Raw genomic sequence first — 121,896 nt, 5'->3', positions numbered from 1 at the left:
CATTTTCTTAAGCAATAATTTAAGTTTTCGATTAAGATCTCAGTAACAATCTAAAAATAATTGAATGTTTAATTAATATTATTACCCGGAGGTTACTTCTCGCTTTAAGTTTGGCATTTTGCCAGGATATTTAAGCGGTGAACCCTCTTCAACGGATTTTATTAGGATCTCAGGAAAGTTTTGACCTCAAGTTCATTAATTTCGAATAAAATATAGCATTGTTACTATACCTATTTTACTACTTATACTTATACTAGGTTTCCGCCCGCGGCTTCGCCCGCGCAGTCAAAGAAAAACCCGCATTGTTCCCGTTCCCGTGGGATTTCCGTGATTGCGTCATTTTTCCGGGTTAAAAAGTAGCCTATGTCCTTTCTCGGGTATCAAAATATCTCCATGCCAAATTTCATGAAAATTGGTTCAGTAGTTTAGACGTGATTGAGTAACAGACAGACAGACAGAGTTACTTTCGCATCTATAATATTAGTATGGATTACACATGGATTGTAATTTAACTTTGCGCGTGTTGAGTTTTACGTTAAAGTTAATCATAGTTTTATGATTTCGACCTATTTACTTGATTGTGTTGTCTATAACGGGAGAAAAGAATGATTAGGAAAAATCTATATAATATGCATAAACCTCTCTCTTGTTTCAGATGCACAGACACAAATGCGCTGCGCTGCGCCTCGCCATATCTGCGCCGGCCTACGGTGGCAATGGAATACTATCGCTGACAAATGATTTTTTTGACACTTTACTTCGAGAACTACGATTTTATAGACCACACTAAATTAGATTAGGGTTACAATTGCAGGCATCTGGAATCAAGACAATCGTAGCAAGATACACGTCTATCAAAATATAAAACAAGCAATTATTATTAAAAAAACAAAATACCCGACTGCACACGCATACATATTTTTTTAAAGGGAAATTTAGAAAAAATATTATTATGTCTTTATCCCGTGGGACTTTTAGGATAAAATGTATCCTATGACACTCCCGTAATCAAGACAAATCTAACGATACCTCATACATCAAAACCCATCAAGCCGTTTAGGCTACAGGTGGTCACAAAGGAAAAGACATACATACATACTTACATACACTCGAAAAACATTACCCTCCTTCTTTGGCAGTCGGGTAAAAAATTGGCAGGAATCCTACTGCAATTTTTACTTCTGTTTGTAATTATTCATCGTCTTTTAATATTTGTTCTAGGAAGTGAAGTAATTCATCGATTCTTAATTTTATTATGCCCTTAGTCTGAATGCCGCGGTTGATATATTTTTTAACGGAAACTGATTTCGTACATAAATAAGCTTTTCATAGATAAATATTATATAAATATCTATAATACAGATAATATCGTATAGTACCTACAATTCAACGTATACATACAATTTTAAGTACAAAGTATACCTTTTAAAAACACTCTCTTACAATTTTATCGATTTTATTTTAGTTAATTATAAGATCTGAACAATTTTTTCACGATTCAATGCGTTTTAATTTAAATCCAACGATGGATTTCTTACGAAATGAAATATAACTTTCCTGGACTTAGACAAGTCAGCCGCTTTTTTATCATTTTTGAATCTTTTATTTAATATTTCATGTCTTAATTTTGTACAGTTATGATAAAAACCTCAACGCGTATCAAATTTAATAAAGCATGCAAAAATTACATCAAGACAGTTTATTCGTTCCAAATTACGTTTTTTTTATGTAGATAAAGAAACGAAAAGTGTATCTTTAAATAAAGCGTGTGTAAATCAAACATATAATACCCTGTTAATATAAGAAAGTCATGAATATAATATTAATACTTAACAGCTAGCGATTTAATTTAGAAAATATAAGGGCAATTAACCAGGCGCTTTATATTCACGCTGTGACGGTTGACGCAATTAGTGAAGGTTATTACGGTGCCCCACCAATAGTAATTAGTAATAGGAATAACATGAAAGGTAATTAAAATACTCATTAGTGTCATCGGTCAGACTAGTCATTATACATACAACTAGAAGTAGTATAAGATACGGCCTTGACCTTAATTATTCCACGCCCACTCATTCCCCTTTAAAATTTGGAAGTGTATAGAATTTTCAATTTTGCGAGAAATAATTTATTAATATAGAGTAGATATTAGAGTCTTATTTTTAAATGGTTTTTATATTCTTAAACATTAATATTAGGTAGGTATACCTACCGTATCTACTTTTGATTTTAATGAGTTTTCTTCCGCATACTTTCACAATCGGAAATATAATAAATTTAACAACATTACCACCCCGTTTTGCATACAATACAGTTTAAATTAAAGGCAAAAAGAACTGAAAATGTAGTAGATACGTTCAAAATTTAACGCTGTTATATACGAACACCTATACTTGTCACAAACGTTACGAAAATACCTGCACATTTCCTGAAAATGTAAAAGTAATTGTGATTAATGTCAGCACTCAAACGCAAAAAGGCGTAGCAAGATAAGTATATAAACATTTCTACGAAATGGGTACCTATATAAATGAACGCTGACGTGCCTACTTGTTATTGTACGCAATTCGCGAATTTTATTCACTAGGTTCGTTCAGGTACCTTTGTAGAATTTGTTACGGTTGTTTATTTTTTTAACTTTACTTAGTTTTTAAATTACATATTTACTATCTAATCAATCCTATACGTGTAAGTAGATCATACGAATTTGGAGGATGTATTATTTTAACAATGTATTTTTATAATAAGTATATTTTATATTGATACATTAATTTTATATAGTTTGGACAATAACCTACAATATTATTTTTGGAAGTCGAAAGTTAAATTGTAGAATACAGTAATTTCCAAACTAAATAAATTGCAATGCGTAATAACGATTAGACAAATAAATAGTCGTAATATAACTACCTACCTACTCAAGATGGAAAAATCTTGTCAGTTTCACGAGTTGGGTAGATCCAGAAATAATTTAAAAGCAAATTTCACCACTTGCTAATAAAGTCAGTGAGAGTATATTCATCACTATAGGATAAGCAAAACATATCCAAAACTTCTGCAACGGATATCATACAACTTTAGCCGGTACATAACTGTTTGAAAAAAAAGTTTTATTGTGTTTATCAGAAAGTTGTATATCTATTTTAATTTTAATAAAAGTTTGACGAACTTTCAATAGTTCAAAATATTGGCAAACACAATTACTTAAGACGGATCCACGAAGTGGAGTAAAAAAATATTAGTTTCCAACTTGAGGACGTTGACAGAATGAGATTAATGGAATGCTCCTGAGAGTTGGTACTTTGTAAAAGCTCGTAATAGATGTTTTCGTTTATATTTAGTGACAAAACGAGATTTGTTGGCATAAATTGAGATTCAATTTTTAGATTCTGCTCCGATGTTTACGATTCATGGTTAAATCATTTAGGTATGCATAAAATATTATTTGTGTAATAACGGTGTAGTTTCTTTCGATGGTTTCGTAAATTAAAAAAAAAATCTACATCGAAGAAGGTAGTTTCCATTTTCCTCGAGTTTCAATTTAATTAAAGCGACAAAAAGCTCAAGTGTTTGTTTGAATTTTGTTCCAGCGAATTGGTGAAACATCTTTTTGAATAGCTTTAATTCTACAAAAACTGGCATTCATTTAAATATATATTTGCATTTTCTTTACGTATAGCGCAACGGTTGGAACGTGACTACTATCAATGTCATGAGATATCGTATAAAATAATATTTATCTATCTGATACATGCGCAAATAAGTTATTAAATAAATATAATATAACCAAGAGATTCAATTCGTGTAGCCAGACTAATCATAAATTATTCTTGTCTGGCTTTTAAATGACATATAAATGGATGTTATGCAAACGTTGGGTGGAAACCTAATAAAATTACCGTATCCGTAAATCTTTGTTAAATTTACGAGGTAGAGATACGTACATGCGTGATAACAGGATTGAATACGGCAATGGGTTTTTGCTTAATATTTAAATGTTATAATTAATTTGGTTTCAGTTAGGTGTTAACTTGTGCAAATGTAGATATTAGGCAAGAAGAATTATTTTTTTCGAGAATTTAAATTAAACTTTACGATGCTAACTATATTTATTTCTCCATTTCTGTTCTAAGTAAAAGATATAGATACCTCGTAATTTTGAGTAGAATATCGAGATATTTGCCCATTCATACTTCGCATACATTTTCAGGAACTATCTGGAAACCGCGGCTTTTCTCGCATGAAATTCGTGAAAAAGCTACAACTATATGTGATAATAAAAACTGTAATATGTATATAAAGTGTATATCTCTTGACCTAATTTCATAAAAATCTAATAAGTGTTTTTCGTCATAGAGCAACAAATTTCGTCATCCAGCTTCACAAACTTATACGTTTATAATATAAGAAGCTGAAGTTAGTAAAGTGCGCCCTAAATTTGATGCCGTAGCTGCTTGGTAAAAGATTGCACTCCACTAATCTAATCTATGACCATTGTCCATATCCTTATTACTTACATATGTACACAATAAATCCTACAATTTTTGTGGTCATTTTTCAAAACAGTTGACTAATTTTCCTATAAACGCGCCAAGAGGATTAAATCCGGGTTGGCGCAAAGCCAAATGTCTTTCTAAAGTTCATTCCTAAAAGTCAATTACTTAGTTACCTACCTTTGTAAGTTAGCTCGTCGTTTTAAAACTTAATTATGAATAAAATAACACGATGCTCACCTTTAAAGAAGTAGCTATATAAAAACGAATTAAGAAAGTCTCGTCAACTAAATTTAAATAGAAAATTATTTAATTCGTTTTATTTTTATGTGTGAACTACAGTTTTCCGCCCGCGGATTCACCCTGTTTGTCTAAAACCTACTAAATTATATACCTTCATTTTGAATCACTTTGTCTACCTAATAAAAAAAACTGTAAAACATACATACATACAGACGAGATTAGAACAGACGCGGCTTTTTCCTTTTAACTATATAGTGAAAGTAGTGTTTAGTCGAAGTCGGTAGTAATATAGTTAATATTTAAGACTATATAAGAAGTAAAGTGAATCGTTCCTAAAAAAAAGTTATATTCAGAGAATATATTATTATGTAGTTTAAATTATGAAGATACTCCTAATCATTTACATTTCATAAAGATAAAAGATAATAAAAACGTCGTTTAAATGTTTACCGTGCTGTAGTATTTTAATTAAATTTCGCACACTGGTGCAATTCCCTAAAGATACATAATATTTCACAACAAATTAAGCTATAAAAATGTAACTACTATAATATTCAATTTACATTAACGAAGTTTTATATTTAATTTGGTCTTTTTCAAAATAATGACCTCTGCATCAAGTATAAAAATTAAAATATTTTCAATTGTGGATCTTTGTGTAAGATATATTTTTATCTTTCGAAACAATATTATGTACCTACAGTGCTAATTAATTTTCATAACTAGTAACTATCGCAACTGTGTTTCATTGAGGTTGGCACCAATTACCTACTCGATAAATCATTATCTATCTCATTATTTATTCCTCAAGTAGCACTGCAGTAGCGAGTATGCACTGCAATCAACCATGTTGATATGTGCAATAAATTGCAATTAATTAGTCTTTTCATAGATGCTTCTTCTTTACAAGCCACTTCCATTTGAGATGAATAATGGTGACTCTTCAATTTTATTGAGGATCAGACTATCGTTCTGATGTTACGAATATGTATATGGTTCGAAGGTACGCTTAATAAAAATAAGATAAAATGATTATCTATTAGAAAATCTCGGCCAAATTTCAGTTTCAGAAACGCGTTTAAAAAATCGATTTTTTTTTGTTTTCATTCCGGATTTAAAACAGCTTTGCCGTCAGAAATCCAATTTGCCGATCGGACAGACAATGACAAACGCAAGGGAGGTTATCCCGTGTGGCAATAAATTTTCTAACTCCTTATTGGAGATAATAGTACATCGGATTGCAAAGATTTAACGGACGTACGTAACGGTGATCTTACGGTTTGTACAACTACGGTGACATATAGGTATATTCTGTGGTATTATCCTTAGAGTGTGTATTACGTGGTATTACTCTTGTATTACTAATCTCAATCTTGGAATCTCTCATATCTAGTATGTTTAAGTGGTTTCGGAATATATTATTTAGGTCAACAGTGTGCCTACTAATAAACTACCTTATATATATTATATTATGATAGGTTTTCTTTCTGTACTTTTATAAATAAAAGTTCGTACAAAAGTAGGACTCTAGGGCTGGATGTTGGCGATTCGAAAAGAAATAGACAGCGAATACGATTAGAGGACTTTTCATATTTCTTTACATTGAAGCATATCAATGTGGTTAACACAATGGGCTAAAATAACCTAAAAAAACATTCAAACGAATCTATGAATTAACAAATCACAGTCAAACAAACCTATGTAGGTACCCTCATACTAAAAACGATGAATTTTTAACATTTATTTTAACGTTGATAAGCAAATGAAATTCATAGGTGTACAATTCATCTTTCTGGTCCGAATATGTGAATTCGCCGCCAATAAATGTCGAAAATGCCCCGGGGATTTTTTCGTTTCGCTCTTAGCGAAGTAATTTCATCCCATTTCAGTCTGTGCAGCCCCTCTGGGCGCGACAAGAATATCGGTGCAAATTTATCACCTTTATTTTTGTCACCCGGTTGTTCCTCTAAAGGTGAAAAGGTTACATTGCATTCTTTGTACAAAATGAAGTTTTTGTATTTTAAACTCCTACATACCAATACATACCTACTTTCAAATTAAATAAATTTAATGTAAGAAAGAAATACTTACCTACAGGTATATTAAATACCTACATTTATATGTAAGTGATAATACAATTCGAACACGAAACTGTGTAGCGGTATTTCACGGACGCCGTAAGCCGTGGTTAATGAAATCTCCAGCATTATTGTCTCTAGAGAAAATCCTAGAGATAAGGCTCATATACCTAGATATGTGAGAGCTTGCCAGTCGCTAAATCCGCATGAAGCTATTTCATCCCTTTCGCCGCGCTATCGAATCTCCACGGATTCAATTTAACCCAATCATGAAAGTATGGGAGCGTGCTCATTCCTATCCTTGATGAAATTACGGTGGTATGTTTATCGGAAAAACACCCCACTGTTGAACTTATTGTAAACATAATAGCAAACAGATTTTACTTGATCAATAATCAATATTGGTAATGGATATTGCTAAAATTGGAATTCGACGCCGATGGCATTTTTAATATACTTTATGCTCGTATAAAACGCCGCGGTTGTACGAAAAAAATAATAAAAATAACACATTTGTTAGGTAACTGTTAAGCTACCAAAAATACATTTCATGGTAGTTTTTTTTTTTTTACATTTAGATAGTATTAAGTACGTAAGTGAACATAACATAAGATTTTTGTAGAAAAATATTTCCTTAAAAGAATCCCTTCACTGACTACGCAAGGAAAGCTTCGAACAAAAGCTTGCTATTATATACGGCAAGTTACTGTAACAATTGCTAAATTTACCGACAGTTTCTCATTCAAATCTATTGGGTCGTCTAAGCTATTGTATTTATATCTATAGGTATATAGCATAGCCATTAGGTACTTCACGTAATCAATTTGACTGATAAGATAGTGTACTTATTTCGGGAAATCTATTAAGTACCAATTATAAAATTGGAGTCTGTTTTTAATATTGAAATAACCTATTTTTACTAAATGCATATTATACACTGTAAACATACTATATAATATGTAGTAATTTTTACAATTTTTGTCTCACTGTCTGTTCCGGGTTATCTCTAATCTCAGGAACGACGGGACTTTCACCGTTTGTCTGTTGTTATAAGGAGTAACTTGGGTTATTTTTATACCGATATGATATTCCGATTAAAAGGAAAAACTCATTCACACACGCGGGTGAAACGCAGGGCGCAGCTAACTAGTAAAATATAAGATCGAGAAAAATAAAACAGATTTTTTTTAGGAAGGTATATATTTTAGAGATTATAATTATATATAAAGTATATTTATTATACAATATAAAATAAGTTCATTATACATTCACAAAATAAAAAATAAGTGCTTTTTTACAAATATCTACAACTCTTCGTAGCTTTAAACAAATACAGTGAAACCTAGTTAAGTGAGACATCAAGGGACCTGCAATATTGTTTCACTTATAGAGGTATTCCACTTACCCAGTGTCTCAGATAAACAGGTATAAATTAATATCTGTCTCATTTACAGAGGGTTCCATAAATAGAGGTGAGAATACAGGTTATTTCAGTTATACAGGTGCGATCATTAAATAAAAGATATGGTAGGGTATAGAATAAGAATGAGTAAAAAAACAATGTTATCTCAGTTACAGAGGTTTATGCATATAAAATTTACTCGCTGTCTCAGTTATAGAGGTAACTATGATGATAAATCAAAAGAACAAATCCCAGATATAGAGGTTTACCTCGTCCCACTAACTGAGGTAATTCAGTGCCAAAGTGTTGGGACCTCAGCATGAGTTCCAGTTATGGAGGTTTCTCACTTATCCAGGTCCCACTTAACCAAGTTTCACTGATGACAAATAAGAATGAAGAATGATAGAATATGAAAAAGTCCTTATTAAACTGATAACTTACAAGTTCCATATAACTCACCATATTAAGTACCTATTACATTTAAACATATGCCTATTTTAAATGATTGTTAATAGCTGAATAAAAAAAACAGAACAAGAAAATTACAGAAATATAAGACAACATGATTGCACAAATTATTTTAATAACATGTTTTCCGCGATTTACATTATGTTTCATTAAGTGTGCCGGTTTTGACGATCGAATGTGTAGTGTTGGTAAAATTATCAACACCATTTAACTATATTTTTTTCTAGAGGGAAAATTGACAAATAACAATCCCGAGAACCTTGGACTTCATCATCATTATCATCCACCACGCTGGCCAAGTACGGGTTGGCAGATGTCACATGTCGTCGAACTTTTGATTCTTCGACATGTCGGTTTCCTCCCAATGTTTTCCTTCACCGTTCAAGCAGTGGTGATGTTACATACATAAATAATAACCGCTACAAAAATCCTTTAAAACTATTTTTATAAAATTGTGAATTATATTTTTACAGAATTAATAAGAATATCTAGTAAAAATTAAGTCTTGATTAAGTCGTTGATTCAGAAGTAACCCATGGTCTGTTGCGCTTCATACATCTTCACTTCATCCTTCTTCATAACTAAATCTGGCCTAAAAATAATGATTTAAAAAATATTTTATTGATCATTGTCAAACAGTAGAAACATGTTTGTATTGACCTATAGACCATTTAAATGTTTTCATATAATTTTGTTCTTCTTTAATCCAGCATGGTTTTACTAAAATATTAAAGTATGTATTTTTATTAAGTAGTTTTTCATATAAAAAAAACAATATTTAGTTTAAAAATATACTTACAAAGCCAATTGAACTGTTTGTTGCTGAGCTGAAACAACAAAATGTTGATTTATTATGTAATACTGCCGAATTACGTCTTCGATAGAACAGCGATCTACATCCTTTAATCAATGTGTTCTACAATACGTAGGTAATTGTAACTAAACTTCTGATTTAATTACCTACGTACTTTTTTACAACAGTATGGGTAGGTATACCCAATACTACACAATACGATAAAAATTATAATAGTACTACATAAAAAAAACAGTTTCTGTTCTTTTGCCTTGCTACAACTCCAAATATTTGTGGTTCGAATGGTGAGAAAGAAAAAAATCACAAATATATATTATCCTCGTTACCTCTGTAAGCTACCACAATCGAGAGTTTCGTACAAGAAATTATTGGGCGTCTCATCAAAATAAAACTTCTCACGGAAAATTAGCTTGATAGTAATCAAGTGCAAAAATGGGCGAGGGATCCTGAACTATAAAGCGGCTCGACGGAACACAGTGGGGTTTCCGACATAACCCACGGCTCCTTTCCCGATTTCTTTCTTCTTTGGAAGATTTCCCCACTTAAAAAAAGAAAAAAAAGGTTGGACTGGGTCAAATCCCAAATAAATGTAATATTTCAGCCTTTTACTAAACAATTTTCGTCAGTCGTTGTTTAGCTGAAGCGTGTGCGAAGCCTATGCTTCGTTCGCCTACGCCCGAGACTGCTGCTGACTTCAGTCAAAGAGTGAAATTCTAATGTGTTTCGAGGATTGCCCGATGGCTTTTGCCAAACCTAAGATGAACCAGGCCTTCCGCGAAGAGATTGTGTTTCAGGATTTGACTATAACATATAATGTATGTAACACTCACGTATCGCAGACTGGTGTATGATACCGGAGACATCCGTGAAGTACACCGGGTTATGCATGAACTCCTGCTTCTGCTCGATGAACGTCTCCTGCGGCTGGATCAGGTGCTGCTGCTGCTGCCGCCACTTCTCTATCGCCTCGTGGTCTTCCACCTTTATTATTTATTTATTTATGATACTTTATGGTATACTAGAGGTCCGCCCCGGCTTCGCCCGCGTTTTCAAAGAAAAACCCGTTCCCGTAGGATTTCCGGGATAAAACCTATCCTATGTCCTTTCTTGGGTATCAAAATATCTCCATACCAAATTACATGCAAATTGGTTCAGTAGTTCAGGCGTGATTGAGTAACAGACAGACAGACAAAGTTACTTTCGCATTTATAATATTAGTGTGGATTTATCCTTAGTAGATATAATAAAATCGTAGGAAAGTTAAAACTGTACATTGAATATTTTTTTTTAAAGAATACTTTGGACGTGATCTTCAATCGATATCGAAGCATAAATATAGTTTTTAGAATTTTTGTCAGTTTGCCTGTATGTATGTCCAGGCTAAACTCAAAAAGTACTGCATGGATTTCCTTCAAATTTTGTACCGAGATAGCTTGAGACCTGAGGAAGGATGTTTTATCCCGGAAATCTCACGGGAACAGGAACTATACGAGTTTTTATTTGATTACGCGGGCGAAACCGCTCGCGGAAAGCTCATCATACCAGTCATCGAAACGAAATAAACACATAAACATAGAAAGTGTACAATAGGCGGCCTTATTGCTTGGAAGCAATCTCATCCACTCACCTTCTGCATCCTCTCGACTTGCTTGTACGTGGGCTCGCCGCCGACATAGTCGCGTTTGACACGGTTGTGCGTTCGGATCTCGTGCTTGCGTAAATCGGATCTGGAAAATGAGTACTAGTTTATAGCTAAAGGTAAATAATACGTTAAAATATTTTATAAACGAACGAAAGCGAAAATTTTGTAGTTCGAAAAAGCTTTCGCACACGCAAATGTTTCTGTACGCAACATACACGCGTAAATAATTGCGTGCGTCTATATGAAACACGTAAGTTGACCGCTGACTTACAATACATGAAAAATATACGATTTCCTTTGCTATCTACATAAAACATTTTTTTAATTTTGTAATAACAATGTAAGAAGAAAAACACTAAGCAAAACAGCTACATTATAGCTTAAACCACTCCCATATAATATACGAGTCCAGAATGTTTCCATATAAGTTTTGTAAGGCATACTCACTTGTAACAGAAATCTCTTCCACAGAAATTACAGGTGTGTTTGATATTCATATGCGTAGCTTCGTGGTGTTCGCGCAACGCAGCGTTGGTCCTGAATGCTTTTTCACACATTACACACTGCAAAATAATACTTTTAAAAACATAACCAAAACAAAAAAGTGTAATAAAAATCTACAAAGTTTCTTAAAAAAATAACATAATATAAAAATGGAAAATGCATTAATGTTATTTGTTTAAATTATATTCTATCTCTCACATATATTAAATAAAAAACACAAATTATGAATGTTGAATTGTTTCTACATCCACAATCCAAATACATACCTTAAATTGTTTCTCTTGATGTGTTAATTTATGCTTGTTCAAATTGGAAGGATTAACAAATGTAGCGGGACACACAGGACACTTGTAGGGCTTCTCACCAGTGTGCGTACGCATATGCATCACCAAGTAGTATTTATGTTTACATTTGTATGGACATAGGTCACAAAAGAAGTTAAATGTATTTGTGTGTACGACCCTAAAAATTAAATTGCTATACGAGTTAAAATTTTTTCAAAACAGAATAGTGAGTATATTCTTATTTCAGATATAACTAGTTATGCTACATAAAATATTTGCTTAAACTAAAAACATCAGCACAAAAAAAATATTTTTTTTTAATAAAATTTATAAAAATATATTTTTTTTTTTTTAAGAATCCATCCGTAAATATTTTATTACAATTAAACTTACATATGATTTTTAAGTCTGGCAATAATCGGAAATTCCTTTCCACAAGTAGGACATTTGTGTGTCACAGGCTGTTTATGTATGTGTCGCATGTGCTTTGCTATACTATATACCAGCTGGCCACAAATATCACAAGCTCGCAACATACACTGCTTGTCTTGTCTGTGTGCTGTTAAACTATCCTGTTAAAATTATAAATAAACCACCTGAATAACATCTTCAAATATAATTATGTCATGTAGAACAAATATGCCGAATTGTAATAATAATGACAATTTATCAATAACTAGCAATGCCCTGCGGTTTGACACTTTTAAAAATTCGTTATATCTTTTAAATGGAATATCCAATTTTTTTTAATTTAAAAGTATTTTGCTGGTATTGAAACAGTCTATAATAAAACATCATTTAACAGGATAAGGATTGATATATGTGTATGGATAACATGGTTTGATTAATGTCGAAACTTCTATTTACTTTGAAAACGTAAAAAAGTTGTTGTAGTAACATAACTACTGAAGATGGACATATGGTATCGTGGACTTTCTTGTAGATATTGATCCATTCTATAATACCGTAGAACATTTTTTTGTTCTATCTTCAATAGAGTCCGAAGCGCACACGATGACAGAATTTTTATTAAGGAATTTTTTACACCTTGGGTTACATTATTGCATTTTTGGTAAGGATCTCTAATTTTTTTGAAAATGCAATATAGCCTATGTTGCTCAGTTACATCACTTTTTTAAAAGAAAATATGTATGTATATAATTATTATTATCAATCTACCTTGGATGTAAATGCCATATCACAGGAAGAGCACTTAATCTCTTTACTTTTAGGCTGCTTCTTTTGTTGCATTCTTTCTTTTTTCTTACGTTCAATCTCTTTTTCTTCTTCATGCTTAAGTCGTTTTTTCTTTAAATGGTGTAAAAGTAATTGGAAATCATGTTTTGAATATGGATATGAGTGGAATAATGGGTCGCCTGGAAACACAGTAAATTACTTTATATTTAAACCAATAAAACTACTACTATCTACTATTTTAAACTAATAAAACCTCTATGCAAACTTTGAACTACATAAAGGGGATTTTCAGTTGTAATTTTTATCACACTGTGAAGACTTAATCAATAACATTCCTACCCATAGGATTCAACATTTTCTTAAATCTTTTATCTGCAAGTTCACAATTCTTCTTGAACGTTAGGGCAGCTTTTAGAGACTCCAAACATTCTGTACATATAAATTTCGGTAATGAGTCATCAGAGCTCATCTGAAATATAAGCAATAAACTTTTAGACATATTAAATTACCTTTAATTTTCTCAAAAAATAATATATAATGTACTTATACTGACTGCAACATTTGTAACACTACAAATAGCTTCCATGATTTCATAATCCATAATTCTCTCAGTTAAAGGGGTACATCCACTTCTTGCACATACTCTACATATCATATCTTTAGAAAGCCGGGGTGCAATATTACTAAAACAATCAAAATTACATTTGTTACTTTAGTTTAGATCATACTTTCGGCAAAATCCATACTAATATTATAAATGCGAAAGTAACTCTGTCTGTCTGTCTGTTACTCTATCACGCCTAAACTACTGCACCAATTTGCATGAAATTTGGTATGGAGATATTTTGATACCCGAGAAAGGACATAGGCTACCTTTTATTGCGAAATATGTATCACGGGCGAAGCCGGGGCGGACCTCTAGTTTAAATATAAATGAAATGTACCTGTCGGCGAAAAGTTTTTGCCAATGATCATTATAACAGCTATCTTCGGAAATCGTGTTTGGGACAGGGAATGTCACATTATTCATCTTAGAAAGCATACGTTTAGTTAAATATACATTCATCTTATAAATTAATAGGAATATTGTCAGTAAAACGATGTATTTCTGTCACTAGGTCCAAAATCTGGAAACTATCACTTTAAATAAAAAATGCACTGATGGCAATTCTCAATTCAATAATTATGTACTTGGCTTAGACTTTTCTTTATTCATATTACAGTTTAAGTTGCTAGTATTTTATTTTAAGATTTTAAATTTAATTTTGTAATTAATTGTAAACCATTTGTAAACAATAAATATATGATTTGACAACTGACATTGATCTATGGTTTGTTAATTCGATCTATAGATTTATTTACTCTGTGGTTTGACCTAACGGTGCATTTACACATGCGTGTTCGTGAAAGGCCTCGCTATTTGCAGGAAAGCAGTAATGTTATGTTTTATATTATTATGAATTATTAATTTATATGTAAGTAGTTTGAGTTATTGAAATAGGATAAGTAAAATGATTGTAAACTGGGAAAAACAAGACACTGGACGATCTATCATCAATGGAGCATTACTTGTGAAACTTAGAGTATAGATATCTATAGAGCGCGAACAACCAAGTGGGAACAGTAGGCACAGGTGGGAACAACACGACGTTCCCGCCGCGCGCGCTCGTAGTCGTGGTTGAGTGCTGACGAAGTGCGTTGCTCTGGAATTTTATTCATATTTACGAATAAACATGCTGAAATGTGCAGTGCTATCTTGCAAAAACGATACTAGAAAAATCACAAAATTGAAATCCAGTATCACATTTCATCGGTAAGTCGATTGTTATAATTATTTTTATGAAAATAAATCTAGCATCGCGGGGGTGAAGGGAAAGTGGGAGGGGACCCGCGCAGGCTCGCTCGCGCAACTCACGTGATCTTAGTGATGTGACTTGACCAACGCTGTACTCGATAGTTTAATTTTTAACTTATTATTTATTTTACTTTAAAACTAAAACTCTTCTAGAAATGTATTATAAATAATTTTGTGGTGTGTTTGGTATGATACAATTTCTAATATTATGAATGCGAATGTATTATAGTGTAAATGAAAAGTATGTTATGTTACGATATATGGAGCGCTAAATTGATTTTGAAAATTTTGGTAGGTATAGAATGGATAAAATTAAATAAAAAATTATTAATATTATTTATTAGTTATTTCATTTTAAATTATTAATTATTTCTCATTTTAAAACATTATTATTATTGTTCTATTTATTATTGAAAAAATAGCACTAAACCCGATCTTTTATTTTATTAATTTTAATATTTAAGAAGTGCATACGTTTTTCTGATATTCCAATTAAACATATTTTTTTAAAGTACTTATAATTAATACAAAAAAATATTCAAATGGAATAAACACACTATTCACTTGGTAAACAAATTTAAAATTACATATTTATACTTTATTCATACATTTCTCCTTTAATAACATATTGAACATAAAATTTACATATGATACATATTTATTTACATAACTAATCGATAGCTCATCACGCAATTGATATCTATCCATCCCTATTTGTCACACACACATCTATATAGTATCTATAGCTCATCTGCCTACGATGTGCACAAAGCAATTTGTGCAATACACGCGCTCTATATCTATACTCTAAAGCGTCTTATTCACGGTCAATCCCCGACGTACGTCGGCTCAAGGCCGCGGTGCTGGATGTATCCTACTGACGATCGTGCGCGCATCAAGCATGGCTAGGGTTGCCAACTTTTATTTGAAGATATAGAGTATATCTGATTTTAAAGGAGGTAAATAAAGAGTAAATAAACATTTTTAAAAATGTATTTTTTTGTACTTTTTGCAGTAACTAAGAATTTTTCATTATTTTTAAATGAATTATATGAATCCAAACATTCCAAATCTAAATTTATATATTTCAAGAGCTCATTTTTAATTAATTTTTAATGAAGCTCGGTTTCTCTCTTCCCGCCACTTCACATTCATGACCGAAAAGACTCTTTCAGTAAATGCTAAAGTGGCGGGAACAGAGAGTATATAGCTAATCATTTTTTTTTAAACAAACAAATTCGTCAAGATATTTTTTTTAAATAAACTGCCATTTTTCTGCAGTGGACTTTTGCATAAAATCTGTGTTATTCAACAATTCGCCTTGGAGTTCTTTTAAAATAATAACTTCTGAATATAAACTGTCCATGTGTACAAGGTTGATCCAAAAGTAATGATAATTGGGATTTCCTGTGTACATAAAAATCAAAAATAACCGTTTCTTGCTTGCTCATGTACTCACTAAGTTATCACAAAAAAATCATATCAATAGGCCACGTTTCCAAGTATTTACATTAATTTCTGTTGGCAACACTAATCTGCTGTACGTCCGCGCTATTCACTGTCCATCTGCACGACGTTCGCGGTGGTGGGGGTGCTTGCTGGATGAAAAGTTGGTCGTGCACATCCAGCAAGATAATAATAATAATTATTGACGTACGTCAACGCTATTCACTGTCGTTTTGCGTCGTGCATCGTGTATGACCTTGGCGGGACGTACGTCAAGATGGACCGTAAATAAGACGCTTAAGTTGTGAAAGTTCGCCACATGCCAAAAGATCCTTGCCTAGAGTCTAGGTGCGTATATTGGCGTAAATAATGAACTGACATTTCTGACAATAGTTGACATTGTGGTTGACATTACACTTTTGAAATTTGATTCTTATTATTTTTGTTTGTATTTAGATGTATTTACAAACATTTATTCCTCAATTAATTGCAATAACTATATAAAATATTTAAAAATATCAATTTCTTATGACTTCTCTTCTGTTTTTTAAATCTATGCTTTTTGCCAAAGCATTGAAAATACAGAGAAAAAGAAAAAGAATGAAATCGTAAGTTATCATTTTTTACTGCAAGCCATGTATATTGTATTATTTTTATGAAAGCTAAGAATCAATTATAGTAACATTAGATACCTAGTATTAAGTATGTTTTATTGATTATTTGCTTCTAGCATCCTGCACAAAACTAAAACATCTAAAATGTGTCGTATATGTAACGAAGAGACAGCGAACATTCCGATTTTTGAAAATATTAACCATATAAACATACCAGATGAAGTAAAAAAAATATCAGGAGTTGTTGTAAGTATAAAAATCTCTGTAAACTGTTTTATTTATTCTCTAAATAATATGTCATTTAGTTTACTACCAAACTTGTAAGATTATAAACTGTTGAAAAATAATTGTGAACTATACCAAACAATTTATAATCTTATACATTATTTTTGGTAAAACTACTCAGTTTATACCTAATTTGTCTACAAATCGTCAAATGTGAATGAAATGACAAAGTTCACAATCTGTCTGACTTTGATTATTATCCTCAAAATTGTTCATTGCCCACCGTTGGTCAGTTTAGCAAACAAGGGTTTTCTATTTTAATATGTATTTTTTAAATTTTATTTATTCTCAGATAAATAAAGAAGATAATCTTCCAAATCACATATGTCAAAGCTGTTTGGATCTTCTAAATGGGTGTATATTATTTCGAGAAATGTGTCAGAAAACTGACAAAAAGTTAATTGAATTTTCTATTAAAAAAGGTAAAATTATGTCTGAGACCATTAATGAACTACTTTCTGCTCTACTATCTAAAGTTTCTTTAAATTTCTCTTCTGTCATTTTTCCTTGCGTTTTTTTTTATTCTTCCTTTGCCTTAACAAAAATGTTCTAAAAAGCTGTTCTCGAGTTTTACACTAACATTTGGCGATTCATTTTTATATTTATTATTTTTCATAGAATTTGTTAATGCAGAAGATAATTTTTTTTATAGAATTCGTTAATGCAGAAGATAAAAATGACAGTTCTGAAATGGACCAAGAAGATTCACAAAATATTCCATCACCAGAAAGTTCTGAATTGTGGAATTGCTCAACATGTACCAGAGTTTTTGTTGATTTGGTAATTATAATAAATGCTTTTTTATTTGCATACATATTTTTATGTTATGAACAACATTCATAGTTTTTTTTTTATATATTTTAGTACTATAAATTTGATTTTATTAAATATATGTAAAAAAAAATAATAATTAAATTAATTCCTTTATCTCTTTCCAGACAACATACAATGGACATTTAAATGAGTGTAGCCAACAAACTGCTGAGATTCCCAAAGTTGAGGAAAATAAGAAAACATTTTTATGTGACATATGTGGTAAAATTGCAAAGTCAAATGCAAATCTTTTAATTCACATGTAAGTGTATTCAATTAATGTTTTAAATGAAATTAGTTTTCTTATACATAATTAAAATATGTTATATTTCATTTTATGTATTATACTGTTTAAGTCAGTTCTCTGTCACTATTTTATTAGTTAATATTTTGAATTAAAATGCTGAAACCTACGTAAATAACCATTAATTCTACATAGTCTATGGTAGAAAATGCTGGATATAGCCATTGTAGTAATAGAATACAAACTATATTAATTAATTGAATGAATACAACTTTTATTATTTCAGGGGTATTCATGAAAATGTGTTTCCTTTCAAATGTGATGTTTGTCCATATCAAGGAAGAACAATGGATCTATTAAAAGTGCACAAAAGAACACATCTTACTGAAAAACCATTTAAATGTGCTCTTTGTCCAAAGTCAACCACCACTGCTAGCAATTTATCTAAACATATGCGCCATGTTCATAGCAAAACAAGACCATATAAGGTATTGTTTCTTTCTCCATTTTTTTATGTACTTATACATATGTCAATGCATGATAAAGGCCAACCTCTGACTGATTTCTTTAATCTGTTCCTAAAATACTTTTTATATATATAGTCCTTCTAACAAAATTGTACTCTCTATTGAAAGTAGCCAACCTACATCAGTAGGTAGCCAGGTCGGGAAGTGGGATAGGACTTAGGAGGAGGTTTAAGATGCGAAAAATCTCGATTTCCCATTTAAAAATTATGCTTTTTCGATCCAACACGGATAAAACAGCGCAATTTGCAAATTAACCGATAAGTGATAACCTCATGATCCCCAGTATCTAAAAATGCTATCTACCAAAGTCTTAACATATTGAAAACTGCATTCATAATTTTAAGTCTTTTTGGTGAAAATCATAAAATATTTAGTACTATAATTTGTGCTTATTTTTAAGCCAGGTCCGCTGCGCCAATTTTCAGTAGACCCTGTCGTTACCTGTCGTTACTGTAGGTTTTGTCGTGTACTTTTTATCTCGGTGAAGCATTTCCATAGGAATTTCCTTTAACTACGACCTACGACTCCTTAAACACGAAAACGCAGCGAACTCGACTTTAAATACATGAATATAACTAATTTGTTTGTTTTTCAGTGTACATATTGTGAAAAGGCATTTTCATATCAACATGACATGAATCGACACATACGAGATATACATTTGCGACAGGGGACTGTTGAATGTGATATTTGTTGTAAGAAATTTAATACTAAGTGAGTATTATATGACATACATATTTGATTTTTTTTTAAATTTGATATAATTGATATTTTTGGTTTTATGGCATTCAAATACTTTATAAATTAAATTTATAAAGAATAGAAATAATTCGATTACGAGGCGGGACTCGAACCCGCATCCTTTCGCGCCATTCCGGGGCAGATGCCTGACCAACTCAGCCACTCGTGACCCACCAGATCGATCGAATTTTTTCTATTCTTTAAAAATTTATAATTTGATATAATTTTTATTTTAATAATCTTTATGTATTTTTTTTTTAACTTGTATGATTAAAGATACTATTCTTTACTCTGGATTTTAGGAAAATACTACAAGGCCACAGATGGAAAATCCACAAAATCAAAGGCGAAAGACACGGCCGGCTGCCATCTTATTTACAGTGCCAAATAGGGGACAACAGTGAAAATAAACCTATAGCTAGTGAGAATATTAAAATACAAGATGCGTTCTGAACATGAAATATTTTCAGCGCCGGAAAGTAGGTTTTTTCAATTTTGTTCTGCAAAACGCGAACTCTGATTTGATACTCGAAATACTTATGAATGGAAGCTCTAAAACCAGTAGGGAAGTAGCTTACTTTTTTTATTCTATGCATGTACGGTCTACATAATCGTCAATTTACCGTGATGCGTTTAAAGTTAAAAAAAGCAAACTGGGTTAGAAACGACACCCATTAAATTTAAACTGTAGTAAGTTTGTCCCTACAATGAGAAATTTACAGTCATATAGATGACTAGCTGCACCCTGCGGTTTCACCCGCGCGCATGAACGGTTCCCTTGAGAATATTGGTTTAAAAATAGCCTAAGTTACTCCATAAACCAACAGCTATCTGTCAGTTAAAGTCCTGTCACAATCCATTAAAAATAGCCTTATTTTACCTTATACCAACAGCTACTTGTCAGTTAAAGTCGTGTCAATATCGGTCCAGCCGTTCCTAAGATTAACTGAATCAAACAGACAGACAAAAATTGTAAAAAATAATATTGTGTCATATGTACAGTGTATATATGCATTTAGTAAAAATCGGTGATTTCAATATTAAAAACAGACACTCTAATTGTATTATTGGTATAGCTTGCTTATAGTAGAAGATCCGAACATAGGTCGACCTTCACCGGAGTGATAATAAAATGAGACCAATTTAATAATAAATGTAGTCTATTAAAAATCTATTAATGATGGGTTTGCTGAAAAAATCCTGGACAGGACATTTTTAGTTAATTATTAAAAAAATCTTTTTATTTTTTAATTATGCAGTGTTGAGACAATAAACAATTTTGTTATAAAACAGCGCTCATGCCTATATATATTTTTTTTCTGTCATCCCATCAAGTGAAAGTAACTGGTATGGACATGCCTGTTTATACCTGCCAACCTAGCAGTTTGTCCAGGTAAATATTAGAAAACCCTATGACTGCACATTCTGTAGGTTTCATACTTCAAGTCTATTATAATTTTTTTTATTATCTTGATAAGTACTGCAATTAATTAAAATGTCCTGTCCAGGATCTTTCCAGCAAACCCATTTTTAATAGACTAAATTTATTATATAATTGGGCTCATTTTATTATCACGCCGGTGAAGGTCGACCTGTATTCGGATCTTAGACCATTATTACCATAGAATCACGTTATGATTATTCTAATAATAAATATTAGGCACACGTCAATAACACGGTTTGGCAACATATGCGTCTCTTCTTAGCTACTTGTATGAAATGCATTTACCCCATTCCCAACTATGCTAGGAAAATAATGTTCACAGGTAAATCTGTGTTATGTAACTTTAACAAACATGCTTAATTTATTATTATGATATTATTATAATAAGTTTTATTTATAGATGCGATATAGGTACTTTAATTGTCTGTAGGGAGTGATGTGTAATTTTTATGTTTATATATTTGATAATAAATGTTTTGTTTTCCTTAATAGTTTAATAATTATAAGTTTATTGATTCCCTTACCAGGCCAATATTTCTTCTCATTAATGATTTCAGTATCTTAATTGGTTCGATATATTTTATAGGTTTATTAAACTTAAATGTTACTTATTTTCTTCTTATTTATTAGATTTTTTACATTCTTATTCTAACCATCACCGCAAACGGAGTTTCTATCTATTCTTTATACTTTACTATTTATAAAAATGAAGTGGTTAATATTATTAATATTCATATTATCTTTATTCGACGGGGAATCTTGTTTTGATCTGCCTAATCAATCCTGTGGGTCTGATTTAACTATAGACAAAGATCATTACAATATATCAGATGTCTACAATATAGGTGATGCATATCCAACAGAGACACAATTTGATAAGTATGGCAACTTGTTTTTCATCGAATCTGGTCAAGACATTAGAGGTTACTATTTTGATGCGAAGGTGATTAAAACAAATTCAACTGTTCCTGAAAAGATTGCCGGTAAGATTTAAAAATTAAGATTTAAGGTTGTTCTTTTATCTATTTTGTAGCATTTCGCCCGTGTAGTCAAAAGAAAACCCACATAGTTCCCATTTCCGTGCAATTTCCGTGATATAATCTATGTCCTTTCTCAGGTATTAAACTAAATATATCAAACTTCATCCAAATCGGATAAGCAGTTTATTCGTGGAGAAGAGACAGTCGGACTGACAAAGTTAAAGTTTTCTTTTTCCCATTTTTATTAGACCACTAGCGGTCCGCCCCGGCTTCGCCCGTGGTACATATGAAAAATAGATGTTGGCCGATTCTCAGACTTACCCGATATGCACAGAAAATTTCATGAGAATCGGTCCACCCGTTTCGGAGGAGTATGCAGACTAACATTGTGACACGAGAATTTTATATATAAGATTACTAGCGGTCCGCCCCGGCTTCGCCCGTGGTACATGTTTACGTTTTCTCTACATAAGAACCATTCTCGTACTTCCAGGAATATAATAGAAAAAAGAATTATCGAAATCGGTTCAGCCGTTCTCGAGTTATGCGCTTACCAACACATTTTGCGAGTCATTTTTAGGGTTCCGTAGCCAAAATGGCAAAAACGGAACCCTTATAGTTTCGTCATGTCCGTCTGTCCGTCTGTCCGTCTGTCCGTCTGTCACAGCCGATTTACTCGGAAACTATAAGTACTACAGTGATGAAATTTGATGGGAATATGTGTTGTATGAACCGCTACAAAAATATGACACTAAATAGTAAAAAAAAGAATTGGGGGTGGGGCCCCCCATACATGTAACTGAGGGATGAAATTTTTTTTTTCGATGTACATACCCGTGTGGGGTATCAATGGAAAGGTCTTTTAAAATGATATAAAGTTTTCTAAAAAACATTTTTCTTAAAGTGAACGGTTTTTGAGATATCAGCTCTCAAAGTCGTAAAAAGTATGTCCCCCCCCCTCTATTTTTATAACTACGGGGTATAAAATTCTAAAAAAAATAGAGGTGATGCATGCTAATTAACTCTTTCAACGATTTTTGGTTTGATCAAAGTATCTCTTATAGTTTTTGAGATAGGTTGATTTAACTGTAATTTATTATATTTGCTGCTACGGAACCCTTTGTGCGCGAGCCCGACTCGCACTTGGCCGGTTTTTTATATATAAGAAGATAATGCAGGTGAAATTCGTTCGAATCAAAATTCAAAAATCGAATTTTGATTATAGTTCTTAAGTTCACCACTTACGTTAATGGAATTTAATTAACATTGCTACGTTTTAAGCGAAGACATTTGAAAAGTAGGTAACTAGTTATAATCTTGTTATTCTGAAATAGCGTGGTAAATATATAAAAGTTAAATATCGTGTCTACTTAATTAGTAATTTTTTTGACGACAACCCTTGAATCTATGTTGAAATTTAAACGGCTGTAAAAAATTAAGAATATATTATTGCGGTAATTTTTCTATATGTAGGTAGGTACTCTAAAATACGACTTCGCATTAGGAAGTTCAACTCCTTTACGGGAATTAAGATTTACATCTTACATAACAAAATGAAAAATTCACCATCTTTTGCCATCCAAATTAAATATTATTTATGCTTATCCATAGGTCTCCCCGAGGGACTCAGCTATTCGATTGCCGTTGATAAAAGAAGTACAAAAGTTTATATTGGAACAGGGAAGGGAATCTATGCATATAATTACGACTCAGAAGATACGAGTTTAGTTACGTCGCCAAAAATGAAATCAAATATGCTATTTTTAGACAAAGATGGTAACAAGTATATTACGGACAGCCCCGATGGAGTTGAACAATTGTATTTACTAGCAGGTGAAAGAAAAATTCCATTCAAATCTCTTGAAGCTCTGAATGAAGTGGCAGTAGATGACAACAATAACTTTTACTTCATAAGGGAAGAAAAGCTATTCGTCCTTAAATCTAATCTGTCTCATCCAGTTTTCATAGGCAATGTTACATATGATGGCTTTGCCCAAATATCATTCCATAAACATATTGTTTATGTTGCCAGTGAAACATTAACATATCTCCACGAAAATGATACAGGTTCATTAAAAAAGGTTAAAAATATACCGGGAAACATAACGGCTATAGCTTTTGATAATTCAAATAATTTCGTACTGGGTACTCGCGGGAAGATTTTGAAATACGAAAACAAAAATAATGAATGCAATCATAGAAAAATGTAAAAATCAAATTAAAAAATATTATTCTAACAGATTATTTTATTATGATTACAAAATAAATTATGTGAATAACTTATCTCATTAAATATAGTTAGAACACTACACCTCTCATCTTTTTACTTGCTTATAATAATTCTGATAGGTGTATGTAGCCTACAAAGCTATTATTAACAGTTAACAGAGTAATGTGTATCGTAACACACATTAAAGTGCATGGCATAATTATTATTGTAATATTGCTATCAAGACTTTCATGTTAACAATGAATATAGCTTAAAGTATACTATAGATCTTATTGTACCTAACCAAAGTAAAATCTTCTGTCATAACCATTGAAATTTCAAATGTATAATTGAAATGCATGTGAGTACCAATTATTCTAATAAAATTTAGTACCAAATACCAATCAAGAAAAGTGCAATTAAATCAAATCTTAAGTTTTATTTTTGTTTTATTTTATTGTATCAACATGCAATCCAATAAAAATTAACATTCTTCATAATTAAAATACTGCTTAAAATCAATTGTCCATCTTTATTTTTCCGCCTCACTTCACTTCTGACTATAGTCATAAAATTATTTGGTAATTTTAGGATTACACATTGTTGAAAATCAACTTACATTTACAATGAACACAACATACACTATCACATGGTTCCCCAGATTGTCTCTTGTCCCTCCCTCAAACTTACAAACTCTTTAAACACAAAATGAAAAATCATGGACAATTCATCACATATTACTTGCCACACTAATGACTCTCACTTAAGATACCTATATGCAACCCAAACACAATCAGTGTGGCAATATGCTCTGTGAAATAATTGGAAATGTGATGGGCTGTGCTTGAGAATTTGTCAGGGCCAAGGGTTGACTAGTGCTGGAGATTGTAATTTGCTGAGTAGATGTTTGATGTACCAACTGTTGACTTGGTGCAAGTTGTTGTTGTGCTGACTGTTGTGCTGCTAACTGTTGGGCCGATTGCTGTGCAGCAGCTGCAAGTTGTTGAGCCGACTGCTGTGCTGCAGCCAAATGTTGAGCAGATTGTTGTGCAAATTGTGATGCTTGGTGTTGTGGCAGTTGAGATTGAACCAGATGTTGCACAGCAGTCTGTGGACCATTGCTCATTAACTGTTGCGTAGGGGGAGCAAGTGTAAGTTGTGCTGGTGTAACAGCTACTACAGTTTGTCCCCCACCCATCAATGTACCAGAATCACTGACTTGCATTAGTTGTTGAGCTCCTGCACTTGTTACTATTAGAGCTCCAGAATTTCCCATCAATTGTTGAGTGGTGCTTACGGTAAGTATTTGAGGAGCAGGGGTTAAAAGTTGTGCTTGAGAGGCAGCAGGGGCTAATGTCAGGTTGGGTGTAGCCGCTCCTGGCATCAATGTTGGGAGTGCCCCAGCAAGACTTACAACTGGAGTTACACTAACAGTTGCAAGGGACACAGGTGCTGAAGTTCCATGTCTTGAAGTGATTACACACGGTTGATCAGGCCTTATTGAAGCTGTTTGCTCTAACAAAAATTCATTCATGGAGGTCAATTGAATATTCTTCTCTGTCAATTCTGTCACTTTCTTAAGTAATACACTGATATTATCATGCAATAATTTTACCCTATGATCTAATACTTCACAATTTGAGCAAGTATTTGCTGTTGCTTTTATCACATGTTCATTAATTCCAGACTCTTCATAAGTGTATCTTCTTAATTTAGCCTCAGGAGGTGATGCATCATCTCTCAATATAGGCCTGTCAAATATTGGGGGTGGTGGATTTCGAATGGCAAGGTTTTCATTAGTCAGATCTACATGCATAAATTTGCATTCTCTGTTAGAACAATTTCCATGTCTGTATGCCTGACAAATAGGCATTGTTGTATTTAGTATACGAGGAAATTTGCCAGAACTGTAAAAATGTTCTTGTTCTTCAACTGTACTATGAAGAAATTTACAGTTTGGTCTCATGCAACCTTTGTTTTGAAAATCGTGACAAAACACAAAAAGTTCCTTCAAATGTAATTTAGATGGTATTTCATGAATATATCTGCAGTTTTCGCGATTACAACATCCTTTTATGTAATCTTTACAAAAATTGCTAGCAGCAGGGATTAAATTACCCGATTCATCCAAGACATTTATTGAAGCGTCCGTAACGGATACGTTTCCAACCATTGTTTAGTGTTAAATAATTCATTTATTTTAATTACACTATTATTTTCTCAATAAATTGCATTAATGTTATCGAGAAATTCATAATAATAGTCATAAGGGGTAAAAGCATGAATATTTCGCTTTGCTGCACATTTTTAAGCGTTTACTCCTTCAGTTATGTATTAAGCTTCTCATAGAAAATTAAGTTTTTCAATTTGTTTTACTGTTAACATTTAACTTTTCACTGTAAATATCACTATCAAACGTTATGAACTTGAATTTTTTTTATAGAAAATTGTTAATTTTTGCATAGCTTTTGCTTCACAAAATCTAATGAAATTGTCAATTGTCAAATCTATTGACACTTCACACTTGTCACCATGATGTACACACTCAGAACAACATTCGTTGTTCAGAGTGTACACAGTGTACAACACAGAGCAATAATAATGTACAATGTATTAGACTCAGAGGATAGGTTTATTGCTCTGAGGATCTATTGGCACTTGGATGACTGTTTGTGACACGTTTGTGAAACAAGTTTTTCCCATGCAAAATATCATGGTGATATTTCACGGAATACAGGAACGGCCCGTAATTATAAAAAAAATGTATACTCCATCGTTTGGGATAAGAACTGCGTATAAATAAATGGTAACTGCGTTTTGCATTTACGGATTAACTCGTTCTTAATCTGTCTTTGGTATCACCACTCTACACAAAGAAAAAGATGACCTCAATGTTAACCTTTAGATTATTACGTATTCTTTGAATTTACATCTTATTTACATTCATTTTGCTTTGATTTTGCTACATGAGATAGTCGAATTTAGAGTGATTCACATATAAAATATAATTTTTGGTACCGACCGCGACGTATTGCGTAAAACATAAAGAATTACTTAATATCTCAGAAAATGATTTTTAAACACAGTGTTCTTTTTGTGATATTAATCTGTATGAAACTAATTTCGGTAAGTTTGTTAAAAGTAGAACAATGTTCGAATATCGATACATTTAATGAAGAGACGTTACAAATCATAAGTAGATCTATTATTCCTGAATTGGAGGGTAAGCACAAAGGCGAAGCTGGAAAAATAGCAGTTATAGGTGGATCATCTGAATATACTGGAGCACCTTATTTTTCAGCAATTACAGCTTTGAAGGTAAAAATAACATCTACTTAATAGCTTACATTAATCCTCAACATAAGCCCATATTCACAAGATATAGAATAATTGCTTAGGAAAGTAATACTTATTATAAATTTACTGGTATTTAATATTTAGTTTCATAAATTATATTTAGCATAATAACTAGTTACTATGTAATAATAAATAAATTTTAAAGGTCGGAGCTGATTTGGTCCACGTAATTACTACAAAAGATGCTGCACCTGCTATAAAGTCGTATAGTCCTGATCTTATTGTTATTCCATCTCCTTCGGATTCCGATCTTATTGAGATACTGAAGCGAATGCATGTAATTATCATTGGACCAGGTCTTGGAAGAGATCCTAATGTGATGGACCGATTCTATTCAATCATAGACATGTGCAGAAACTTAAAAAAACCGTTAGTTATAGATGCTGATGGCTTATACGCAGTGTACAAAAATGTAACAGTAATAAAAGATTACCCAAGCCCTGGAATTATTTTGACACCTAATTATATTGAAGCGCAAAGACTAAAGGACGCCATTCCATCCGAACAAACACCATGGTATAGTTATTGGGGAGACTTTGTAACAGTTTTACTGAAGGGAGAAAAAGATCAATATAAATCTGGAATTACGTCATTTGATTGGACAATAACAAAAGGTGGATCGGGTCGGCGCGCCGGGGGACAAGGAGACATATTGTCTGGAGCACTAGGGACGTTTTTTAATTGGGCACTACAATCTAACGTTTGTGAGAATGAAAATTCGGTTAAACTTAGTCAAAGCATCTCTAGTTATGCAGCTGCAAAGTTTACTAGAGACTGCAATTTTAAAGCATTTGAAAAATATGGCCGTAGTATGTTAGCTTCAGATATGTTACAAGAAATTCATTCAGTGTTTGAATCCACATTTTTAGAATAATAAACCTACCTTTAACCTTACCCTTATTTTTTATTAAGCCCCGACCTAAAACGTGTTACCTATGTATTGACCGCTATGTGTGTCTGTCTGTGGCACCATAGCTCGCCAACGGGTTATCCGAATTAGATGCAGTTTTTTAGGCAGCATATTTTTATACTTTGTAGTAATATCTCTTTTATTATTGAAATTTTTAGGGCTTTTCATTTTATTATTTCTGCTCGTTTCGTAGGTAGTTAATAGTACAAGACTATACACATACATTGGCTTGTTTTGGGCTTGTTATTGTGTAGCCTGTTTTAACTTTTAATCTTCATTCTAATTTATACAGGTATTTTGTACTTAAAGTAATTAGTATTGATGGTATATATTAAAACCGAGATATGATCATTAACAGCTAAAATGGTACGTTCACAGTGTGGTTCACAGCTGTACCTGCAAGGGCACACAGTACACAATTTTCTTAATTTAGTCACTAAATTCAGAAACAAATTTAGAAATTATCCGTTACCAAAATCGGTCTGAGCGAGAGGTTTCCCAATGGTAAATGGTCCTTGTCTAACGTTTCGACAACTCAACCAATCATTGATGTTTTTAGAAATGGTAGATAGGGTGATAATGAATTTTGTTTGACTTTGCACTATCTCACGAATTATGTATGTATCGATATTTTTTTTTAAATTAAGTCTTAAAAGCGAAACCCTAGCACGTAAGATATAAGGCTACGTTACGATTAAAACTGTATTATTCAGCTATGTATGAAAATTATAACCTACGGTGTTTATACTTCTCCGTATACTAAGTTTTAATTTATTTTTGCATAAGTATATTAAACTAAGTAGCGTATCATCAATATACATAATAGTATGTACCGGAATACCGAACATTTACTCGGTCGCTTTTCAAGCAATTTGTCCCTTATTTTGCTAAGCCATAGTCACCTACATAGAGACAAGTTGTAAACAAGAACGCTCTCATTTGGATCGTTGGTATTATTTATTAACGTCTTTGAATCAGAATTCAGGGAAGATTATGAGTGTTTTAAAACCAGCCGGTGCAGAAATTATCTATAAATGAATTCGAGATAATTTAACATATTACTATAGCTCGTGATATCGTTAATTCAAAAAATATCCTTTTATCCTACGAGGAAGTATTCATAGAAAGAGAGAGCATAATGTGTGCTTACAGAAAAAGCGTAATTGCGATTGATAAATTCAATTCTTCATTGTCCAATTTGTGCTGACAAAAAATATCCCTAGAAATAATGGGTTATCCCTAGAAATAAGTAATTAAATGGGTGAAGTTTTTTTAGTAACTAAATGCATTAAATCACTTTCCTAAAATGTAGTGACGACTGAATTAAATCGACAACTTATAATCTTAGTGGACAACCATGATGAAGTGATCCACGTGAAAGAAAAGACGTGTGGCACTCGGGGACTGCCGCGGTAAAGCTATTGCATAGCATGCCTTCAAGCCACACCTCCGAGCCCGTCGGAGTGGGGAGCGTGAGGTTTTTTCGTTACGGAATTTCTCGATTCGGTCCCCGCGCTCAAGGCCCGCGATAGAAGCTATGCAATAGCTTAATAAACTTAGAAAGAAGATTTTTAATATAGCAAAGAGGGTCCGAAGATTGTAAAACATTTTTTATTAAAAAATATCAAATATTTCCTGAGGGGGAATAATAAAACGAGTGACTGAAAATATAGTGAGCGACTGATTATGAGATACTGATTTAATAACTTGAGCGGTATGAATTTGAGTAATCGACAAATAAACTAAACAAGCAACGAAAATTAGTTGATAATAAAATACAGATTGAGCGTACTTAAGGAGGATTGTGATTAATCCATTTGATACATTAGAATTCTAACTGTGTGATTACATTACTATATGAGCGACTAAATTACTAGTTGAGCGAATAGATTATTATGTAAGCGACTAAATTACGCTCATCTAGAGCGACTTAAAACACTAAAATAAATTGTTCAAATAGTTATTTTATAAAACTTAATCAAAATCAAATTGAACTGATAGTAACTACTCTGTCCATTATAGTATTTTTCAAAGTGATTTTTCTATTCGAAATACCTCGATTAAGATAAAATGCCACTCAGTATAAATAAATCATATGCCAAATAATGAATATAATACAAGACGTAATTTTGTCATTCAAACAATTAATATTAGGTCGCTCAAATATTATGAAGCTGCTCATTTTGTATTTTATGTAACGCAAATGAATGTTTGTTAGTTGCTGATCTATTAATTTTTCATCGCTCGCAGTCAGTCGCTCACTTAGTAATTCTGTTGCCCCAATTTATTATTTTTGTTAACTAAAACTTTAATTTACAGTCACTCGTTTAAATACTACCCTTTCCTGAGTAGGAAATATTATATATTGATATTTCCATACGATTTAACTTTTTCTCACCACAGAGTAAGTTTTTCACTCTTTCTGAAATCTTTTTCAAAGTATCTGTGCATTTTTTATTCCTTCTATTGAATTTATAGTCTATGGACATTGTATTTCTTTTGAGCTTTCAGTTTTCTATCTTGCTCTGTGCAAGGTTATCATAATTCATAATGGCTCTGTGCCCTGTGGTTTTCTGTTTCTGTTGTGTCTAGCTCCAAAGTTGTGTTAAATTAAAATAATATTATATTTTCTTCGCGTGTTCTTTTTCTGAGATCTGTTATCTAATTGTGTTTCGTATTAACTCATCATATACTTGTCATATATTTATCAATTTAAAAAATGTAGCCATTCAGATGTCTCATGTCGACAGTCGAAAGTAACTCTTTTTTTATTGCTAATGCTTGGCGCTTGCAAGTTGTAACAAATTGAAAGGGTGCGTCAGTGGGTCGACACTTAGAACATCGTTTTGGTTAGGCTTACATTATCAAGCAATTTTAAACTTCATTCAATTGACATAGAGTTCAAATTATTTTGTACTTTTCCAAGACCTAAGGTCAAGTCTGGCCTGCCAACATTTAGAAAAAATAAAAATATTTCTAATGTTGGCCTCTCCGATGTAATCACATAATAAAAGATTTAATATTTTAGTTTTACTTATTTATTATTATTTCTTCTTTTTTTTTAAACCTTATTTTTGTACATTTTAATTTTTAGCTAGTACAATAATAAATTATTTCTTTCTTTCTTCGATTTCTTGTCAATGGTTAAGACTTAAGCATAGACAACGTCTTGATGTTGATTTGTTGTTTGAAATTTGAATTCAAAATGGCGTTTTATTTTATTGTTTTGATGGTTGTTAAACAAAATTTGTTCTTCGTATATCGTAGATTTTGTTATTTACTCAGTTAATGTACAGTACATTGAACTATTTAATTTGTAATATTTCTGCCAAAAGTGTAAAAAGAAGAAAAAGTGTTATATTGTGTAAACAATGTTAAAATCTTTGTGTGTAGATAATAATTGTGATTTGTGACTAAATATTTGCAATATGTACCCAATGACTGTTCTATATGGAAGATAAAACATAATAATTACAAAACAATTTATGAGAAAACGTCTCTAATACGTCATGTTCTGGCTGTAGAATCAATTGGAGAGGAGATATTATTATGTCCAAAGAAAACAACGGCTTCTTCATATACAATTCCAATATGGCGATCCGAACGGCAACGATATATTGGTATCGAAATTTAGAACGAGATTTAATAGAAATCCCGCAAAATATTTCAAGGAAAAGTATAAAATGTGAATCTAGTTGTATTCACATAATATTTAAGCCGAATTAAGTCCTACATGCCTAAATAAAGATATTCAGTAAAATTCAAATGGAATTATCAATTTTTGCAAGATTTTTGCTGATAATAGTGTGTTTTAATATTATATAAAAATGTTATTAAATAATTAATATTATAATAAACTTATTGATCTACATTGTTGGTGTTTTATTTTTAATTTCCCTTAATTTGAATATGGATGAGAATTATTAGTAGTGCTGTTACCCAGCATCGATAATTTTATCGATATCGATATGAAGTTTTATCGATACTAGCACTCATAAAGAGACATCACTAGCAACGACAACTTTTAAATGTTGGCAGCAATGTGGGTCATGTTTGACGTAAACTTTTCATAGGTTGGTATATAAGATTTGACCTAAGTAATACATGCATATGTGTGCGTGAGCTCGAAATCGAAGTACTGAGTGCCGTCTCTTACTATATTACTTGCTCTGTGGGGTGCGTACTACGGAATCAATATTATTTCTTCATATATTTTGTTATTTTCATATAATGTAAATTAAGAATGCCGCCTGGATATAATTTGTGATACAATCATATTGAGCCAAAAATGATAAAACAATCGGTTGCACCCCGGAGTGTGCATCCGTATCAAACGACAGTGATACCACGCAGTGAACAGCAATTTGCGACTGCTTCACGACTTCGAGCCAAGTACCCGTGGGTAGAAGATGTTAATACGCCAGTTTATCAAGCTTGCAGCACTGACGCATCTACGCCTGAACATCAATATCATGTGAGTGGTAGCTGATCGTAATAGTTATCGATAAAAACATTACGAAATTGAGGTGCTGATATATCCATAATTAACATTTTGATAAATATTTTAGGTTCCTCAATATTACGCAAAGGAAACTGGCCCACCATCGCCTGTATACCATGCCCCTTATGGCACTGGTACATGGAGGGATTACAGCAGGGGTGAAAAAGCGATGCCCAACACATACACTTTCCCGTCATGTGCTTCTGCATTTTCTTTGCCATTATGTGATGTAGAGCCCAGTCAACGAATGGAGCGTTTACAAGTACCATCAGTACAATCAGTTAGCCCTGAGGTCCCAATTATTGGAGCATGTGGTGGCCATTGTCCTGGATTTGAATATGTTTGCTATTATATATTACAGGTTTGTAGGCATTTTTTTCAAATGTATCCATTAAATTGGTGTATATTGTATATCTATACTTATATTATAAAGCTGAAGAGTTTGTTTGTTTGAATGCGCTAATCTCAGGAACTACGGGTCCAATTTGAAAAATTCTTTCAGTGTTTGATAGCCCATTCATAGAGAAAGGCTATAGATTATATAATATCATCACCATCCACTTTTTATTCATCAACTAGATCAGCTAGATACAACTTCAAGAACCCTTTTAAAATTAAAAATTATTATCAATGGATTTTTCCATCGATCGTCGAGGCGCACAGACTCTAGGCATCGCCATATGGTGGATGTTCCATGTACCCGGACAAAGCGGTTCGGATCGACATTCTTCATCCGAACCGCGAGGGACTGGAACATGCTTCCTGAGTATGTGTTCCCCGACGAGTACAATATGGGGGTCTTCAAGCGAAGAGTGAACGGGAACCTTCTAGGGAAGCGCGCTCCATCATAGGCCACATCTCAGCTTACCATCAGGCGAGATCGTGGTCAAGCGCTTCCCTATCACACAATAAAAAAAAAAAAAAAAAAAATTTTAATGCAGTTTTTTAATAAATAGAGTGATTCAAGAGGAAGGTTTAATAATAATAGGTTTATATAATTTATTAGGTTTAGGCGATGCATTCAAAGTCGCGGACGGAAAGCTAGTTGTTGATATGTGTATGTACAAATCAAATTGTTTCAGAACTTCTCAGTTTTAACCTTCTTAACCTTACAACAATAACAAAGAGGGATTCTAAAATTGTCATTTCAATTTCAGGTTATCTTTGTGGTTGGCATATTAACTGGAATCTCATTATGCATAGCTGGAATTGTATTAAGAAGAACAAATAGAAATGGAGACCTCGGAGTTTTGGTGTATATTGGTAAGAATTTTTTGTAACTTAGTGATCTCTATAACTAAAATATGTAATAAAAAATAAATAAAACTAATCAACTCGTATTTGATTCTGCGAAAGGAGCACTACAATTTTAGAAATTAAATCTAATAACTTGATCACATGCATAGTTACTATATTTTAAAAATATTGTTTATGTAATATAATATTTTGTTGCTTTTTTGTTAATTCTATTAGCTCACTAGTGCATGAAAGTTATTTTTTAATTCACAGGTTGTCTTTCCTCTTGCGTTTGTGGAGTTTTGTTGGGGGTCCAATGTTGTGTTCGCCGAGAAATTAGACAGCGCAAGTTGAGAGCCAATACTCACATTCCCATGCAGCCAATTCAGGTATAGCATAATTATATTACCAATAAAAAAAAAGGGCGTGTGTGCCGTGCACACGTGTCTGAAGTGAAACTTCTATCGCAAGATTCAAAGATACCAAAATCGTCGCCTCCATGACGTTACGGTATAGCCATGACCTTGAAATTTTTACTCTCAACGCGCCTAGAGAATTTTCATACCAAAATCATATTTATTATACTTATCTAATCTCTCAGTGAAACAATTTTTATGGAAATGAAAAAATATAATATTATATCATTTTTTCCTAAATTTCCAGGAGGTTCCTGTGCCTGCCCACACATTATTACCGTCCTCATTACCTCGTAGTCAAATATATAGGTATGTATATTGTATATTTTGCACAAAAATTGACCAAGAAATGGAGTTAGTTCATATTCATATTGACACCATCATACAAATCGAGCGAATTTGCATCGTGCGTTCACAAATAAAACGGATTTATTATTCTTGACTGGAGAGCTAATAATCAAAATAAAAATAAAAAATTCTAAATTATGTAACGAATTTATCCGCTTTCTACCTGTGTTTTCCTCAGGGGAATAGACTAGGATTTTTGTAACCTCTGTAACAAAGAAACAGTCAAGCCCAAGGGAACTTAAATGCATTGACAGTTAAGTTTCATTAAGGCTTGAATACTCGTTATTAATTTTTAATTTTTATGCTTTTAGGCCCACAACAACCAACTTGTCCCAAGAAGACGAAATACTCGGAGTTCCCTGGTGGCGCCGTACTAACAGAGACTGATTAATTTTAAGTTATACTAATTTTGTATGATTATTATATTATTTTATAAGATAATAACGATTTTTTGTTTAATTAAATAATGATTCATATTTCTGGTGTTTTTGTGAAAATCCTTTCCATAGATGTCTATGATCTCATAATCCTATTTATTTCAAAACTATGAAAATCGGTTTTGACGTTCTGATACTATAGACTAGATAGAGCAACAGAAACACACGTGAACATTGAAGTTATATAATTACTGACTAGCTGTTCCCCGCGGTTTCACCCGCATTGCTCCGCTCCTGTTGGTCTTAGGGTGATTATAGCCTTAAAGCCTTATTATTAGCCTTAAAGCCTTCCTCGATAAATGGGCTATCTAACACCGAAATAATTATTCAAATCGGACCAGTATTTCCTGATATTTGCGTGTTAAAACAAACTCTTCAGCTTTATAATATTAGTATAGATTTGTACAGAGAGATCAACTTTTGTGGTGTAAACACAGGGTGTAAATGAATAAAAACTTGTAATCATTAAAATACCTACAAAAAAGCGACCTGATAAGTGATAATATAAGGTACCACTATATAGTAAAAGTAAATACCTATCTATTTAAAAAAAATTACATGCATTTATCCACTAGCTTTTCGCCCGTGTAATTATAATTGATGGAAATTCTAATGGTACACAGTGCACTTACCTATCACCTACACCTGCCTATGTAACCTACGAATCTACCTGCGAAATGCGAATAGCTAGTGCACTGTTGCTAATGCGTGTTCGTTATTCGCCTCGCTATTCGCACGAATGTGATAAACTTGACCGCAGTAAAACGTTATAGCGGCAGTACACATGGGGCCAACGTGTTGGGCCAACGTGTTGGGCAAAAATGAAGGCTACCAAGATTCCTGTTCACACATTGGCTTACTGATCATTCTGCATTGGCGCTTCAAAGATGGACGTAGTCCGTAGAAGTTCTTGCAGCCGCGGCAATTTATATAAACAGTTCGTTTAATTATTACGTACCTACATGTGCACCAATAACAATGAGTGTACTCTGCCGTCTGCGATGATATCATTTTCCAATCTCTATTTTCCTTTTTTTTTATTTTTGTATAAATAAAACATTATTAAAAAATATGTTTAGATTTTTTCAAATGTTTAAAAAGTGTACATTTTACATTTAATTTAATTTTAATTACCTATAAAACGAAACTTGAAATATTACGGACGGATGTATTGATTGGTGATATTTGATCAATTAGCACAATTTGATCAAAATCATGCTCATTGTATATTGTTATTTAATTTTTAAGAACAAGTAACTATTTTATACCTACTATTTTACTCATTTTATAAATATATTCATTTTTTTTTTTAAAAATGTATGAAAGTGAGTTATGAAAAACATCTAGAATAATATAATATAATAAATAGAAAATAAAACATCTAATTTATTGAGTCATAAGGTTTTTATTTTTGTGTAGTTCATGCCGTGGATTCCAAATAATTAAATTCCTTCATGTCGATACAATTCTACGAATTGTAAAACGTAAATTTCATTGACGCGCAACGATACTGTCTCCGCTGACGAGTAACAACAATCTGAACAAGACACCAACGTGTGAACGCTGTTTGCGGAGCGCGCCAAGATCCTTTGAAGTGTGCACAAAAAACCGACAACATTCGGTTGGCCTGCCAATATTGGCGCCAACTAGGCTAATGAAGCCAACATACCGCCAAGTAGCTCTCTACACGTTGGCCCAACCCGTTGGCCCAACACGTTGGCCCAATGTGTACTGCCACCATTAGAGATTGTCTAAAGCGTCTTATTTACGGTCCATCTTGACGTACGTCCCGCCAAGGTCATACACGATGCACGACGCAAAACGACAGTGAATAGCGTTGACGTACGTCAATAATTATTATTATTATCTTGCTGGATGTGCACGACCAACTTTTCATCCAGCAAGCACCCCCACCACCGCGAACGTCGTGCAGATGGACAGTGAATAGCGCGGACGTACAGCAGATTAGTGTTGCCAACAGAAATTAATGTAAATACTTGGAAACGTGGCCTATTGTTAAGATTTTTTTGTGATAACTTAGTGAGTACATGAGCAAGCAAGAAACGGTTATTTTTGATTTTTATGTACACAGGAAATCCCAATTATCATTACTTTTGGATCAACCTTGTACACATGGACAGTTTATATTCAGAAGTTATTATTTTAAAAGAACTCCAAGGCGAATTGTTGAATAACACAGATTTTATGCAAAAGTCCACTGCAGAAAAATGGAAATTTATTTAAAAAAAATATCTTGACGAATTTGTTTGTTTAAAAAAAAATGATTAGCTATATACTCTCTGTTCCCGCCACTTTAGCATTTACTGAAAGAGTCTTTTCGGTCATGAATGTGAAGTGGCGGGAAGAGAGAAACCGAGCTTCATTAAAAATTAATTAAAAATGAGCTCTTGAAATATATAAATTTAGATTTGGAATGTTTGGATTCATATAATTCATTTAAAAATAATGAAAAATTCTTAGTTACTGCAAAAAGTACAAAAAAATACATTTTTAAAAATATTTATTTACTCTTTATTTACCTCCTTTAAAATCAGATATACTCTATTTCTTCAAATAAAAGTTGGCAACCCTAGCCATGCTTGATGCGCGCACGATCGTCAGTAGGATACATCCAGCACCGCGGCCTTGAGCCGACGTACGTCGGGGATTGACCGTGAATAAGACGCTTAAGACGCTTAATCTAAAAATGAACGCCCCTCCACTGTGTTTACGCTCACATTCAAAGTACGTGTATAGACGCAATACACACAAATTGGTCTGCCTCATTGGTCGTTCAGTCCTCCAGTCCCGTCCATGCCCGAACGACAGGACCAGTTGGCCAACTAGTGCATAAATGACGCGATGCACGACAGAACGGACGTGTCATTCCGTACATAGCGCGCTCTCCCCGCCATACAATGCTAGGCACCTGAACTGATCGCCCGATTAGTTGACAAATCAGTGCGCGAGTGTCAAAGTTTGCAGTAGAATCGACGCGCGCACACATATAAAGTGGTTCAATAATTATTTGTCCTCACACATTGAAACAATTAAGTTTAGTGGAGGGGCGTTCATTTTTAGATTAGACAATCTCTACCTATCCTATACCGCTCTCTAGTCACCTAACTACTATATTCAGATGTAAAAATCAAATCATAAAATCGGTGTGTTACAACGTGAACGAAAAAAAAAACAAACATCAACCCACTTTCATATAATATTTTATAATAGTACCTACTTACATGAGTATTTTGTATAGCAAAGAAATAAATTGAGAATCTGATAGTAGTAATATCCTTATCCATTAATTTATATCACTAATATTATGATTTATGAGCTGTGCGCCTGTGCCCCGGGCCTCGTTCGCACGTCCGTATATTCAAACATTCAAACTAAATTCTACAAAATGTAATAGTCAATCCGTCAAGTAGTTTTTGTACGAGAACCGTATAGCAGACGGACAGAAAACAAATTTTCAGAATGATTTCTTTGGTTTGTGTTACTTATATGCCTAGAGGTATTCTTCTGTTGTACAGTTTTATTATAATACTAGCGGTCCGCCCCGGCTTCGCCCGTGGTACATATTTACGTTTTCTCTACATAAAAACCATCCTCGTACTTCAAGGAATATAATAAAAAAAGAATTATCGAAATCGGTTCAGCCGTTCTCGAGTTATGCGCTTACCAACACATTTTGCGATTCATTTTTATATATAAGATTATTAACATTTTTATATACTTACGGAAGTTTACGGTTTAGGCGAAGAAAATGAAAACAGCAGCATTAATTCAATAAACTTTATTTAAAAGATTGAGATTGAAAATTTAAGTACACAACTAAATAATACAGTATAAAATAAAATCATACAATATGTGTACTTTAAGTACTAAAGTAATATAAGTACACTGTAATACCACTACTATTTTGCACCGTACATATTATATAATTAGTAAATCGTAGGTGGTTTCTCTAATACAGAATTCGATTTTAAATAAACTTTTACAATGTTTGTAGTAAATTCTTTTTCAGCTTTGTGATGTAATAAATTGCACATTTCTATATTGCGATAACGAATTAAAAGAGAGCTTAATTATAATATCAATAGAACATTAAATTATAAATGCTTAGTGCAGGTCCACACTGCGAGCCTAGCGCGGTTGCGACGGCGGGCGCGAAATATCAAACGTATGAAACGCGCCTTTGCGTCCACATTGAAATGACTATGGCGGAAGCCTAGTGCGACGGTAATGAGCGAGCCAGCGCGCGTAGTTTTCAAACTCTCCTATCCGCGCGTTCTGGCCACACTACGGGCCTAGTCAGCAAGCGACCCAATGTTCGGTCTTGTCGCTCGACTTCTTATATTATATTATATATTATTATTATTCTTATATCCTTTATTGTTTTTCGTAAAATAGCGGTAAATACTTAATTGTTGAAGTGAAACTTCTTTATTTATAAGTGCGATTCAATCTAAAACACTTATATACACCACAGTAATTTTGTAGGGTATAATCTCAATTCTTCATATAAGATTCACCCGTTATTCCTCTGTTTTATTTATTTCGTGTACAACTTCTATAATGATCTCATCTCAAAATCGGACTGTCCAGTAAAAATAGCAAATCGTCCAAAGTTTGCAACACCCGAAAAACGTCGAACCGCTACTTGAGCTCGCGCGTCGGTGTGGCCACCGCGAGCGCCCGCTCGTCGCGCCCGCCTAGGCCGCCGCCACCGCGCATTCAGTGTGGACGCACACTTATGATTACAGCTTACATACATTACACAACCACTCCATTCACTACCTATAGTTCAAATAAGCAGTTTTTTACGAATTTTACGATTAAACGCTTTAGTATGAATGATGCCAAACGTATTACGTAATACATGTAAATGAATTTATATCAAAAGTAAAATACCTAAATCTAAAAGGACGGGCATTAATACGAAAATATATATTGCTGCCGAACATTGTATATTTGCTTCTACTTGTAGAGCGAAATAACTATATGGACAAGAATAAAATATGAAGTAGCAAATAAAATTGCATCAAACTTGATGCGGTATCTTTATGATAAGACTGCTGATAAGCTACACAATATGCAGTGTGGAAATTAAAGAATGATTTAAAAAGCGCCTGCGCTTGATAATCTGTAGCAACTCAAATTATAAAAATATCTATTATGTATATATTTTTTATTAAAACATTCAAAACAAGATCCAGTAATGTCAGATACATATTACGTCAATAATTCTACTTCTACTAATATCTTACTGTCTACTTAAACACGATACAAGTGTAGGAAAATAACGTACGCCGATGATTTTGACTACAGTAAATACAATTATTAAATTCTCACACATAATCATGTAATACTTTTTACCAAGAATATTCGTTACAATGTTCATTTTAAATAGTGACCTTCAAAGTTTTTTTACAATTATTTATTAACATCTAGACAAGAAATGCTTTAATATTAATATTAAGGAAAAACATTTTATCTTATCTAAATATCTGGACGATAATTTGGCCACATGTCTTCGATCACGAATACTATCTTAACATGTATATCAAGTGTTATGAAATTATACATGGGATGATCATACAGGACGAGTGTATATAAAAAAGAAAATATAAAATAAAACTCTAAAACATATTATAATATTATAAATGTCAACATCTTGTTCACTTTGTACCAGAGAATGCATTCAAACCATAAATGTTACAAATAAATAATGGTTTTATGCTTTTTGAACACCTGTGACGTAACCTACCAACATAAATCCTTTATCAAACACAAATACAATAAATATAAAATTATTTATCTTAAAATATGGATTTCAGAGATATAAGTCTTATTTGGAAATATCGATTTTGCGATAATGCTATAATCGCAGGATGTATGCATTATTAAAAATGTCAAAGACAATTGTCCCTTTAGAAAAAAATGTTAGGGAACATTTAGGCGTCATAATAAAAATAAGTCTTAATAGAGGGGGAGAACTTAAACAGGGCTTTTCTACACGAAAGCTCAGTGATTTAAGCCACTGATGGTCTTCCGTCCAACATTTTATCACTCTCTTCGGCGCTGCTCAAACTGAAAAGAAAATAAATCATATTATTACATTGATCATTATAAAATCTTGTTCTGCAATAAAAAATCCAGTTAGGGTATTAACATTAACAGGATTTTAATTTTAATTTGTTCTCACGTTAGCTTTATAGCCTTTTAACAGAGATACTGTATCAATTTAATTTATTTAATTAAATTCCTAATTAATATACAATAGCAACCAGAAGGAATGTTAAATTATTTACTTATTTTATTTTGCACAATATAAAAATGATTTTTGATATATTTTAAAGATATAAATTACGTTCATATTATAATTCAATTTTAAGTATTTTATCTCTATCTCTTTGGTCGCTTAACAAAAACATTGTTGTTAAGTTGACTCTAGGCGAATAAATAGTCATGTTACGCCTATTTTTATAAGTGTAGCAAATTGATCCATCACGTTCAGTGGTTTATGCTAATAAGCAACTCGCTATATTAACATTTACCTTCATTATTTATGATAATATGTACACAATTAATTATTATTTACATTCAACAAATGGTACAATTGTGGGTATAACAGAGTTTATAACCTCACTTGCCTGATTACTTCCGACAATACCCATTTCCTGAGCAGTTGATAATAAAAAGATATAAGAAATCTTAAAATAAATTCAGCTTCTCAGTAAGTACTCATAGATTTAGAAAACAGCTATTTTTTTATCATATTACCTAGGTACTTGAATTAGATAACACCAAAGTTTAAATTTTTTAGCTGCTCAACTTAAAGAATATTCATTTTGCTTCTATAAGAGTTTTATAATTGTAACAGTGACAAGGTTATATAAAATGTATTAAGTATTTATACGAAGGTAATGTTAGTTCACTATGCGCATTACATAATGTAACTAGGTACCTAGTTGATAAATAATTTGTCACATCCAACTAACTTTTAGATTATAATTTATATCTATACTAGAGGTCCCGCGGCCCCGGCTTCGCCCGTGGTACATATTTCGCAATAAAAGGTCTCCATACCAAATTTCATGCAAATTGGTTCAGTAGTTTAGGCGTGATTGAGTAACAGACAGACAGACAGAGTTACTTTCGCATTTATAATATTAGTATGGATTTATAGCAGATTTTCGATTCGAAAATCAAAAGTACTGATTCGATATATTATCACATATTAACATAAGTTCATAACATATATACTTAGGTAATATAAATTAATCGAGTAAACATTTTTTATTGGAAATGTACATAATACGAATTACGTAAATCATTTCAAGCGCGACAAGAAATTACAGTTCCCTCTTAACAAATACTTATTAGAGCGAGGTCAAAGCAGTAGTATATAGTTAATATATTATTCACGATGAGTAATAGTAGTAACTACGCCTTTGAAACAAATAAGACGTTCAAAACAAACAAATATGATCAATTGGTACCTAACTAAGTGTTCGAGCACCCATGCTAATCACTTACTAATGTAGTAGCGGGTATCGAATGTCGCACACATGATAGTAAATTTTATTCAACACTCTAGGTATTAAATTTCGTTGGCAAATCGCTCATTCAGTATGCTATTCGATAGCATCATGGTATCCCTTCCGTATATTCGTTTTGCAATTTCCCTCTGGTCACAACCCACAATATTATTTTAATACTACGATATTTAATACAATGACAATAATATGTAGACACATAATATCATAGGCTACTTCAATTCGTCAATAAAAAATTATCTTATAGAAAATTGGAATTGTGAAAAGTAAAGAAAGTTTCAAGAAAGCAACATGTTTTTGATAACAGTATTTCTACAATGCTAAAGGTATTATAAAATAGGAGAGAGTATTATAAAAACATGGGCGACGACTTTCACTCGAGAAGTCGAGGGCGATGCAATGCAACAACTAATTTTAAACCACCAAATTTTGAGCCCACGCCTATTGTATGTAGATAGGTATATTTCAAAAGGGATTCAATCTTAAATGTATAGAGGTTAAGCAAAAATAAACGAAAGTTATAAATTAGAATAAAACAAAAGTGTTTAATAAATCAACGCCTACGTAAGTACATGTGCATTGTGCACCCGTGTATGAGTAAAGGCCTAGAATCATGGCGATAACTCAATTCAATTGATATTTAACAAATGTGTCACGGAGTAACTACATTGGCATTATAAATAGACGCAGATGTTTTGACCTTTAAAGGAAACGCCGGTGACAGCATCGCCAGTAATGCAGTTTTTTGATTGTTGCATTGCATGCCATAGTAAAATTAGTTTAAATATCGTCAAATCTGGACGTTTTTGATCTCAGAGCTATAAAGGTCAATGTTTCAGAAAAGGACAATATTACAAGTAGATACTGTCCTAAAACATACAAAGCATATGGTTTATATCTCCAACATCGAGTAATTTCGTAAAAGTATCTAGCAATTACTTCAAATTTGTAGCATTAAGTAAAGGACGAACATAAAATGCCAAGGGAATATTCATTATGTCTTATTTGTGAAAATATTTTCAAGTACATACTTCTGACCACCATTTTTGCAAATTATAGATATGAGATGAAATAATTATTAAAGCTCTACTTACTTACTTCATAGATAGTTACCATCGAGGAAATAAACCCAATAGCTGCTCTCTTAGCACGTCTACATGCAGCATTTTTTGTACTTATATTTACAGCCCGACACCACAATAATATAAAAATACCCACCACTCCTTATTGTCCATGAGGTTCCGCATCTCATCATCAGGAGCCGGCGGTGCGTCCCGCACGGGGGCATACTGCGCGGCGACCAGCGGGTCAGTCGACGGGTTGAGAGCCGTGAGAGCGGCCGCCCCGCTAGCAGGAGCCTCCTTGCCGCCGCCCCAGCGAGCCGACCAGGCCCAACCACCTACGCCTGCACAACCAGTTCCATCAATCACTTAAACCCTAAGCTTCTACCGAGATAACCAGTTTAATGCATTCGACGCTGCCGCACATAATTTAACCCTAATCTCCTACGCGATTAGAACCAGTTTCTAATGTGTCATACCCACTCACGGCGACCTACGCAAAGCTTATGCGATTTGCGCGGACAGTCGATTTCTATAAATCGTTATGTCTGTAGGGAATAGAACTCTTGGGTTATTTTGATAAGGAACCCTTTTAATAAAGATGCTTAAACTTTTTCTCCTTCAGGTTATACCCAATCTTCTTAATCTATTTTATTTCTTGTCACAAATAACCTATTCTCATTATGGTTGAGAAGTAAAGCGGGTTGTATACCGTGTCTAAATTCAAACATCGATGCAGAACTTTTTGAGTTTTTGAAACGACAAACGACCATTTTGATTTGTTTATGATAAACAATATTTTTGGAATACATAGGTACTACCTCTATTATGAAATCATATTCAGTAAATATAAATTAATTAAATCACGAACAGACCATTCTGTTAGCTCAGATAAATTTTTAACTTATCGGCGGGCTCACGAACCCGTATTGAAGTGCTAGATTAGCATCGACCTTCCGCCCATACATTTTCCACTTCCTTTGAGACAATATCGTGATCACAAAACACGTACGGCGTACGTTACAGATTTAACAATGAATAATATACTGCGTAGCGAACTGCTTTATAAATACGGCGTGTTCAAATGGATCATTTAAAAATAGAATTCAAAGAATACCGGAACGATTACTGCGATAACTGGTTAATTTGCTTTTAATAAGAGGGGAATGTTGAGAATGGGTTAACCCGTGACACGTTCTACGCACAATATTTGTGTCGTAACGCAAATTGTACTGTAGTGTACTGCGCACAAACTCTGTGCCTAACGCGGCCCGTGACATTGAAGGCCATCTGTAGTGAATTACAAGTGAATGTTTCCAGTATAAAAAATATTTCTCTATGCCTTAAACATTTATAATTCGAATCGACACGACTCCGAGACAGGCAATAGAGACCAAAACCACAAAATAAAAAAAAAAAGTGAATCATTGATTGAGTTGCGTCATCGGCCATAGTTTGTGACATTTGTCTTGTTCAACGAATATTTGGATTGTGAATTATGCCGAGAGGAATAATTAGATGAGTGATAATTGAGACGTATATTACTGGAAATTTTACGTAGAATACGTTTATGATATTGGTTTTAGGGATATTTGAAGAATACTCAGTGAAAAAGTGTCTCAACTTTTCAGTGCGGAAGACGCAAAATGGCGCTTTTTTTCTTGTTTGTGAATAATGGAGATTTGTTATTATTCATAGTGAAATACGTTGTGTTAAATGTGTGAAAATATAAGTGAATGTATTTGGCAATCGTGTAGTGATATGAAAACGTGAATATGATATTTTGATGACTCAGCATTATCATGTAAGTGTTAGTATGTAAGCAATTAAAATTAAAACAAAAGAAAATCATTTTTTTATAATTTTATAGAAAAAATATATCGTCATGATTACATTTTTATGCTATAACTAGTTTCTTCCTCTTTCCAAAAATATATAATACATGGCATATAATTATAGAACAATAGGGTAAATAAAATTTTCAAACTCGGTAGTCATAAAAAAGCTAGATTTCGTGAACTCCCTTGACACTATCGGGATCGGTGCCGGCTGTGCGCCAGACGCGTGATAGGTTAACGACGCTAGATACCATGAGGTAAAGCATAGTTGTAGGTACACCGTACAATACTGATAACTGAACGATTATAATTTGAGAGCTACGCTACACGTGTACAAATGCATGACTTGGTTTCTGAATTATTATAAAAATTAAAGATTTGCATTACAAATGATCGAATATAAACATACATCACGTATAAAGGTCAAGGCTCTAAGCGAGTAACATAACTCGTGTAAAAATGTCTATATTTACTAAACCAAACATTTACGTTACGGGTGAAATAAAAGAAGGGTAAAGTTCTTCCGTAGCTGTCGAAACACAGCGAGGTTACTGACGAAGAACAGTGACGCACAAAGGCGAAAATGCGTCATATTGAGTATTTATTTTGTTACCTGCAAACAAGCATCCGATGCAAAGAATGACACCACCAGCAATGAGGGCACCGAGACCGTTATCCGTTTCTTGGACTGGTGAATTGGAGTACTGCAAGCCACCAGCAATTAGCAGAGCTAGGCCTGGAAAGAAATAAATAATTAATGTCGTTTTACTATTAATAGACTGGGGTAGAAGCCTTTGAAAATAATGAAAAGATAAAAAAAATCGCAGTCGGATGAAACCCATTAGAAAAGGAGGGGAATATGATAAAAATGTAAGGAAAAATAAATTACGGTCAATCCGAGTTCGGGAAGCGGGAGGGGGGAGCTTTTAAGAGAAAAAAAACCGGCCAAGTGCGAGTCGGGCTCGCGCACAAAGGGTTCCGTAGCAGCAAATATAATAAATTACAGTTAAATCAACCTATCTCAAAAACTATAAGAGATACTTTGATCAAACCAAAAATCGTTGAAAGAGTTAATTAGCATGCATCACCTCTATTTTTTTTAGAATTTTATACCCCGTAGTTATAAAAATAGAGGGGGGGGGACATACTTTTTACGACTTTGAGAGCTGATATCTCAAAAACCGTTCACTTTAAGAAAAATGTTTTTTAGAAAACTTTATATCATTTTAAAAGACCTTTCCATTGATACCCCACACGGGTATGTACATCGAAAAAAAAAATTTCATCCCTCAGTTACATGTATGGGGGGCCCCACCCCCAATTCTTTTTTTTACTATTTAGTGTCATATTTTTGTAGCGGTTCATACAACACATATTCCCATCAAATTTCATCACTGTAGTACTTATAGTTTCCGAGTAAATCGGCTGTGACAGACGGACAGACGGACAGACGGACAGACGGACATGACGAAACTATAAGGGTTCCGTTTTTGCCATTTTGGCTACGGAACCCTAAAAATGGTTTCTCTCGATTTCCGACAAAACTACAAGTCCTATAGAAAAAAGTTCAATGGCAAAGTTGTAGGTAATTAAAAGTTCTACAACTTTTGTATTCACAATTTTTTCACATAACCTAAAAATTTAGGTGAAAAATTCAAAAAACCAAGTTTTTGGTCTTTTATTTCTATCTACTTCAAAATTTATTTTTTTTCTACGAAATTTGGTGGAAACTTACTTTATTATGTCCCAAATACACTGTAATTTATTTGATTGAAAATATTTATTTTTTCGCCTTATTTTGAATTAATACCAAAAAAACAACCTAATTTTCAATCGAAAAGTCACCCGTCAAAATATCAGCTTTTTTCAAAAACTTGGGGTGCCTTTTATTCATTGAAATCTCTACTTTCATATGGTGTAAAAAAAAATAAACACCACCATAGTAAATGTTCTCAGGAAATGCATACAAACAGTGTGATAATGAGCTTTTACTAAATCAGGCACACTTCTTGAACTCTATATCTTCTCTTGTATCGGCTTTTCGGTAATATTTCAAAAGAAAAATAATTATCTGTTCTAAGTTTAATATTTTACAGTATATTCAAAAGCAAAATGATGTCGATAAAAACATTTCAGGTAGTTCGAGAAGTGTGCCTGATTTAGTAAAAGCTAATTTTCAGACTGTTTGTATGCATTTCCTGGGAACATTTACTATGGTGGTGTTTATTTTTTTTACACCATATGAAAGTAGAGATTTCAATGAATAAAAGGCACCCCAAGTTTTTGAAAAAAGCTGATATTTTGACGGGTGACTTTTCGATTGAAAATTAGGTTGTTTTTTTGGTATTAATTCAAAATAAGGCGAAAAAATAAATATTTTCAATCAAATAAATTACAGTGTATTTGGGACATAATAAAGTAAGTTTCCACCAAATTTCGTAGAAAAAAAATAAATTTTGAAGTAGATAGAAATAAAAGACCAAAAACTTGGTTTTTTGAATTTTTCACCTAAATTTTTAGGTTATGTGAAAAAATTGTGAATACAAAAGTTGTAGAACTTTTAATTACCTACAACTTTGCCATTGAACTTTTTTCTATAGGACTTGTAGTTTTGTCGGAAATCGAGAGAAACCATTTTTTTCTCTTAAAAGCTCCCCCCTCCCGCTTCCCGAACTCGGATTGACCGTAATTTATTTTTCCTTACATTTTTATCATATTCCCCTCCTTTTCTAATGGGTTTCATCCGACTGCGATTTTCTTTTGTTTCAAAAATTATCTACTCTAGTATGTGCACATTACGAAAATAAAGATAAGAATTCTAACAGTTTTATTTACAAGTCGTATTTTTTTAGAAATTTCGACAACCGTAATCTCTTTTCAGAAGTATACATTTACTTTTTAGAACTATAGATTTGGGCATAAAATTAAATAATTCTTGCAGTTAAAACCCACCCAGTATGCATACGATACGATGGAAACATAAAATTCAAAAACTGATTCACCTTGGCGGTGTCCCAGTAAACCATGTTTGTGTTAAATAATTCAGTTTAAAATTCAATAATATTGCAATCATACAACAGTATACCAGAATACTTGTGTTTGTCAACCTGAATACAAAAAATGTATGCAGCACATATTTTATTTATCAACCAAGAAAAGGTACCTTGTCGATTATGTTCTCTAGGTGGAATTTTTTCAATTAATTGTATACAAAATGACGATAGTTTGTAAATAATGCCTCCCATATAAAAGTAATAGACACATCTTGGTAAAAAAATAAAAATCCCGTAGTGGCAGCTTGAATCGTATAAGAATTAACTGCAAGACTTAACAAGTAACAAGAAATTACAGACAACAATGACCCAGTTGAAACGCTAAACCTCCCTATTATTTACACTGGCCATCGATTCACCGCCGGATTGACCCTCCTCCAACCAACACTCAAGGTTCACCTCGCATTCAATATTTATGACTACATAATCCGTTTAGATTTTTAAACAGCCTTAAAGAAAAGGGGACTAATAACTTATTGGATTAAGATTTAAGTGTAATATAAAATATCTAGTGTTAGGTTTCTCAGCTGTTATTAAAGATCTTTAAATTTGTATTTTTCTTAAAGAATCATGTTTTTATTGATATTTTGTACTGTACATTTTTGTGTAACAGCAACAATATGTACGCGATAAGATGATTTGAAATTTTCGCATAAATAAAATGATTTATCATGGCACAATTCTATTAAAATTGAGCTTCAAATAGAATAATTAACTACAGGAAATAAAAAAGTTGGCACAATTTAAAATGGTTCTAGGTTAAATATAAAAGGGTCATAATGGAGTATGAAACTCGGAGCCGAGGCCACAACTGCGTATTGCAGAGCTACTAAGTATGAATTATAGCTATTTTAAAGCAGGAAGATGTTATTATCATACGCCAGAACGGTTTGTTCATTTTTTAATAGGATTGTTAATGAGGATTTAATCATTTCCGCAATTAACGTGATTTCGTAAAGTATGACCAGAGTGAAGTTATATTTTATCATTGGAGCGACCCGACCCAAATATGATGAACCTTTCACTCATTGTATGACAAATTAGCAAGTCGAGAGATACAGAAACTGATTGACTCAACGATATTTGTTTCAGTGTGTAGTGTGTAGTTTCTACGCCAATTTTAATGCTAGGAATCATAATATTTGGTTAACACTGCACTGGCAATAACACTATTTTCATCTGTATAAAAGGTTAAAAAATGTTAAACTGAAGCACTGCATTTGCTTTTTCAACAAAAGAGTCCCCTAAACATCTCTGAAAAAGGGGAGCGAACATTCAGACTTCTTATAAACAAACACAAGACATTTCGTAGTGTTGTATGTGTTGTTTTCGTGTGTGTAGATTTTAATGGGCCACTTCACTCAAAAAGGGTCTGCTTACATAGCTATTCTTTAAAGGCAGACTATAGGCATCCCTTGAAAAGATGGAGTCAGTTAACGGTTACGATAGCGATTAGCATACGAGAGTACAATAAAGTACCAACAGTAGTCATAAAATATGGTGATGTCCGGTGGCGCTTGCTGGTCGGGTCGATGAGTCATCTCGTGGTCGCGGAGTCGATTATAGTAAGTACGTACGTACCCACGTAACCGACTAGACTTGTATTGAGATACATTCACCTGCTTTACGGTTTTTAGGTTGCGTAGAGATAAATATATTTCAAGATGTGATTCACACTTTAGTAATAATGATAATACCTACTCAAGGAAAATCAATCGACTCCGTCATACATAACTATGACGGTCTATTGATTTTCCTTAAATGGGAACTGATATGATATTACGTACATCTTAAGAAACTCACATCATCAAGTATTTAATTGTCTGCTGTGTCCAAATTATTCATAATATCATTGTTGTCTCCAGTCTCCACTGTGTGTTATAGGAGGCTTTATTGAGATGTTATACCTACACAAGTAAAATTAAATTGTATATGTTTACTTATTATTGTGCAATTTTCAAAATCTTGATTTCGAGTGTTTCCTTTTTTTCGAATGAATCTTACTGAGACTGATCACTGATCATAGTGATTATTGCGTCAAGCTTTAAAAATTATTATAATTCATCCTTTTCCAGCCCTAATCTGGCTACTATATTCTTTATTTTCCTTTCATCAGATCGAAAAGGTCACATTCTGTATATAAATATTTTTTCACCAAAGAGCAAAGCGTTTACGCTTATATTTTATCGAAATTGTGAGAGCAGGACAACATTTTGAATCCCAAAGTTCTATACATGTATAATTTACTGCTTATCTTTAAAAAACTTGTAAAATACATATTCCATAACGACTGGTGTTACAAGCAGCCAGCAGGCAGTGTGCGAAGGTCGACAAACTCGTCCAAGTGCGGCGTCGTCACATTTCCGTAACGTACCTCTTACTTCCACAACGATCCTTGGACGAATATTTATTATTATTTATACAGTTACCATCATTTTGTAGCTTAATATCACCCAGTCACGAAAGCGTTGCTTCAAATCACTTAGAACCTCTTTCTTTGTATACAATGCTTACCCACTTTCCATTCCATATTTTGTAAACAACAAAAGTTCAGAAAAACATTAAGTTCAATTACGGAAACGTTTTTTTTACGATAAAGAATGTAACAAACTACAGGTATATTAAGAAGAGCTGGAACGTCAACACATTTACACATTGCACATGTTAGGCCGGGAGATACTGACACAAAATTTCGGGTCATTTGTAACAGGATGGCGGTCTAGAGGGGTCTTAGTACGCAATGACAAAAAGAAAAATGATGGTCAGAACGCTGGTACCTGCGGACTAGTCGCGTGGGCGTTAGTCACACTCGTCGGATAAATAGCGAAAGTCCAACGATTTGTAACACAAAAATTTTAGAATTTACCGATAGCCCTTAAAAAAGATGTAGGCGGTAGTGTCATGCCATACAGTTACGATGTGACTTACAGTCCGCCATACCGACGTGAATGCGTTGATTTAAAAAAAACAATTCAACCATTTGTACCGGGCTCACTTTTGCACAGGTAACCATCGTCGTGCAGCCATTTACTAAAATCGCCATGCCATACTTTTCGGACGATTCCATATGGTCGCCATACCGCGGAAAATCTGCAAATTTTTGAATTTTTTTTTCTCGCCAAACGATTTGTACCACCCTACATTTTTTTTTTCAACAACTCCTGAATGATTATAAATAGAAGTGTGTTAATGCCATACCTGTGGGAGGTGGCGAATGTGTATAAGATTTTTTTCTTATTATAAGATTTTATTCGTAGTTTGAACGATTTGTAGCAGTATGGCACTAATTTTTCCCTCTATTAAAAGTATGGCAAATATAATAATGGTCACGTTGCATCATATACTTTCCAAAAATGCCGTACTGGTACAAATCGCCAATTCTTTTCATTTTTTTTTACGTCTTACAATCATCCGCCCCATGTTTGCAATCTGCGATATTTTTTTCTAGGTAGAATTGTATACAAACAAACAGAATATAATGATCCCATACTGTAAAAAATTATTTTACGTATTGTACAGTCGTATTTTTGAAACGTGACGAATAAATTAATTTTCAAGTATAGCAGCACTTTTTCCCCCTACTAGAAGTATGGCAAATATAATAATGGTCACATTTTATCAAATACTTCCAAAAATTCAAATGCAATACTGGTACAAATTGTTTGGCGAAAAAAATTTTTTTTTTGCAGATTTTCGGCGGTATGGTGGCTATTTGGAATCGTCCGAAAAGTATGGCATGGCGATTTTCGTAAATGTCTGCACGATGATGATTACCTGTGCAAAAGTTAGCCTGGTACAAATGTTTGAATTGTTTTTTTTTTAATCAACGCATCGCGTCGGTATGGGGGGCTGTAAGTTACACCGGAAAAGTATGGCATGACACTACCGCCTACATCTTTTTTATGGGCTATCGGTAAATTCTAAAATTTTTGTGTTACTAATCGTTTGACTTTCGCTATTTATCCGACGAGTTCGACTAACGCCCACGCGACTAGTCCGCCGGTACCAGCGTTCTGAGTTCTGACCATCATTTTTCTTTTAGTCATTGCGTAATAAGATTTTTGTAGAACCGCCATTCTGTTACAAATGACCCGAAATTTTGTGTCAGTATCTCCCGGCCTATGTATGTGTCATATTTTGCAATTGTTTATAAATACAGGGTGATGTAATTGGTGTAGTACGAATATCTAAAAATCTATGAAGAATTTTGTGATACAGTAAATGGAAGAATTATAGACTATTTTACAGTATTTAATAAAATCATTTAATTTTTTGTTCATTTTCATTAGAAATGTCAATTTTTCTCACCAAGGTGGAAATTTGGATGATAAGGATCTTGTTAGAAAAATATAAATTTTGACTAAAATCGGCATTTTTTTTTCAAAAATCAAATTACTAATTAATAATCAGAGTTATCACATTATTAAAAAAATAAGCCAAACTATACACAATTTTTACCTACTTGATGCAATCCTCAAAGATCATGGACATAGTGTATTGCGCCTTCCACCATACCATCCAGAACTCAACCCAATAGAGTTATAGACTACAAGCCCGCATAGGACAAAAATATGGGTCAAATGAACCACCAGGGGACATATCTAGAACGATAGCAGAGCAAAAAATAATAAGATTCATCACTATGCCGTCACTTGTAAGCTGTCCAACTGAGTGCAGATGAGAATTGAAAAGTACAGGTAGACTCGGTAAATTTTGGTCATATATTTTTGTACGGCATTCTTAACCATCGATAGATCCATTAAAAATAATAAGAAACCGCTCAGTGCCGTACAAAAATGGTGGTCCACCAAGTCGGAATTTTTATTTAATTTCCGAGAGTTACCGGGGGTAAATTTGGTCATTTGACCATGTACGGCATCTGTGTCATACTATTGCTATACTGCTTTTAATCCATTATTCCGCAACGCCGTACAAAAATCATGGGGACAAGGGGAAAAAATCGAGAGTTGTAATCCCCTCTCTTTTCCCACTCCAGGGGGTCATTTGACACAACACGAAATAAATTTATTTTTAAAGTATTTTATGCATAGATAATATTTTTTCATGTGCCGTACATTTTCGTTGGTTCAAAGGGGAAAAATCTGAAAAAGAAAAAAATCCATATAACGAAATGTTTGCTTTATATTTTTATAATAAAATATAAATATACATTAATATTAAGAAGCTCGAGGTGGTTAATTATCACCTTGGAAATTGACAGTCAGGTGGAATGGACTCCGTTAAATTGATGAACTAATAAAAAAGCTATGAACGAAAAGATGTGAATTATATGCAATCAGTCCATGAATACAGGTAAAGTTACAAGCAAATGCTAGTAATATATACATATTCAAAATGTACAAGTAAAGCGCTTTCAAATGATACCAAACACTGCATATTTATCTTAACTTTATTTTTTTACTCTGTATGTTTTGTCCGCTAGAGGGCGCCACATTAGATTTTGTGAAACCCCATATAGCCTTTAGCTAGCTAGTCGCTGGTTATCCAGTGAACAATTCAGACGCTTCTAATGATATGTCATTTGTCGAATTCTGATAAGTAGTTTAGAAGTTACGAGGGAATAGATGAACATACATACATGACCTGTAAACAACCATAACCCTCCTTTTGCTTTGCCGTAGTTGGGTAAAAATATGTTAATGCCGTACTGTATCAAATGGCCATAAAGCACCCTTAAAATTGTAGCTTTCGTCGCTTTCATCAGCCTAAAAGATGTGGTCTGCACAAAAATGTACGGCATCGTTTTTTCCTAATTTATCTATGTTAATACTATTTAAAACAACGGATAAAGTGTAGAAAACTATTATATTTCATTAATCTACGATGTTTAAACTTTAACAAAATTTCTGGTTTTGCATTTCTCTATAACTTTTTTTAGAACGGTTTCTTTTGAACGGCAATACTATACAACAATTGAATTTTACAATATCATGTTAAAAAAAAAGTTCCCGTACAGGGTCAAATGACCTTACAGCTCTTTATATTAAGAATTCGATGAAATTAAGATGATTATTGGTATACATTTAAAAGAACAATTATTTTTTGACGGCATTGCTTTTAATAGTACTTTTGAGTGCTAGATAATGTTTTGGAACCGAAGCCGTACTTAGTCAAATGACCCCCTGGAGTGGGGAAAGAGAGGGGATTGCAACTCTCGATTTTTTCCCCTTGTCCCCATGATTTTTGTACGGCGTTGCGGAATAATGGATTAAAAGCAGTATAGCAATAGTATGACACAGATGCCGTCCATGGTCAAATGACCAAATTTACCCCCGGTAACTCTCGGAAATTAAATAAAAATTCCGACTTGGTGGACCACCATTTTTGTACGGCACTGAGCGGTTTCTTATTATTTTTAATGGATCTATCGATGGTTAAGAATGCCGTACAAAAATATATGACCAAAATTTACCGAGTCTACCTGTACTTTTCAATTCTCATCTGCACTCAGTTGGACAGCTTACAAGTGACGGCATAGTGATGAATCTTATTATTTTTTGCTCTGCTATCGTTCTAGATATGTCCCCTGGTGGTTCATTTGACCCATATTTTTGTCCTATGCGGGCTTGTAGTCTATTACTATGGGGCATAATTAAAGGGAAAGTAGCATCACAAAATGATAACTTTAACTTGAAAACTGTGGAAGAATTATTTAGAAAGGAAACAAATGCTATTAGTCTGGATATGTTTAGTGACGTTTGGAGAAAGACGCGAGAACATGAGGAAAAATATATTCAATTAGAACCAAAAGTAGATAATTACACTGACTCATTTATAATAACATTAAGAAATTCCGACAACGAAACATCGAGTTCTTCGAGCGATGAAAGTTACAGTGAAGTAGAAGATTACGATTATGATTAAATAGATTCTTCTTCTTCTCTATAGATACTGCTTTCTGAATTGGTGGTAAATGTTAAAACTGTTAAACTGTTATGACGATTTAAAAGTGCTTCTAGAAGAAGTCTAATTGTATAAATGTTTGAGTTTGAGTTTAAAACCAATAGTGTGAAAATTATACAATAAACATGTAACACATATTTGTTAGCGCGTATTGGTAGGTATTACGTACTTACTACAAATATAATATTTCTTAGATATCTTTACTCGACCAAAGTCAGGAATTTAATTATTATTTGATAATTGAATGATTATTAATACTTTTATCCAATTGATTATTATTAGAATAAATAATTAACTTCATCAATTGATTTACTTTTAAATTATAATTTTACAGGTAAATTATGAGAGCTTTCATAAGTAATTATATTTGCATATATATATATATATATATATATATATCTACAACGCACCCATTTTACAATTCAAGTCTAAAATGAAACTAGAGTCGCATTTATTTTTGAACATACTGTAAGTGAAATTGCATAAGTGTGAGTACTGTGAACATGCCAGCTTTCCCTAATTGACCGATAACAAAGGTAGAGGTCAAGTTTGACGTGTGCTGTATGTATGAAAAATGGTTCGTTGAAAAAAATATTATGCTCGAAATCAAAAATCTTTTAGTAATATAAGAAAAAAAAATAGAAAACAAAGACTAGTGTAAGAAATCTTTGTTCTATTTGTAGCATAATGAATATGTATATATACCACAAAAAAATATGCACAAGTACAGCTATTTTTGCATTTCGGTGTTAATGGGAAAACAATATTTAAAAAAATATAAGTTTTGTCTGTGTGGTCTTTGGTTGTAAATTTAATCAGGGAAGTTATAACTTGAAGACAATCAACCATTATCTATTGAAATAGCAGATTTCTATGTAGGTACTTCAATCACTTCTTTGAATTACAAAATGTTGCCTTAAGGGCTTGGTCTAGTAGTGCAAACAAATGCATCCTGTCATCCTATATGTAAATAATACAAATGTACTATGGGAAAGTTGCTCCACTTAATTTTTAAAAATTAAATCATTCGTATGCATAATTTAATATTCGTAATAAGTACCAGACATGACAATTTGAAACAATTTTCGTGAAAATTACACCAGGTGATTTTTTTTATCAGTACACAAAATTTGCGAATACGTTCTATTGATATCTTCAAATGCATAACTCTATACATTTTTTTCGACCTAAGTTTCTTAGTGAAAGTTGTTCAGTTTAACTAATAAAACGGATAAACAAATTTTGTATATAATAAAAAAAAATGTAATGTTAACACGTCCGCTCGCATCAAAATTCATAAATTACATATATGCATCGCGCGGAACGCCGTCCTTATATAGGAGTCGAGGAGGCGTGGTGTCGTGCGGCCCGCGTGTGCCGCAAACGGTTCAAGCCAAATCCGACTTTTGGCGCTACAGGTTACATCGCTGAATCCACTGCGGGTAACGCAACGTGTGTTCGCGGTTCTACAGAACAACGTCTATGGATAAAACTGAAAAATTAAGATTTATTTTTTTTCTTCGTATTTTTCCAGGATAAAAAGTATTCCATTTTATGCCCAGGATAATAAGGTATAATTATACCAAGTTTCATTGAAATCGAACCATTAGTTTTCACGTGATGCCTTCACATACAGACAGACAGACAGACAAAAATTTTTTTAATCACATATTTGTGTTTGGTATCGATCCAGTAACACTGCTATTTATTTTTTAAATACATATTTTCAAAGTACAGAATTGACCCTTCTACGGATTTATTATATTATGTATAATATATATATTTATATGGATAAACCTAATAAATATTTTGCTAGCATTCTGATGCTTTATCGGATGCACTGGATTTTTCTTTTCTTTTTTCAATCGCTTGAATGACATAGGATGGGTCCTTGATGGGCATGGAATGCTGAAGTCTCGAATCAATCAATTCTGACAGTAGGCAATTTATGTAAAATCTTGATAATGGTCCATCATTTTATTTTTTTTGCCTAAACTTATATATTCTATTTTTAACGAATGATTCACTCCAGTCCAAACAGCAAATAAGCAGACTTCTGCTTCTGCAACGTTTAGTTGTCCCTGAATTTGGAAAAAATAGTCATGATTCTTATCTATGACAAAAGTGTTATTTTTTTGCATTGTATTTCAAATATTAAATTTTTTATTTTTAACCGCATCTTCCGCATTCATCTCTTTTGCCGGAATTAGACATTTAACTTCTACTAGTCCCATTTTCCCTTCTTGATATGGGAGTGTATAAAGTAAATTTTTCTCGTTATACTTTTAAAAAGTTATTATTGTCATTTTGCTCATTAGGTAAAGTAATTTCGATATCAGTTTTAAGTTTTTTGATACCTGCAATAATAACGTCATAATCGCCTGCACATACTTATCGATTACACCCTGTATACAATCCACCATCCACATTCATAATGTTTTCCTGTCCTCCTCTCCTTTACGCTGTTCACCGATACATTTTAAATGAGTAAATCTGCTACCACTGAAGGATGTTTCATTGTGATCAGCAAATTTTCACCACTGTTGTCGATTATTTGTTTTTCATTTTTAATCAGCAATTGGGAATCATCAGTTTTGTTTTTTGCAGATTGGTGATGTACCCTAACAATACGTCGAAAAGGGAAAGCATCAACGAATTATCGTTTTCGTCCTCTTTTTTTATTCTTCGCGTCTCTGTTTATCTCAAAACTCAAACTCAAACATTTATTTATTCAATTAGACTTCTTCTAGAAGCACTTTTGAAACGTCATTAGGTACATATTTTTAACATTTACCACCGATTCGGAAAGCAGTATCTACGGAGAAGAATCGGCAAGAAACTCCATAGTTGCTCTTTTTACTTGTTACTTGTGTTTGTTTAGTTCAACACCCATTGAATTTTCTATGTTATTGCAATCTTCCATTACATCTGAGTTTTTATGATGTGATGATAATCCATTCGTTTTAATATTGGTACTTAGAGTTGGTGGACTAAACTAGAAATGGTGGACTAAATTTGTCAGCGCGTCTGTAAGATCAAAATATAAAACCAACATCCTGTATTTAAGTTACAAAATTAATAATCAAACAACATGCCGCTACGTTTAAAATGACTAGAAGAAAAAAAAAACACCTCGACATATTTGGAATTTTGGAGTAAACAAATCATTTTCCCCGTATGTCCCAAGTTCAAGTTCTCAATATAATTAAATATATTTCGTATTTCTCAAACGAAAAATAAACATTTTTGGAACTTCAAAAAAAATATATATTATAAGAAAATTTATGAGCTTACTTTAGTTTAAAAGAAACATTCATCCCTTTACTGAAACCCCGTAAAATAAAGAAATTGTTGCCAATCACCTTTGTAATGTATTTGGTTTCATTAACTTTATGTTCGAAGATAATTTTTTTTCTAGTAAGTACATAGTTACACGCATATTTTGCACGCCTCATAAGCGAAGCGTTGAGGTGGGTACTACTGTCACTTCGCGCAAAACATCTGTTTTTCGTTTATTTTCCATATCGAAATCAAATGTTTAAAAATACGAATATTTGCACAAAACTAAGATAAAAATAATCAATTAACAAAAATATTAAATTTAATGAAGTAGAGCAACTTTCACTTCGGTATGAAGGAAAATCGAGCGTAGAGCACACGTCAGAACGCTCCGGCCCAAGGAGCGCGACTAAAGAAATTCGCTATGATTTTTCCTAATTATTTTAAATATTTTTTTAATATTTAAAGAATTATCAAAATTAAAAAAAAAATTTTTTTAAAGGATTAATACTCATTGGTCTTCAACCAACTCGAATAAATTAATGGAAACAATAACTTTTAGCAGTATTTATCAATAGATTTTGTAAGGCAAAAAATGGGAAATTTAATGAATTTATAACGTTCTAATTAGGAAAATCATAAGTTTTTCGGCAATTGTATTCAGCAGTTTTTAATAACGACTATATAAGGATAATAATGTGCTGATCAGATTGTGTAAATTGTAATCGGTTGCAACGTAGTGAGTGCACAAACTTAGCTCGAAATGTCTTTGGGGGAAAGAGACTTATCTTGAAGGCCTGATTAAGGTAACATAAAGTAACTTTACAAATGTGAAAAAATTCACGCGCATTGCGTATATAACACTAATTGATAAACAAGAAAAAAAAATTCAGTTTATCATTTCATTAGCCGGGAAAAAATTGTCAAATAACTTGTTGAAAACGCAATTTTGCTAGACTGCAGCCTTAACAAATATCATTAGATTAATTACAGGTTTGTTCTAGACTAATTTTATTACACTAGTTAATTAGTTAATTTATTTAAGCTAATGAGTGTAGTTATTACATTGAAATGCAATATAACATAACTAATATGGTAAGCATTGCAGTTCATGAAAAAAAAAATTGGATTGTGTTGACAACTTATTTAATTCTTAATTGTAGACTTTACTTATTTAATGGTAATAAATGTAACATCCCTATCCCTACGAATTGTCGACGTTAAGATGCTCTCAGAAAATGTGCATTTATGTATAACTAGCGGTCCGCCCCGGCTTCGCCCGTGGTACATGTTTACGTTTTCTCTACATAAAAACCATCCTCTTACTTCAAGGAATATAATAAAAAAAGAATTATCGAAATCGGTTCAGCCGTTCTCGAGTTATGCGCTTACCAACACATTTTGCGATTCATTTTTATATATAAGATATTCTTTTATAGGACTGAGTTACGAAAACTATAATAATTATTCCAAATATTCTTTTAAAAAATACTCATTTACAAGTTTCTGCTTCATTTGCAACAGGTTTTACACATTTCGTACGTCATATGCAAAACCAGTTTTATTGTTAATCAAAAGCTTGTTATCGAAATTAAAGGTGAACCGACCCTAATACTGATTACTGACCTGTCTTTCTTGAAATTTACTTCCTTGTTGAATATGTAACAAACTATGTTTAAATCTCTTTCTAGTATCTTAATTTTTTGACGTAAATATTTATTAAGCATGACGATATTCGGAATACTGGTAAAAATGGTAAAAAATAAATAATGGTAAAAAAATTCACTATATTATGTTCTTGTTGTTTTGGAATCGATGTACTTAAGTACATCCATTTTATTTAACATTTTTATTATGAACATAGATAAAAAGTATGTTCTGTAAAATTCATAAATATAACTAAAAATAGCAATGCAGTCAAAACTCAATAATGTTCAAAACCACTTTTGAAGGCAAAAATCAGTCTAAATTGTTTTTGATGGGCAATGAGTTTCGACTATAACACAGTGATAGAGCTTGCACTTAGCATCCTTTTTCTGTTTAATGGATATGTTACGGCTAAAGGTAGGTGAGAACATAAACTTAAGATTAGCCGGCTAAACTTAGGTTTATTTTCGACGAGGTGTTAATGTTAGTTTGTTCTATCTTTAGCCGGCTAAACTTAAGTGTAACCGCAGGCCCGTGGCTAAAAATGTCGGGGTGGGTAGATTTGGTTACTATAATACATGTAAGGAACAGGGCGAGTGTTTTCTGGCACTTCGCCGGCTGCTGCCGCAGCACGCTCGCTGCGCTCGCTCGGCTCGTGCGGGTCTTAAGAGTTCTAACCTAACCTAACCTAGCCACCAGCTTTCTGCCCTGAGTCGGGGTGGGTAGATTTGGTTACTATAATACATGTAAGGAACAGGGCGAGTGTTTTCTGGCACTGTGCGGGCCCCTCAAGCCCTCCACCGGCCCGGCGCTAACCAAATCTACCCACCCCGACATTTTTAGCCACGGGCCTGCGGTTACACTTAAGTTTAGCCGGCTAAAGATAGAACAAACTAACATTAACACCTCGTCGAAAATAAACCTAAGTTTAGCCGGCTAATCTTAAGTTTATGTTCTCACCTACCTTTAGCCGTGACAGATATAAGTGCTAGGGTGTAAGCTCAATCAAAATACACTCAAGGGCTATTAGCCTAGAAATTGTGTATGTTTAGTGTACATTTGGGTCAGTTTGCATTACAAAGCTCAAATACCGCAAGACTAATATCTGATGTTCAAACTTTATAAAAAAAATATCAGTTACTTATATACAGATAATATTTAAAATAAGGTTTATTGTTACGATTGTTGTCTAAAAAATGTTTCAAATAATTTCAAAAATTTGTTTCTTCTAAAGAAAACTATCAGGTACATAGGAATAATAAGAGCCAGTTGAAACTAGAAAATACCTAACGTAATGGCACCGAATTCCGACCACTGATTGATACGGCTAAATGAATCCTTTAAAAGATAAATTAAATACTCTAGAGGTCATAAGAAAAAATGATATTATGAAAGATTACGAACTTATATTTTAAAATATGCACATAATTGTATTTCATAATGGCTTTTTATTACCTAAATTTGGATTTTAACTGTCACGACTGGAAATTAACTGAAAGCACCATTTTCCGACCGACTGAGTACAAATGCACGTGTTTCCGACCACTGAGTAGCTAGATTCCGACCAGCCAAATATTTTCTACTAAAATCAACTTTATGATAATAGAAATACAATGGAAATTCGTAAAAACCCGTTTCGTCTTTTCACTGCATCACGCGTGGACCGATTTCGATAATTCTTTTTTTATTATATTACCTACTTGAAGTACGAGGATGGTTCTTATGGAGAGAAATTTTAAATATGTACCACGGGCGAAGCCGGGGCGGACCGCTAGTTTTAAATAATATTTGAGCATTTATTTTAATAACAAAAACTAACTCTATGTTAGACTGTAGTAGTTTAAAATTACATTTACTCAAACTCAAACTCATAAAATGCCTCACTGGTCATCCACACTAAATTAGAATGTCCCATTGACTACTTTGCCCAATTCTAAAATCCATTTCACCAAAAGAATTATTTCAGCTAATGAGAATACTTCAGCCTCTTTTTTATCACTCATGATGATGACCTGAAATAAACGCATGCAATTTCACTCAAGCACAGCGCAAGCAAAAGCAACCCAGTTGGACGGAAACAGGGAAATAAATCGCACCTAGATTCCGACCAAACCTACATTTGCGTAATAAAGCCTCTAAACCGAAATTGATATTCATTTTTAGTTCATTTCTATTTCATATGTACACTTATAAAGATCTCACAATTTCGTAGTTATGCAATTATGTGTCATAAACGTAAAATATAGAGTTTTTAAACCAGACTGGTCTTTGTAAATGAATAACAAAAAAATCAAAAAAGAGTGTCAGTTAAAACGAATATTACAAATAATCCATTAAAGTTAGCATTGGTCGCATACAGGTGTTGTACATAAGCATAGCGTTTAGAATAAATAATTTAATACGAAACCTCCCCAAAACAACATGCATAATAGAAAATTACCTTCTTTTAAAAAGTGCGAAATTCCTTTTACCGACCGATTCGGTCGGATTTCGGAATGTTGTTATTTTGACAAGCTCCTCATTCCGTCCATAATTATTTGTCCAAAAAAACGTATAAAAACACGCTATCTTTGCATTTATATTTTAAAATTAATAATTTAAAACACCAATAAAACGTTTAAAGTAAATTAACCACAAATTTATCAGAGTATTTAGCCTAAAAATCCACATGTTTATTTTCACCGTTTTATGTTTTTTTCGCATTCAATCCAATGCAAACTACACCCTCGCCTAGCTTTTGTTGGATTGACGAAATGTCGGTTAAAATTTTAAACCCAATTTTTTACAAATGACGTACGATAAGTTATTGGATCGAAAGCCTTCCGTTTCATGAGTGTCGCGCGTATTTTAAACGTTTTATCAAATAAAAATCAAAATGGTCGGATAGAGGAGGCTAGTCGGAAACCGGTGCCGTTACGTTATATAATTTTTAAGCAAAACTTTATTTCATATATATGGGGGTGTTTATTATGGCTATCAAATTATAATTAATTTTATGTTTTATCATTTACATAATACTTTTAGTATGTAAAACAATATTATTATTTTTCTTGAATGAAATATATCTTGTAACAAAATACCATAATACCTCTCTAGAATTCAATATTAATTTTACTGGCTAACCACATTGTGGTTTGGTGTAAATTCTATACTTCAATGTTTTATTATGCCTAACTAATTAGGTAAGGTGTAATACAGAATATAATGTGAAATATATTATATTCTTTTTATAATAATATGTAGTACTTTAAATAATTAATTTATAAAATGTAATAAAAGTCACGCGCGGACTGATCTGTGAAAAATACAAATAAATTGAGGAAGGAATTTTAAAAAGCCGTCCAGTACTTTTTGTATCAAAACATTATAAACATACATAGAAAAACACAAAGTCTTAAATGTGGGATTGTAATGTCTAGTAATTAATGTAGAAGTTTAGTTAAACAAAAGAGTGCATCAATTTCAAAAATTAATCCATAGTTGGATCATGCATGATTCTTAGTGCTATATTCTATCATAGTATATGTACCACAGGCAAAGTCAGGATGCACTTCGAATGGATTATAATAAGTTTTATTTATGAAATCAATCCAAATTCAAAATGTAGGGAAAATGTATTAAGTGTTTCTTAGTAAATATGAACTTAATTTGTATGTTCTTTAATGAGTAATAATTTTCTAATAGGATAAAAATATCCAATAACCAATAATTTGGTTGCGTTTGTAAATGAATAGATTATTTACTTATTTTTTTTAATCGTTTTGTACTCACCAATAATAAAGAGTGTGCTTCCCAGTAGACATAGCGCCAGCCTTATACAGAGAGCCCGGTTCAGGGTACTTGTCACTCTCCGTGAGAAGTAGCTGATTGGGCAATTCCATCGCTGATCTGTTGGTTGCTGCTCATAGGTTACAGTGGTAGGTTGGTATACGGCACTCGTCGGCATTGTGGCGGATTTTTCAACAAATTTTATAGACAACTATTCACATTAACACATACATCACAGAATTAAAAATATATTCAAAATCAAATGACGTATTCGAAGAAGTAATTTTTCAACAAGAATGAAAAAAACACTTGCTCCTAAAACGAGTTCTGTTGAAAGGCGACACTGACTATATACGGATACGCTTAGCAAACGATACTACAATATCGTTATTTAATTGTATCTTTGTGATCTATCCGCTATTCAGTGTTTGCGCGTTAAATTGCAGTGCGCCCGACGCACATCAACGTCGAATGTCGATTCAGGTTTGACGTTTCCTTTTGATATTTCACAAATCACAGTTCACAAGTCACGAATACGAATTTTGATTGGTTTGAATTCTATAATCTATACATTCATGGCTTGGGTCAGTGCTGCCATTATTTGTTTTTGTCTAATCAAAATATAACGCGTTTCATTATAGAAACGAATCTTCAATGGCGGCCAAAGCTGACACTGACATATTATGGTAGGGTCAGTAAAAAGAAAATAAAAATAAATAGATAATTATTTTATTAATTATTTCAAATTGTTTATTGAAATCCAAATTCTAAAACATTCAGCTATTCCACAACAGAGGGCGTTAGTTTTCGATAGATATAACTTTGAACCTCAACACATAGAGATAAGGTTGAAATTTGTTTCACTATGACTATAGTTCCATGGTTTCACCATATATTTTTCTGTATTTTTTTTTCTTTCTATTAGGTATATGAGTAAAGGTGGCTTCCCACGGTCTGCGATTCTACGGATCTACACGCACAGCCGACGACTACGGACGGCAACGCACCGCAGACAGGGCTCATCCCACGGTCCGTGATAGTGCGGATCGGTCTGTATAGTTTCGTATTTATCTTCATTTCAAAAGGTGATCTTCCCATAATAGTGACACGTGGGCCACGCCCACATCACACTTCTATTTGTTTTTACTGTTCTGTGGGTGTATTACATAGTATAGGTAGATATGGCCTAGAAATTCTGATTCAATTACTGAATATGTTTCAGTTGTAACATGTTATTGGATATTATAATAATACTACCTTATAATTCCTTTACCAAGAAGTGATCAGTTTTCTTTTCAAAACCATCTGTTAAAGATCGTCATACCGTGGTCATACTGTAATGTAATTTGGGAGAAAATGTTATCAGACAAAGTTTAGCCACCTATCTATAGTAGAGCCATTTTAATGTATCTACAGACGCTCCGATTTGGTTGGTGCCAACCATATCGGAACCGACAAGGCAACCATTCCAACATTGCTACAGATTGTCCGACGGTTGGCCTTCCAGCCGTCAGTTGACCATAGAGTAATATGTCAGTTGACCATAGTACGAAGAGAATGGGCTAAATTCTACTATAGAAATAGAGAAAATTACAGTCATATGCGGCTCTTACAACTTATTTTTTAAGGTTTTTAATGTAGCCGCACTGTCAATTTTTTTAAATACTTCTAACATAATAAAATACGCTTGATTTCTGGCATCTCTATTTGCGTAATCTTTGTTACTTAAGTCCCACAAACAGGGAAAGTCTTTATATAGTTCCAGCAATTTTATTAATATGTCACGTTCGGTGACCGTAACTCCCTCGGCGTTCATGTTGACGTCCTACACCGGCGGCGTTGCGAATGTGAATGAGCCAATTACCTATATTACTCTATGGAATGAGCCGATTTGGTCGGAACAAAGCTTCCAGACGTTCCAATTTGGTTGGATCGGATAGAAAGTTGGTTTGGTCGGTATCGCCGGCGCATCCGACCACGTCAAACCAATATTAATAATAATTATGTCGGACCGACCGCTCTCTACACTTTCCGATTTGGTCGTGGTCGGATGGTTGGCACCAACCAAATCGGAGCGTCTGTAGATGCTTTAAATTGGCTCGACAATAGTTGTTATATTTTATGTCACATTGATTGATAATTGGCAAATAATTGGACCAAATTGACATAAGGCATTTTGATACAACAAGGATCAGTTAAAAAAACAAATGAGACAGCTATTGTGCAAAAATATTATATTTTCCTTTATGCTACATCATACTAGCTATTAAATAATATTTCATATCACTAACAGTCATACAACACTACTTAACATTACATTATCATCATTATGATACACATAAAAGGCACTCATCCTTGTTATAAATATTGTATTAAAAGCATTGTATCTTACATTTTTCATTCATTCTTGAATATTGATAGGTATTATTTGATTTATTTAAACTGGAATATTACAACACAAACCATACTTTTCAATAAAATATACAAATAAACATAATAGTATAATGAATGTAATGTAAGGCACCTGAAGCACATATACTTTTTCTTCTCATGCTAATTCTTTTAACATAATATTGCTGGTCTGCTTTGTACTGAACAATAAACATTTATTTACAAGATATAATACAACTAAATATATAGAAATGTATAAATTATTTATGGAAATCTTAAAATCACGGCTAATATTTTAGATGGTCTATATCCTTTTATTGCCAGGGTAACATACGGACATCACAAATACTCATATTTTCATAATATACTTAAAATAAATGAAATTGAAGTATATAATAAAACAGAATTAATTAATTTCATTAGCTTTTCAAAAAAAATGTGTGCGTGTACTAGTGTACACAAGTAAGAAGTGAAACTTCTTTATGACCTTATTTTTCAAAAAATAATTTACTATATATGCAACTTTACAGAAATACGTCAATCACGCGTGGTAGGGATAAAAACAAGATGGCGCGTAACGGAAAAATGTTACACTAAATTTTTTTCCAACCCCGATAAAGAAGTTTCACTTCAATAAAAAAACGCGTGTAGGTAAACTGCGTTATAGTATATGATTTAATATTTGAGTAATAGTACTTTATATTTATTAACTAAATTCAAGACCAGGCGTAATTGATTCGACGTACATATAATTCTATTTTTACTATGCATTGAGATAATAACTATAATGCTAGATTACTTTAACATTAGTTAGAATTATTATGTTGAACTTTAACTATGAATATGCGGATATTTTTGTGTTAATTCGGTTAACTATCCATAAATAACACCTAAATCATATCTTAAAATTAAGGGGAAAATTCGAATCTTATAACTATGTCAATTGTATGTAATTATGTATACTTATTTGAGCATGTGTAAAATATTATAAATTGTGCAAGAATATACCATTTCATGTTTTATGTGTTGGATATAAAGGAGCCAATAAAATTTCTCATGCAAAAATTGCAAATAATTAATCCAATACTACATCCTCATTGACTCATCATATAAAATATAATATGGTTAGAGTATTCTAAGCCTGATTTTATGTACAATTTTTATGTCACTAATTGGAAGAGCTCAAATACTTTTGCTATCATTAAAAATCGGTTAAAAATTCGGCTACATTTTAAAAACAGTAAATATTAAATAATAACATAATAATTAAACATACATATTTGTACCGTCACAGAAACATTATCATCACAAAAGTAGATAATTCCAATTTGAGAACACAATATTTCCATTAATTTGTAAAAATTTCTGTCATGTTTCAACAATCCCTAACCTGTCAGTCTCACGAATATAAAAAAAAAATTCATTGCGCGCGTAAATATTTATAAATATAAGATAACTTCGTATATCATATCTATATCATTCAACGGCAAACCCGGCGGTTTCGAGAACGGCCTGTTTCAGTTTATCGTGTAGTTTTTCTTTAGTGGGATAGGGCGGAAGATCGAGACGGTTAAAGCACGTGTGCGCTTTGGGCAGTGAGTCTGGCGAGGCGTCCGCAACCAGGTGCAGTGTGAACAGTCGAGGAGCTGCCGCGCCCGTAGAGCCTTGCAGCGCTCTGAACCCAGCGAGCGGCACGCGCCGGGACCCGGTAACAAACTGCAGTAGTCTCGCGCGCATCTCCGCGTCAAACTCTTCGACGATCTCCCAGAACCAGTTGACGATCGGCGCATCCGGGTTCACGTGTTTGAGGCGCGTGTGTCGCTTCCAGTCGGCCGGGTCGAGGTCGGCGCGCCCGGCCAGCAGCGGCTGCAGGTCTCTCGGCGACAGCGGCCTGAGTAACTGGGGCGGAATGATGTCGGCTAAACCTCTTTGCAACGCTAGCCACTGCCGCTCCGCGCCCCGTGTGAAGCGGTGCGCGACGTACAGACGCACGTAGTCCCGTTTGTTGTTATCCGTGACCGTTTCGTTCGTGCCGCCCGGCCTCAGTTCAACGCTGCGGACTGCTCCAAACGAAGAACATTCTACAGCAAACGTTGTGTCGATTACACCGGCTATGCTGTTTTCTCTGAAAGCGCAAAATATTTTCTAGTTAGATATGCGATGAACTTTTTTATAAAAAATACTATAGACTATAGAGCTTTTTAGTAATACATTTTTTTTACTATATTTTGTTTTATTTTATAATTAAATGTTAAAAAAATAACAGATTCATTGTTTAAACTCACAACATCCAAGAAAGCGAGCGGTGTAATTCCGGGTCGACGTCTCGAATATCCCTCAATGTAATGGGTCGTCCTAACAGCTGTTTATAAAATGGCGCGGTAAAGGCGGCGTCTAACTGGTGCCCGTGGAATAACGCCACGCCTAGAATACGACCCGCAAAATGGAAGTATGACAAGTGCTCTGGGTTCACCTGGAAATTGATACAAATTAAGAATATTATAGACACAATAGGCATTATTTAACTTTAAATAGTCAGGTTCAAATTCTACAGATTTTTTATAATAATATAAATCACATTGAGTGTATTTAGAACCACAGATACTAAACATCTATAATAAAACTATAAGATCTAGACAAAAAAACGTTAATGATATCCTAACATACCCCAGAATCAGCATTAATCTGCAGCGCATATCGGTCATCACCCGCATTGGCGTATTGAAACAAGCCATACTGCGGGTTGAACAGTTCCCGTCCCAATAGATGCAGCCATTCCCTCGCAACCCCTCCATAGTCCAACCCCTCCTCCCCTCGGAACTTGACGAGCAATCGCTTTCGTAACTCCTTGCCGCGCAGTTTCATCACGAGACGGTACGATTCTTCTAGTACTTCGTTACGTGAAACCTGACAAAAACAATGTAATAACTTAAATAGGTAACAACATATATTTACATACAAAAAACTTCAGTTCTGAATCAAATTTAGACTTGGAAAATCAATAAGAATGACAAAAGTTATTTATGTGTGGATAAAATTTTGTTGAAACTTAATTTTATTACATGAATTAAGAAACCAAATAATTAAATTTCTCCAGATATTATATCACACAACTATAGAACAACTGTCTTCACCGCTTCACTATAATTAAGCACATTTTCAATTTTCAATACATTATGACTTTGTAAATGGTTGGAACATTGAAAGTTAATATTTAAGGGCCGATTTTTCAATACTTGGATAAAACTTATCCGTCCAATAAAGTATTACACGATACTATTAAAATGTCACGTAAACTGTCAAATACGGGCAATTAGGATACGTTTTTAAAATGGTAGTTTTAAACATTATTCGATGAATAAGTTTTAACCATAGAAATCTAAATAACAAGACACTAGAAGTCGTAAGCGTGCGTGACCTTGTCGCCACTCAGGTGATTTGCACATCACCAGTGCATTCGTCACTGTTCAGTTGCTCTGGAGACGTATGAGTGTATACATGGTGTGTTTCAGCAATTCCCATTGCGGAAATTCTTCCACAAGTTGTAATTATACTTATAAAGGAATAATATTTCATCGGAAAATATTTTTTTTTAGAAATAATGCCGTTTTTCCTTAAAATTATAGAATATTTACAAGTATTACGAGTGTCACCATAGTAATCGAAATAACAATGAATGACACAGTCGACCATTCTTATTATCACGTTTGTTCGTATTGGAGCAAAAAGTCTCATATACTTAGGGATGTTATTCTAAAATAAACCGTAAATTCGTGCGTTAGGATACATATTCAAAAGCTTAATTTAATAGATAAGTTAGTTTTCACTAAAATCAAGCTGTCCAATAAAAGGCATAGTTTACTTGTGTGTACTGTTTAGCTTTCGGTTTGAATGTGTTGATTTTGGCGACAGCGGTTTTCATACGAATTATGACATTACAGCACTTCTATGTGTCTTGTTATTTAGATTTCTATGGTTTTAACCAAGGATTGAAAAATGGGCCCTAAGTAGAAATTCCTGATTTCTAAAATTATTAGAGAAAAAAAATTCACCTCAATTCGACAGTGTCCAGTCTGCGGCTGCAACGCTTGCAGCTCGGCTCGCAGCACTCTCGCCTTGGCGGCGAGGTCCCGCTTGTATTTCGGTAGAGCGTCCGCGTCCACCGGCTCGATAGCAGGCGTGGCCGGTGCGGTTGGCGCGTTGGGGGGTTGGTTCGTTTCTAGAGGCGGTGTCTGTCAATATTAAATAATGTTTAAGTTATTTGGATTTAGTTTATATATTAATGCACTGTATATACATCGGAAATAATGTAAGTCATTGAAATGTGTGGTGCCGTTTTTGCCGTCAGCGAAGTTTGATCTCAAGCTAAACCTTGCGCATATCTAACAACATGCTGGGGACTGTATTTGTTTTCAAATTCAAATTCAAATTATTTATTGTGAGTCACAGGTATTATGGGTTATTCTTATTACATTGTATGAGGTGATCCGCTGTGATCTGCCATGTGGCATACAATTCTTAAAAATGTTTTACAATTAAACCGATTTATACATTTATACCATTATTATTATATTAGAAAATTTAAATTATTATTATGAAAAATTTTGTTACTAACCAGTCGGGCGGAAAGCGCGAGGCGGGGGTCAGTGAACTGCGTGGTGCGATTGTTGTGATCCACAAAGTACGGGCGGCCAGAGGGCGCGTGCCGCATCTCCCAGCCGGGCGGCAGCGGGCCGGCGGCCGCGGCGCAGTGGCGCAGGTGCTGCGGCACGCGCGGGTCGTGCCACGTCGACGCGCCCGTCATACTGTTGTAGAAGTACACCTGCCCCTGCGCTGTGGTGCGCATCTCTGGAATATGGACGGTTCATATTTAAGCCGCTAATGATATATGCTGGTAAAATTTGTTTCAATTTCTTTTTAGTATATATGTTTACTTAAAACTCAATTCCTATGATAATTAGTAATTACCTCTTACATACTCAGATTTTTTTTTTATTGTCACTCATGTAGCAAATAATCACTGCCCATGATTATTTGCTACATGAAGAACATATTGAATTTTTACCAGCTTTTAGGTGGGTCATATACTGATACATACTTTAATTATTAATAAATTGAATATTAGTGTCCAACATGAATAACTTTGTAGCAGTTGTTATGTAGACTATGACAGTATAAATATGATATCAAATAAAATTAATAATAACTCCAAAATTTATTTTAATAAACGTAATTTTTTGTTATTCATTTAATTAAAATAAATAACCAAATAGCTCACCATAACCAGGTGGTAGATCAGTCGCCGCTACGGGTGCAGGCGCAGGGCTGGCGGCGGCGGGCGGTGACGAAGGCGGTGCCACCGCACGTGACCGCACCGCTGTTTGCGGCTGCGGTTCAGGGCTGTACAGAAAACATTATATTTAATATTTTCTAGTGGTTTTTTTTTATTGGTAATAGGGAAGCGCTTGACCACAATCTCGCCTGATGTTAAGACGATACACAAAAAAAAATCCACTGCTTGGCGGGCGGAGTCTAATAGCTCGCTATCGCGAACGCCGGTGTGCGCGAAGTCATTCTTGCAAACTCGCCGCGCTGCCGCTGGCCGACTCGGGACAAACATGTATGGAGTCGTCATACAGTTATAATATTGTTATACATTTATTCAATTGTTGATTTATTGGTTTTATTTTCTTGCTTATAAACAAATAATCTTCTTTCCAACAACTACTTAGACATTATTAATAATTATTATTATTTCGTAATGTTTACTTTATTACAAAATAATACAGGTTATAAATAATCTTTAAAATAACAAAAAATATTGTTACTCTGAAAAAATGAAATGGTACTCAATAACGCGGACTACTGAATTGATTTAGATAGAATTTGATGCTGACGTAGATATTACATCATGCCCAGAAATGAAAGGTACTATTTCTGAAAGAAGTTATAAACCCTAATTCTTCTCAGTCAAAGTCAAGAGTGGAAGATATCACTAATACAGTAAAACTGATGCGAAACTTTGGATGTTAATTTGTATATTTTTTTGTTAGTTGTTACTTAATCACGTCAAGACTACATTACCAATTTTGATAAAATATAGCTAATTGCCTGGATTTACACATAGGATACTTTTTATCCGAACTGAACACTTCTGTGGGATAAAACAGGATTCACGATATAACCTAATTCCACGCGGGCAAAGCCGCGGTCGGAATGATATTTTTTTAAATAAAAAAATTGTTTAAAAAAAAACACAAAATATATTGACGCATGTATTTATTTTTTGCACTCTATTATAATTGTAATTATTCATTACAAATAATCAAAATAAAATAGCCAGAACAAAGTTAGGCCCTGGTAGGGTAGGTAGGCAGGTACAGCAATGTGAGACGAACACTGGCTTATTTATACCAATAATAATGTATTATAAACATTAAATTAAGTTTACTTTCTAACAACAAAAATACATAATATTAGCTAATGTGAAAGCGAATCAACCAATCATCCCACAAAAATGAAATGTGCACACAAATATTCATCCAAATCGGTTCATGTCATTAGGAGGAGTGACTGCAGCGCCATCTTCCGGGCCCAATTGTGTTTCCAGATCACCCAGGAACTCAATTTAATATACTTACACAAAATTTTTCGAAATGAAAACTCACATTACTATGTAAATATGAATATAAACCTGTTTTATTACTAAGCAATTTCCCGCACAGGTGTAGTAAGTATAAATGAAATAAATATCAACATCAAATTCTTTATACAACATACTTATCTACCACCTTCTAAGAAATGTAATTCTTGAAATTATTTCGTATTTTTTTTAAATATAATACTACTCCAATGAGCTCCTGTTCCATATTATGTCCGCCATACTTCCACTAAGTTCACCATGATTTTTTATTTCTTTGCACTTTGTTGCTTTTTGCTAAAAATGGAATCATGCGATAAAACCAGTAGAACGTTGATAACATACATTTTTGACTGAATAAAGGTACTTACGAAGGAGTGGGTTCACATTGTGAACAATCAGTGGGTTTATTTTCCTTCTGGATTCCGGATTTCTGAAAAGATTATCTATGCTATATATGAAAAAATCTTACACATTCGTTATGTACTTAAAACAGGGGTACATATCAAACATCGTCTATAATACAATTATCATCAAATTTAAAATAAAACCAACTTACTTCATTAATTTGTTCCAATTGTAAGCATTCTTTTTCCTCCAACCTTTATGTTTCTTCTTCTTATTTTCTTTATTGTCCCCATTTGTCTCATTTTGTCTTATCGTGTTGTCACCCTTTTTTACGATTGCGCGAGCGACACAAGTTCCCCGTGTGACGGCCGTAGCGGGAATGACTCGTGCAGCGATCGGGGTAGGAAGGTACAGGGCGGCTCTCGCTATATTGGCTGGTCGCGCGCTAATTTCAAGTATTTCTTGTTTATTTCAAAACCATCGCATATTTCAAAATTCTAAATCGGTAGACGTATAGGTTGTATATTTTATAGTTAATATCCAAAAAGTCGTAACTTTACGTTTGTTATTTTGAAGATGCCAGAGATTATAAAAAAATAACAATGAGAACTTTGTATTTTTTTTTCTATCGAGAAAATATCATGGAATCATGTTTCTAAAACGGTAGACGTATTGTGTTACTATTGAACTTTCTTGTCAAGAATTTTCATCACGACAACTTTAATAATATAAAAATTACGAAGGTTTAAAAAGGGCCGTAAATGTTAGAAAAATTAATTCATCACCTTAAGCTGAGATGTGGTCTAAGATGGAACGCGCTTCTCTAAAAGGTACCTGTTCACTCTACGCTTGAAAACCCCCATATTGTACTCGTCGGGGAACACAGACTCAGGAAGCATGATGATGATGATTATTATACATTTATAAATTAAAGATTTTTAACGGATTTTAAACGTAACTTTGCAGCCAGCGTGGTCAGTCTCCCCGTGAATGCAAAGTGCGCAAAACGTCGGGGATATACTAAAAAGAATAAATCGCGTTTAAAATCCGTTATAAATCTTTAATTTCTAAACATGATCTTTTATTGTTAACCTTGCTTATTAAAAATCATTCAACGTTACCTACAATGCCATAATCAAAATACTATAGTCCCAAAGTAACCTTGCATTATGGTAATTAGACAATTAAAATACAACTCACATCTTTTTCTAATATTCATATTGTATATTATTACATTGAAGATTAAACATATACCAGATACAAACTCACAAACCATTAAACATTACTACTATACAACATATTATTTATTTTAAAGAAAAATAGGCACTTTAAACTATCACATGACACATCACACAATATTAGATTTCTATTTATAATTGCACTTACATCATAAAGTTTGTCATTTTTATTCTAACAATAGCCACGCATGAAGATAATGTACAGTAAAATATGAATTCAATTATTATTAAGCATCATTTTAATTGGAATAAACACTAAATTTTTCTAATTTAATGTTCTGTTATGAATTGTACTGTTAATAAATGTAATATTATTGCAATACTTGGATTTTTAACTTCCTTTAATAAACTCACCACAAAGATATGGAATTTCCATGGCTAACATCGGTCTCAGATATTGGAGATGCCGGTGACACAGGTGTGGAAGGCGTGGCTGGTGACGAGGGGCTCACAGGAGCGGGTGACGGAGATGCGGGGGGTGGGGAGGGCTGCGGGCTCGTTGTGGGCTCTGGACTCGGCCGCTCCCATTGTGTGCGACGGAGCGCGTGGTTTACGTAATATGGCCTGAAATTATATTCTCTTTATTTGAAAATGTTGTCTTTGTTTTATATTAAAATGTGGTAAATTGGTTTATTTTAAAATTTAAGCTAGATAAAGACAGTAAAGTTATCTATTATTTTCAAGAATAGTGATATATTATGTTAATAATGTTGTGTGATTAAAAATAAACAAATATACAAGAAGAGCACAATAGGTGGTCCCATTTAATAGTTTTCTATGAATTATGATTACGAAATATCCTCGAATAAAATCATATTTATTTTTCCCACTGATTACATAATAATTGTCTTGGAAACGGGAAGTTAAATCAAGTTTTAGAATATCATGATTCATCTAAATACCTAAAAAGAAACTTAGTAAAGACACAAATTAAAATAAAATTACTTCAAACAATTGACCTTGATCATTCAAGTCTTCCTGTCTACATAGATACAACAACAATATAACATTGCTCTGTTATTTTATATGAAAATGGAGGTGTTTAAATAATTGCATTTTATAACACTAAAAACATTGACATAGTTTTTGCTTATCTAAGTTTGATAAGAATTGGCAAGTTTGACATTATCTTGAAATGTAACGCACAATGTTAGTATTGCAGTCTTTAATGAATTTCCAAGGAAAAGCACTTGAACTGTACAATTTAAAGCATACAATTTTCCATTGAAATCTAAATCTTAAAATTAAAGTAATCAAATACATTGTATTAAGAAAATGGTACTTATTTTAATTTTTATATTAGTTTTTAATTGTGTAACTTAATAATCAAGGTTAATAGATCGTTATATACTGACTAGCCGCTCCGCGCGGTTTCACCCCCGTGGCTCCTCTCCTGTTGGTCGTAGCGTGATGATATATAGCCTATAGCCTTCCTTGATAAATGAGCTATCTAACACCGAAAGAATTTTTCAAATCGGACCAGTAGTTCTCGAGATTAGCATGTTCAAACAAACAAACAAACTCTTCAGCTTTATAATATTAGTATAGATATACAATAACCAACAAATAAATTAAGGATTCTCACCTCCCGCTAGATGTAAACCTTTCCTCCCAGTGCTGTGGCAATGGTAAACTTGTGCCGTTACTAACTGGGGGCTCCCTTGGTGCCCTCACTTCCCCTGCTGGCCCCACAACAGCCAAAGGCGAACCCTCACCCGCGGCTGATGCAGGTTCACCCCTCGCTCCGTCCCTCGATAATAATGATACAATCACTTGTCCTTTCACCCCACATGCTTCTCCTGAATTATCTTCACAGAGTTCTAGGCATTGATCTAAATTTAGAGAAATGTTGTAATTAGTAGAAATGTTATAACAGGATTCAGTTATCAAAATAGCCAAATCAAATAGGGAAAAAGTAAATGTAGGTCAAGATTTATAGATATCTATCATCTGAATGGAATTATACTTACATCCTGTATCTTTTAATTTGTGCACAGTGGACGATTGAATACGAACACAACCTAAGAAACCGGAACCTTGTCTCTTGTGAACTTTTCTTTGATTCCATATGCTTAAAAACAAAATATATTACAATGATAAAACTAAATTCTTTTATTTTAGTAAGGATTAACCATAAGAGGAAAAAGAATGACTAAGAAAACATCAGGGTTCATATTTTGACTTAATGAAGTGTATTTAATGGTTTTTCCTCCTAATTAAATTATAAGACTAAAGATATTTATAAAAAATAAATTATACAGTCCAGGTATAACAAACTACATATTATCACCATAGCTTAATTTAACAGTATTTTTTTAATTCTAAGATGTTTTCAACTATTGACATTTGTATTGCACAATATAAATATTAGAAGGATCAATAAATGATAAAACAAGTAATATTTAAACACCATAACACAACAAGAGGTAAATAAAACTAAAAACTAACCTGATAGTAATGCCATCTCCTTTAGTTAAATACAAGTCATAATGAGTATTCCATTTTGGATCTAATGTTGCTTTTACTGCATTTGTAGAATATACTTGGCCACTTCCATCTACGGATATTTTGGCGAATGGATCTGGCAGGCCTAAATAGGAATATTAAATTTGAATAGCTGAATAATATTAATAAAACAGATTGGGTTATAGCTTTTAGCTAAGTGACTGCAATTGTTTTTAGTGATTCCAAACTGCATGTATATGAGTAGGTACCTACTACCTACTAATATTTTAATTTTTAGCAAAAAGTGCATTTATGTCAATGCATGCAATGACATAAATGCACTAGTACAGTACAAGGAACAATCATTTATTAAATTCTGAAAACTTCAAATATCGGGAACTTATTAAAATTTTTATTTTTTTCGCAATATCCGCGAAATATTTATATTCTTCATTATTCATTGCCTTCCGTGTGAGTTGCTCAATATTCATGTTACATACGATACATGATGGATTATAATTATTGTAAATATTTACTTACGGAATAAATCTCTCCGTACTAGGTTTCTGGCACACAGAACTAAAAAATAAAATAATATTTAGATAAATTAAACTGAAAATAACAATGTTTGAATCGAGTTTGGGGAATACCTAAGTGAAAGGTACAAAACTTACTTGTAAGTCGAATTTTTTGCGCACCATATTTGCGATTCGACACTGGAGTTGACATTATGTTATATTTTTATGCAATCATTCCAACGACCTTTATTGTTTACTTCAAAATATATTCAATTTCGTCTTCAATTCTTTAACTTACAGCCACCATTTTTAATTTTATAATTCATTCGAAGTTTGAACCACAGAGCAAGTAATATAGTAAGAGACGGCACTCAGTACTTCGATTTCGAGCTCACGCACACATATGCATGTATTACTTAGGTCAAATCTTATATACCAACCTATGAAAAGTTTACGTCAAACATGACCCACATTGCTGCCAACATTTAAAAGTTGTCGTTGCTAGTGATGTCTCTTTATGAGTGCTAGTATCGATAAAACTTCATATCGATATCGATAAAATTATCGATGCTGGGTAACAGCACTACTAATTCTCATCCATATTCAAATTAAGGGAAATTAAAAATAAAACACCAACAATGCAGATCAATAAGTTTATTATAATATTAATTATTTAATAACATTTTTGTATAATATTAAAACACACTATTATCAGCAAAAATCTTGCAAAAATTGATAATTCCATTTGAATTTTACTGAATATCTTTATTTAGGCATGTAGGACTTAATTCGGCTTAAATATTATACAACTAGATTCACATTTTATACTTTTCCTTGAAATATTTTGCGGGATTTCTATTAAATCTCGTTCTAAATTTCGATACCAATATATCGTTGCCGTTCGGATCGCCATATTGGAATTGTATATGAAGAAGCCGTTGTTTTCTTTGGACATAATAATATCTCCTCTCCAATTGATTCTACAGCCAGAACATGACGTATTCTCATAAATTGTTTTGTAATTATTATGTTTTATCTTCCATATAGAACAGTCATTGGGTACATATTGCAAATATTTAGTCACAAATCACAATTATCTACACACAAAGATTTTAACATTGTTTACACAATATAACACTTTTTCTTCTTTTTACACTTTTGGCAGAAATATTACAAATTAAATAGTTCAGTGTACTGTACATTAACTGAGTAAATAACAAAATCTACGATATACGAAGAACAAATTTTGTTTAACAACCATCAAAACAATAAAATAAAACGCCATTTTGAATTCAAATTTCAAACAACAAATCAACATCAAGACGTTGTCTATGCTTAAGTCCTTACCATTGACAAGAAATCGAAGAAAGAAAGAAATAATTTATAATTGTACTAGCTAAAAATTAAAATGTACAAAAATAAGGTTTAAAAAAAAAGAATAAATAATAATAAATAAGTAAAACTAAAATATTAAATCTTTTATTATATGATTACATCGGAGAGGCCAACATTAGAAATATTTTTATTTTTTCTAAAAGTTGGCAGGCCAGACTTGACCTTAGGTCTTGGAAAAGTACAAAATAATTTGAACTCTATGTCAATTGAATGAAGTTTAAAATTGCTTGAAAATGTAAGCCTAACCAAAACGATGTTCTAAGTGTCGACCCACTGGTTTGAACAAAACTTCAAAACAATGCTGCCATGTAGCAAAATGCTAACAGATAATAAATAAATTTAGTTCTGTGTAAATTTAGTAGATTCAAAATTAAGTTAATTATGTCAACTGTAGCTTGGCTTTACCAAGGCTGTAGCTGTACCCGAAGCACAACATAATAAATAGTAGCTCCTTAGAGTATAGATATCTATAGAGCGCGAACAACCAAGTGGGAACAGTAGGCACAGGTGGGAACAACACGACGTTCCCGCCGCGCGCCCTCGTAGTCGTGGTTGAGTGCTGACGAAGTGCGTTGCTCCGGAATTTTATTCATATTTACGAATTAACATGCTGAAATATGCAGTGCTATCTTGCAAAAACGATACTAGAAAAATCACAAAATTGAAATCCAGTATCACATTTCATCGGTAAGTCGATTATTATAATTATTTTTATGAAAATAAATCTAGCATCGCGGGGGTGAAGGGAAAGTGGGAGGGGACCCGCGCAGGCTCGCTCGCGCAACTCACGTGATCGTAGTGATGTGACTTGACCAACGCTGTACTCGATAGTTTACTAGAAGAACTATATTTTAACTTATTATTTATTTTACTTTAAAACTAAAACTCTTCTAGAAATGTATTATAAATAATTTTGTGGTGTGTTTGGCATGATACAATTTGTAATATTATGAATGCGAATGTATTATAGTGTAAATGAAAAGTATGTAATGTTACAATATATGGACCGCTAAATTGATTTTGAAGATTTTGGTAGGTATAGAATGGATAAAATTAAATAAAAAATTATTAATATTATTTATTAGTTATTTCATTTTAAATTATTAATTATTTCTCATTTTAAAACATTATTATTATTGTTCTATTTATTATTGAAAAAATAGCACTAAACCCGATCTTTTATTTTATTAATTTTAATATTTAAGAAGTGCATACGTTTTTCTGATATTCCAATTAAACATATTTTTTTAAAGTACTTATAATTAATACAAAAAAATATTCAAATGGAATAAACACACTTTATTCACTTGGTAAACAAATTTAAAATTACATATTTATACTTTATTCATACATTTCTCCTTTAATAACATATTGAACATAAAATTTACATATGATACATATTTATTTACATAACTTATCGATAGCTCATCACGCAATTGATATCTATCCATCCCTATTTGTCACACATACATCTATATAGGGTAACGGCACCAGTGGTCAGCCAGGCACCAGTGATCAGCCTATTGCGTTGTTTATTGGCCATAAATATCGCTGTAATCAAAATAACCAAATCAAGCGCACTTAAATAGAAGCTCTGTTTCGTTATTGGTTCATGCATCACGCGAAAGGAGCAGCAGGGGGTCAGGGGAGAGAAGTAAACACGTTCGTACAGGTGCTGTCCGCCGACAAGAGCAGAAGTGTCATTTCTGCAATATTTTTTGTTTCACGTGGTGCTCTTTTGAAAGGTGAGAAATAACATATTTTAGTATGAAATGTGATTGTGTTTTATAGATAATAAATTTATAGATTACTTATAGCATTTAATTTTATGAAATTTGATAAAAAATATTGTTTTTTTACTTAAAAATTTGAGGGGCTGACCATTGGATACTGATTTTTTATGAAAGATCCAATGGACAGCCCCTGGGGCTGATTACTGGGATTATTCCTAATTGTTAGAAAACCCAGTGGTCAGCCGCATTTCAAAATAATTTTTTCAAGCGGCTGACCACTGGGTCTCAATCTGTGGTCTCAATGATCCAGTATTCAGCCACGATGTTATTGAAATAATATTTTAAGTATAAATGCGAATGTTTGTGTTTAAATCTATAAGTAATACTTCATGTTAGTTAAGTTTTACCTGAAATAATGGTATTCTGTGTATTATTGTTTATATCCAAAAGTTATTATTGTTCCCTTTTTTTCTAGCTAAAAATGCCGCCAAGACAACAGTATCCTCCAGAGAAATCCTCCGAAAGAGATCCTCCTGTGGTTGATTATAATTATATATATTGTGGATTATAGATACATCAATAATATTATAAACTAATATCGCTGATTTCTTTAAAAAGAATTATTGCTGTTTTTATGATAAATAATAAGAAGTTCCTAGAAAATAAGAAGACACAAAGAGATTGTAATAGTATGTTTAAAATAATATTTGTATTATGTGCGATATACATTTTTTTGTGCTAAGTGAATCGTTGCTATAAAAATGTGATTAATAAAGTCGATTTTGATATAACATTGTTTATTTTGATCTCATAATTAGTTATACTTACTAAAGGCTGAACACTGGGTTCAACAAGGCTGTTTATTGGTTTTTAGAGGCTGTTCACTGGGACACTGGGCCATTTTTTGTTTAAAATTAATTATATATTTTACTAAGAAAATTATTGTTTTTGATTAACGCTGATTCGAAACTACAATAAACAATAAATCCATACATGTTGTACGTTTTTTTATTTGACGATTGTTGTAGAAATGGCAATTGTCAAAACTTCAAAAAGCTGTTATGAGGCTGACCACTGGTGCCGTTACCCTAGTATCTATAGCTCATCTGCCTACGATGTGCACAAAGCAATTTGTGCAATACACGCGCTCTATACTATATCTATACTCTAAGAGTAGCTCATAGGCTCATAGCTGCCCGAAGGAAGGGTTAATTAGCCAAAATGTTAAACAAGAATTTAATTATATTCCTAAACTTATTCCAAATTTTGAAAACTAAACGACACTACCACAGACACTACTGAGGATTTAAAATATTTAAATCTGTTTATGAGAATGAGAATGGGTTAAGATAAGTTCCTAATTTTGTTCAGAATTTTGCTCTTGAGTAGGAAGTAGGGGTGGGATGCAGGGTAAGTACGAGTAATAGTAGTAGGTACTATAATTTGTTACAAATTATAAAATATGAAATAATACAATAACAAGTAATAAAAAAGGTGTTTTTTATTTATCTTCAAGAACTTGGTTGTGATTAATTCCATACATCAGTTTGTTATTCTTTATATACGCCCAAGCCATTCTTCTGGAACTAAAATGTATACCAATGTCCCCTACTTTCGAAAGCGTAATTGCACCTGCAGTGTTATTTAACCGACTGGTCATACCTTAAAACAAAAAAATAAATATCTATGTAAATAAAATCCATTATTCAAGAAATAGTAGAATACCAATATTGTACATAGCTACATGATACCTACCCTCGACAGCTGTTTTTGTAGCTGTAGTAGCGTCCATTCCAGATTCCATTAGTTTAATGATACTGTGAGCTAAACAATATTTCAATATGGATTCACCATGACCTGAAAAAAATACGTGTAACTAGGTGAATTTTAATTATCTGTCCACAAAAACTTCATTAGGTATGTTAATGTGATAATCTAGTGTACTATTCAAATATAATACATATATTAAGCTTAGAGCATTAAACCAACATTAAGGTTTTTCTTTTATTTCCTAGTCTAGCAGCAGTAGAAGTCCAAAGAATTTTAAAAGTTAAAAGTTCTAGCGCGGCCAGCCCTATTTAAATGCTGGGCTCTTTTTATTTATAGAAGATTAATTAATTTAATTCTACCCTCCATTTCAAACTCAAACTACAAATACGTTGTTAATTTAATTGTTCTGTTCAAGAGAACAATTAAAACAGATTTGCGCCATTTATACGTAATTTTAGGCATATGTTACGTCGAGAACGGAGAGAAGTAAGTTTTAACGTATGGTATCAATATGGTACACAAATCCTCGAAGGACCAAATTTTTACGAAACGCACCAGTAGTTGACACTCCGCCAATATTGTTGTCTGCATAGGTGCCGCTGCCGATTTGTGGTGTGTCACCAATACGGCCGACAGCTTTCCCACTCATGCCACCTGTACTAGTGGCTACAGCTATGTTGCCATCAGCGTCTATGGCCACTGCTCCGACTGTGCCTACACCTCCCTATAGTGATAAAAAGTAATCGATACTACATATTTAATTTAATATGAGCTTGCTAGCTAGCTACTATCTACATCCCGCGGCTTTACTTGTGTGGTATACAGTGTGGAAATTTTCGATGGGCCCTAGAAGGAAAGTTCTTTGAATACTGAAGATAGTTAATTTTTCTGAAAGGAAACATTGAAAGGAAAAATTTCCACACTGTATAGTTATATGTATAACCATGGACCAATATTATTGGTCCATGGTTATACAGAAAGTAAATACCTATGCTGTAAACCTAAAATGGGAAATGGTTTTTAAATCAATTGATTTAATAAATTTTTAAAGCAATAATTATCTTTGGCCAGTTTCTTTAGTATGACTTTGATGGATGCATGTTTTTTAATTGAAGCCTAATCTGCACAAAATAAAGTATCCTGATGATTTTAATGCCATATATAATCAATAATAAAGTTTATATTTAGTATTATTTATCCAATTAATAACATACCTACTTACCTCCTTTATGCCAATTTCAGTTCTACCAAATTCACCATGTTTTTTAAATTCTTCTAGTGCATGCTTTGCATTTTCACTGATTAATGATTCAGGAGGCACAGGTGTAAAACCCTACGTACAAAATAAACTTTTTTAATACCTATAATAAATTAAAGATTGTATAAAATTAAACATGTACTCTAAAAACTTACCTTACTCAAGGCAAATAGCTTAGCCCCCTCTCCACCAATTAATGAATGTGGTGAATCAGTCAGAACTTTATGAGCAATGCTGATGGGATGTTCGAAATCTTTCACTAGTGTTACAGCACCAACATCCAAGTTCTTACCACACATAATACTGGCTTCCATTTCGACTTCTCCCCGTAAATTTAAGACTGATCCATATCCTGGTTAAGATAAAATTACTATGAAATCCAACATGAAATATTATTAAATAAATAAAATTCATTTATTACAGGTCACATAGCCCATAATCCATATAAGTAGTACAATATACTTTTCACACAAAAATTTGGCATTATAATATAATCACAATAATATTTTATATTATGTAGGTACCAGCATTGAAATATTCATCCTTTTCCATAGAAACAACAGCTGCTTCAACTGCATCGAGAGCAGATCCACCTTCTTGCAGTATTTTTTTGCCAGCGATTACAGCGGTTCTTACTCCATCTAATTTTCCTTGAACACGACTTTCTGGTATGTCACCAGCTCCACCATGAACTATTATAACTGGATCCATATTCCTAATAATAAAAATAATATATTATAATATTTTTGATGAGAATTTATTAATAATAGTACAATTGATATTACATTAATTAATAAAGACATACCCGCAATGTTTAATTGAGTTACAAGTTACAAGTCTCACTCACAGAGCAAGTAATATCTCACTGAATGGCATTAAATGTAATGGAAATGATGAAAATAAATAATATCAATCCTTATCATAATGTTAATATTTATTGACTGTACTGTACTGCACTCTTATCAGACAATACTTTTAATAAAACCTCATAGATATAACTATAGATTATTATTCATATTTTTATTAGTCTATTTTATTACATATTTTTATAATTATTGGAAATTTTATATTTTCATTTGGTAGGTAATCACTAATCAGTTGCTGTTGTAGGTTGAAAGTTTTTTTAGGTATAACATTTTTTTTTTGTGTGTGGTGTCTCTCAATGTTAGCCAGAAGGGCTTCTATATTTTAACGCGGACGCGGAGGTGAACTGAAGGTTCACCCTGGTAGCGACATGCACAAGGGCGTCCCCCCTTGACGGGGACCACGAACCTCGGCTTGAGCTGTCGCTTGAGTGGAGGAGGCCAGAAGGGCCCTAATCGGACGGGTTAGGTATAGCAATGGTATACAGTTTATTACATAATTATACTTTTATTTTATAATAGCTGAGCCCCGCGGTTTTACCCGCAGTACTCCGCTCCTGTTGGTCTAACGTGATGATATATAGCCTATAACCTTCCTTGATAAATGGGCTATCTAACAATGAAATAATTTTTCAAATCAGGCCAGTAGTTCCTGAGATTAACGCGTTCAAACAAACAAACTCTTCAGCTTTATAATATTAGTATAGATTTTTCTTTAAATTAATTTCGGGGTGTTAGTATTATAGTTACAATTAATATATCTTATCTTACGCGTCTGAAAATCTTATTAATCCTATGCTTATTCCCGTAAATATGTTTAGAAGACAAACAATCATAGCGACAATAACTGACAATAACAATGAAAACAAAAACAATAACATCAATCACGTCACGACCTGACAGATAGAGACATGACAGATGATGACAGAGACCGTTGACTTGCCATTTACAGAGTCTGTGTTTCAACCACAGGTTTCAACGTTTGTAATAATTAAACCAAGAAGCTTATATCTTATACACTGGAGATTTCGGTATGAACATTTGACGTGTAACAAGAAAATTGTTGTGTTCTATCACTTTCACACCTAACTTGGTATTGCCACTGGTACGAAGTTTTCCCAAGGCTACTATGTATGCTGTAATATTCTGTGCAAAAGGTTAGTTTTTGTACATGAGTTTGTTGATAAATTGCCAACAACGTCATTCAGAAGCATTGTTGGATGAGACAATTATTATTTATGCTAAATAAAATAAGTATCTGAACCAATTATTAATAAGCGATATTCCCTGATTATGGGTAGTTACCATAATAAAATTGTAGCAACTCTCACTTTGACAATATGACATAAGTGTCAAAAAAATTGCGTCGCTTCGAATATTTAAGTTAATATTGTTGCGTATTTAATAAATATTTTCCGAATATTAATAATGTATTGCATTATGAAAAATTGCAGAAGTTTTTGGACACCAAATTCTGGCCTATAATTTCACAGGCAAGTGTATATTTACGTTATTTACAATATTCCTCAATACTCATGCATTTACCTGTTTAGAATCATTTTAATGGCAAAAATCGTCAAATTTATCATCATTTTACTAAGCAATCATGTTAAATAAGTTCTTTTCCTAATACTTTCATCATAATTCAACAAGTTTTCAACAAACAAATTTAACAAGTAAGGTAACCATGATGATGGGTTTTTACGGATAGCGACGATAATATATTGCTAAACAATATTATGATGAACATTTAGAACACCATTTTAAAAAATTTTATACTAGTAATGAAACAACACACGACATCGGTATTGCACTCACATATTGTGGTTTGTTCTTTTTTACATTGAAATTTATACTTTTTAACCTAATATTTTTTTGTTTTACGTATTTCAGCTTTCCAAAAATGAAATAAAAAGAAATAAATGGCTGTCCATAGTGCCTATCAAGGGTAAAATTTATCAACATGCCAGAATATGCAGTTTGCATTTTAAGCCTGAGGATTACGGTCCAGAAAAAAAATACCTTTTGAAAAGTGCTATACCTTTTTATTTACCACATTCTTGTTACTGCGTCTCAACTGATAAAGTAATTTTAATTATATTATAATTAACCACCATGAAACCATTAGTAACCGTAAGTACAGCTCCTGAAAGACATACGAATTTCTGAGAACTGTAATATCGTTACCACACATCAACACTAGCGATGCAACCCTTTGGAATATTGAAAAGTTTTAGACTGAAGCTTGAGTAACCAAAACGATGTTTTAATGTATGTAGCACTCATTTTAATTAAAAAATCGTAGTATGAGATCAAAAGTTATCAAGCGTTATTTAAAACTATCATTTTCTACCAATTAAAATGGTATGTACCTATAAAGATGATAATTATTCATGTAAGTTGACCAGTAATATTATAATATAAATACTGTTAAAAATATATGTCGTTATTATTTATAGACCATGATTTTTAGTTTTTTTTATTTCGAAAAATCCTGAATATACAAACCAGTGTGGTCACCCACAGAAAGAGACAAAAAACAACACTGACGTCATTCAAGGTTATATTTTCTTGTGACAAGTTAATGGTCATAGTGCAATCTCCAGTGTATAAGATATATCATATAAGCTTCTTGAATTAAACCCACGACCAAAAAACCGGATCAAGTAAAAATTTAAAAGTAGTACACTAATCGAAAGATTAAGATCAAGTGAATCAATTCAATAAGTAGCATCAAATATCAATACAGTGACCAAAATGACCCGTATTCTTATTGCTATTATTTTTTTTAAGTCAATCAGATGTTTTTGACATTGACATATGTAAATAACTTGAAATTTCAGAAGTTTCAGGCTTCAGTTTTATGTCTACCTTTTTAAGCTACCCCAATTTGAGTTTATTCTCTTTTTAATAATTTTACAGGAAGTGGTGTAATTACAAAGATATTTTTCTTAATCTCATAAATGTGTACAGATAATTAACTGAATGTTTCGTTGAAATGTGAAAATGTCTCTTCGTTTCAAACTTACTGAATTACAGCCTTTTAATTGGATATATAATTTATCGCCTTGTTTCCCTGTTTCGGCTTCAAAAATAAATATAATTACCGATCCAAAACAGTTTTATAACACTTTGTATGAGCGTTTTCGGAGTGCAAAACGTCGAATTTCTGTTGCTAGTCTGTACATAGGTACTGGCGAGCTTGAAAAGGAATTACTAGGAATTACAGTGGATAATGTTAAAATTAATCGTAATTTAACATTCAATGTACTTCTTGACTATCAAAGAGGAACACGCGGTGAGATCAACTCTCGAAGTTTATTCAAACAATTTACGAATGGTTTGTCCAATAGATGTAATTTAGCTATGTACCAGACATCTCGGTTACAAGGTTCGTGGTCGAAAGCACTTCCTTCTAGATACAATGAAATAGTTGGATTACAACATATGAAATTATATATATCAGATAACTCAGTTATATTAAGTGGAGCAAATTGTTCTAATGACTATTTTAAAGAGAGACAAGACAGGTATATTGAAATTGAAGATGAAGACCTGGCAAATTTTTATTGTGACATAATAGGTAGGAAAGCAGTAAGTTTTAAATTTATAAATTAACTATTATGAATGAACACATTAATCTTTATTCTTCTTATATATATCTTATTATTTACCTTCTTTAGCTTTTAAAAGCTCACTATTACAAATCTAATAATTTGTCTAAAATTTAAATGTTCGCTTTTCAGATGAGGTGACTAAATTTAGCAAGCAAGAAAAAGAAAACAACAGTGTTGAGAACATTAAAAAAGATGTGATGATAAAAACCCTCAACAATAATATTAATAAATTAATAAAAAAATGGAAGGAGCAGCAGGATACTAAATTAACTTCGCCCCAGGAAAGTAAGTTTGCTCACATTACTCATAAACATGTAGAGTTGATGTAGTAGAAGTTTTGTAATAACTGCCCTAATTTAATACCTGTGAAGAAAGAGCAGGTTTCAAAAGAATAATTATCATCATAATTTACATTTAATTATCCTCTGGACATAGATTCACTGAATCTTACTTAATGTGCTCAAAATTGAAAGTAATAAAATGTGTAAATAGCATTTACTCAAAATAATAAAGATAATAATTTGAGTCAAATTCGTGTTTATTAATACATTGTTTATCACATAAGAGTTTTTCTTGCTTTCTAGTAAATTGAATATTAAGGACTGATTTTTCAAGCCTTGGTTAAAACTTATTCATCAAATAACGTATTAGACTACCATTTCAAAAATGTATTCTAATTGTCCATATTTGACAGTTTACAGGTGACATTTTAAAATGTTTGTGTAATACTTTATTGAACGGATTAATTTTAACCAAGGATTGAAAAATCGGCGCTAAATTAAGAAAATAAATATTGCTACTAATCTTAGATCATTAAGTAATGGATAACACTCGCAGGCGTTTCCCCTTTTGCCGAGGTATAAGATTATTCGAATCGAAAAATCTTATGCTTTCATAAAAACTAATTGCGTAATCGATTACAAACACTCTGCGTATTCGTAAAACATCGAAAGGACGTCTGCGAGTGCTCCGCTAAAAATGCCGTTTTGCACTGTCAAGTCTTGCAGAAGCAATTCAAACATGTCGAATATTAAAAAAGATAGAATAACCTTTAATTTGTGTATATTTTTTTAACGTACATTTCTAATTAAATGCAATTTCTAATAATCGTCGATGTATCGTTTAGCGATATGATCAAGACAAATAATCGAGTCATGTTTAGAGAGAGAGAGAGACGAGACTATCATGGAAAGAAAATATACAAATTTAATCTTTATGAACTAAGAGATAAAGTTGAATTTAAAACGCGATAATGAACCGCATTCCTTACGAGACTATCTTTTATAGAAATACAAATTTAATCTTTATGATATAAGTTATAAAGTTGAATTTAGAACGCGATATTGAACCGCACTCCCCACGAGACAACTTGGAATGAAATACAAATTTAATCTTTATGAACTTAGGGATAGAGTTGAATTTAAAAACTCGTCGCTTAAAAGGTCGTAAATTTTTACGACTTTCGTGACACAAATTATTTTTGTGAATGTGTGATTGTGTTTCAATAGTGTGAGTTACCCTCCCTGCACCAAAATCAGCAGAAAGTTTAGTTAGAACATTTGCCAGCGTACTCCATCCATTACTTAATGATCTAAGCTACTAATACATAATTTATGAAAAGAATAATGGTTTTCTGTATGCGCCATATTTAAGTATAGTCTGAAACAGCGCATAATTTCTTTTGGTGCAATAAACTATGCAGTGTGTACATTTCCTAAATATAAATACATAATAGTGCCTATAGTTCTATCATACATTTTTTATAGTCAGAAACCAGTCAGATACATGGATTTTTCCATTGATTCAAATGGGTGAATTCAATATAAACCAGGATGAGGAAGCTACTTGTAACATAATGGAAGCAGTCCCAGAGGGTTCCCATTTAAGATTAGCAACAGGATATTTTAATTTAACAGAAAAATATGCAAAAACATTACTTAAAGATTGTAAAGCTAATATTAGCTTGTTGATGGCTCATCCAAATGTAAGTATTGTTTTACTTAGTTTATATGTATACTTTTTTTATATAATTTTAAATATTTACAAATAATAAGTATTCATTTTATTTAGTTGTATTCCTTTGCATAGTTATGCAAAGAACAATTTTTGTTAAGATACTAAAATAATATTGTAAATTATATTGTAACTGAATGTGTGTTGACCTGTCTCTGATACATAAATGTTTTAGAAAAAAGTGTAACATTTAAAACTTCAATTTATTTCTAATAAATTGTTTTATATTAAGGCTAATGGTTTCATGGGAGCAGCAGGTCCTGCAGGAGGCATACCTCACGCATATTCTTTAATAGCTAAAGAGTAAGTTAATTTTTATTAAATGGTCATACACAGTTTATATATTGATGTTGTTCATCATCTAAGGTTGGGTCGCCTAAGATCGGATGCATGGAATAACTCGCAAACTAGGCAATATTCTCTACTGCTGGCAACACTACTAGATCCGCCATTTTGTTCTGCCCCTCTCTTCAATCTGCGGCCGGCCAGCGACCAGACGGGACGTGTACACAGGTGATTCAGCAGAAAAGGTGTATTTTGTGGCGAAAATCGTCGATCCGATCTTACCTACAAAATTTTGATGGCTCATTGTGGAGAGTACTTTCATTGAAATAATGTAATTAATTATTTTGGGGCAGAATTAGCGAATCCTCTTTCCATCTGTATACTTTGATTACGCCTAGGACGTTCACAATCCAAGATCCGATCTTCCCTCCCAATGCCGAAGATCGGACCGAAGCTTAGCTCTTGACTGCGCCTTATGCAATAATGCGCAATAATTATTAACTTTTAATATATTTAACTATCCAATGACGCTATGACTATCAGACCTTAGGTACATTTTCATTATTTAGTCCTAGAACACGGAGGATAAAAGTTTGAGAAACTTAATTAGGATGAGGAGGGAAGACCGGACTAAAAAAACGCAATAAAAAAAAAACTTCTTTGTCAAATTTTTTGAGGAATTTCCTGACTCAATCATTGATGCTCAATGTATGGACGTAAGTCCGGATGTTTTCCTAATGTGAACATTATTATTAACGCATAGAAGTGAAGATACTACATAGTCCGATCTTCGGCCGAACTGTTATTTTCTTCACTATGGTAAGTCGAAAAAATTTGGAAAATCCAAAAGTGCACGCCTCATAATTTTTTTTAATAAATATTTATTAATTATTATTTTTGTTTATTTAATAACAATTAAACCACAACGAATCAGACCCTGAAAAATGAAAGGGTTCTATTCCTGAGCATACTCAAGCGTAAGAGAAAAAAAAGACTCGATTAGTAAAGTATTTCGGTCGCTATCGTGTTAACAAGAAAAAGGATCCGCACATACAGACACACGGACGTCCAAGACAGAACTTTTTTAAACTGTTTTTTAACTAGGTATTATCTTACAAGTTCAATGTATGATACATAAAGACATTTTAAGTTTGAAAAATCAGATGTTTTGCGCGAAGTGACAGTAGTACCCACCTCAACGCTTCGCTTATGAGGCGTGCAAAAGTCTGCTTTTTAGGCTCTTAATTTGCTTAGATAGATAGCATCTACGCAAACCAAAAAATTAGGGGTTAAACAATATTTTTTTGTCATCAATTTACAGTTGACCGCAACAGAAAAACGACATCGAATCATGAGAAATAAAAAAAAATACAGTACGTATAAAATTTTCGGCAAATGCGTCCGATCTTAGGCGACCCAACCTTATTATTGATATGTTTGATCATCTATTTGATATCTATGTGTAAGTAATTTAATATTTAAGTGAAAATTGTGTATTGTTACATTACATTTTTTAATTTGATCAGATTTTGGCAGCAAGTGACAGAATACAACCAAATAAGCAGAGTTCAAATGTTGGAATATGAAAGGCCTGGATGGACATTTCATGCGAAAGGTTTATGGTATGTTTTATAATTAACTAGCGGTCCGCCCCGGCTTCGCCCGTGGTACATGTTTACGTTTTCTCTACATAAGAACCATCCTCGTACTTCAAGGAATATAATAAAAAAAGAATTATCGAAATCGGTTCAGCCGTTCTCGAGTTATGCGCTTACCAACACATTTTGCGATTCATTTTTATATATAAGATATAAGATAAGAAGAAGATATTTGAAGTAAAAGTAGGCAGTGACCTTAGGCAGTGACTTACAAAAAAAGAGCGTGTGTGCGGAGCGCACGTGTCGGAAGTGAAACTTCTATGTCGTGATTCAAAGATACCAAAAATCCTCGCCTTGCTCCATGACGTGACGGTATTGCCATGACGCGACCTTTAAATTTTACTCTTAACGCGCCTAAAGAAGTTACGCTTTAAAACTGTCCATTTTAATTGTAGTTAATTTATAATTGTTAATAGCTCAAGTTTTGTGAAATGTCTGATGTTACTTTTTCAATAGACAAAACAGCTTGTGATTCAGGCTGATTGCCTGATTGAAAAAGGTAATTTATTGTTGTTTTCTTGAAATAGTATTTTGTTCTGTTTTGAATATTGCCGTTTAGCTAAACGGCAATATTCTTAATAGCTGTTAAAATTAAACACTTATTAAGAGGTTGATTTTTTTTTGTACTTACTATTTAACTAAAAGCTACTTTACTGATGTTAAGACTTCCATTATTATGAAAGCTACCTACATCTATAAAATTACATACATTATATTTTATTTTGTTTTATATAGACCCTATTCAGATAGTATACTTATAAAATATATTCTAGGTACTATCCTCCCGGCAGTGGAGTGCCATGGCTAACAGTGATAGGTTCAGCAAATCTCGGTGAAAGGTCTGTGAGACGCGATCTTGAAGCTCAAGCGGCGATATTTACGTCGTCTGCTGATTTGCAAGTGAGTTATTGATCATGTTAATTAATTATTGATATTCTTATATGCAACGAGATTCACAATAATGCTCGAAAAGTGTCCGAACCAAAACTCTACCTATGCTGGAATTTGGCAGAGTTTCCTAATAAGCTATAGAATAGACTTTAAAAATTAAAGCGAAGTAAAAAGGTTTTGATTTCAATTAATTTTTATATCAAGCAGATATTTATCCTTTGAGTAGACGAATGGTAGGCAAGCATAAAGTCTAAAATAAAATTTTGTAAATAAAAAATAAAGGTATAATTTTTTTAAATAACCATGTCACTTACGAAATGAGATTATTTTTCGAAATAGGGTCCTATTTTAATGATTTGCTAACGTAATAAATATGTAGACACCTCTATATTTTCCTGTTTTCCTTCCTTTAAATCCTATATAAACGTATTTAATATACATACTTAAAATGTCCAGTTTAATATAAACACGGTTAAAAAATAGCATATATGTTTTTGGATAAAGATGTAGCTAATAATGCAAAAATCATTTTCAAAATCACTTCAGTAGATACGAGATTACAACCTCACTAACTCTTTTGTTTTTTTTATTTTAGTAAATAAGTATAAAGTATAATTATTTCTTCTTCTTTTCAGGCAAGGCTGCACAATGAATGTTGCAAATTGCATCAATATGCTTCAGAATGCACTAGCGACTTACAAGAGCGACAAGCCCCGTTGTGGGTCCGGGCTACTGTAGGACTCTTTAGAACTTACTTTTAGTAAAATTAGGACAAAATTTTAATAATTTGATACTATTAGCGCAATACTTTGAAATATTAAAGTTTATTTAGGAAAAAATAACTAAGCAAATTATAATGACAAAAATTTTACAGACTCGTTCCAAAATATAAAGTGTATACATATTTAGCATCACATTTACCGAATTTAATTTTTTTGAGTCTGCTATATGAAACAAATACGATTAAGTATTTAGTTAAAAATTAATTGTAATGCTGATACTTGATAGTACAAAATGAGATACGCTTGTTGTGAAATAGTGTCTTTGAGTCACAATTTTGAGGGTAGATTGTAGAAAATAACAAATTGCTTCCTGTTACAGTATTAGGGCGCGTTCCCACCGTGTCGTGACGACAGATAATCGTGTAGTTTTAAGTGTCGTGGCTTATATGTTTAAATGGAGGTGTTCACATTTAGAACGACACAATTTACTGTCGTCTACGACAGTTTTTGCAGTGACGACACTTTGTCGTGACAGTGGGAACGGCAAGCACGACAGTCGTAAAACGATAAAAAATCGTGGACGGCAACTCTATGACGTCCATTGAACTCAGGAGAGTAAACGCACTAGTAATCACCAAGCGAACGCAGAGGCGACTAGATTTGTAGCTTGCTGATGATGTGTAAACGACAAAGCGACTGCCAGGAAACGATAAAATGTCGTCGCGATCCAATGGGAACAGCTAGATACGACATTCGCTAAACGATAAAAAATGTTGACGACAAACAATTGTTATAATGGGAACAGGTAGAGACGACAGTCGTCGAACGATAAATTAGTCGTTACGACATAGTGGGAACGCGCCCTTATAGTTTTGACTTGTGTTCAAATGGATTACACTCTTTAGTCGACGAATAATGCAATTTTTAGTAATTATTTCTGCGTATAACGTGCGTAAGTTATTTCTTATATTTTTTTTACAACGAAAATTCAGGGATTTAAATTATATTTTTTTTGTTAAACGAATATATTGTTGTTTTTTTTATAATTGAAATGAATTTTATTGATCATTTGTGTTTCCTCTCAATACTACTTTCGGGGTTAGGAAGAAATAAAAGATGGTAGTTCTTTCATCAATCATTTTTAATCAGATGCATTCTTACTTTTATATAATCACATAATTATTAGAATTATTTCAATTCACACTTAAAATAAATTTAAAAATAAATTAAATGAAAACACTCTGCAATAATAATTTATACAAAAAATCAGTCGGTTTCTGACATTATTTGATTAGAATTAAAATTATACAATCAATTTTACAATAATAGGAATCAGGCACATTTATAGTAAAACTATTAGTGATAGCAAGGTGTTCTGCTAAAACAAGAGTACCAACCAGGTACGAACAAACACTCGTAATGAGCGGACATCATCGCCCCTTGCTGCTAACAGACTTATTATTATGAGCAATCATTATTTCTTCATAGCAATAGTTACTTATTAGCTTGCTCCGTCTGTCACAGCTGTATTGAGCTACGTTAATATCGATTCGACAAAACAAAATCTCACTTTTGAGCATAATCATTTAAAACATTGTTGCAATTGAGCAATAAAAACAACGCGTATCTTAAATGCAAAAATCAATAGTGAAGTATTCAATCATTAATGAGCAATTCAATTGGGCAAATAGCAAACGTTGACGCAATTTATATACCATTTGAAAACGTCAGTTTCTACCATTGATTATGGACGCCATTTTATTCTAATCTTTGGTGTGTCGGGCATAACAACGGCGACGCGGGCTCGACGTCTCGTCCAAATCATGTACCACGATTAACATTCAATTAACAGCCTGCAAATGGACCGAGACACCGGGCCCGCTCGCCGGTCCACTCGGGAACATATTATTATTGTGTAGCGGTAACGGCTTCAACCTAAACACTACGGACGCTGACAGTAGGTACAAAAATAGTTCACCTATCGAATATAATTAAGACTACTTAACACTTAAGTATCGCGAGGGAGCTTCGTGAAGAAACAAAAACTGTGCACTATACAATAATAGATCAACAAGTTTAAATTTGCAACCGCAAGATCAGAAACAATAACAAATTCGCGTCGAGCGCGAAAGCTGAACGTGGACAGAGGCCTCCCTCAATAATGCTACTTATCGCGTATCACACTAAGGTAAATTGACTAGGCGCGTTGCGAGTCGGCCGCGCGCGGCGGGCCGGCTCGGGGCCGGCGGGTCGGGCGGCGGGCCGGCTCGGGGCCGGCGGGTCGGGCGGCGGGCCGGCTCGGGGGGCTCGGCGAGCGCATCAGAAGCCGGCGACGTCGGGCGGCGGGTCGGGCGGCATGTAGTGCAGCTCGTCCACGGGCCCGCTGAAGATGTTGTACAGCACGGCGAACAGCGTGCACGCCGCGTACGCGCCCAGCGCCGCCCACCACAGCAGCCGCTCCCACAGCCGCTGCTGCGCGTGCTTCAGCACCAGCAGCCCGATCGTCAGCCCCGCCAGCGCGCCCGCCACGTGCGCCGCGTACGACACCGGCGGCGCTTCCTGCACAACACACGCTTTGTTATACTCATGTTTCATCGTTATTGTTTGCCAATTAAACAAATTAAAAATTAAAATGCAAGGTTAGATTTGAAATATTTATCAAACTTAATTCGAGACATTTGAAGAATTATTTCGAAAATTTAAAATAATGAAAGAAATACATATTATATCGATACACATAATATATAATTCTTCATTATTGATTGTTTTCGGTCAATGATTTAATGAAATGTAATAGATTCAAGATAGACATGGTCGATAATAAAACTGACGAAATAAACACTTGCCAAACTCACTTTAGTATATCTAGCGTGTACCGCGAAGCCCACGTCGCACGAGGCGACCGCGAGCGCGGCGACGAGTCGCACGGCGCCGTACCGCATCGCGTGGAAGTTGAGCAGCGCGTTGGCGAGGTGCGCGGCCAGCAGCGCGTACACGCCGCCCGACGCGCCCGCCAGGCACACGTCCGGGTCCAGCACGGACGCCGCCAGCGAGCCGCCCAGCACGCCCGCCAGGTACACCGCGCCGCACCGCACCGCGCCGTGCACCATCTCTAGCGGCAGACCCACCTGCAACAACAGAGAAATAATCATAACACTTAAGATTACTTACGACAATTTTAGTTTATTAATCAAGATCGGTAACAATTATTCTACTATGTATTCCACCTGATTTTACGCTGCAATACCCAACACGATAAAAAGAATTTCAGTTTATTGACAATTTGCAACGAGGATCTAAAGCTATCTTTAAAAACGAAACAAAAAAAGTTATCTTAAATTCAAACACTGTTGAATGAAATTAAATGTTTTATTCGTAATTGGAATAAAATATTGAATAATCTTCTTAAATAATCTTGTCGCGAAAGAAGTATCTTTCGCGACAAGATTATTTAATATTTTACTAACAAAATTTACTAACAATAGTATACAAAAGCACATTAAAATTTTGATCAAGATGTACCGGTATCTACGAAATGCCCTTACCGCAAGTTGAACAAGGAGGTTGAACGCCAAGTGCAGCCAGCCAGCGTGCACGACGCTGTACGTGAGGAACCTCCACAGCTCCTTGCGGCGGTCGGGACGGTACACGAGCGGCGAGTCCACGGGCACCGGGCCCGCCGCCGCCGCCACTCCTCCCGAACCCCACGCGTACCACGCAAACACGCCCAACTGTAAATATTATATTTCATGTATACTTCCGTGATCATAATACATTACATTCTTAGCACAACAGTCAATAATTAATCGTATGGTTGATAAATTAACAATTTAACGACCCATTGTAATTGAGATGAAAATCTCAATACTTGCAACAGTAAGAATGTTAGATCGTAAAATAAGTTTAGATATTCATAATATATCTGCTCGTGTTTATATTTAAATTCATATTCTCAATGATTCCTAAATTTACATTGCAGAATTGTGCTTTTCTAATGCTAATGTACTCATTGGCATCAGCGACGCTAATTTGTCGCAATAGTTTATTGTTAAACAGAGAGAAAACATTAATTACAATGTAAACGGGAGTATGCTGTACGGGTGATTGTAAACAACGAGCATTCTACGATTTCTATATTACATGCAAAAACTAACGCTATGTTAAAGACTTTCTTGAGTACATAGCCTTGCAAAGAGGTTTTCTAAGTTTTGCATTAAGCAATTGCTAATATTGCACACAATATACTACGTAATATAAATACTGCCTAATTTAGAAAACGTTAACACAAGGCTTTGTATAAGTATTTTAACAGCAGTATGAGTACTCGCAATTAAGAAAAAAACAATTACATATTTGAAAAGATATGGTCGTATACTGGTTAAAGCAGCTTTGGCTTGCAATTCATAATTTATGTATTTGATCCCAATATATTATTCACTAAAAGGAAAACCAGCTTTTCTTATCTCGTACGCACGACGGTATAGCACCTCATAGGAATCGTGCGCTCCGCGGTGAATCAATGTGTGACGAAGCTCGCGGTTGCACGCGCACAACAATAGATATGTTACGAATACGTAAACTGCTTGTTTGTGCGGATGTGAAATCCGCAATTACACTTTTTAATTAGCCGACGTAACTGGAGCGGGGATCGAACGGTGTTTGCCGCATAGAAAGTGATGAGTTTCGACCTAACGGCGAATGATACATATATTCGCGGTGTAAAAATAAACTACGTATCATCACTCCATCGAAAGAAAGTGATTTCGTTTACTCTACATCTAGACGGAAACTACAATAGCTTACCTCTAACAACGTCACACAGATGATAAAGAGCGGCGGTGGACAGCAAGTGTATCTTTCCTGGTAATACTTGCGGTCCCGCTCTTCTGGGAGCACTTCCATTGCCACTAAGTGCACCATTCTGCAACAATTACATTTACTATAGTTAAAAACGATATTGAAAACACATTCTCCACTAAGGAATGCTACCTTTGATTTACCCGACAATCTGATTGATGTATATTTAAATATACGTATTTTCCCTGCAGTATACGGTAACTATGCGTGTAACAAAATGCCGTAATTCTATACTTTCACGTTATTCTTAACTCGTATCGGCATATTGGAGCAATTTATCAACAGTTTTTATTGCGGCATAGCACAGCACATGTCACTATGACACGACAAACGAACATAAAATTTTAGCGATCTATTGATTGAAATCAAAATTGAAACAATACACTTAAAAATTTTGAAAGTTATATTCGGAGCATTTAAGTAATGTTATAACATTTTACTGGAATTTTACGGTCCCAACATTGTAATGGGATATGTTATGACATTAGGAAACAAATAGATCGCGCAATTATGACGTATGGGATTAGATTAGGGGTACAAACTTTTTTAATCATGAATATAGGAACTTTTCTGAGCACGTAAGTTTATCATTTTGGGGAGAATTTTCAGTAAATTCATGAATTTACTTGTATTATTTGTAGAAAAATGATAGTGTTCGGTATCTTTAAACTGTAGTATTGATAAGTTTATGTCCTTACCTGGCGAATAAAGTGGGATCTTCAAGAAGTAAATGGAAATCGTTTTCCGAGCTGACCTCTCGGTCCCTCTGGTGTACGGCGCATCTATAACTTCTCGTTCTTTTGCCACTCATCTGAAAGTAAAGTTCCGATAAAATGATTTGTTATATAAATGTCTCTAATACACGCGGTAAAGGTTAATCCTACTTTATACGGCAGCCAGGGCCAGTAGCGGCTGGTTTAGTATAATCTGTTTGCCTACGTGAGTTACGTTAAGTAACGACGCGACACTTTGATTCAAATCACCGTGTTGTTTACGTAGATGAGATTCTAGTATGAAACAGCTCAATATTTTATGTTAAAACTATAACATTAAATTATTAAGTAAAATTAATTTAGCGTTATCATTAAAAACTTAATTATTTTCCATCATAATAAATGTAGGTCAGTGGACTGGCGGAATATAAAGTTAATTATTTTGACTCACATCCTTATTTTGGATGATTGGATGATGGATTTAAAATAAAATCGAATACTAAACATAGATAACTAACATGTCCCGGCGTTAAGTTTATTGTTTATGTATATAACCAACCTTACAGGTTTATTTAATAGCTGAATGTAGTGATTACGTAAATAAATGAATACACATTAATTCGCCGTAAAGTGAGCCGCAACCCCGCAGTCGTAGAATAATGATTGTGTTATTCGTTGAAACAATGGTATGTACCTATATAATTAATAATTATGGTGTGTTAATTGTTATATGAATTTGAGAGTATCCATAATTTTATAGATATATTTAAATTTCTGGGAGAGTTCTTGCAAACTAACGCAGTCGAACTCTCCATAATCTTATTTTATCAAAGCATCGTTGCTAAGACTACAGCGAACATGGCATTCCTTGAACTTCGGTTGTAATAACACTTAAAGAAATTGTTTCTTGTGGAGTTGGCATGAAAATAGTGATAGCTGGCAATCGAGCGTTGTGAGGGTGGATTAATGTGTCGCGGCACAGTTCGGCGGCTGGCTCACGTCCAGTACCTACCTATCGACCCGCGCAACCCCACACCATAGCGATGTGAAACGTTGGTCACTATTTGGACCTAGACATTGGTTTGCGCTGAACGAATGACCTAAGTCGCAGTTAGCAGAGCTTGCGTTTAAACGCAACGAATTTGAAATCTGTTTCTGAATTAGAAAAGAAAAGCTTTGCTTTTTAAGGTGATGAATTAATTTTTCTAACATTTACGGCCCTTTTCAAACCTTCGTAATTTTTATATTATTAAAGTTGTCGTGATGAAAATTCTTGACAAGAAAGTTCAATAGTAACACAATACGTCTACCGTTTTAGAAACATGATTCCATGATATTTTCTCGATAGAAAAAAAATACAAAGTTATCATTGTTATTTTTTTTTAATCTCTGGCATCTTCAAAATAACAAACGTAAAGTTACGACTTTTTGGATATTAACTATAAAATATACAACCTATACGTCTACCGTGTTAGAATTTTGAAATATGCGATGGCTTTGAATTAAACAAGAAATACTTGAAATTAGCGCGCGACCAGCCAATATAGCGAGAGCCGCCCTGTACCTTCCTACCCCGATCGCTGCACGAGTCATTCCCGCTACGGCCGTCACACGGGGAACTTGTGTCGCTCGCGCAATCGTAAAAAAGGGTGACAACACGATAAGACAAAATGAGACAAATGGGGACAATAAAGAAAATAAGAAGAAGAAACATAAAGGTTGGAGGAAAAAGAATGCTTACAATTGGAATAAATTAATGAAGTAAGTTGGTTTTATTTTAAATTTGATGATAATTGTATTATAGACGATGTTTGATATGTACCCCTGTTTTAAGTACATAACGAATGTGTAAGATTTTTTCATTTATAGCATAAATAATCTGTTCAGAAATCCGGAATCCAGAAGGAAAATAAACCCACTGATTGTTCACAATTTGAATCCACTCCTTCGTAAGTACCTTTATTCAGTCAAAAATGTATGTTATCAAAGCTCTACTGGTTTTATCGCATGATTCCATTTTTAGCAAAAAGCAACAAAGTGCAAAGAAATAAAAAATCATGGTGAACTTAGTGGAAGTATGGCGGACATAATATGGAACAGGAGCTCATTGGAGTAGTATTATATTTTAAAAAAATACGAAATAATTTCAAGAATTACATTTCTTAGAAGGTGGTAGATAAGTATGTTGTATAAAGAATTTGATGTTGATATTTATTTCATTTATACTTACTACACCTGTGCGGGAAATTGCTTAGTAATATAACAGGTTTATATTCATATTTACATAGTAATGTGAGTTTTCATTTCGAAAAATTTTGTGTAAGTATATTAAATTGAGTTCCTGGGTGATCTGGAAACACAATTGGGCCCGGAAGATGGCGCTGCAGTCACTCCTCCTAATGACATGAACCGATTTGGATGAATATTTGTGTGCACATTTCATTTTTGTGGGATGATTGGTTGATTCGCTTTCACATTAGCTAATATTATGTATTTTTGTTGTTAGAAAGTAAACTTAATTTAATGTTTATAATACATTATTATTGGTATAAATAAGCCAGTGTTCGTCTCACATTGCTGTACCTGCCTACCTACCCTACCAGGGCCTAACTTTGTTCTGGCTATTTTATTTTGATTATTTGTAATGAATAATTACAATTATAATAGAGTGCAAAAAATAAATACATGCGTAAATATATTTTGTGTTTTTTTTAAACAATTTTTTTATTTAAAAAAATATCATTCCGACCGCGGCTTTGCCCGCGTGGAATTAGATTATATCGTGAATCCTGTCTTATCCCACAGAAGTGTTCAGTTCGGATAAAAAGTATCCTATGTGTAAATCCAGGCAATTAGCTATATTTTATCAAAATTGGTAATGTAGTCTTGACGTGATTAAGTAACAACTAACAAAAAAATATACAAATTAACATCCAAAGTTTCGCATCAGTTTTACTGTATTAGTGATATCTTCCACTCTTAACTTTGACTGAGAAGAATTAGGGTTTATAACTTCTTTCAGAAATATTACCTTTCATTTCTGGGCATGACGTAATATCTACGTCAGCATCAAATTCTATCTAAATCCATTCAGTAGTCCGCGTTATTGAGTACCATTTCATTTTTTCAGAGTAACAATATTTTTTGTTATTTTAAAGATTATTTATAACCTGTATTATTTTGTAATAAAGTAAACATTACGAAATAAAAATAATTATTAATAATGTCTAAGTAGTTGTTAAAAAGAAGATTATTTGTTTATAAGCAAGAAAATAAAACCAATAAATCAACAATTAAATATATGTATAAGAATATTATAACTGTATGACGACTCCATACATGTTTGTCCCGAGTCGGCCAGCGGCAGCGCGGCGAGTTTGCAAGAACGACTTCGCGCACACCCGCGTTCGCGATAGCGAGCTATTGACTCCGCCCGCCAAGCAGTAGATTTTTTTTTGTGTATCGTCTTAATCACAGTTTCCCCAAAAGACGTCACTCAATTATTTATTCTTAGTAACAATTTTAACAACAACAAAACCAACCAAGTTTTTGAGATAAAATTGTGAATTTGTACAAGTTAGTCACCCACTTTTTATACAGTTAAGTTATGGGGCAATGTTATGGTATGTTAACGATTAGAGTTTGCGGGTGGGCGGTGGTAGGCAGCAAACTGTCGTTGACTGTTCGCGATCCATCAGACCATCGTCGACCATTGTCTCCGCAGTCGTTCAACTCTGTTTCCCACGAGACGGCGAAATTGCCAATGCCAAAACTCAAATAACCTAGACGCCGCGCAGACGTCAGTTAAATCTGTCCCAGCAACTATACATATTCAATAAAACAAACGCGGAGACAGCTTGCGCTCGTGAATGTAGTGCTGGATATTCTTAAATTAAACCTAATCTTTGAATAGTAGGTAGGTACAACGCATTTATACGTCAAATTATAATGGCCAATATTTGTATTGTTTGACGACAACATGAATTAAACCACCTAATAAGGTATAGCAGTCCCGCGCAGTTATGATACTTTTTAGTTTTTACATTTCAAATTACATAATATATTAAATTATATTAAAAACTGAATACAATGCTATTTAGTATTTACTGCATTGTATATGTTTAAAAGATAAACTTTACATTGTTATTGTTTGTTTGTACATTGTTTTCAATAATCCAGTGCAACACCAGTTATTGAACTGGATTATTACAAACGCATAAAACCTATCAATATTTTTTGAAAATTAGTTTATATTCACTTGTTTATAAATTAAGCGTTAAACGATAAGCCCATAAAGTTTTCGCAGATTTGCGCGGGTCGGGCGCCAGTGGGCGCGGTGCGCCGACGTGGGCGCCGCGTGACTCACGCCGACATCCGACACGTCCGATATGTATCCGGAACCACTAACTAGGCACTATTCCTATTGCCCATCAAACATGCGCACGAGCCTACGCGATGCGATTATCATTTTAATATGTCGTAATTTAAGTCCGAGTTAATAAGATTGTTGATTATGTCTTTTTTAATAGATTTTAATTTTGAATCTTTATAAATACCTACTCGAATATACATATATTTTCATATACATATATGTTTTCTCTTCATTCTCTCTTTATTTATTTGGTAATATAAGCTTATCTGTTTTGCTTCTCACGGTATAAGTGTTAACATACCATCAATTCTATCGTGTGCTTATTTATCGGTGACTTATGAGGCGTAGGTGTTGGCATAGATTCATACCATTGGTATGAAAGGCTTTTAATTGCTCTTCTGAAGATGAAAGAGTTCATTCATTGCATATAATCGTTTTACGCCGATTTTTCCTTCTATAATATCTAACCAAAATATTTTACAATAAAGTGTACCTACTGCACACACTATAATGTGTGCAGCATCTCATAGGTAAGGTAGTATTAAAAATTATTTATTTTTTAATATCATAATATTGTTGTCTTAATGAGAGCATCAGTATTTCATAAGCCGACTTCTAATCATATTCAGGTAAATTTTCAATTAAATTAGGAAGTTTCTTCTATGACGTGGTAAAAGATTAATCTAAATCTTGCATATATTAATGTTACATTTAGAACGGCAAAGTAATGTGTTAAGCACGTGAACTCTGGGAGAGTTCCCACGTACTTCCATCTCCCTGCCATTATGTTCTAATCTTTTCGAGTCTCTCTGCATTATTGCAATGCCGTGAAAGCGTCTATAAGGTTTGCTAGAGGACTTAAATTAAAGAAAATTCAGTGATGAGAATTTAAGGTATTTGCATATTTTAACACACACACCTAATAGTTAGATTAAAAAACAAGCTTAATTAATATGAGCAGGGCTCATATAATTTTTTTCAACTACAATTACTAAATATAGGTGGTAAGAATTAGAATGCACTTGTTTATATTAATTTCATTTGGTTTAAATTTTAAGGTGCACATAATTATAATTGAAAAAAAAATTGTTTTCACAATTGTTACTGTATCATCATACACACGAAAAAACAGGTAAGTACCTACAAATCTGAATAATAACATACCTAAAATATATTTACCGTGTACGATATGAATACAATATAATATAATATTATGTGATCATGATTCTAATTAATAAAAATTATATTTATCTTGTATAATAACTTAAAACTCATAATAACACTATAGAAACTATAAGAAACAATATTGACAAATGATAGATAAAATTTTATAGATTTAAATGTTAAGATTTTGTTTTGAAATGATTTGTCCGGATAGCAAGTTACACATACATTCTATTATTTGAATTTAAATAAATGCATGAAGTAGTTATCAGGTGCTTTAACAATTTCAGAAAAAAATATATTCTTATATAGTTTCCTCTATTTTTATTTATTTTTAAAACTTTAATGTGATTTTTAAAGTATCAAGACGAGTGTGCAGTTTTCATGTGACAGCTGTTATTCTTGTCAAACTGATTGTAATTTTTAGATTAAAGAATTGATAGGTTATGTTTGTTTATTTTTAACATCTAACGAGCTTAATCAAATGAACAAAAATTAACATCTTAGCAGAATAAAAATTTAAAATTGCGATTAGATTATATAAAACACATAAACCAAGATTTAATTTATTAATAATTTGATGAATAAAAATTTAAACAAAACTAAATCTAATAAAAATGTAGTAAAATTGAATAAATATTTTTATTAGTTGTTATTTGTTAGTAAAGAGTAATAAATCACAAGAACTTATAAATTACAGCAGAAATTTTGAACTTACCCATTTTGTCGTAATTTGTTAAAAAAAGATTCACACATAAAGTTTGGGTCCTTCTTTTATTTTAACTATGGATATTGAACGAAAAAACTTCACAATATACAAAACATGAGGTAGATTCTTTCTATTTATTATAATAAAATAGTATGTTTATTTCTTTCACTCGGCATTGAACACGCGATTGGTATTCTAGCTGTTTATGAGCGAGAGCGACACAACCTCTCCCCATAAATGCTTGGCGCAGACTGATTGTTGAAATGACGTTTGAGCCGTCAAGTTTCATTCCGTCTGTGTCCGGTGGGTTTTTTGTGGCTCAGGGGATCGAGTGGTGCGGCGGCACAATATTCGAGAGGGTGGTTCCGTTTCCGAGGGTTGCTCTGACGACATTCGAATTGAAAAACGTTTACGAATACTTAAGGAACTAAATATGTACGTTGGTAGGTAGGTAATTTCCTTTATTAAGTAACTAAGTATGCGATTGTACATAGTACATACGTTCTTGCAAAAACGTATTTTGTTGTATTTTAGTCGATGCCTTGAAATTGAATTGATTGTATAATAATATGAGCTAGATTACTACATTCTTTTAATTAAATTTGATTAATTTTGAAGTTTGAAAAGTATATTTAATTATTAAATAGTGGCAACACTATTTAAATATTTTCGAATACCTTCAAGACATTAATAATTTTATTAGGTACCTACTACCTACTGTATTTTAGTTATGTCCTGCGATTAAAATATTGTTATAATTTCATTCATTCATTAGATTTCAACTTTATCCACCTAATCTAAATGTAGGGTTGTTTGTCGAGCGTATCTTAAAAGTACACTTATGCCTGAAAGATCATGCTTCAGTGGTTTCGTTGGATTCATATTAATTGTGAGTATCACCGATTATAATATCAATATAATAAAAAATAATGGCAAAATGGTTCCAATTAATTCAGTCCTCATTTAGTGATGTTCCATTTTAATACTTAACACTAGAGCGCTCGCGCCTAAAATTTTCCTTGAGTGCACGCGTGGGTCACATATGTCACCCAATACGACGCACGTTTTTTTTCATAAAAATCGTAGTTAAAAAAGTAAACGAAGTACTTATTTATGAATCAACTTTATTTTTAAGTGATGAAACAAAAAAAATATCAATATTTTCTCATTTTACTTAAATTATGAGCTAAACATAAACCTCTGTGAAAAGTAACTAATTTATTACTTATTGTGATCAATCAGTTTTTTTTACTTTGGAAACTACAAATTTGGTAAAAATAATCATCTAATTATAAAGTATAAGAATAAGTTGTTCTTATCCAATAAAATTTTATTTTCAACTAGGTTTCCGCCCGCGGCTTCGCTCGCGCAGTCAAAGAAAACCCCCATAGTTCCCGCTCCCGTGGGATTTCCGGGATTGTGTCATTTTCCCGGGATAAAAAGTAGCCTATGTCCTTCCTCGGGTATCAAAATATCTCCATACCAAATTTCATAAAAATTGGTTCAGTAGTTTAAGCGTGATTGAGTAACAGACAGACAGACAGAGTTATTTTCGCATTTATAATATTATAGTATGGATAAAAAATAAGTATGTCCTAGCACTCGAATATGAGTATTTTATTTCGATTTTAGTTACCCATATATTAATAATTTCTTAAAAGTATAAATTGATCATAAGAGCAGTAAAAAATAAAAGCGGTATACTTGATTTTCACTCGTAATTGTATGATTTCAAAAACTTCCTAGAACGCTCGCGCGGGGGACATGCGTCACCCATGTACTTTTATATTTTCGCAGAGTACACTTCGTTGCACCAAGGAAGCTGACACGCTGCTAAAATGTCCGGTGATTGGTAGTCGGGGAATACCTGAGACAACAACACTCAAGCACGATTGTTTAAAAAAATATTTAGCAATATATAGCACTGGGTGACCTATGTCCCCCGCGCGTGCGCTCTAGTGTTAAGCCAGCTGGTTGTATTCGGGTTTGTTAATAATATGTGAATATTTTATAATTATATGCTAAGACAGTATTATTATTAGAATTAAAAGATTACCCACTCAAGTGAGTAGGTGGTATTAGTCACAATAGTAGGTAAGTATGTATATGTAATGGTATGTATCAGGAGACTGGACGTATACCTACATTTCTCGAAAAATAATAAGAACTTCAAAAAACTTAGTTGAGTATTTTTCAGTCATTATGAAAAATCATAATTATTATCAGACAATTGAGCCAGATGTGCTAATCTGAAAATAAAGGTCCTACGGTGTATTGGTCATTGTTATTTTAGTAAAAGTAGCATCTGTTTTAGTTAATGTTTATTATACCTTATATTATTTTCATTGTTTTCGTGTTATTTCACTACTTAAACCCTTCCAGATGTGCATCTTGTTCGTTGAATTTAAAAGTTAAATTGTAGGTAGGTCTGTAGTAATTAGGATTTTAAAATCTGGTCTCTTTAAAAAATTATAAAAACGATATGGTAACTAGGTATTTTAATAAATATTTTTTTAATAAAATAATTGTGACCGATAAATAAACGCATTTTTTTCGTAAATATATTTAAATTCAACAAAACGCTACGCTACAGAATACCTACGCTAACGTACAAAATCGCTACTACAAAAGCAACGAGTAAGTGCACAGGTAAGTGCAAGTAGCATGTCTTTTCCATAACTATGTATTTTGTAAATATTTTCTAAGATTTTCAATTCGGTTTATAAAAAAAACTCACGAGGGTCGGCGGCAAATTGTTTGATCGCTGTATAATGACATTTCACGGTTGGCTGATAGAAGCGAATTCCATAAGGATAGTATCAGTCAACATATGGACATAACTATTAGCAACAAGGGCAGGTGGCCGACAGGAGGTCCGTTAATTTGTACAATATTTATAGCAATATGGTGTCAGCACAAATCGTACGTCATTATGTCTGTCATTTGGCGAGGCACCGTCAGTAATGGCGTTTTGATGTGGAAGAGATAAAAGTACCTACCTACCCTAGCCTGTTTATCTTTTGTCAAAATCTACTGATGAAAATAATCATTGGTACGATTACTAAAAAGTTAACAACTATACAAATGACGATTGGCGAAATAATACGGCACATGAGCTTTTATCATAATCCATTATTCATATGCAAATCCCGATTTCACACTTAATTTCACTTTATTAGTCCCGAATGAAATAGGTACATATACAAATATTATGGTCGGTAATATTTTGAACCACCTTATTAGGTAATAGGTAGATTATATGAACCAAATAGATAATCCTATTAATTTTTGTAGCCTGTATTAAATTTCTACATATTTTGTATAGCTTCACATATGTAGATGAAAATATGTTCCTAATATACAGGGTGTAATCGTAAAGTGTGCACAGGCGATTGTTCCGTAACTATTGCAGATATCAAAAAACTTTATACTGATATCGAAAGCCCTTTAACTAATGAGTAAAATGACAACAATAACTTTTTAAAATTAAAACGGGAAATATCCAAAAAAGTTACATTAAACACTCTCATACATTGAATTTTACATAGGTAGGTACATTTTGTGTTCAAAGCAAATGTTCGAAGTGACGTCCTCGTTTTGGAATACCTTGGTATTCCACATCGAGCTCTGTTTACAGTTTCTAAATGAATTTTTATTAAAATTTGCGAAGTACATAATATAAGCACAAATTCAAAAAAAGAACCAAAATTTTTCATATTACTAAATGTATGGGAGTGTTTGATGTAAAACTTTTGGATATTTCCCGTGTTATTTTTAAAAAGTTATTGTTGATATTTTACTCATTAAGTAAAGGGCTTTCGATATCCGTATAAAGGTTTTTGATACCTGCAATAGTTACGGAATAATCGCCTGTGCACACTTAACGATTACACCCTGTATACGACTATTTAAAAATATCGTTAATATTTTCGCAATGTGGGTAAACCACTAAAACCTAGTCTAGTATTGCCAACAATAATATAGAGATTAGGCAAGGAGTATTTACCGTTAACGACCTAAACATATGGCATGAGTCAGGGGTGCTTTGGATGAAAAAAAAAATTACCTCAATCCCAATTCTTAATGAATCATATATACACCCGGTAGATTATGGAAAATTAGAATGTGATTAAATTATCATTTTGTTATTTTCTTAATATACTGTCAAATACAACTTGATTAGAAAAAAAAATGTGTGCGTGTACTAGTGTACACACGTAAGAAGTGAAACTTCTTTATGACCTTATTTTTCAATAAATAATTTACTATATGGAACTTTACAGAAATAATTCGAATCACGCGTGGTAGGGATAAGAAAAAGATGGCGCGTAACGGAAAAATGTCACGCGTAACGAAAAATTGTTACACTAATTTTTTTTCCAACCCCGATAAAGAAGTTTCACTTCAAAAAGAAGTTTCACTTCAAAAATTGACTTTAATTTTTTTAAGCAATCGTACTCCGATTATTTCGATATTAATATGAAATACAACGAATTTTTCTGTTATGTGCATCGATTATTATTACAGTCTCCGTGTAGGTACGTAGGTAGTATATATTTTAACAATATTCTAACAGCCCGAAAAATAATAATAAAAAACTGTATTGAACAATTTTGCTATTTTTTGTGCTGAATCAGCTTGTTGTTATTAGAGATGTGTTTAATATCAGTTATAAAGCCGGTTTGATAGTATCGCTATAATTTGGACAAATCGATTTGGATCGTGCGGCGCTTTTACCAAATGATTTAGTGCCACCAACAAATTGGGCCTTCCACAACCGAGACCGATACATGCTTGCACACGTAATATGGATGTAGAGGCAATTACATCAGCTTTATTATCCGTAATTTCATTCGTTTAATTTGGCGTTCAGAGTTTAGGCTAAACTTTGTATATTATTCACGTGTACAATGTAGTAGGTACTTATAGGTTCCTTTAATCCGATGACCATGATCCGAAGAGGGTTATAAGATGTCCATCGATGAATATGTCTATTGGTTATGTATATAATTGAATAAGTTTTTTTTTTCAGAAAATATAGTTACCTATATATATAATTAATGTTATTTCATATTATTTTTTATAGTTTACAAGCTACCAGTATGACAATTAATAACGTGGTCAACCGAGTTATTAAATTAACGCATACGTATATCAAAATTCTAAAGATACGGCCTTTATTTATTGATGGAGCTCAGCAGGATATTCTTAGTACCGATTCATACGGTGACCGCTAGGCGGCAGCGGATAGTCAGACTTCCTGCGCTTCCTATATCTAAATCGGGGTTATAGGTAGTAAGGTGTGAAAGTGATTCACATTAACCAGTGATCAGTGAGTCATAAACACACGTTACACAACGTTACGCACGAGTTTTAGAACGCGAATGTGACTGACCGGCCTTGCTGCTCGATCTTGTCCGAACTTGTGGTACACAACAATTATCCCGTGCAATATGACGCGAATATCGTCACTAGTCGCGGCGTTTCATCAGACTGTCTGGATTAATTATAGTTGTATTCTATTTCATCATAGCTGAATGTAGTGTGGTTGGCAAATAAAACATTTGCAAAGGGATACATTCTATTTATCTGTTTATAAATGCATAAGTGTGCAATTTAATCAAATTCATCGTTATTTTTTTTTTGTTTTGGAGGATATGACCTACATGAAGGCCGGAAGCTTCCGATCGTTACGATCTTATACTGATAGGCAATTAATGAAAAAAAAGATCTTTTCAATGTTATCCCGAGGGTGCAAGTTATTGACACGCGAACGGTCTAACATGATCTTAACGCTTTTATTATCTGTTTTGGTTTGGTTCTGATTTGCATTCAAAATTGGAACGCGAATGGCACGAACGCCCGCGGCGAGGCTACTGACTACACAATGCGTGCGCTTACGCAGCTTCTAATTTTTTGGTTATTATGTTTATTAGCTTATTATTTAATTACTTAATTATTAATTATGCATATAACATATTCATCGAAGCTTGGTTAACAATTTAAGGGATAGTAATACGGACCTCAAACTGAAAGACGACAATAAAATAAAACCACTTAGATTATGAATAAATAGTTATTTATTTATACAATACTTTTTCTGTTATCTATAAAAAATAATAAATATATATATAGACCATAGCATTAATTTCCATAAACAGATCGTAAAATAAACCATGTCCATATAAAAATGTTAATAAATAAAATGTAAATATTTATTGCATAGATATACTTTAGCTTTTAAAAATATATAAACGATTAAGGTAATCGCATTCAATTTATATGATCTCACCGCTAGAAAATTCACAACAAGGAATTGTCTACTAATACAATAGAGATGAACGCATCTTTATACAATCTTGTTCTTGATTAGATGCAAAATGATGTGTCAACGTATGTTTTTTTAAACAAGACTTTCATCTGAAGAATGTGTAAAATGCAAATCGAAATCATCCCTATACAGTTGAGAGGTTTTTGTGTAGCATTAGGTGAAAATTAAAGTACCTATATAATATGTACACATCGAGGTACTTTATTTCTCCAAGTTTAAAAGCACTAAAATATTTTCAAATATTTGCATAATATACCTTTACATTTCTGACTAAAAAGCTAGAGTACCAATAACTTTAATATTCGTTATATGGTTTAATCATCTGATGAATTACCTATGTAACATATTAAATCTTATAAAAAATGTATGAAGCGTTGACTGGGCCCTTAAAAAATCTATCACTCGCCAGTCGCGTACAATTAAAATGCGTTGTCTATTCCATGGTTAGAAATAACCGAGGCATTGTATTTTTTTTTATAAATTTTGTTTCTATGCAAATGTGTATCTCGTGCCCGCGACAGGTGACGTGCGGCAGCCTTAATTGTTTTTTGTATCAATATTCAAATATTATGACGTTTTTTCTTAGAGTTTTTGTCTGGACTGGCGCGGGTGTCGTACCAGGTGGTCCCAAAAAAGTTTCTTTTTGTCCTAACAGCTTGCATTTCATGTAATTCGTCCTTTATACATATTAAAATTTCAATTATATATTTAATCAGCAACGTATGTACTGTGTTCATGTACCTACGCATAATAAGGATTTATGTTTTTCCTTCCGCTTATATTATGAAGTTAGTAACTAAATATTTGTTTATATACATTATACAAGTATATAAAAATGTAATCAACTTTAAAAAATCAACAAAGTAGCTAATATTATGTTAATGTAAAATCGTTGTCGGTGAAAATTTAGAAATAAAGAATTCATTGACATTCAAATTTTCTTCATTCATTCAAATTGTTAAGCTCTATGTGCTTATTACTTACAGTATTCAAAAATATATAAGGGGTTAATTCGATGCAAAAAACGTATTTTTTATGATAAAACGTTTACTGAAAAACTGCAGTCGGAAGCTCATAAAGCAGCTGTCACGTGTTCAACCCATTGGAAAGTTGATGATCTACAACTATTCCCATTTGCATCCCACAAATATGATGTCTTCATTGTTAACATATTTACATAATAATTTACTTTTGATAAAATTTAAATCTCGAAAATATAAACAACACTTATCGCGATTGAATATTTCAACTCATTGTCGACGTGGAACGGATATTTTTGTTAAATACAAATAATAAGTTATAACCATTTCTTGTTATTTTACCACAATTGGAAAAGGTTTTCGATCGGATCGATTTGTCGGCACTTGGCGTGTGCGTTTAGCGTGCAGCCCTCGCACACCTGCCATCATTATCTGGTCATTAGATGGTACAGAACCCGCGCAAACCTAAAATTAGAGCGTGCTGAACCCTAATCGCAGTGTACCCTCGAATTTTTTCACTGGTGCGTTAAATGCGCATTGTATTATGAAATGGTTAAGCTTGATACAGAATGAGTTCATCATCTACGGAAATTATTCTATAAGAAATGATTTGTGTTGTTTATCGGAATGAATGAGAAAATCAGACGTGCAACTTCTAACAGTGAAAATTTATGTTGAAACAAATTTCTTAGCAGTCTAATTTAAAAATATCCAAAGAGGCTTTTTGACCACACATGTGTTGATTTTTATCTCGTAATTGCAGGTCTCATATTGAATCGTTCATTAGGGGGAGGTAGGTAGGGGGTGGGGAAGGGTGGGGTGTGAAGTGCGAGGACAATGGCGCCCCCCGCGGTATTGTGCGTTAATGTATGCGCGCGCGGCGTCGTCGACGGCGGCCACGGGGCAACAACACAAACATTTCAACGCATCTAATTTATTGTCGTGTCGCATTGGGTTGTGGCGCGCAAAAAATATTGCCTTAAGGCGATGTCCTTACGAATGCTTGAGAATTGTACCATTATAGATGTATCCGTTTTAAACTGTGCGGTGTAAATACTTATAGGTTTTTTGACACATACCCACTGCTATATTATATACATATCAACTCTGGTTTATATTATTATACCTACTGTTTGTTGTATGTTATTCGTCTTACTCAAGACATGTAGAATCGTAAACCTAATAAAAAAAAATATTAGCCAAGAAAATTTCAAGAAAATTCATGTTGCACTTTCTGTACTTTTGGCGATTTTATGATAAAATCCTTACATTCATTGAATATAATGATCATTAACTTTATTTAATTTTCAATTCTATTACATATAATTAAACATTTTCTTGAGTTCATAATGTAATCTGTAATAATTTATAAGGCAAGAAAGTCAAAGATCATAAAAAATAGTAACTGCAAAGGCTCTATAAAAATTATTATATATTTATTATGAAGAAACTTTACCTTAACAAACAGAATACAATCCTGTCAGAGGATGACTCAGTCGTTGAGAGCAATTTTGAATATTATAATATGTAAACTAGTTGTTGTTCGGTGAAGTTCTTTCGTTGTCCTCTATGTATACAATTAGTAACAATTATTGTATTACAATTCTCTTTAAACGATTCAGTCCATTCATTTTAATATTTAATGCTTTCGTTTGTAATTCCTCTAAGTAGGTACTTTAATAATCTCTTGATTTTATATAAATTATAAATTATAGACGATTAAGAATACCTCATTTGTGTATGTAGAGTGATTTTGATCTTGTATCTACGATGTTAAATATTACTATTTTACCTGCTTAATGTACATATAAACGAATAAGTACTTTTAAAGATTAACGAAAATAATTGCATCTTAACTTTGCTTTGTTTATTTGTTTATTTTTATATAAATTAATATCGAACCTCCACGGCTACGACTATAAATGTATCGAGTGAGTTTTTATTCTTATTCGCATGTGGGTACCAGGTTACTAATATCGTATTTTATTTGATTGTCCCCAATGTATGTGCATCTCGGCCACCCAGAGCCACCGTTGGATGTAACTCTGCTTCTCTCAATTGGAACTTGCAAAAACTACATTTGCATAGAACTTGATGCTTGCTAAGATAACGGCCACCGCGTTCTACTCGATATATAGAGCTACTAATCGTTGGAGGCGACAGTTATACTCGATGAACCTCGATATTATAGCTAATACTTGTTGGTGACAATGTGATGCATTAAGTATTAGGTAATTCTTGGTGAAATTGTGTCATCCGGAGGCCCACATCCCTTCCTATACCCTACCCATCCTCTCCTCCCCTATCCTTAATCCCTCCCATCCTCGCCCCTTTCTCCCTAATTCCTTCCAAATCCCTTAATCCTTCTGGTAGGCAACAACCATAACCTCTGTTATGGTCTATGGGCGACGCAACCTGCTTACCACCAGGCAGTGCGTCCGCTCGTTTGCCTCCCCATAACATAAAAAAAAAAAAAAAAAAAATATTACACAATAATTGGTGATAATTTGGTGATATTTTCTAAATGCTATCGCGCTTTAAACAATGCCTCTAGATCCTATTATAGGATTGGAAAACTTGCCACAATAGTTATGAAAGTTTTTCCACAGTTCGTGGATATTTGTCTGCTGGATGCGTTCTTTAAAATCTGGTGACACTGATTTTTTCGTTATACACGGAAGAAACAGGGGGAAGAAACATAAAGTATTTTTGTAGCTTATGTGTTATTCTGATACATAAGCTGCATCAATGCTAATATTATAGTATGTAGTTATATCTTTATTAATAAAATTATACTCTCAATCAGTAAAAACCTCTTAAATAATACGATAAAAGTCACTAAATAAATTTGTTCATAAATTTAGGCAAATGTAAAATCCGAAGAATATTTCAGCGTATACCATCTAGTATGGTATCTATTTTAATAGTATTATCACAGTATTACAATATCTATAGGAAATAATATTGTAACACCGTGGTATTATTCCTCACTGATCTCAGAGCATATAGCTTCTGGTTAACAGTGACAAATGTAGATGCCACCCACCGCATACGAGCGGGCTCAAACAAATGCGACGCTTATTTATATTCGTGTTTTTATTTGTTTAATCGAATTCATCAATCATATGTCCTTTCTAATTAGGTTTGTCATAATATATTAATACACAGACTATAAAGGTAATCAATTACTTCCATTATTTTATATATATACTAGCGGTCCGCCCCGGCTTCGCCCGTGGTACATATGAAAAATAGATGTTGGCCGATTCTCAGACTTACCCGATATGCACAGAAAATTTCATGAGAATCGGTCCACCCGTTTCGGAGGAGTATGCAGACTAACATTGTGACACGAGAATTTTATATATAAGATAAGAAGATTTAGGTATAGGTTAGGTTAGGTATAACTGAATATTTACTTACTATTTGTATCAGTTTTTTCCAAAGCTTCTTGAAAGCTTTCACTGGGAGTCTACGATGCTTTTTCATTATTAATCTTACTTTTTATAATATTTTTATTCTATTACCTATATATACTAGATTGGTTTATTTTAGCTACTTTCATAGCATTATGTCCTATGGAATTCTGCTATGGGGCAGGGCTGCAGATATAGAAACTATTTATATTACAGAAAAGAGCCATACGCTCTATATATAATTTACGTGCTAGGGACTCACTAAGAGATCTCTTTAAGAATACTGGTATCCTCACTGTACCATCACAGTATATATTTAATAATATTTTATATGTACACAAAAACGCAGACTTACTCACAAGAGTAGGAGATAGACACCGATATGGCACAAGGAACAGAAATAAAATTGAAATGCCATTTTACCGGTTAGCTAAAGTTAAAAATTCATTTATGGGCCAAGGTATACTTTTTACAACAGAATTCCTCATAGTATTAAAGAGTTTAGTAGTGCTAAATTTAAAAATTATGTAAAAAACGTATTAGTTCAGAGAGCCTATTACAGCATTAAGGAATATATGGAAGATAAAAACCCATGGAGGGTTGTCGCGTAAAAACCCCAGGACAGTTCTTTGGCATATTATGATAATATATACGTACAGTTACTTACATATTTTGTTAAATTAAAATTGTAATGCTGAAATGATTTAAAAGAGCAACTATGGAGTTTCTTGCCGATTCTTCTCCGTAGATACTGCTTTCCGAATCGGTGGTAAATGTTAAAAATATGTACCTATGACGTTTCAAAAGTGCTTCTCGAAGAAGTCTTATTGAATAAATAAATGTTTGAGTTTGAGTTTGAGTTTACTTTCTTAGATGTCAGTGCACTAATTTTATTAAGCTCTAAGTCTAAGCTTGGGTATTTTTTGCGTTTTTAATTATGCTTTCTGTTTGCTTATTATTGAAGGTATTTTGTATTTATCCTTCTGATCGAAGGTTAGTTAGGTACTTACTTCATCTGAAATTGATTCAATTTTCAAGTGGAGAATTTGAAAAATTTGCCCTACTATAATTTTGAAAGATAAATTAAGATAACTATTACAATATAAACTAAATAATATACACTACCTACGCTACACTTGCTCTACCAAAATAGTCGTTCATACATTAGACATTCTCTATATATTTACTTGTTTGCTAGGTACGATAAAATGCCACAATCACTAAATTAGATTTCAGGTGTTAACTATTTAAATTATCATTGTCCTTATCTTAAATTCCCGAAATATAACCAATTAACATTCCTTACTCGCAAAAACTAAAAGCAAATTCCAAAGTAATGCTTTTTTATTCCAATACTTGATTGGTCGGCGCGTGTAAATTAGAGACAATATAAAGGTTTCGGGACGTTCAGGAGTCGAGATCTTGGACTTAATCAACTTGTGATAAATTGGTGGCGAATAAAACTTGGACGTAAGCAATTATTTTGTACTTTCTGTAAATGTTTTATCATTGATATAGCATAAATATCAGGTCCTATGGATACATTCTATAGTATTTATACTAGAGAGTATATCGTTGTTCTCAAGTAAATTTTTATATTTTTTTGGAAAAATAAATATATTGATTATGGACGTTGAAGTGAATTATGTATGTATATATGTATAATTGTATAAGTATTTTTTTTAAGATTTTTACCATCAAGTGTGCTCAGTATAAAGTGGACCACTTATGAGTGTTTCAGAGATTTCTTTAATTTTGTATTACCTTAAAAATGTTTTAGAAAAACCCTTTATATTATAAGTAAATCAAGCGTTTAAGGGAGCGCATTCCTCATTAGCCGCGTCCAGACCGGCTGAGCGCGGCTCGCGAGCCGCGCTCAGACTTCCTGCTCGCGAGCCGTGGCACCAGAGCTATTTGTGAAAAGTTCCGAGCCGCGCTCGCGAGCCAAGGTGAGCCGGTTTGAGCATTCAGGTTATCTCCGTATAACGATGGAAAACCACGTTTTATTAGCTGCTGCGGCGCTTGTGTTGTCTGGATATATCATAAAAAAAAGAAAAAAGAAACAAAAAATCTGGATTAAAAAATTGTAAGTACCAAAACCGAAGTTTTTATTTATATGATGATCTGGATCTTTCGAATCCCATAACATTTTGAAGCTTCCGTAAAGTTGTACTAAGCGAATACTGTATTCTTTATCCATTTTTGATTCTGGCTCGCGAGCGTCGTTAAGTCCGTCCACACCAGGCGAGCAGCTCAGACTGAGCCGCCTTTGAGCATCGCCAAAAACCGACAACGCACGGCTCGGGGCTGAGCGGCGCTCGGCCGAGCCAACGTGCGCCCGAGGAAGCCCGAGCGCCGTCCACACCGGCCGAACTATTGGCTCGCGAGCGGGACTCGCGAGCCGCGCTCGGTCGGTCTGGACGCGGCTATTCCAAATTATTTATTTTGTACAGGCGTGAGTTACTGTCCGACCCCGCCCCTTCGTTACTATGTTAATCAGAACCCTAAACAATACCAGCTCAAACGCCCTACTGTCGGCAGGACCGACATCTAATACCTTATATCATATTTCATAATACATATTATACGATACATAATGCCTTTCGTATGAAAACTTAAGATTGTCGTTTAGATAATTTAGAAGCAATGTATTATGCAGAATTGCATGTAAACAAGTGATATCATTTGAAAAAACTTAAAAAGGTGAAGTGGACAATGTAATTGGTTATTAAAAAACGCATATATCACAGCGGAGGAGTGCCGCGTGGGAGACACAGGACGTGATTTGTATGGAATCATGGTGAGGGCCCGCCCCTTCATTAACATGCTAATGCTGATTCTGGAGCGGAGATGCGCTCGCGGCGTTGTATTGGATTAATTTAAAATTAACACCAAATAAGTGCACTCAATGGATACGATCACTTCTAAAAAAAGTTAGAAAAGGTGCTCGTTAATATTTTAACGCCGCGTGACGAACGGCGCTATATCGATGATTATTCAACAAACGTAAAATGGAAATATTAACTTTTATGAGAGGTTTATTAAATAAACATAACGCTTTTTAAAGCGAATATAATTAAACCTATTTCCAATTGGTTTTGGTGTTATTGGGCGCACATAAAGCCCAGAGTATGCGTGTGGCCAGCGGGCGGCGTCGGCGACAATGCGTTCTGTAATGTATGCGCATCGGGGAGGTCCTTGTCGTGGGAAGGCTGTACACCTTTCTCTTTTTAACCGACTTCAAAAAAAAGGAGGAGGTTATCAATTCGGCCGGTATGTTTTTTTTTTTTTTTTTTTTTTTTATGTATGTACACAGATTACTCCGTGGTTTCTGAACCGATTTACGTGATTCTTTTTTTGTTCGATGCGGGATGGTGTCGAATTGGTCCCATAAAAATTTTATTCGGATAGGCCCAGTAGTTTTTATTTTATGAGCATTTTTGTCTGTATTTGTAAATGTTGCAAGTGCAAGTTTGAAGTCGGTTGTTTTTAACGCAGTTATTGACTTGTACACGATAATGGAGAATTGGGCAACAGGTGCCATATACGGAGTACTATTAGACTGTAATAAAAGCTTCTGAAGTGTTATATCGAGTTTCTCCGTTTTATGTACATATCACTACAGCATACGAGTATGTAATGCGATATTTGTGTACAAAACTACTACGACATCTATGCGCTACGCACGCGATTCGTAGCTCACGCGTTCGTAGCACTTCGACAAATATAACGGTGATTTTCAATGGTGGTAATATTATATTAATTAGATAATATGTGATTGATACATAATGCGTACGTCGGCTTCTTACACGCGACCACTCGTTCGCAATTATTCTTGCCAAGTGCTTTGTAATTTGGCAATACCCTCGGGGAAAATGCAAAAATTGCGATGTTTTTAACGGAATACGCTTGCTGTCTAGTGTGTGGATCAAGTTTTGGGAGATTGCTGATAATTTAAATTGAATTTATAATATGATAAAAAAAAACTTTTGTTCAAAGTCTTTGTTACTTAAATTAGTTGAATGTAAAATATTATCTTTTTATGTTTTGCTCTTTATACCCTTGTCATGATCATGATTGGAGATAATACAGTAAACGTAAGTGTTGTATTTACAATTCATTATATTTAATACGGTAATTTTCATATCATTCAGTTATTTTATCCATTTCAAATTACTATATTTCTTCTTGTTTCAGTGTAGGAGATTATGTAAATGCAGTATAACTATTGACTTGGGCCAAACGGTTGCACGTATATCGCGTGCGCATGCAAGTCGGCGCGGGCGCACCGCAAACCACACTGTTTTGAAACGCACTCTTCAATTATCAATCGTAAATTCCGATACTACTACACCAGCACCGACTGCGGTTAACTTATTGTCTTATTTATCTTTACGTACTCGTTTTAAACGGTATGTAATTTTTTCGACGAAAGCGTAGTTCTACATTTCGGTAAAATAACATCAAACTAAGCGGATAATTACGGTAACCCATAACTTATTTGGGTGCATAAACGGCCCGGTCAAAAACTAATTTATATTGGAATGTGATATACGCAGAGGGCCTCGGGGCTCGTGCCCGACTGCCGAGTGGTTTTAATCACCTTATTCCTTAACTGTTCTCAAAACACTACTGACGAGCCGCCTGGCGCCCCGCCCGCTCCGCTACCGCTAAGTATTTTACTGATTATTATCTTAACAACCCCTCCTGAAAATTCCATATAATTTATAGCTGCTTATTTTCTTCAATGTACCTTATTAACCTAGAAATCGATAATGAACCACATTTATGACCACAAATATAAATATTTCGATGTAGTTAACGCTCCGATAATGTACCTATATTTTCAATATAATAATAAATTTTCCAGATACCTTCCCGGTTCAATTCCGAGTATTTCGTCTATGTAATGCTATCAATTTTTTGCCAAGTTAGCGATTGTAACA

The 121,896-nt window shown here is 33.3% G+C and overlaps 12 protein-coding genes and 1 long non-coding RNA gene across 19 annotated transcripts; 6 read left to right on the top strand and 7 right to left on the bottom strand.

Moving 5' to 3' along the window:
- Positions 1-8,599: 8,599 nt before the first annotated feature.
- LOC149486647 (uncharacterized) lies at positions 8,600-14,439 on the bottom strand. Its single transcript, XM_089698325.1, has 11 exons — positions 14,070-14,439; positions 13,679-13,808; positions 13,465-13,594; positions 13,108-13,304; positions 12,322-12,500; positions 11,911-12,106; positions 11,588-11,703; positions 11,126-11,225; positions 10,329-10,479; positions 9,484-9,511; positions 8,600-9,276 (listed from the first exon to the last, which is right to left on the bottom strand). The coding sequence occupies exons 1-11, from the start codon at positions 14,189-14,191 to the stop codon at positions 9,207-9,209; spliced, it is 1,419 nt and encodes a 472-aa protein (XP_089554451.1). The 5' UTR covers positions 14,192-14,439; the 3' UTR covers positions 8,600-9,206.
- A 2,392-nt stretch (positions 14,440-16,831) lies between these two features.
- Positions 16,832-21,465, top strand: LOC149486646 (uncharacterized). The gene is made up of 8 exons (XM_089698243.1): positions 16,832-17,034; positions 17,157-17,286; positions 17,618-17,747; positions 17,978-18,105; positions 18,264-18,400; positions 18,669-18,870; positions 19,505-19,623; positions 19,953-21,465. The coding sequence occupies exons 1-8, from the start codon at positions 16,955-16,957 to the stop codon at positions 20,101-20,103; spliced, it is 1,077 nt and encodes a 358-aa protein (XP_089554369.1). The 5' UTR covers positions 16,832-16,954; the 3' UTR covers positions 20,104-21,465.
- Positions 21,466-21,593: 128 nt separating this feature from the next.
- LOC149486645 (uncharacterized) lies at positions 21,594-24,358 on the top strand. The gene is made up of 2 exons (XM_089698245.1): positions 21,594-22,077; positions 23,686-24,358. Exons 1-2 carry the CDS (start codon positions 21,801-21,803, stop codon positions 24,282-24,284), a joined length of 876 nt encoding a protein of 291 aa, XP_089554371.1. The 5' UTR covers positions 21,594-21,800; the 3' UTR covers positions 24,285-24,358.
- Positions 24,301-26,794, bottom strand: LOC149486644 (uncharacterized). The gene has a single exon (XM_089698242.1). It carries the CDS (start codon positions 26,454-26,456, stop codon positions 25,077-25,079), a length of 1,380 nt encoding a protein of 459 aa, XP_089554368.1. The 5' UTR covers positions 26,457-26,794; the 3' UTR covers positions 24,301-25,076.
- A 113-nt stretch (positions 26,795-26,907) lies between these two features.
- LOC149486643 (ATP-dependent (S)-NAD(P)H-hydrate dehydratase-like) lies at positions 26,908-28,534 on the top strand. The gene is made up of 2 exons (XM_089698244.1): positions 26,908-27,601; positions 27,786-28,534. Exons 1-2 carry the CDS (start codon positions 27,353-27,355, stop codon positions 28,512-28,514), a joined length of 978 nt encoding a protein of 325 aa, XP_089554370.1. The 5' UTR covers positions 26,908-27,352; the 3' UTR covers positions 28,515-28,534.
- A 2,535-nt stretch (positions 28,535-31,069) lies between these two features.
- Positions 31,070-35,527, top strand: LOC149486642 (uncharacterized). 2 transcript variants are annotated; one of them, XM_089698315.1, is made up of 7 exons: positions 31,070-31,306; positions 32,793-33,024; positions 33,119-33,412; positions 34,209-34,314; positions 34,561-34,676; positions 34,951-35,012; positions 35,363-35,527. In XM_089698315.1, exons 2-7 carry the CDS (start codon positions 32,839-32,841, stop codon positions 35,436-35,438), a joined length of 840 nt encoding a protein of 279 aa, XP_089554441.1. In that variant the 5' UTR covers positions 31,070-31,306; positions 32,793-32,838; the 3' UTR covers positions 35,439-35,527. The 2 variants fall into 2 exon arrangements, with proteins under 2 accessions (XP_089554441.1, XP_089554440.1); XM_089698314.1 differs by having other exon boundaries at positions 31,070-31,369; positions 32,733-33,024.
- A 4,722-nt stretch (positions 35,528-40,249) lies between these two features.
- On the bottom strand, positions 40,250-65,210 carry LOC149486641 (uncharacterized). The gene is made up of 4 exons (XM_089698322.1): positions 64,627-65,210; positions 46,566-46,688; positions 44,272-44,458; positions 40,250-41,584 (listed from the first exon to the last, which is right to left on the bottom strand). Exons 1-4 carry the CDS (start codon positions 64,799-64,801, stop codon positions 41,527-41,529), a joined length of 543 nt encoding a protein of 180 aa, XP_089554448.1. The 5' UTR covers positions 64,802-65,210; the 3' UTR covers positions 40,250-41,526.
- Positions 65,211-66,840: 1,630 nt separating this feature from the next.
- Positions 66,841-78,536, bottom strand: Smurf (SMAD specific E3 ubiquitin protein ligase). Its single transcript, XM_089698268.1, has 12 exons — positions 78,360-78,536; positions 78,226-78,264; positions 77,689-77,830; positions 77,211-77,311; positions 76,826-77,072; positions 75,595-75,804; positions 72,293-72,414; positions 71,630-71,862; positions 71,067-71,246; positions 69,682-69,921; positions 69,300-69,487; positions 66,841-69,139 (listed from the first exon to the last, which is right to left on the bottom strand). Exons 1-12 carry the CDS (start codon positions 78,412-78,414, stop codon positions 68,491-68,493), a joined length of 2,406 nt encoding a protein of 801 aa, XP_089554394.1. The 5' UTR covers positions 78,415-78,536; the 3' UTR covers positions 66,841-68,490.
- On the bottom strand, positions 72,849-74,788 carry LOC149486640 (uncharacterized). The gene is made up of 3 exons (XR_016315969.1): positions 74,214-74,788; positions 74,026-74,087; positions 72,849-73,951 (listed from the first exon to the last, which is right to left on the bottom strand). It is a non-coding gene; the product is annotated as an uncharacterized LOC149486640 (long non-coding RNA).
- Positions 78,537-82,814: 4,278 nt separating the features above from the next.
- Positions 82,815-86,143, bottom strand: LOC149486638 (putative isoaspartyl peptidase/L-asparaginase GA20639). 6 transcript variants are annotated; one of them, XM_089698234.1, is made up of 8 exons: positions 85,994-86,119; positions 85,165-85,344; positions 84,884-85,074; positions 84,515-84,711; positions 84,324-84,434; positions 83,657-83,825; positions 83,087-83,188; positions 82,815-82,993 (listed from the first exon to the last, which is right to left on the bottom strand). In XM_089698234.1, exons 3-8 carry the CDS (start codon positions 85,068-85,070, stop codon positions 82,833-82,835), a joined length of 927 nt encoding a protein of 308 aa, XP_089554360.1. In that variant the 5' UTR covers positions 85,071-85,074; positions 85,165-85,344; positions 85,994-86,119; the 3' UTR covers positions 82,815-82,832. The 6 variants fall into 6 exon arrangements, with proteins under 6 accessions (XP_089554360.1, XP_089554363.1, XP_089554364.1 ...); XM_089698237.1 differs by having other exon boundaries at positions 85,165-85,357; positions 85,994-86,116; XM_089698238.1 differs by having other exon boundaries at positions 85,165-85,224; positions 85,994-86,116.
- A 2,079-nt stretch (positions 86,144-88,222) lies between these two features.
- Positions 88,223-95,276, top strand: PGS1 (Phosphatidylglycerophosphate synthase 1). Its single transcript, XM_089698241.1, has 7 exons — positions 88,223-88,805; positions 88,969-89,124; positions 90,606-90,823; positions 91,085-91,155; positions 92,664-92,759; positions 93,569-93,695; positions 94,322-95,276. The coding sequence occupies exons 1-7, from the start codon at positions 88,229-88,231 to the stop codon at positions 94,445-94,447; spliced, it is 1,371 nt and encodes a 456-aa protein (XP_089554367.1). The 5' UTR covers positions 88,223-88,228; the 3' UTR covers positions 94,448-95,276.
- A 255-nt stretch (positions 95,277-95,531) lies between these two features.
- stet (rhomboid serine protease stem cell tumor) lies at positions 95,532-106,497 on the bottom strand. Its single transcript, XM_089698311.1, has 6 exons — positions 106,233-106,497; positions 99,964-100,076; positions 99,212-99,329; positions 97,954-98,139; positions 97,264-97,536; positions 95,532-96,967 (listed from the first exon to the last, which is right to left on the bottom strand). Exons 2-6 carry the CDS (start codon positions 100,074-100,076, stop codon positions 96,728-96,730), a joined length of 930 nt encoding a protein of 309 aa, XP_089554437.1. The 5' UTR covers positions 106,233-106,497; the 3' UTR covers positions 95,532-96,727.
- Positions 100,099-103,369, top strand: LOC149486636 (uncharacterized). The gene is made up of 4 exons (XM_089697890.1): positions 100,099-100,132; positions 101,490-101,739; positions 101,866-101,927; positions 102,002-103,369. The coding sequence occupies exons 1-4, from the start codon at positions 100,099-100,101 to the stop codon at positions 102,040-102,042; spliced, it is 387 nt and encodes a 128-aa protein (XP_089554016.1). The 3' UTR covers positions 102,043-103,369.
- Positions 106,498-121,896: the final 15,399 nt, after the last annotated feature.

Source organism: Colias philodice, chromosome 8 (assembly GCF_061535455.1).
Source record: "Colias philodice isolate Cphi_HAF_F1 chromosome 8, ilColPhil1 Martin Lab GWU primary, whole genome shotgun sequence".
NCBI lineage: Eukaryota > Metazoa > Arthropoda > Insecta > Lepidoptera > Pieridae > Colias > Colias philodice.
Note: the sequence above shows the minus strand (reverse complement) of the source record. Positions and strands in the feature narration are given on the sequence as shown.

Bases quoted from the DNA above. Each gene is read 5' to 3' on its own strand.
- Smurf (XM_089698268.1), bottom strand. From the start codon at position 78,414: ATGTCAACTCCAGTGTCGAATCGCAAATATGGTGCGCAAAAAATTCGA. The intron at 77,312-77,688 runs GTTAGTTTTTAG...TTTGTTTTTAAG, and splicing joins GGAGATGGCATTACTATCAG to CATATGGAATCAAAGAAAAG. The intron at 71,247-71,629 runs GTTAGTAACAAA...TAATATTGACAG, and splicing joins TCGCGCTTTCCGCCCGACTG to ACACCGCCTCTAGAAACGAA.
- LOC149486641 (XM_089698322.1), bottom strand. From the start codon at position 64,801: ATGCCGACGAGTGCCGTATACCAACCTACCACTGTAACCTATGAGCAG. The intron at 46,689-64,626 runs GTGAGTACAAAA...ATTTCTTTCCAG, and splicing joins AAGCACACTCTTTATTATTG to GCCTAGCTCTGCTAATTGCT. The intron at 41,585-44,271 runs GTGGGTATTTTT...TTTTCTTTTCAG, and splicing joins CTCATGGACAATAAGGAGTG to TTTGAGCAGCGCCGAAGAGA.
- LOC149486647 (XM_089698325.1), bottom strand. From the start codon at position 14,191: ATGAATGTATATTTAACTAAACGTATGCTTTCTAAGATGAATAATGTG. The intron at 9,512-10,328 runs GTGAGTGTTACA...TTGTTGTTTCAG, and splicing joins CATACACCAGTCTGCGATAC to CTCAGCAACAAACAGTTCAA. The intron at 9,277-9,483 runs GTAAGTATATTT...CATTATTTTTAG, and splicing joins CAAACAGTTCAATTGGCTTT to GCCAGATTTAGTTATGAAGA.
- LOC149486646 (XM_089698243.1), top strand. From the start codon at position 16,955: ATGACTTCTCTTCTGTTTTTTAAATCTATGCTTTTTGCCAAAGCATTG. The intron at 17,035-17,156 runs GTAAGTTATCAT...ATTTGCTTCTAG, and splicing joins AAAAGAAAAAGAATGAAATC to CATCCTGCACAAAACTAAAA. The intron at 18,871-19,504 runs GTATTGTTTCTT...TTTGTTTTTCAG, and splicing joins GCAAAACAAGACCATATAAG to TGTACATATTGTGAAAAGGC.
- LOC149486638 (XM_089698233.1), bottom strand. From the start codon at position 86,103: ATGTTATTGTTTTTGTTTTCATTGTTATTGTCAGTTATTGTCGCTATG. The intron at 83,826-84,323 runs GTAAGTAGGTAT...TTATCACTATAG, and splicing joins CTGAAATTGGCATAAAGGAG to GGAGGTGTAGGCACAGTCGG. The intron at 83,189-83,656 runs GTGCGTTTCGTA...TATTTTTTTCAG, and splicing joins TGGCGGAGTGTCAACTACTG to GTCATGGTGAATCCATATTG.
- LOC149486645 (XM_089698245.1), top strand. From the start codon at position 21,801: ATGAAGTGGTTAATATTATTAATATTCATATTATCTTTATTCGACGGG. The intron at 22,078-23,685 runs GTAAGATTTAAA...GCTTATCCATAG, and splicing joins TGTTCCTGAAAAGATTGCCG to GTCTCCCCGAGGGACTCAGC.
- stet (XM_089698311.1), bottom strand. From the start codon at position 100,076: ATGAGTGGCAAAAGAACGAGAAGTTATAGATGCGCCGTACACCAGAGG. The intron at 99,330-99,963 runs GTAAGGACATAA...TAATTGTTGCAG, and splicing joins GATCCCACTTTATTCGCCAG to AATGGTGCACTTAGTGGCAA. The intron at 98,140-99,211 runs GTAAGCTATTGT...TAATATTTACAG, and splicing joins TCTGTGTGACGTTGTTAGAG to TTGGGCGTGTTTGCGTGGTA.
- LOC149486644 (XM_089698242.1), bottom strand. From the start codon at position 26,456: ATGGTTGGAAACGTATCCGTTACGGACGCTTCAATAAATGTCTTGGAT.
- PGS1 (XM_089698241.1), top strand. From the start codon at position 88,229: ATGTCTCTTCGTTTCAAACTTACTGAATTACAGCCTTTTAATTGGATA. The intron at 88,806-88,968 runs GTAGGAAAGCAG...TTCGCTTTTCAG, and splicing joins TTTTTATTGTGACATAATAG to ATGAGGTGACTAAATTTAGC. The intron at 90,824-91,084 runs GTAAGTATTGTT...TTTTATATTAAG, and splicing joins TGTTGATGGCTCATCCAAAT to GCTAATGGTTTCATGGGAGC.
- LOC149486636 (XM_089697890.1), top strand. From the start codon at position 100,099: ATGATTTGTTATATAAATGTCTCTAATACACGCG. The intron at 101,740-101,865 runs GTAAGTTGGTTT...TAATCTGTTCAG, and splicing joins AATTGGAATAAATTAATGAA to AAATCCGGAATCCAGAAGGA. The intron at 101,928-102,001 runs GTAAGTACCTTT...TTCCATTTTTAG, and splicing joins CAATTTGAATCCACTCCTTC to CAAAAAGCAACAAAGTGCAA.
- LOC149486643 (XM_089698244.1), top strand. From the start codon at position 27,353: ATGATTTTTAAACACAGTGTTCTTTTTGTGATATTAATCTGTATGAAA. The intron at 27,602-27,785 runs GTAAAAATAACA...TAAATTTTAAAG, and splicing joins CAGCAATTACAGCTTTGAAG to GTCGGAGCTGATTTGGTCCA.
- LOC149486642 (XM_089698315.1), top strand. From the start codon at position 32,839: ATGATAAAACAATCGGTTGCACCCCGGAGTGTGCATCCGTATCAAACG. The intron at 33,413-34,208 runs GTTTGTAGGCAT...TTTCAATTTCAG, and splicing joins TTTGCTATTATATATTACAG to GTTATCTTTGTGGTTGGCAT. The intron at 35,013-35,362 runs GTATGTATATTG...TTATGCTTTTAG, and splicing joins CCTCGTAGTCAAATATATAG to GCCCACAACAACCAACTTGT.